The sequence below is a fragment of the Puma concolor genome, chromosome E1 (genome assembly GCF_028749965.1).
Source record: "Puma concolor isolate L17-30 chromosome E1, mPumCon1.1.hap2, whole genome shotgun sequence".
NCBI classification, from domain to species: domain Eukaryota; kingdom Metazoa; phylum Chordata; class Mammalia; order Carnivora; family Felidae; genus Puma; species Puma concolor.
Window position 1 is genome coordinate 59,829,650 of NC_141680.1, and position 140,687 is coordinate 59,970,336.

Below are 140,687 nucleotides of genomic sequence, written 5' to 3' on the forward strand. Positions count from 1 at the left end.
CCCTCTAAGGCCAGCAAAGCCCCAGATGTCAAAGTATCATGTCTGTAAAAGACCTGCGTGTTTAAGACAGAGTTGAAGGGGATGGCCTTCATTTGCATATGCAAATCAGAAGCTGTAGGGGGGCGGACACGTAAGCAGAGATTGTAAGGTTATGGGTCCTAGCGGGTGCCTTTTGGGCATGGGATGTAGGAATGAGCCGTCCAATAGGACGGCCACCAGCCACGTGTGACTCTTTTTTTTAAATTTTTTTAATGTTTATTTACTTTTGAGAGAGAGAGAGAGAGAGTGCACTCGCAGGAGTGGGGGAGGGGCAGAGAGAGAGGGAGACACAGAATGAGAAGCAGGCTCCAGGCTCTGAGCTGTCAGCACAGAGCCTGACGCGGGGCTCGAACTCGCGAACCGTGAGATCATGACCTGAGCCGCAGTCGGACGCTTCACGACTGAGCCACCCAGGCGCCCCAAGAGTGACTCTTAAGTTCTCGACATGCAAACTAAGACGTGCTCTATGTGTAAAAGTTGAAAGACTTCGTATGAATCAAAGATTGAAAATACCTCATTAATCATTTTCATATTGATTATATGTTCAAGTGATATATGCTATTTGTCTCTTTTTACTGTATCTGCTAGAAATCTGAAAATGACCTCAGTGGCTCACAAGCTTTTTCCATTGGACAGCACTGCTCTTGACCTCCCCCCAAAAAGGGACCCAGGCACACACAACTCTGTCGAAATGTAATACTGAGGGATGGGATCTTTTATTCTTTCTTTCCAGAGCTAAAAGGACCCTAGAGAAGGAGGCGATCCAGCCTCTCTGACCGCAGCCCCCAGACACCACCCCCCCGACACACAAACACACACAGAACTGTCCGGTGAGAAACCATAGCCTTGAAATCTAGATCTTTCCCAAAGCTTCATGTTTTGACCAGCTTGCTATAAAGCTTCAAAAATAAATAAATAAATAAATCAGGGGTGTGTGGCTGCCTCAGTCAGAGAGGAGCATGTGACTCGATCTCAGGGTCGTGAGCTTGAACCTCACAGTCAGTGTAGAGATTACTTTAAAAAAAATTTTTTTATGTGTATTTATTTTTGAGAGAGAGGGAGAGAGTGTGAACAGGGGAGGGGCAGAGACGGGGGGAGACACAGAATCCGAAGCAGGCTCCAGGCTCCGAGCTGGCAACACAGAACCTGGGGCGGGGCTCGAACTCACAAACCACGAGATCATGACCTGAGCTGAAGTCGGTCGCTCAGCCGACCGAGCCACCCAGGTGCCCCGAGACTACTTTTTTTAAAAATCAGTATACAATAAGGATAAAAATAAAACCCTTTAGCCATAATTGATTTGGAGACCTGGGTGATAGGCGGTTTCTTACACTGGCTGAGAATCCATTCTTTTAACTGGCATGAGTCTTCCTGAGGCTCTTGAACTTGCCCAAGCCGGTGCTGGTGTGGACGGGCAGGGCAGGGCTGGGGTTGGAGTTGGGAAAGTCTTCTCTAACTGGTGGGCTTCTGTGAGGTCATGTTCATGTGAGGGGCTCCGTGTCCTTGATCTGAAGTCAAAACCAGGCCCTCGTTTTGATTCCCTGACACCAGAAGCTCTTCTCCTGACTTAGCGGCGACCTTGTCTTTGCGTGTAACTTCACCTCCGGGCAGCTGATCCGCACTGGCTCTCGGGAAAGTTGGCTCAGTGCTCTCCTTCCCTGAGTCCTTCAGGTGGTGCCACAGCCAACTTTAGGTAATACGACGCTGACGACCCCACTGTGGCATGCTAGAGAAGATACCTGGTCTTTGTCCCCAGTTCCCCGCCACCCCCCACAGATCTTCAAAAGCACTTGGAAACTTCTAGAGTGATAGGAACTCCTCTTTGTGATGCTAATGAGCAGCTCCCGTGGCCTCTGGAGGACTGGCTTCTGCAAAGACTAACCACAGGATTAAAGGTTGGAACAGGGGGCCAGCCAGAGGCCCTGGAGGGACGGAGACAAAGTCTACTCTTTATAGTAAAACTGTACGCAAAGGTATAGCACCGTCCTGCGTTCTGGGAGTCATTTCAGTGAATCGTCAAAGTCCGAGAGGTCAGAAACCCCCATGAATTTGTGGCCAGCTGGTCAGGAGTGAGGGTGGCTTGGAGACCCCCCGCCTAGAGCGGGGGCAATCTCGTAAAGGACTCAGTCCTTCATTTGTGGGGTAGGACTTGGGACTGACTTGGGGTGGCCCGTGTCGGACCTGAATTACACTTCACAGAGTTGGGGTGGGAACAGGAACCTCGTGAAAAGATGTTGTAAAGATGAAATAAAGTAATAAAGGTAAGAAGTCAGCTGGGTGCCGTGCCCACACCGTAAACTTAGCACACGGTAGCTCTTCTGTTTGGCCGTCGTCTTCTGCTTCTGCCTAAGGCAGGCTGAGCACGAGGACCCATCCTGGCTTCTCAATGGCTACGAGGCCTGGGGGAAGCCACCTCTTAGTCTTCTGTTTCCCCATCTGTGAAAGGAAGACCAGACAAGATCACTTCTAAGGGGGTTGGGGCTCAGGCTCCAACCCCTATGATTTAGGGGCACCTGGGCAGCTCAGTCGGTGAAGCATCCGACTTCGGCTCAGGTCATGATCTCGCGGTTCGTGGGTTCCAGCCCCGCGTCGGGCTCTGGGCTGACACCTTGGAGCCTGGAGTCTGCTTCTGATTCCGTGTCTCCCTCTCTCTCTGCCCCTTCCCTTGCTCGTGCTGTCTCTCTTGCTCTCAAAAATAAAATCTGTGAGTTACTGTGCCGAGTGTTACCTAAAAGTGTGCTTTTACCTCTCAGAGATAGAATATTCTATGGCACTCCGGGCTTACTGATTAATAAAGAATTCTACCGCAAGAAAGAGATTAGTTTCCATAGAAAATCGTAATTGACTAGCCGTGTGCTGGTCTCCTCCGGGACCCGTGTTGAGGTTCAAACCTCAGGGGAGACCAAAGCCTGGCTGTTCTCCAGGTGAAAGCTTGCCCAAATTGCAGGCAAAGCACCTGGAAAATCGAGTGTTACAGAGCTAGCTCCATTCTTGAGAGCGTGTCCGTTCTCATAGACTGGAGAGATACCGAGGCCTGAGCAGCCAGGATTTGAGCAGGGATCTTCCACGGCCCACATTCCACGACCAGCCTGATTTTGAAATGCCAGACAAACCACCCAAGACTGAACGGGGCTCTGCTGAGTGTGTTAAAAGTACATTCGGATCCTTCTAAGTCCGTAGCTGTGTTCTATTCAGATCCGTGAGGACCGCAGGCACCTGTGACCCAGATTGTCCCAAGCTCCCCTTCCTCACCTTGTCGTTGCCTGTTGCCTCTTCTTTGCCACCAGCCCCCCCCCAGGTCAGACCTCCTTCCTTCTCCCCTCTGGCGCTCGCGCCTGATATTCCAAGACACCCTTTGCTTCCAGCCCAAGCTCATGCTTTGCTGAGGGCCCAGCCCCAGCCTGGAGACGCTGACCCCGGATATAACTCTGGCGCTCTCCTCACTCTGGAACCTTGTTTCATCCTGGCAGTGTAGTACAGCAGGGACAGCGGTCACTTGGCTTCCCCCAAAACAATGCAAATATTGTCAGAATCATGCCGTCTTTGTGCTACAAGGAGCCGGGGCGTCTTCCGAAAACTCCCCTTCTGTTTACCAATGGGGAAAGGGTAGTGTGTTCAGATTGGGTGGTGGCCAGCGGGGGTGCAGGCCCTGAAAGAGCTCCCCCCAAGGCAGAACAAAGAGGCAGAAGTTTATTGAATACACCGCAAAGGAGCAGGGGGCAGGACAGCAGAGGAGAGACCCTCAGCCAGGAGGCGGTGGTGAGGGGACTATAGTCACAGGACTGCGGAGTGAGGGAGTATGGGGAGATATGGAATTCTCCCTTACTTGGTAACCTTACGAACTGTGCCTGGTTGTAACTGGTCGATTATGGCCGATGGCTCTTTGGAGGTGGGTCGCCTAACAAGCCTGTTCGTGTCAGCTCAGTGGTCGGTGGTGGCCGTGGGCTCAAGGGAGAATTGCCCAAGCCTGTTGCCTAAAAGCAACCTTTACAGAAGGGACTTAAGGGGCACAGAGGGAACAACTTACCTTAGCATACATCTTCCACACGGGCAGGTGGGAGTTCAGGGGTCCCCGAGACCACCCGCAGGCTCCGTGATTCACCCTGAAGGGCTCCCAGAGCTCAGCAAAGCTGTATACTCCCATGAGGATGGCCCATTATAGCAGAAGGACACAGCTGGAGATCAGCAGAGGGAAGAGGTGCGTGGGGCCGGGGCCGGGTCCAGAGAGACCAGGCGTGAGCTTCCGGGTGTCCTCTCCCCGTGGGGCTGTGAGGACCGGGCTCGGTTCTCCCAGAACGATGTGCGACAGCACGCACAGAGTGCTGCCACCAGGGACGCGCCTGAGCCTCGGTGCCGGAGTTTTTATCACGTCTCCGTCAGGACTGACCGCCCACAAGGCTGACCTCAGTCTGCAGCCCCTGCAGGGTCCCACAGGTACCGTGCAAACCCAAGGCCCCTGCGTAAACGCGCTGTGCTCAGAGGTGACCTCCCAGAAGCCGGGGGCAAGGACCAAGCCTCTCCCTGGGCAGAGCTAACCCTTTGGATCGCAGAAGGGATCCCACGGCCCTGCTTGTGGAACCTCCCCGAACATACCAGAGCCTCTAGGCACACAGCAGGCACTTAATAATAAATGCTTAGTGAACTGAAGTCGTGTTTTCTCTGGCCCAATCAAACACGACTGTTTTCACTTCCCTCAGGGCCTATACAGATCACGGCTCCGGCAGCTCACTGGAGTCAGGAGGAAGGCAAAATGTCCCCGAGTAGCCAAAATCGGTGTCCTATGGCCCCATCCTTATCAGCCAGAACCTAGGCCTCACTCACGGTCTGCTCACTGTATCTCCTTCCTCAAAGAGCTTGAACACCGACAGTCTGGGTTTACAACCCCTAGCACATTATTAGCAGCAAGTTGGGGGGCAGGGGGGGCAGGGAGAGAGCCAGGACAGGGGCAGACAGGAGGGAGGAGGGAGTCAGAATAAAAAACAAAAACGAAACACAAAAAACACTCGGGAAACCAAACATCACGAGTCGGGAAACCAAATATTACAACTTGCTTAGGGGCAGAAAGCTCTTGTCACTGTAGCCGCCATGGGCGTGACCATAAGCTACCCGAGGGCCGTGATTCACGGCCAGGGGCAGAGTCCTGAAGTATCACGAAAAGGGTCAGTGTGATTTATCGCTGGAGAAGGCGAGAAGGCAGGCCGTGCGGTTTCGGGAGATGGTGGCCGTTGGTGGAAAATTCTCTGGCCCGGAGAACCAGCTCCCCACCAGTGCGGGTTATGTGTTCTGTGCTCTGAGACTCCTGACCCTCCTCCTTCTGCCCGCACACGGCACTGAGATTGGACACGAGGCCTCTGGACGCGCGGCTCGCAAGCCCCGAATCCGCTTCTGTCTACAAGGCTTCCCCTCCCAGGGCGGGCCAGGCCGGGCAGGAACGGTGAAGATCATTTCCGCACCTTCCGACCTCGGGGAAGCTTGCGGTGGGTGGGGGCGGGAGGGACTTAAAGAAAGCAGATTCCTCGAATCACAAAACTGGCCAGAGTATGGAAATGTCCTGGAAACCTCTGGAGGCCACAGCCCTGGAGCCGCGGAGGTTAATGGGCCTGGGTAGACACTCAGGAGTGAATTCACCTCCCAGGGGGAGGAACAGAACGTTCTCCCATCACTTTGAAGGTCTGGGGCTCTGATTCTCAAAAACAGACCCAGGGTTCTTGGGGATGAGCCAGGCCTGAGCCGAGAACAAGGACTGGCCGGAGAAACCGAGTCTGATGGGCCCCTCGCTCCGTCTGGGAGTGTGAGGCCGTCTTCCCGTCTGAGCCTCATCCCTGACCTGGTGTCCCTCTGCTTCTCACCTCCAGCCACGCTTTCTCTCTCTCTGCAAGCACCCGCCCCGCGGTTCAGGCCTGGATCCAAACGGCCTTGAGTCTAGCCTGGCCTCGTGCCCCCCAACTCTGTCCACACGGCTCCCCGACACACGGGTCGAGATCATTCCCGCCTGTGTGTTCCTAGCCGAACCCTCCCTGGCAAGTTCCCATACACCTTCCCATCCGGTCCTACCCTCCCTCCCTCGCGCAGACCAGTGAGAGAATCTACAGCACCGATCGCCAGGAAAGGGCCACACAGCAGCACCTCACGTGTGACTTCAGGGGGGTCTCGGATGTCCCCACGGATCATCCGCCAGTCCCTGGAGCTCTGCGGACCCAACTCCAGGCCGAGATCTTGAATCCAAAGGCCCTCTCTCAAATGGGTGCCCTTGCGGCCAACCGTTGGCCTGGGGTGCTATTTGCAAGGCTGGTTCTCTGGGGAGGAAAGCATCTAAGGGCCGGTGCCTGCACTTGGCCGGACCACCCCGAGCAGTGAGCAGCTCTTACTTAGGGTCGTGGGGGTCGGGCTATAATGCCACCTTTAGGGCTCACTTGCCTGCTGTGCACAAAATGCTCTTTGTTAGTTTTTCGTAAGGGTGTGTATATATTAGTTCCCTTTCTGCCTTCCAGCGTGGCCAGGGAAATCCAGTATTCTTGTCACCTTTTAGCTGTGACTGTAATGCTACGTTCAAAGGGTAACAGGCAGTTTTGCAAGGTAATTGTAGACACACGACCTCCTCCCAACCTCCCGACAGCCCCGTGAAACAAATAGGTAACAGCTCTTATCTCCAGCGGTAACACGGGTCGTATTACTCGTACGGAGACCCCTGGTCGTGACACAGCCATCCCCGCTGCCCCCCCAAGGACCCTGTCCGTCTCCTCAGCTCCCCACGGGCCCTCTGCCCCTCTTCCTCTGCCCTTGACCTGCCACCTCGGGGAACTTGCTGGCCATCCCTGCCCCCCACCCTGCAGATTAGACCTTTGACTTTTCCGTACTCTGTGTTCAGCCATTTCCTGTTGGTAATGGCCCCTGGTGGGAGTTTTGACGCCATGGAACTTGACAAAGGGCGGGCGTCCGTCACCGGCCGCCATCGTTCCCTCTGTCCCTCCCTCTTGCCCGGGCTGGTGCAGGTCAAGGCCCTGGGGCTCTCCCTGTTCTCAGAGGGAAGTACCCTCTCCCAGAGCAGCTCCCAGAGAAGGGCGGGGGGGGGGGGGCGCACAGGGAAACGGGGGTGGGGGGGTGTCCTGCGGGTCCCCAGGCAGAAAGCGCCTGTCTGGGAGGCGGTGGGAGTCAGGAGCAGGAGTCTAACCATGATGAGCCCTGGAACTCATTGTCTCCCGGTTGAGCCTCCTTCAGAGCCTCCTTATAAATGCCAGTCAAACCTTATGATTTTCCTCTTTCATTATTCAGCGAGGGGAAGGCAGATTAAAAATACATGACGGCATCTTCCAGGTCGGATGGCTCGGCGTGGCAAGGGTGTTTATCAAGGGCCCTTGTTCCTGCTGTGATGTCTGCGATATGACGCCCGGCTCCCCTCCCTCGCAGCACCCCACCCCCCCACGGTCCCCCGCCCGCCGCGAGCCGGCCGGGCCCAGGCCTCATTGGGCATCTGCCGTCTGGGAAACGCGAACGGGGCTCTTGCCAGGAGAGGCAAGGCCTTTGTGCTTTATTGAAAGAGACAGGATTTATTTTCATTTTCCTTTGCCTCCTGTGCTTTGAGGTTCCCTAAAGCCAGGGGATTCCGGAATAAGCAAAGAAACCAGATCCCCCATAAGAGTGGCTTTCTGGCTAATTGCCTGGGTGAGGATTAACTTCAAGTCCTCTCCTGCTTTGAAATCTGCCTTCTCATTAGGTTTTGCTGATCCTCAGGTAGGACAGCTCCCACCCACCCCCGTTTCACGTTAAGGACGTTTCTGGGAATCTCACCCTTTCTTCGTACGGGGGTTTGGGGCCGGATGGAGGGCCGTGGCGGCTCTGTTCCCGTCCCGGGCTCACCTGTGCCCCCAGCCCCCTGCTTAGGCCTCCCTGACCGGCAGACCAGTCTCTGCTTCCCCGGAAGGCGCCGGGGCGTGCATGAGGCAGGCGGTGGCTGGAGTGGGTGTGGGGCCCTCTGGAGCGGGGCTGTGTGCCACAGGGCGTTGGAACCGGCCGCACAGACTTACAAGAGCCAGTTCCCTGTTTGGTGGCATCGCACAGGTAATGGTGGGAGCGTTTACACCAGCAAAGCGCAAACACCACCTTGGGAGAGCTGGCTCTTCCGTGTTCGCGACTACACCCCTCCCCCTTCCCCCCCACCATAGGACCCATGCACCTGCCAGGCACTTCCGTACAGAAGCAGAGACTAAGCAGGTGAGCTGGAACCAGGAAGAACCAGAGAGTGGGTCTGCTTTCCTGGGTAACAGAGCTGGAACTTCGAGGCTCCTGTCGGGTGAGCAGGCTTCTCTGTTTACCCGAACCGATGGGACTGGGGGCTCTCGAGTAAGGCTATATTTGCAGAGGCCCCCGTGGGGGTGAGTCAGAGAGCGGTGAGGCACCCGTCTTTCCCTCAACAGCAGGCTTTGGTCTGGTGTCCGTTCCCCCACGAACAGGGGGTGTCTGGACCCAGGGTTCGGGAGCGGTGATCAGGGGGTAGGATGGGGCACCTCTGACAGATGGCGGAGGTGCCACCCGAGGGAGGATGCGGGAACTGAGCAGTTTGGTCTCGCCCACGCTGGGCAGCCTGGGAGGGCCCAGCAGAGGAGATCAGGACACGCCCAGAGACTGGAACAGAACAGCGGCCAACTAGGGAAGCAGCACCCAGGAGGGCAAAGGTGTCGGGCTCTCTCTGCCCGCTCTGGCCGTGGTGACCAGTGCACTGTCCCAGAGCAGGGACTCGCCAGCCACTTCCTGGACCCAGCTGGCTGCTGGGTGCCGGCCCAGATGAGAGACGTTCCCCGGTTCGTTCTAATTAAATGGAGGTTCTGGCCCGGCTCCCAGGAGGGCACAGCCCGGCAAAGTGATGACGTCTCTAACCTCGCCTGCCTGTCCCCCTTTCAAATTAAAGGAGCTCTAAAGTCCAATTACGGCGGGGAACCCGTTGTTTCTTTAAACCAGAGAATCTGACTCTGCTCAAGGGATATTTGCAATTGCCTCCAGCCTCCCCTGAGCTAAAAAATTATATGCTTTCTCTCTTTGCTAAATTACCATATCCTCAGATTGGTGCTGAGGGGGTCCCCGCCGGAAAACCAAAGTGTCAACCCTTTTTGCAAACTCTGAGCCTGTAATTGGTTTGGAAATACCAAGTGAATATCTAAAAAGGCTTCAAGGGGATTAATGTCAAATAACACGTCCCCTTGATGGCGTGGGGAGCTGTCGTGTGGGCATAGGTGGTGGCAGGTTGTTAATTTCAGCCCGCGGTGCAGAAACATCATTAGGATTCAGATTTGGGAACCCCGCGTCCCGAGCCCCAAACCAGCCTGCAGGGCTGAAGGGTGCTGTGGGTCTCTTCCTGCTATACCCTCCCCCTTCCTCTCCCTTGCTCCGGACAGGCTGGAACAGCGCCAGGGCCGGCCACACCTGCACCTGCCCCTGAGCGGCCTGGGCTGCAGCGTCCTCTGCCCAAAGAGTGTCTGAACGGTGTCTGTGACCAATCTGAAGACCAGTTTCTCCTCCTCTCCCACCTTGAATGGGGTCCGAGCTTCCTGGGAAAGAACGGTACTGGCACCTTGGCCAACTCATCGACTGTTCCTGCCCCCCTCCCATCATCCAAGCAAAGACCTAGAGTACCCTAGATTCTTCCTAACTGCCTCGTTCTGAGACACCCCATGATCCCGCAGGCTGGGTGCTCTGTTTCCCTGTGCGAAGTAATAAATCCAATTTGTCCAACCACGGGCGCTCTCCCGGTGGTCTTCGCGGGAAGCCCCTGACCCTGGCCACGTTCCAAGCGTTCAGTAGCCGCACGCGGCCAACGACTACCATATTGGACTGGCCGGACGTAGAACAGTTCCATCATTGTGGAAAGTTCTATTGGGCAGCACTGTTCTACGTGATCTGATTCCCCAATTTTGGCTGTGCTGTTAACCAGCTGTGTGAACGTGGGCACATCGCACAACCCCCCCTGAGCTTTGGTTTCCTCGTCTGTAAAAAGGCAGTAACATTCGTTGCCGTAGGAGTCCATGAGATATCACTCGGTAAGTACCCGACATCGGGCCCAGTGTGGTGCTTAAAAATATGCCCACAGAAGGGCGCCTGGGGGGCTCAGTCAATGAAGCAGCCAACTCTTGATTTCGGCTCAGGTCGTGATCTCACAGATCGCGAGTTCGAGCCTCTCATCGGGATCCGCGCACTGACTGTGCGGAGTCTGCTTGGGAGTCTCTCTCTGCCTCTCTCTCTCTCTGCCCCTTCCCTGCTTGATCCCCCCCTCTCTCAAAATAAATAAATAAACTTAAAAAAACATATGTCCGCAGAGGCTTTGACTTTTTTTTCCCTTCTAGAGAAGCGTGAAAAAAAGCGACTCTTTTCTCAAACGTGCCTGAACTTAGGGACTCGTTTCTAATGGCTAGAATGTGGCCGACGTAACCGTGTGTCGCTCACAGACCCAGGTCATGACGGGATGGTGGCTTCTTCCTTGCCCCCCTCTTGGATCCCTCCAAGAGCCATGTGGTGAGGGCAGCGGGCAGCCTTACGGAGTGGCCTGTGTGGCAAGACGCTGAGGCCTCGCCCAACAGCTGTGTGAGCAAGCAACCTAGGGGTTCCTTCTGCCCCAGTTAGACCTTGGGATACCGCAGCCGCGGCCAACAGCTTGACCACAACCTCCCGAGACGCCCCCGGGGCCACGACGGCCCAACTAAGCCACTTTCAGATTTCTGAACTTGAGAAACTCATACAACAAATGCTCGTTATCGTGAGCCACCAGGTTTCAAGGTCATTTGTTACGAAGCAGCCCTTGGGTCCAGCCCACCGCGGAGGCCCCTTCCAGCCCCAGAGGGCTTTTCCGGCAGGACTGCAGGGTCACCCTGTGTCCACACTTCAGCCCCGAATGCGCGGCAGGCCGCCCAGGGGGCTGAGGGTGGTTTCTGATTTTACAAGGAGGGGAGTCACCAAGTGGGAACAGGAAGCGGAGGTCTAGGAATCCCGCTCTTTGGTGCCAGCCTTTCCTCAGCTCTGCCCTCCCAGAACCTCACCTGTCCCAGCCTGGGCCTCAGGCCTCATCACCTAGGTGGCCATCACCTAGGTGGCCTCCCTGCTTCCTGGGAGGCAGGCAGATGGGTGATTGGAGACTGAAGGCCACCCCCGTCCCCCACCCACCCACCGCCACCACTCGGGGACCTCAAGGGCTCAGAACCAGCAGACGTCCCAGACCCCCGGCCTGCACCGCTCGGTGAGGACCCCAGAGAGAGCAAGAGGGCGTGTCCAAGGGCAAGAAGACGAGATGGGGTCAGCACGGCCCCCTGCCACATGTTCCTTGAGGAGTCGTGGTGCGTAAGTCCCAGACCGGAGTGTGCACGGCCCGGGTCCTCCCTCCGAGTCCCACGGCCAGGGAGGGAGGGTGATGTCACCAGCGAGCACTTAACGAACGGGCCTGAAATGCCCCCAAGCCTGTCTCCCAGACCTCCCCGCGCGCGGGAGGGAGTGAGGAGAGGAAAACCCAGGACCCGGACAAACGAATCAATTGAAGGTTGAACTCAGCACTCAGAGGAAGAGGCAGGTCCTCCCGGGTGAGCGCACAGTCTAGAAGCGGCCACCGTATTCCTCCAGGCCCCTCACGTCAGCGCCGGGTGGCTATGCAAAGCAGGGGGCCCCTCTCTTTCGAGTGCCTGAGAGTAAACCGTCTACACCCGGGTTAACAATATATATTTATGAGATGTCGCCAGCTGCTCCCACACTTCACATGTGTTTGTTAATGAGACGTGACCTGGGGGTCAGGTTATTATGTAAATAACTCTGAGGAGGGGGGTGGAGGCGGCATCCCGCCACCCCCCAAGAGTATGCAGCTTTCGGGAGGCCCTAATGAGTGCTGGGTCTTGTCACTCGTCCCGTGCTCAGGCCTCAGTTTACCGATCAGAGGGCTGGAAAGGACGGGTCTTTCCCTGTTTGGGCTCAAATGAGCCACTCCTCCCCCCACGCCCACATGACCAGAGAAAATTCGAACTCTCCTGCCTCCTCCCTGCCCACGGCACCTGCTCCTGGAGCCCCCGCAGACAGGACCTCCCGGCGGTTTGCCGTCTGTGGTGTGGAGACCACAAACCACCCCCACCGACCAGGCCCTGAACAAGCCTCGCGCCCCTGGCTCGGAAACCAGAAACCGTCAGCCTCGGCCTCCCTAGCAAAGGAGAAAAGGGTTAGCCGAGGAGCCTTCCAGAGTCCCGAGTGGGAGGCTGATCACAGACTGGCAGACAGAGGTGAGCAGGGGAACCCGGGAATGCTCCCAGCCCCCACGGGACGCTGGGCCCGGGGGTGCACTGCGGGCCCCCGACACCCACAGCCCTCCCCGCGCAGCCAGCCTCTTTGCCCGACGGCCCTGCAGCCAGCAGCCGCAAAGCGACGCCAGGCCGTCAGGGGACGCCAGCTGTGTGCGCCTGCCGGGAGACGCTGGAGCTGGGCGTCCAGGAGCGGCGGGGAGGGTGGGCCGGCGGGCACGCGGAAGGTTCCCGGCTCCTCCTGGGGGGCTGGTACTTTTCCAGTCCTCAGGCCGGAGGCAGCCGGTCCTGAGCGTGGTGAACACGGCCTGTCCAAAGCTCACGCGGGCTCCAAGGGGCACAGTGCCACCACCGGGGTGTCTCTACAAGATCCCGCGTCTCCCTGGACTTCCCCGGGTAAATAAAAGCTGAATAGAAATCATGTGTCCGCGCCACTCTCCGGCTGTGCCTTTGACTAGAGGGGGCACGCCAAAGTGGTTGATTAAAAATAAACAATCTTCGGCCGTTCTAGGTCCTCCAAACGGAAAGGCAGGGCTCCCCTCCTTCGGCACCAGCCGAGATGAAGCAGCCAGGCCCGTGGGAGCTCCTGGGGGCCGGTGTGAGCTGGTTAGGGCTGCTTTTATGGCCAATCTATGATTCACACCCGCACGCAGGCACGTAGCAGAGGGAGCTGTTTTTAACCGTTAATTGTCACGCATATACGGCCCTTGAGTGTCGGAGAAATGTCTCTTCCGAGGAAGGCGGGTGTGCCAGTCTTTTCTGTCGGGAGCAGGGAGGGTGGGAAGCAGGACACAGGGTGGACAAGGGGACAGGGACACAGACGAACCCAGCTTGGCCTCCCTCTGTCCCTTCTTGGTCGTGGTGACGAGTGCCAACGCTGGCGGCCGCCTCTGTTGCCCACCTCCCCCACTGCACCCTCCTCGAACAGGAAGACCCGTCTACTTCTCTCTCCAAAGCCGAGGGGCGACACCTTCCGTGCAAGCTGGCCTCAGAGCAGGCGCACGGCTTGCTCGCCGACGGATGGGAGGCACCCCAAGGAAGCAGCTTCCTCCGTACAAGCATGTTATGTCATCGTGACAACGCGATGATGCAACGACACTAACGGACGACGTGGGCGGCTCCCTTACTGCACCGAGCGCTTGCCATGCAATGCCCCCATTTAGCCCTGGCAGTCGTCCCTGAGGCAGGCTCTGAGGGTGCGGCCACCGGAGCCTTGAGGAAGCAAGGGGAACAGAGACGAAAGGCTCTGCCTGGAACCCTATCGCCAACGGGCGGGAGAAGGGCTTTCGGAGTCCCTCCTGTGCCTGGCACGAAGCCAGCCGGAAATTCCAAGAAAAGACGAATGGTCCCCTGGCCGAGGGTTCCCCGTGCATCCCGCAGGCACCCCAGAAACGCTCCTTGAACGAGATGTCCGGCACGCGCTCGGCACACAGACGACGTCGGCTTGAATCTGGCTTTCAAGTTCCGGCTGATGCGTTCTCTACTGCCTTGTCTCTCGTTCGTGGGCGGGTCTGTTCCTTCCCGACAACAAGCCGTGTGAGCCGGGACAGGTCCCCTCACCTTCTAGGTCGCACGCAGCCTCTCTGTCCGTAAGACAGAGGGGTCGGATGATGCGGCGGGAAGAAGGCAGACACACGAGGTCACGTACCGTCTGAGTCCGTGGATATGACGTGGCCAGAACAGGCCAGTCCACTGGGACGGAACGCTGATGAGTGTTGGCAGGGCTGGGGAGGGGGAAGGGAGAGTCACTAATGAGGATATGGCAGGTCTCCCTTTGGGATGACGGAAGTGCTTGCAAACTAGCAGAGGTGATGGTTGTACCACGTTGGGAATGCGCTAAATGTCACTGAATGGTATACTCTAAAATGGTTAGTTTGGGGGCACCTGGGTGGCTCAGTCGGCTGAGCCGCCGACCCGACTTCGGCTCAGGTCATGATCTCGCGGTCCGTGGGTTCAAGCCCCGCGTCGGGCTCTGTGCTGACGGCTCGGAGCCTGGAACCTGTTTCGGATTCCGTGTCTCCCTCTCTCTCTGCCCCTCCCCTGCTCACGCTCTGTCTCCCTCTCGCTCTCAAAACGAAATAAACATTTGAAAAACATTTTTTTAATGTTTAGTTTGGTGTTATGTGAATTTTATTTCCATTAAGAAAAAAGAAGGAGACTTGGGTGGGATGCCATCACCCCTCCTCCCCCCCCCCCCAGATATAATGTGCTATTGTTCTGTGTGGTCCCATCACCGCCTCCTCCCTCCCAGACACCTCTACAAACCACGGTGACACCCTATTGGAACAGCTCGGTTCATCATAGCACGTCGATTACTGGCAAAGTCAGAAACCCCACGACTCAAGGTAAAGGTGGTTCAGGAAGAGGGCACTCTCCAGCACATCAGAGTAGGGTGACAACAGTGATGGGACCACCTCAGTAGAAGGCGACCTGATGCGTGCTGGCTGGGCTGAGAGGTGGGTGGCCAGGACCTGCGTTCGGGGGGTGCGGGTGGGGGTAACTCATTCTGTGCAGCTGGAGAGCAGGGGAGGGAGCCCTCCAGCTGGAGGGACAGGGGCCTCAGGCAGGGGACAGGGACAAGGGACAAGGCCACAGCAGACATTCAGACTGGCCAGAGCCTCGGGAGGCAGATCGGAAACACCCCAAATATTCTGGTTCTCCTTATCGCACCCTGGGGTGCTCTGGAAAAGCATGACATTTTCCTTAAAAGGTGAGGGCTCCATCCCGAGGTTTCCCTAATTCCCCTCAATGACCCATTCGCGTATTCGGGAAACGATTGTTGGATCTACATTTATACAGTGTCATGTGTCCGGGGACCTTTTTTGGGGAACTCGTGGTAATTTTCTCCTGGGACCCAGACCTTCGGATGCAAGGAATGTTCTCCACCAAGCCCCGATTTCCCTTTAAAACCATTCAGTAAATGTGTGTGTGGGCGGGGGGGTGTGGTCTGTGCTTCTAGAGTGGGGAAGGGAACCCACTCACCCCCTGGGAAGATCAGGGGCCTGCCCAACCGGAGGCTCCTCTCCGTGGGCAAACCCAGAGGTAAGGTGGCTCTCGCTCTGCCCACCTCCCAGGGGCGATGCCCCGCTGCCGTGTCCCCCACACCTGCCCCCACCTGGCTGCAGAGGGGGCTGCACTGTGGGCTTTGAAGCGTCCGTTGGCCTTTTCTGCCATGACGCCAACGACACACGCAGTGGTAAGGAGTTTTGACCTTACAGAAGAGCACGGAGAAGAACGTTAAGACCCCCTCCCGGCTCACCCTTGAGCACTTTGGGGGGCATCTTTACACAGAGATGCCGGGCCGGCTTCATCGGTTTTGAACCCTGCGTTTCCACTTTGCACTGGGCGCCTAAATGAGGGAGCCAGTCCTGGGTACATGTCGCTAAGAGCAGACTCGAGGTCATACGGTGTTCATACTGTTTCAATGAGTCGTCTGTTAGCGTGGACTGAATGTCGCGTCCTCCGTGGGAACCGAAGCCTCAGCGCGATGGTGCCGGGAGGCAGGGCCTTTGGGAGGTGAGAGGTCACGAGGGTGGGGCCTTCGTCAGTGGGGTTTGTGCTCTTGTAAAAGTGACTCTCCCTTGTGAAGACACAGCGAGAAGACAGAGGACGGCCGTCTGTGAGCCAGGAAGGGAGACGGACACCCAGCCCGAAAGCGCCTTAATCTTGGACTTCCAGGCTCCAGAACCGTGAGAAACAAATTTCTGTAGCTCACGGCCACGCTGTCTGTGGCACCTCGTGATGGCAGCCCAAACAGACTAAGACATCTGTGCATTTATTTAAAACAGAACTTCTTGAGTGATACACATATGGTTGAAAAAAAATCAAAAGGTATTGAAAATCTACCCCAGGGCAGTGTGGGTATCTGGCACAGGGCAGGCAAGTGGGTGAATGAATGAATGAATGAATGAATCATTCACTGCAGGGGTCGGGGGGGGGGGTGGTCTGTGAAATCATCAAGGCCCAGGTTTCTCAAACTGTGTTCCTGGAGCTCAGGGTGGGTGTCGGGTGGGGTGGGAGCTGGGTGTGCTGCGGGGGTCGTGGTGGGGGGAGGCGCCAGTCTCCCCATCAGGACAGCTGCGAGTCTGTCTATCGTACGGAGTGGCGTTTCGGGCAAGATCTGATTTGATTAAAAGGCTCCACTGCAGACAAACAACCACAACAGGCTCACAGGCCATCCTAGGCTTTTGTAAATAAAGTTTTATTGGAACGCGTCACTCCCGTTCATGCCCAGACGGCCCACGGCTGCTCTCACCATGCCAGGCGAGGAGAGAGGTCGCCACAGAGAATTTCTGGCTGCCAAAGCCTGAGATATTTTTACTACCTGCCTCTTGACAGAAGAAGTTTGTACAATCCCTGAGCTAGTCTAATCCTCTCATTCTGTAGGTGAGCAGGCTGTGCCCCAGAGAAGGGTTCGAAGTCACCAATTAAGGTAACAGGGGACCTGATAGTAAAACTAGTCCGGGGAGCTCCTATGCGTAGAGATTTCCAGTCGCCACCTTCCTCCACGCCCCCTCCCCCCCCCATGGCTTTTTTTCTTTTTGTTTCTTTAGTGTTTCTTTCCGTTGAGGGAGAGTGCGTGAGCAGGGGAGGGGCAGAAAGAGAGGGACAGAGAATCTGCACTGCGCAGAGCCCAACGCGAGGCTCGAACTCACAAACTGCGAGACCACGACCGGAGCCCGAATCAAGAGTCGGACGCTTGACGCACTGAGCCACCCAGGCGCCCCCGGACCTGTTTTCTACGTGTTTGAAAAAAGTCTACAAGTTTGCAACTCCGGCTCATTGTTTCCTCCGTGGTGAGCCGAGCCAAGACCAGGGTGCTGTCTTCCACGGGTCTGAGGAAGGTGCAGGAGAGAGGAAGGGGTGAGGTTGGACGACTGGTAAACCAGCAGCCAGCCTTCCCGCCTTCCAGTTCACACGGAAACAGCCGCTGCCTCTGGGGCTCGGCCATCGGACCTGCGGGCCCCTCAGGAAACACAGGCGAACAGGGGCTCAAGCACCACAACTAACAAGCAGAGTGTGGATTTGCTGACAATGAAGAAACTTCCCGAGAAGTAAAACGACACCAAGAAGGAACCCACGTTTGCCCAACGACACAGACGATCAGCGTAGGTGGAATGCATAAGAGCATCAACACCAGCTTGGCACGACAATTACATGTGCAAAGGGAACCTGTCAGCAAAGAATGGAAAACGGATAAAAGCTCTGCCGTGGTTTTAAGGAGGGCCGTGGGTTTCCAAAGTCCACGGGTGTTTGTGTGCTGACACCTGGGCAGACCGTGAGAAGCAGCGGGGTGTCTTGATGGCTCTGTCCCAGCGGGCGAGCAAACAGCTCGGCTTCGGGAAAAGCGGTGTGAACAGAGGGACCTGTGTGGTTTGGGATCAGTTACAAAACCTCTCGCAGCATCGCTTTGCTCCTTGGTAGTGTACGTTTACCTCAAAGTGTGGGTGGTGGTGGGGGGGGGGCACGAGGAATTGTCTCGGGCATCTGGCTGGAAGGAACGGAAAACTCCAGGTTAAAGGGGGTGCTCTTACCAGCAATGATCACGATAGGAAGCTTTTTCTAACCCACCGTGAGGGAGCACATCTTCCCGCCGCCCATCCGTTGCTGACATCGACCACCTTCCATTACTGGCGGGACTCCCTGCCTGCGGGGACATATTCTGCACCAAAGGGAAACCACCCTGGTCCTCTCAGTGCTGTGCTGAGAGATGAGAAAGATGCCCCTCAGCTTTTCCGCTGAGTCTACATTGGCCTTGGGAGGGGGCCTCTGCCTCTCTCCAAGGCTATTCCCTCTTCCAGAAATGCCTTTCCCACCTCCTGTCTGGCCCAAAGCAGCACAAACTTCAAAACCCAGCACAGATGTCGTCTGCCCTGTGAGGTCTTCTTTGCTGCCCGCCATCAGGAGGATGGACTGGACTCTTTGCCCCATGGCCACCCACTTGCTGCATATAGGCCCTGTGCATCACAACTGTGGGGGTAAGAATGCAGGCTCTGTGAAGACAGGGATCCTTGTTTACCATCATTATCACCATACAACCCAGGACAGCCTTGACACATGACCAGTGCCCAGTAAATGTGGGATGGATGGATGGGTGGATGGATGGATGGATGGATGGTGGATAAAGTGGTGGATGGATGGGTAGATGGATGGGTGGATAGGTGAATGGATGGGTGGATGGATGGATGGATGGATGGATGGAATGATGGATGGGTGAATGAAGTGATGGATGGACAGATGGATGAAGTGATGGATGGATGAATGGATGGATGGATGGATGAAGTGTTGGATGGATGGAGTGATGAATGGATGGATGGATGGATGGATGGATGGATGAATGAAGTGTTGGATGGATGGAGAAAGGGATGGATGGAGTGATGGATGGATGGATGGGTGGGTGGATGGATGGATGGATGGAATGATGGATGGGTGAATGAAGTGGTGGATGGACAGATGGATGAAGTGATGGATGGATCGATGGATGGATGGATGGATGGATGGATGGATGGATGAAGTGTTGGATGGATGGAGTGATGGATGGATGGATGGACGGATGGATGGATAGATGGATGAATGAAGTGTTGGATGGATGGAGAAAGGGATAGATGGAGTGATGGATGGATGGATGGGTGGGTGGATGGATAGATGGTTGGGTAGATGGATGGATGAGTGGGTGGATGGATGGGTTGGTGGATGGGTGGGTAGATGGATGGGTGGATGGATGGGCGGGTGGATAGGTGGATAGGTGAATGGATGGGTGGGTGGGTGGATGGATGGATGGATGGATGGATGGATGGATGAAGTGATGGATGGATGGATGGATGGATGGATGGATGGAGTGCTGGATAGGTTGGTGGATAGAGTGATGGATGGGTGGAGTGATAATGGATGGGTAGGTGGATGGATGGGTGGGTGACAGCACCCAGTAGAGAGAGTTAGTTCCTAGCTTTGGCAGCCCAGGTTTAGGAAATTGGAGTAGGTCATCCCAACCCAAGGTAACCCAGAGAACGTTTGGGGGCCTCTCCCTCCACGCCTCTCTGTCCCATGCAATCATCTCCACTCCCCTGGAGACCATGAGTGATGACTTAACAACAGCCCAGAGGAAGCATGTATCTCCAGGCTACAGCTTTCAGAATTTCCTCCTGTCATCAGAGCCTACAAATAAAACGGTAGCTATGCCTGGCAACCTCAAACGATCAAAGGCAGAAAGAGAAAAGCAAAAGCAGGTCGCCCTGGAAGGCAGCAGCCCCTGGAAGAAGCGTGGCTTGTGAAATTAAAAGCAGAAAGACTGGAGCCTGCACCCCCGGCCCCCCGCCCCGCAACCACCCACCAGCCACTGGGATTTCAGAGCAGGGGTTGTAGACCGCTAGGCTGAGGAAGGAGAAGCCAGCCCACAAAAGGCTTTGTTTGGCCCACGCTGTGCTTTTTCATTTGAAAATCTGGTGCCAACATCTAAAATCAAATGTTAGCACCTAAACATCTAGTTCATGTGTCCGGCTCCTCTAGAGAAACCAGAGCCTTCAGGCTGCCCCCGTAACAGCAATTATCTGGAGCTGAGCAGTGGCCGCCTGTGGACGGTGGCACCGACTCCAGGCCCGCCGACCCACGCCTGCCTGGACCCCGGGGGTGAGCGGGACCGTGCAGCGTTTCTGTTCACGGAGGACTCTGCTTCCCCCAAAGAGCACGATTCCCAAAAGGTCCGGGTTTGGGAGGACTCGTCCTGGCCTTTCACAGGTTGGAGCCACCACGATCGCTCTTCCTTCTGGCTTTCCCATCCACACATCTGAATTTTCCGGGCCACCCCAGACCGGGCTCAGCATGCTAATTCCAGAATCGCTGTGATTTGTCCAAAAACAGGAGGCCCCTGGGAGCGACCGGGGTTCCTCCCAGAACTCTTCTCAGCTTCCAGTGTCGGCTGATGTTGAGTCAAGGGCCATATGGGGGCCGAGTTGTGCCTCTCGTCTTTTAGGAACAGAAGGGAAGCCGAGGGGGCCTCGTCTAGACGCTACCCACCCCAGCAGGCGGACTGAGGTCTCCGTTGTCCCTCCAACACTCGGCTACCTTCCCTGCAGGCCAACAGCCACCAACCTGGGACTCTGTCGGTGGAAGGCAGATTGCCAGGCAGAGGGGGATAGAGAGACCAGGAGGGCTATTTGCACACGGATAATGCGGTGGGGTTTGTGTGCCGGGAGGAGTGCCAGCGAGGGCTGTTTGTTCTGGGAATGGTTAATCCTTGTTCAAATTTATATCCTGAATCTTTAATGCAACTGTGCCAGTGAAGCATTGGCCGCATCGCTCCGTACAGCTGGGCCCGACTTGCCGAGTATTTGACACGCTCGAGGGGTTCTGAAGGGCACCGGGGTGTATTGTGATCCCCCACCCCGCGCACTCACACTTCCAGGAACCCCTGGCACCTCCAGCTTCCAGGAAGGCTGGCTCACGGAGAGGAACGGAGCACAGCTGTGCACGGCCGCATTTTGTCACGGGCGACGCTGACCAGGCTCTGTCTCCCATGCACGGGGGTAAAGAAACCGTGCTGTTATACAGCTCCAGGCGGGAACCTTGTCTGGTTCGGTTTACAAATATTTCCTTCTTTTTAAGTAAGTTCTGCTAGGGGCGCCTGGGCGGCTCAGGCGGTTGAGAGCCCGACTTCGGCTCAGGTCATGATCTCACGGTTCGTGGGTTCGAGCCCCGCGTCGGGCTCTGTGCTGACGGCTCGGAGCCTGGAGACTGCTTCGGATTCTATGTCTCCCTCTCTCTCTCTGCCCCTCCCCTGCCCGTGCTCTCTCTCTCTCTCTCTCTCTCTCTCAAAAATAAATCAATATTAGCAGCCTGGAGGAGAGGAGTGAGCTCCGTGCAGAGGCGGGAGAAACGGAGGAAAAAGGCGGGCATAGAAAGAGGCCCAGAAAGAACCTTCACGGGCCCCAATCCCACCCCAGTGTGTTCTGGTAAGTGTTTAACCAGCTCTCTGGGTGGGGGGGATCCCTCATTTGTGGCGCTTGTCAATTCTCATGGTGTAAATGCTCCCACCTTGGCCCAGGCCAAGCCGCCGACGGGAAGTCACAAACCTGTGCAAGAAAGCTCCAGCACGTCACCAAGACAGCTTGTGTGCTACTCTGCGTTTTTACTCTCTGTGCTGAGCCGTAAACACAAAACACAGGACACGTGGAAGGAAAAGGCGGGGTCTTTAACCAGAGGAGGCACAAACAAAGGGCCAACATCTACGTCTGCTCCCGAAAAGGCGAGAGAGCCGGCCAAAGGCCAGCACGAAGGCGAAAGTACCTGGGAGCCCCCAGACATCCCAGCCCAAGGCAGCAGGGCCGAGGGGACCTTGCAGAGCCCGGCCAAGGCTGCTCGCGTCCCCGGGGCGCAGGTGCAGATGAACCCAAGGCAGAGGGATCCACTCCGGGAGGAGGAATCCCAAGCTGGTTCCAGGCCAGAACGATGGCCGAGGCTCAGGTTCCTCGTGCGTAAAACGGGGTGATTGTTCCACCCCCTACGGAGGGCTGTCACGGGAACCGCATGAGTTTATGCACGGAAGGCTTGGCACGGAGCCTCACACACAGGACGTGTGCACTCAACTGTCACCTGATGATAAGGACGCGTGGGACGTGCAGGGACAGCGGCCGGGGGTGGGGGGGGGAGGGCGGTTAACTGGAAAGCGTGGCTCCGGTGGATGAGACGTGTCTGTAAGTAACCCCACCACCCAGTCCGGAGAAGCGGGAGAGAGACCTCCAGCCATGGGCATCATCAGCTCCGTGCTTGGAGAGTTCAACCTTTCCCGCCCGCCGCCCAGAAGGGCAGGGAGGGAATCAGGGATCTTTCCGGAACCTGCAAATTGGGGGTGGACAGGACATCTGAGACTCTCAGGCCCACAGCATGGGTGGGAAGGGACAAGGACAGCTAGAGTAACCAAATGAAAGAACGAAAACATGAGCAGGGAGAACAGCACCGGTTTTCGGCCGGTAGCCCAGAACGGGGGCTGCAGCCCTGGGCGAGTCCTGACCGCTCACTGGACCACACGTTCCCAGCCTGAGGGCCTCCGAAAACAGCAGTGGTCGTTAGATTAACAGGCGTCCACCCAAGGGGGTCCTGTGGTGACACCAGCCTGCCTCCTGGTACAGCTTCTCCCCTGGCTGCCCCAGCTTGCCGAGTCCCAGACGAGTGACAGGGCTACTTGGACTGCTAGTTCTTACTAGAGTCTTAAGGGCTGCTAGCGAATTCATGTATTAATTCACTTCCCAGCTCTTACTCTCACATTTTAAGCATGGTCTCTCCAAGGCCTTGCCAGGAAGAACGAGGAACAGGCAAGGTCAGTGGTCATATTGTCCACTCAGGAGGCTGATGCTCCCCCCACCTTTCCTCCCTTTTCTGGGACCGAGGAGTCCCTGGGAAATCAGGTCCATGATGAGTTTGCGGTGTGGGGAGAGTTTGTAGCAGGGGGATTGGAGCTGGAGGCAGAGGAGTGCATGGTGACCGCCAGGCTCGCGAAGCTGGACGACGCTGGGCTGGCCAGAATCGTTATGAACACAGCACGGGGGGTCCCCAGGTCGGTGGGCGGGTGTCCTCTCACTCCTCGGAGATGAGGCAGTGGTTCTGGGGGTTCTTAGGTCTTTGATGGCCTTTCCTGGCCTGACCTTCATCTGTCCGCTCACTGCGGGCCCCAAACAGAGGCCCGGGGAGATCTCTTTCTTGCCCTCGACGCAGACCCCGAAGGGCTGAGGACAGCGCTCCCGCCTCGCGTCTTCAGATGATCCAAGGAGAGAGGGCCCTCCTCCAGCCCATCCGGGGCCCCGCGGCCTCCAGACCTGCCACCAGCTCTCAGCTTCCTCATCCCGCAGAGACCGGCCTTCAGCAAGTGTAGAATTAGCCCGCCCAGGCATCTTGTTAACATGATTCAGTGCTAAATGATCTGATTAAATGGGGTTTCCTATGGCCCAGCTGGAGGTGATAAGCTCCAGCAAGGAATTTGTTTTACCTCAAACTGGGATGTTTAACCCCAGGAAGGAAAAAAAAAAAAAAAAACAGGAAACACATCCCTGTTCTTCCCTTCATCTCTCTGGCGCATGACGATGGGCTGAGCGGACGGGCCATTTGCAGGGACGGTTTGGATGGGGCCAGATTCTGTGTCGGGAAATAGCATCTCCTGTGGCCACTTAAGAGACAGTAAAATGTAAGCGAGGCAGGGGCTGAGGCTCTTTCCTTGTGCGGGGGGCTTGGGGGGGGGGTCGCTTCCGGGGTCGGGCACACAGGTAGCAGGAAGGGACCAGCCTGTCTCAGCCACGCACACGTGAACCCCCGCCGTGCTCCCTAGGGAGGCATTGACCGCAAGTCAGTCCTGGTCCACAGGCCAGCCTATGTCTACGCCGCCTCTGCTGTCCCAGAGATGTGCCAGAGTGTTCCGTGTTTGGGGGGCAACAGAGGGGCCTCGAGATCAAGGATTTTGTCCCTCGCCACGGGATCTGGGTTTGACTCTGGCCCTGCTATTTACTAGCTGTGTGGCCTTGGGCACGTGACTTGATCTCTCTGAGCCCTAGGGTCCTGGTCTGTAAAACGCAGATAATCATACAACCTTCCTCACCATGTGATTCTGAGAATTGAACGAGACGCCCAGCACAGAGGTTGGCATTCGGCAGGGCTCAGGAGACAGGAAAGATGCAGGAAGTTATTACACTGTATGTTAACTAACTAGAATTTAAATAAAAACATTTTTAAAAAAAGGGGAGGGGGGGAGTGCAAAAGAGAAGTCATTCTGGGTGGTCTCCCTGCCTGTGACCCAGCCGCCCTGTCCCAACACGTACACTGGGGACACCTTGCGCATGGAGATCCGGAGACAGACACGAAAATATTTATAGCGACTTCTAGCAAAACACTGGGAGGAGGGGCCAAATGTGCCCCGGAGAACGGATAAATAAATAGCTATATATTAGCCAGGGGAGGATCAAATAGCTTTAACAATGCGTGGGCTCCTGCCACGTGCACGATCTGAGAGATTCCCTTGCAAGAGAATATTGAACACGGAGTTTACCTAAACCAAGATCCCGACCAAAGCATGCAACATGCAGCCTATCTTTTTTAAGAAAACCAGAAAGAATAAATGAATGAGTGAATGAATGAATGAATGAATGAATGAATGAATGAATAAAGGAGGGGGACGCCTGGGAGGCTCAGTCAGGTAAGCATCCAAATCTTGGTTTCGGTTCGGGTCACGATCTTGCACTTTACGAGTCCGAGCCCCTCGTCGGGCTCTGTGCTGGCAGCGTGGAGCCTACTCGGGATTCTCTCTCTCCCCCTCTCTCCCCGTCTCTCCCTCCCTCTCTCTCTCCCTCTCTCTCAAAATAAATAAATGAAAACACTTTTAAGAAGTCTTAAAAAGATGATTTTTGTTAAGATAAGGGGCAAAGACCTTTTGGAAAGCACTCCTGGCTGGCAGATGAGGGGACGGGGAAGGAGCACGCCAAGCACGGCCACTTTGGGAAGCAGTTCGGTAACTTCTTAAAAGTGTAATATACACTTGCTGGGTGACCTGGCGACTCCAGTCCCCGGCATTTACCCAAGAGAAAGGACCACATATGTTCATACAGAGACTCATAGGCCAACAGTATGGCAGCTTTATTCATCGCAGCCCCAAATTGGAACCCGCCCAGCTGTCCGTCAACGGGTGGAGGGGAAAAATAGACTGAGGTCTCTCCGTTCAGTGGGATCCTACCCAGCAATAAAGAGGCACGAGCCGCGAACATGCAAGCAATGGCCGACGGATGGATGGCCAACCCGTTACGCTCAGTGAACATAGCCAGACTCGAGGGGCTGCATACTGTAAGTTTCCGTTTACAGAAGATTCTAGAAAAGGCGAGCTGTGAAAGGAGAGATGGCAGGGTGGTGTTGTCGGGGTGTCTGGGGGATGGGGGAGGGAGTAGAGTCCTTTTATCTGGATCCTGAGCCCAGGATGATCCTGGCTGACACTCGAGCCCATCCTAATCTGTCCCAGGTGTCCTCGGCTTTGCTCCACCAGGAGACCCCAGGGCTTTTCCTTCCATCTGGAGGTACCCGTCTACCTGATATAGCCCCCACGTCCACACTCCTCCTCCCGGGTCCTCCAGGAGACGTCACTACCCAGTCCCCAACCCCCAGCCCACCTGGCCGCAGGTGCATCTGCAGTCCCCACAGACAGCAGCCTTGAGTCCAAGCCTGCTTAGACCTCAGACCCCTTCCCTACCTCGGAATGTCCATCTGTCTCCCTGCGACTCACCCCCACCCTGTGCCCGGGGTCACAGAGTCCCGCCTAGTGCTTGTAAGACCTCTCAGGGGCCACAGACTGGTCGTTCAAGGGCAGCCCTCTGCTGGGCTCCTGCCACCTGACCGCACCTGTCTCTGGCTCCTAGTAGAACCCTCCAGAGGCTGCTTGTGCCCATCCTTACCTCCCCCACAGCTTCCTACCAGGATGTCCCGACCCCACCCCCACCCCAGCGGGGAGCCTGGCTCCAGCCTGGCGTCAACCCGTCCTCGCCCCCCTCTCCCTCTGCTGCAGCAAGGTCTGCTCCGACCGCGTCTCGTAATCCTCCTGGCCTTGCCCTCAGGCCTCCTGTGACCTGTGGGTCCCGCACCCTTCCCCAGACTGGCCCTTCTCTGGCATCCGGGCTTGTACGGAAGGGTCTGGAGTCAGATGCACAGACCTCAGAGCCTGCCCACGTCACCCGTGAGCTCCTGGAGCTCGGTTTCCAAGCTTGGAAAACAGGAGCGGGGACGGATGCCCCAAGAGCCATCACAAAGAGCACCCTGCTGAGGTTATTTTGACGCCCGGGGTGGCAGGCGCGCCCCGGGCCCCCACACCAGAACGCGCGTGTCCCCAGGGCGCTGCCGCTGGCCTCACCTCTTCCTGTACAAAGTCACGGTCTGGCTCATCCAGTGCCGCCGGGGCCGCCCGGGTATCTGCGGGGCCAGGGGTCACCTGGGTGGTGGGGGAGGAAGCAGGCCTCTGTGAGAGGTTTGGGGGCCTCACAAGGCTGGGGTGGGGGCTGCGTAAGCACACTCTGCTGTCTGTGAAGCACACACTGGCTGTAGCTCTGCCCCCCCCCTTGGCTGCCCGGAACAGCACGTCGCGATGGGTGAGGCTTTAATGAAAGCAGTCAGGCATCTGTAACAGTGGTTGTCTCCCAAATTAGGAGATATTTAGCAATTATTCCCAGGGAATGTACCCCGGGTAGGTGAATCCCTTTTTGTAACAACTGTGGGGCGGGGGAGGGGGTCTTTGCACCTGAGAGGGTGTTTCCCAGCATCCTCTAGGCTATGATGGTCAATGACAGGGCATTCGTTCCCTGGAGACCGGGAGGCGGCTTCTGCCTGGGCTTTCTTCCCAGAGGAGCAAAGGTTTGGTGACCCTTGGGCCCTGGCCAGGTTGTAGAGCGCCAGAAGATATCAGAGAGGGCACCTTTGGGCTCAGAACCCAGAGATCTGGGTGTGAGTCCTACCTTTACAACATGTGCTGGCTCTGGGACTTTTTAGCAAGTCCCTGCCTCTCTGCCCCATCGGGGTCTGTGAAATGGAATGAAGACATCACAGGTTCCTGGGAAGAAGAGAAGACAAGAGATGAGATGAAATGAGCAAATACTTTGTAATCTCTCAGGCTCCAGACCCGTGAAACACGGCCATAACGTGATCGTACCGGCACGTTCCAGAACATTCCTATTTACAGTCCAGCCCCTTCCCTGGTGCAGGGCTTTTGCACATTAGCGTCGATCGTCTGGGCTGCCAACACCGAGGATGGCCGGGTGTTCAAAAACGAACAAATAGGCCTCCCAAGAACTCCAAGCAAAGATCGGCACTGTGGTTCTGGCCGTCCGTGGCCAAGAGGGTGCAATTCTGGCCAAGTCATTAACCACATGGGCCTCCGGCTTCCTCACTGGAAACCCGGCGATCGTAATCACGGGCCAGTTTACAGTCCAGAGAAGGCGGAAGGTTGGAATGTGGTAGGACAGGGCACCATGAGCCTAAAACTTACCAGCATTTCACACGGAAAGGTCCCAGGACAGAGTCTGGCCCCCGGCAACCACCAGCCCCAGGCCCCTCCGTCCCTAAGCGGCCAGGAGATCATCTGGACAGACAGCCGCACTTTCCCAAGATCCCGCAGCCCTGTGTGTTCATGTGCTTAAAACCCAGGCCTCTTATCTTCCGGGGCTTGTATCAACGTCCACACTTTGGCTGTTATTATCGCTGGCAATTTTTTCTCTAAAATTTATTAAAGATATACCATAGGCCAGGCACTATTCTAGGCACCCCTCAGGCATCGTCATATCGATTCCTCGCAGTAGCCCTACAAAATCCATTGTTTATTGTAACCGATGTTGTTGTTTTTCCTATTTAACAGATGAGGAAATAGGCACAGAGAGGTTGAGAGATCTCTCCAAGGCCACACAGCTCTATGGCCCCAGGTCTGTGTCCCCACAGAGCATGTGGCTCTGACCATTGCCCCACACTGCCTCCTACCCCGCAAACCCTTGTGGCCACTCTGACGGCCCGGCACATCCGGCCACCCTGGCTGGAGGGGGGGACACCGGATACGTGGGGGGGGGGGGGGGGTCACTGCTGATCTAGCCTCTCCAGAGTTCAGGATCTGCTCTTCCTCCCCTGCCTCTTTGCCATCCGCCCTGCCACCCCGGCTCTGTTTTCCTGCCATCACACAGCCACGTCGCCCTGGTAGCTGCCCCTCGTCTCTCGAGGTCCTGTTTCCCCGAGAAGGGTGCAAAGGGGCCAACTCTGGCTGGTGACAGGAATGCGTTATCGCCACCTCTCAGATCACTTCTCTGTCCACCGGGGGGTCCTAAGCCCCTATGCCGCACCAGGCGCCGTTCTGGGAGCCCGGGGTGTAGCCGGAAAGAAGCTGGGGCCCACCTTCAGGGAGCTGGTGTTCCGGAAGGGTGCTGGGTCCCCCACGGCCCGAGGCAGACCCTGGCTGTCCGTGGCTGCCAGACACGCGGTCCAAGAGACGGGACGGAGGGAGAGCCGGGACCCGGCGGTGCCCACCTGCCCCTCCAGCAGGACCAGGGCACAGGAGAGGGTCAGCCCCGGGTGGAGGAGGAGGAGGTGAGCCGAGCAAGCAGCAGCGGGAGGACGAGTGAGGCCCGTAGCTCGGCGACGTGGCTGCTGGGTCATGCGGGGCTGGCCGGGATGGCCCTGGGCCCCGGGGAGCCCCCTAGGCCGGTGGCCATGGCCTCCACTGGGCAGCCTGGGTGATGGGACGGACCAGCCCCCCCGCCCCCACGTGTGGGCCGTGCTCCCCACTCTGCCGGCAGGAGGCAGAGGACCGGCGGCGGAGGCGGGGGTGGATTCCTGCCTGGCGACAGCCGCCAAGACTCGGTGCCAGAAGCGGCCCCTCCCACGCGGTCTCAGTGCCGGGCTTTGCAAACACACTGGAATGGAAACTGCCAGCTTGGGCTCCACGCTCCCGCCAAGAAGAGTTGGCTCGTCGCGTGGGACGGTGCGAGCGAGCGGCGGTGTGCGTGGCTGACCCGCCGGGGAGCGGCACCCTGAGTCCGGCCAGGAGACGCCCACTCACCAGTGCCCACGGTGGGGGGTGGGGAGGAACCAACCCCCCGAGGGCCCATGGCCTGCTGGTCCCGTGGATCCGCGGCCTGGAAGGCTGGCCGGAGCGTCACCATTTCCGTCCAGCCCCAGCCTGCCGATTCCGCCTGCAGGAGCCCATCCACGGGGCTCTGCTCAAGACCCTCCCCAGGAAAGACCCCTCCCCTCCGTGCAGGGCCCCCAGGAAGGGGCCCACCCTTGGCCGTCCAGGGCCGGAGCCTCAGTATCCAGGAGCTCCCCCTCCCCACCACCAGTAGAGGAAGCCTTCGTTCCCCCCGGGGACGGCCTGCGGACACGGATAAAACTCTCCTCTGTCCCCAGTTTTTCTCCCAAGTAGTTTTTGGTCCATGGACACTAGACAGCCTCAAAGCAAGAACCCAGCACTGGATGAGGGAGGGGTCTGGGGACAGACGAGCATCAAAAATCACATTCTGGGGGCTCCTGGGTGGCTCAGTCGGATAAGCGTCTGACTTCGGCTCAGGTCACGATCTCACGGTTCTTGGGTTCCAGCCCCGCGTCGGGCTCTGTGCTGACAGCTCAGAGCCTGGAATCTGCTTCCCGTTCTGGGTCTCCCTCTCTCTCTGCCCCTCTGCCACTCATGCTCTGTCTCTGTCTCAGAAATAAATAAACATTAAAAAAAAATGGTTAAGACCGTGGGGCGCCTGGGTGGCTCAGTCGGTTAAGCGTCCGACTTCATCTCAGGTCCTGATCTCACAGTTTGTGGGTTCGAGCCCCACGTCGGGCTCTGTGCTGACAGCTCGGAGCCTGGACCCTGCTTGGGATTCTGTGCCTCCCTCTCTCTCTGCCTCTCCTCTGCTCATGCTCTCTCTCTCTCTCTCTCTCAAAGATAAATAAACATTAAAAAAAAAAATCACATTCCCCTTCAGAAGGTGCAGGAAGGCATGGCGGGCTTGCTCTGGGCGGTGGGGTGGGTCAGATGCGTCCCTTCCAGAACCTGATTTATCACCGAAGCAGGACTGCTCGCATTCCAGCCAGCAATAGGTTTAGAAACCAAAAAAGCCCGATCGTGCCTCCACCCTCGGCCCACAGCACGTCCCCATCCTGGAGATGCATCCAGCCCAGAGGACCACAGGGAACCCCCACCCCAACCCAGGATGGGGACATCTGGCGCATGGGGGATGTTGTCACCCGGAGGGGTCTGCACCCCGCTGTCAATGTGATTTCCAAGCTAGAAATCGGGATACATCAGGCGTCGATGGGTTTGATCTGATGTGAAAAGCACCGTAAAGACGTTGCAGCCAAGCCGTGGGTTCGGGAAACCGCGCGTGGAAATGAGCACAGCTGCGTGAAATCCGCTCTGGAGCCCGCTTCTCGGGGGTCCCCGGGGGCCCACGGAGGGGCCTGGGTGGCACAGGATGCCAGGGACAGAGCCCGCACCGAGGCTCCTCACCCTGGACTCCGTGTAGCCCCCTGCCTGTGTCTGCCTTTGCGGCCAGACCGCCCCGGGAGCCTCGTCCGTGGGTCAGCACTCCCCTTGTCCCCCTGATGGGACACGGCAGGCGTCCCTGCTGTGCGGGAGGTCCCCGAGAGCAGGCCCTGCCTCAGGCTTCTCTGTGTCTTTCTCTGCACTTGGAAGGGGAGGGGGGGCACCCAGTTGGTGGTCCAGTGAGGGTTGGACACCTTGAAAATGGAAAAGGGCTCACTCTCCGTGGTTACCACAAAGACAAAGACAGGGAGAGAGTAAGAAGGCAGCGTCTCCACCCTGCCCTTTCTAACAGCCTCCCCGCCCTGCCCTCCTTCCCCTTCCTTCCCCTGCCCTCCTCTCCCCTCCTCAGAGTTACAAAGACAGAGCCCGGTGATGCATCCTGGTAGGAGGGGAGGACCCTCAGCCCCGTCCGCCTGGAGAGAGAGATATTTGGCTCAGCAGGGGTCTCAGGGAACACCCCTCCCACTCACGCCCACCCTTGGTCACAGACCAGCCCTCTCTGTGCCCAGGGCTCCTTCAGACCTCTCAGATCCAGCCAGGGGGGCTTGGGGCTGATTATCACTGAACCAGGGATGCTCCGATTGGGTGGGTGCAGCCGCGTGGGCCCCAGGCTCCAAGGTTAATGTGCTGGGGGCCAGGGGGCCTCACCCACACTGCCTGTACTCCTATGGGTCCCAGGTTAGCTCTGACCCTGACTTGGAAAGCATTTTGAAATGTGACCCTCTGCCAGCTCCCCCAAACGCAGGTGGAGAGGAGGAGGGAGCAGAGGGCCCCCCAGGGACCTCACACACCTGCAGCCAGCACCCCAGCCCCCTTGTCCCCTCCCCTGCCCCCCTCCTCTGCGCTCCAGGATCCGCGGGGGGGCACAAGCTGTGAGGACCCCTGCCCCCAAGCCCTGGCTCCCTCCCGGCCCCTCCCCCGCTCTCCCCGGAGCTCTCTGCCTCGCTGACTTCAAATGATAGCAGCACAAGCTAGCACAAGCTGGGGGTGGGGGGGGTTCTCTCTCTTGTAGTCAAAATCAATGACAATGACAGAGTTATAAGGCGAGCCGTGGGGAGGAAGAAGAAACGCCTGGTGTCAAAATTGATCCAGGAGGCACTTAGAGGAGCCTATTAGGATTTCAGTCGCCTTAGGGTGTGCTGCTCGGCACAGAGGGGCGTGATGTCAGCGAAACCTCAAGCAGGCAGGCAGCCTTCTTCCACGGCGCACCTGTCATTAATGTGGAAGGCGGAACATCGCAGCTATTAGTCTGGGGCGGGGGGGACACGGTGGCGATGTCTCAGTCACACGAGGGGGACGGGAAAGCTCCACCAGGAGACGTAAAAACGCCGTCTTGGGGAGGGAAGAAGGGGAAGCCCCGAGTGGGCAGCTGGGGCGTTGCTGGGTGTCTCGGGGCCGCCGAGAACCAAATCTGTGCCACACTCAGGGGCTGATCCTCGCTGGTACGGGGGGATCCGGACAGACCCAGGCTGAAGCCGGGATGGCCAGCTGCTGCCAGAGGGGGTCTCGCCGTCGTCCTTCTGTTGTCCTCCCTGGCAGGAGGCCAGCACGCCAGGCGAGGCAGCGCCCGGGGCTCACCGCGCTCCTCCCCCTGAGCTGCACCGGCTCCCGTGCTCCCCAAAGAGAGGAAGGCAGCGGAGGATGAGGGTGTCGCTGGGGCCCCCACTGTCTGTTGGGGAGAAGATCGGGGTAGCTCAGGTCGTAGAGCCTTGACGGTGATGACCCCGAGGGACGCAGAGGATGCCTGCCTCACGGAGCTGGCTGCCACGGTGAGTAGAATCAGGGACAGAAGCACAGGCACCGGGCACCGGTGTGGTGCAGTGGGGCAGAGGGCGGGGAGTGCAGATGAGTTTGTTGGCCTCAAGGCAAACACCCGATCACAACGCCTTCCTCCCCAGCACCCACCACACCCACCTTCATTGGGCGCCCTGTGGGCACCTTCTCCTGACGCTGGTCACCATGACCATAATGGTTCCGTGATGGTACAAGGCAGTGCCTCCGGGATCAGGGTGTTTGGGGTGGGCCCCACCCTTGAGGGGCACGTGTCTGCCGTGTGCCCAGCACCCTCCAGGCTTTGCTGGGCGGCCTCGCCGAACCCACATCGCCAGCTGGGGGGGGGGGGGGGGGAGGAGCTTTCTGGTCCCCAAGTCACCGATACCGGCGAAGCCCGGTGCAGACAAGGTCAAGAAACCTCCCAGGGATCACAGAGCTCGAAGCAAGTGGCAAGGTTGGAGTTTGAACCCGGTGCCTTACGGTTTCCCTCCCTTCCACCCCCGCCCCCCAACAAAATCTAACTCTGCGTGACTCACCCCACAAGTTTGTGTCGCGAGTCTCCCTCCGGAAGCGAAGCGCAAGGAGAACCGGGAAGGCTGGGACGGCCTCGGTGTGGGATCGCGTGTGGCTAATATTCCCGTTAAATAAATACATTTTGCTAATTGGATTACTCCGACAGTATAATATACTACTGGATTTCCAACACGATGCTAATAAATTGTGTGAAGAACTTAATCATGTTAGCATCCCGAAAGCTTGTAAGAGATGAAATTAGAGAATCAGGCAAAGTTGACATCCAGGGCTTTGGTGAGGCTTTCACGCCCGCGGAGTTTCCAGGAGCTTCCCTGCGCAGGTGCCCTGGGTGCGGAGAGGGGGGAGGGGAGAATAGGCATGCGGCCAGAACGTGAGAGCTGCTGTGCCCCCTCGTCCTGGGATGGATCCGGGGGCTGGAGGCGGTGGAGGGAGGGGAGGAAGTTTCCTTGGTGGATAAAGGCCGCCCCCACCCCCCCCCCCTTGCATCAGCCCTCACACTCCGCCTTCACCCACCAGAAGTCCACGGTGAGGGCAGGGCAGGGCCAGGGGGCTGTGGTTCCCCCTAAGGGTCCACGCAAATGGACGACAGCACCCAGAGCCCGGCAGCCACCTCCCTGCCCTCTGCGTGTCCTTTCCGCGGAGACTTGTCTCTTCCAGATGCCTTTCAAGATGTTTCCACCCACAGAGACCCCGGGCCGCGGCAGCCACAGAGAGGTTGTGACAAGGGGCCTTCGGTTTTGAGCCAGGTGGCTGAGACTAGACCCTCTCCTCTGCGTTGACCCCCCCCTCCCGGGGGCTCCAGAGAGAGATGCGCCCTCTTTCCCTCTCCTATCCGGAAACAGGGTAGTCGGTGTTGAATTAACATTGGTAACAGACTTCCCGGTGGAGACCAGAATCTGAGCGCTCTTGACCTCTGCATCGCTGACCTGACCCCGCCCCCTCCTCCGTCCACCAGGAGGGGCTGAGGCAGGGGACTTCTGCTGGAGACACAACAAAATCTGCCATCCCACCGAGCGCACAAAGGTCAAAGGACGAGGCAGACCTTCCAGGGACACGTGGGTGGCTCAGTGGGCGAAGCGTCTGACTCTTGATCTCAGGGTGGTGAGTTCAAGTCCGGGGTCCAGCTCCCCACTGGGCAAGAAGCCTCCCCGAAGAAAAAAAAAGGCAGATCCATCGCACACGCACACACACACGCACACACACACACACAGGCGTGCGTGTTCACGCGATTGTGGGCATACACGGGTCTGAAAGCAGCCCACAAAGAGGGCCATCTCTTTGATGACCAGAACCTCATTAGAATAATAACCGGTTTCCGTGGCAGCCCTCGCGGGTAGTACGGCAAATGTCTCCCTAACTCTTCGGGCCCCAGAGCAACAGTTTCCACGATTCTAATTAGCAGAGCAAAATCCAGTTAGTTAAACAGAGTGAATGAAAGGACCCTCCTCTTGCTGGATTAGCCAAAAAACAGTTTCTGCAGCAGGCAGTTCCAGAAGTCCAAAGAAGGCCACGATGAGGGATGCCCGCCCCGCGCGGCGAGGAGCGCCCGCCTGCCTCCACACCCTCCCCACGGCGCCCCTCGACCAAGCAACCCACTTCCCACTCCCACGCATGCCCGCAGCCACACACATCTCACCCACGAGCTCACAGACCCACCCACCCATCCATTCGTGCAACAAGACTCAGCCTGTGCACCGGGCCCTCTGCTCTGCGCCCCACCCCGCGTAAGTCTTGTTTGGTTTATTCAACACACGCGTGACGCTGGCCTTCCGTGTGCCTCTGCTAACCGGTGAGGGTGTAAGACCGGAACGAGGCAGCCCCGTCTTCAAGAACGTTACGTCCAGGATGCAGCGGCCACGTCCTAGGAGGCAGAGCCCGCGAATGGTTCGGAGGGTGCCCGTCTCTTCTGTGGGGCAGGTGGGCACCACGCGTACGTAGGCGCCGGGAGATAAAGTCCCCGCAAGAGAGACATGAGGGGGACACTCGGCAGGCAGGACGGGGGCATCGAGTCAGGGACGACGCGGCAGGAGGTGGGGCTGAGCCTTTGCGGCCGGCCGGAAGGAACCGGGGAGAACACCGCGGTCCTCTCCAGGTGAGGGTGGCGGGCAGAGACCGGGACCCAGGTCCAGACGGGAAGTGAGGGGCAGAGAACCTGACTACCTGGACACGAGGAGGGAAGGGTGGCTCGGGAGGGGAGGGGAGGACCACAGTGACGGGATGGCTTGAGGCCACCTGACGGGGCAGCCCTGGGAAGAAACAGCCTCTCACACAACTCGCGCATGCGGGTCACGGCCTCCTGCACCGCGTGTCTATTCAGAGCTATGCCCCCGTCTGTGCCAGCTACGGGGGGTGGGGGGTGGGTGGGAAAGAGACACACACAACCCCCACCACTGGCAGACAGAGACAAAGGCACACGCACAGGGATTCATGGGAACCAGGATGAGAAACCCAACGCCACGAGCTGAGTGACCTCCCCCATCTCCGCCTGGGGAACAGGTGTCCGGCTGAAAGGCAGCCTTAGCCACCGGTTCTGAGGGTCCACCGCCAAACCCCCTCCCCGTCTGGCCCAAGTCTGTGCGCGTCCTCGCAAGTGGATCTTACGGGGTGTCCAGGGAGAGCGGGGACAACCAGGCATCGTCTCCCCCCTCCCAAGAGCCCGTGAACCCCGCACGCGGATCCCTGTGCTCCTCTGCCCCTTTGCCGCGCAGCTCGGCGCTGTTCCTGGTCACCCGGTCCTGGCGGGGTGTGGACAGGCTTTGTCTCTGGACCTTCAGAGGGCGTGGTCTCACTCGGTGCTCCTTCCTAAAGAACAGAGCTCACCGGGAGCAAGTCACACAATTCGCTTCCTAAGCGGAGGTTGGAACTTGACGTGTTCCTGGGCCCTTCGCGTCCTACGCCTTTCTCAGCACCTAACATGAGGCTCTCGGGTGCACGCTGAATGAATCAGTGAGTGAATGAATGAATGAATGAATGAACCAAGCAGTCCCCTACCTCCCCCCTCCTCCTGGGTGTAAGGCGTACTCAGCGCTTTCTCATTAATAAGCATTTCCGGGGGCGCCTGGGTGGCTCAGTTGGTTGAGCGTCTGACTCTTGGTTTCGGCTCAGGTCGTGGTCTCACGGTTCATGGGTTCGAGCCCCACATCGGGCTCTGTGCTGACAGTGCGGAGCCTGCTTGGGATTCTCTCTCTCCCTCTCTCTCTGCCCCTCCTCTCCCACTCTCTCTCTTTCAAAAATAATAATAATAATAATAATAAGCATTTCCAGGTCCGTCATCACATTTGCACCTTACGAGCACGGTGATGTGTTTCCAGTCTAGAACAAGGACGTGTAAAATCCTAGTTTCCTTGGACTCCTTCATGCTTCCTTCTTCCTGGTCACTTCTGTGTCTCTCCTTTGAAATTTCCATTCTTGACGTGACCTTCTGATGATGTCTTTGTGGAGTGGGCAAGGCCGAGGGAACCACAAAGCCATTCAAATGCCACCTCCTTCTCCACCTGCAGTCCAGCTCTTGGATGGCAGGGTAGGACCGGGGAGGGACAGGAGGAGGGAGCCTGCCCGCTCAGCGGGGTCTCTTGGTCTCCACTCTGCCCAAGCCTGGGCGGCTCAGCCAGGGCAGAAGGAACCCAGGGGTAAGTGGAGAGGGGTCTCGGTGACAGAGATACCAGGCAGTGATGTTATTTGCTGCGACAGGAGGTAAGATAATAATGGAGAGATTTCCGCCCCAGGCTCCAGGTTGGCATCTACAATCACTAAGAAGGGAGAGGAAAGGAAGGGAGGCAGATGTGTCTGGGAGGAGAGGAGCGTTCCTGGGACCGGTAGCAGTGTGTGTAAAGCTCAGAGAGCAGACAAAGCTCGGAGAAATCCAGGGTGGCCAGAGTAGAGGACAAACAGCCCGAGGCAGTGGAGAGCCGGCAGGGGCCGAGACGACAGCCGGCTTCTACACGCACACCAGCTCTGATGCCTGAACCACCGGGAATTTTGTGCACCGGTGGTTAAACCCAGCCGTTTTTAAAAATTTTAAGTATATAGGGGCGCCTGGGTGTCCCAGTCGGTGAAGTGTCCGGCTCTTGACTTCAGCTCAGGTCATGATCTCACAGTTCATGCATTCGAGCCCCACCTCGGGCTCTGTGCCGACAGCTGTGAGCCTGCTTGAGATTCTCTCTGTCTCTCACTCTCCCTCTCTCTGTTTCTCTGTCTCTGCCCCTCCTCCGCTCATGCTCCCTCTCAAAATAAATAAACACACATTAACAAATTTAATCATATAAACTTACGATTAAATAAAATGTATTGAAAACAATGGTCATAAAAACTCCAAACTCTCCCACTTACTAATTATTTTTATTTTTATTATTTTTATTTTTATAAAATTTTTATTTTTAAAATAAATTAAAATTTGGAAATATTAAATAAAGGTGAGCACCACACCTTTCTTTCCACTCCACGCTCAGTGACGTCATGCCCTCAGTTCAAAATTGGTTGCGAGGAGAGGATGTTCACCGCGGAAATTGGCAAACTCCTCAAGTCAGGGCTTGATGTACGCGGTGTTCCTGATTGTCTAGACTCGAGAAAGCAGTCGAGAGAACGTTGATCAGACGATTCAACTTTAAACGGGTTTATTGCCATTACGTTGTGAACGTCACCAAAAAAAGATTGTCCGGGGGGGGGGGGGGGGGTGGTGCGGTTGGACCGCAAGTACAGATAAAAGGAACTCAGCAAAAATCAGCACAGAGCATTCCGAGCATCACTTGGCTGGATGGAATTTGCAACAAGGAATATCGCAGAGCTTATTATCGTCTGTAAGTTTGTGCCTCGCACAAACTTAGAATTCTTCTCAGTAAAACTCACGCGCACACACACATGCACACGCACTGGTTTTTCGGAGAACAGGTTGTCAGGCATTCGTCAGCACACCGCGGTCCGGGAACCGCGTTAGGTGTAGAGGGTTTGCGCTGGATTAAGAGGCTATCGCTGAAGGGCTGCCTGGGTGGCTCAGTCGGTGAGCCTGCTTTAAAAAAAGAAAAAATTATCCATTTTTTGAGACAGCAAGCGTGAACAGGGGAGGGGCAGAGAGACAGGGAGGCACAGAATCTGAAGCAACTCCAGGCTCCGAGCTGTCAGCACGGAGCCCGACCCGGGGCTCGAACCCATGAACCACGAGATCATGACCTGAGCCGAAGTCGGACGCTCAACCGACGGAGCCCCCCAGGAGCCCCCAGAATGTGATTTTTAATGCTCTTCTGTCCCCAGACCCCGCCGTCTTCCGCAGCGGCCGACGTTCAGAAGAAGCTTCTTTGCCCGGTGGCGACTCGCAGGCCGCGGGGCCTCGCGCCCTGTGCCCGCCGCCACAGCGAGAGGCCGGCAGCCAATTCAGCGCACTGTCCGAAGCCCCTGCGTGGTGCCACTGCCACGCTCCTTCGAGCCTTTCAGCAGAGAATCCGCGCCCTCGGCCCCTCTGAAGCGCGAGAGACGGATGGCTGATCCGCCGAGGAATTTCGCTCTACAAGGTTAAGCGTGTTTGCCCAAGAAATACGGATAATGCTCTCATCACATGTGACCTTTACTGTATGTGGAACACTGTCCGTGACAAAAATGCCGTCTTTTAAATGGTTTTCACACCAGGGCATCCGGCCATTAATCATGGTGCGTGCGAGTGCCCGTGGCTGCCTAGGAAATCCTGGAGCCCACCTCCGATGCCGGGCCTTCACTCCATTATCGCGGCCACGGCCCCGTGGCGTCCTGGGCCGCGAGGACTCCCCGAGGGCGCGTTCTCCACGTCCCCGGTGGCAGCGACTTCGGGCCCCCAGAGCTGGCGAAGACCTCGTTCTTGGTGCCTCTGCTGAGGCTGTGTGTCGAGCGTCAACGGCATCCCTGTTCCTCCCTCTCCTGCTGGAAGCCTGGGTATTGTTCAGGGCTTGGGGTGGGAGGGGGGCTGGCCGGCTCCTGCCTCCCCCCTGCACGCCTAATTGGAGGAAGGGCCAGCTACAGAATTCAGGATATTCGCTTCCACAAAGACAGTCTCTGATGTCAGCCGGGAACATCTGCGCGGTCCAATTAGGTAGCCACCAGCCACACGTGGCTCGCAGGCCCTCAGAACAAAGCTTCTCCTAATGACGGGGGCTGTGATGGGACGCACGGGCCGATTTCAAAGCCTGGTACCAATAACACATGCAAAATATGTTCTTAGGGCGTTTGCAAGCTGATTCCACGTCGACGTGCCAATGTTTCGGATACGTTGGGTGAAATAAAGCATAGTATCAGATTTAATTTCACCTCTTTCTTTTTGCGTGTTGAACGTGGCTACTCGAACGTTTAAAACCCCAGACGTGGCTCGTGTTCTACTGCCGTCAGGCGCGCAGCTATAGGCCAAACCCAGGCTCCAGGCAGAGACCTGGCCTGGGTGTGGGGAAGACAGATGGGGAACAGAAGAGAAGTCCAGCCCCCCGCCGCCCCGCTGAGTTCTCCTTTGGAAGGGACCGGAGATGACCTCGGCAGGGAGCAGACAGTGGGTGTCCACCCCAAGCAACCAGCAGCGCCCCCCACCGGGAGATGTTCAGCTCTCCCCTGCCTGGCATTTTGATGCATACACCTGTCCTGGGCCAGTTCTTAAAATGACCAGGAGACGAACACTCAGCTGCTGGACGACCGAGACGAGGAGCTTCCTGACGCGTCCTGGATGTTTCCCAGGCCACATCCAAGTATAACCCAGTTTCCATCACCGTCCAAAAAAGTACTTGGGGTCCCCGCCCTGTGACCATGACAGCGTTTCTCCACCGGGGTCACGCTGGGGCCGACTCACGCCCAAACGGAGGGGAAGCGCCTTCCAGGGCCGAGGGCTGCTGGGCTTGCCTGTGGTGGGGGGCCTGCTGTCCGCTCTCTCCGAGGGATTTGCCTGGCAGGCTTTTTGGAGCGTCCCCGATTGCCAGACTTTCTGTGCGCTGAGGGTTCAGACACGGAGATGCCCACCCCCCCGCCCCTGCCCCAGCAGGGCATGTTAACTGGTCATTGCAAACACTGGGGTGCGTGATGGGAGGCCCATGAGCTACCTGGGGGTATTTAGCCCCACCTGAGGATCTTTGAAAAGACCAATTACAAACGCACAGGAAGGTAGGGGCGGGAAGGACATTCTGGGCCAGGGCGTTCTGGGAGCCCATCTCGGAGGAATGTGGCAAAGTTAACTGTGGGGAGTACGAGTGGGGTGGCCGGGGGACCCCGGGAAGTTTGGCTTCAGTGGACTAGAACGGTCAAGGCAGGGAGTGACAGGAGACAAAGCTGGAAGAGATGGGGGTTGGGACGCAGGGGCAGGGGGACCTTGAATGCCACACCCAGGGATCCACCTTTCCCCTGGAGGCAATGAGGCAGCACTGAGGGGCTCCGAGCTGGGGCAGAGGAGGCCAGATTTAGAATTTTCCATGAACTGTTCTGGTGGCCGGCGCTTGGAGTTGAATTAACACCAAAGGGACAACGTAGGTGCTTGAGCTCGGACACTGGAGTTAGGAATTAGGAATAGAGAAGAAGCAAAGGTCCAAGAAATATTTAAAAGATGTAATTGATGTAAAAGAATAAAATAAAATAAAATAAAATAAAATAAAATAAAATAAAAAGGGTCGGTGGGGGGGGGCGCCTGGGTGGCTCAGTCGGTTAAGTGTCTGACTTCGGCTCAGGTCATGATCTCACTGTTTGTGGGTTCGAGCCCCGCGTCGGGCTCTGTGCTGACAGCTCGGAGCCAGGAGCCTGCTTCGGATTCTGTGTCTCCTTCTCTCTCTGCCCTTCCCCCACTTGTACTCTGTCTCTCTCTGTCTCTCAAAAATAAATAAATGTAAAAAAAATTTTTTTTTCCCAAGATGTAATTGGTCAGACTCGATGTCAGATTCAACGGGGGGGTCAAAGGAGACCACCTTGGGGGCGTCTCCTAGAGGTTGGCTCTGGTTTCCAAACAAGAGAAAAGCAGAGCCAAGCCTCCAGTAAAACCCGGAGGCGGAAACCACGTCCGCCAATGATGCGTCCCGGGCTGGAACCGCCTCGCAGCCACCCACCGGCGGCCTGCTGACCTCTGGCTGGCGGTCAGGCGGCCCAGGGCACAGGGGTGACTCTGGGGCTGCCCACAGCAGCAGGTCAAACCCAGCTAAGTACCTAAATAAAGATGTGATTTTAATGATGATTGAGTTGAAGCACCTCATTAATTTCATGTGCGGGGTGGGGACCGCCGGATCGCACTTCCCGAAACTCACTGTTTGCCTGGCCCCAAGACATCCCCGTGCGACGTCTGGTTGGGTCTAATTTAAGTATGTAAATTTAATGGTTCAGTAAGTAAAATGCCTTTATTGTTTGGAATGGTTTGTGCTATAATTTATGGGCTCGGCTGGTTCATTTGATGGGTCTCTCTGATGGAGAAGGTGATGGCCCAGGAGCAGCTATTATTACAAAGAACTCAGGGCAAGTGCGGAGAAAAATTCAGCCCCGCAGTCCGGAACGTCATAGTCCCAGCCTGCTGGAGCAGACCGGTGGCCAGCCAGGCACCAGCAAGGGCACTCTGGCCCGGGAGAGGCCAGCTGCGAACAGCCAGGGCGGGTGCGGCCTTGGACCCTCCGGAGGGTCAGCGGGCAGGAGCCTGGATTCCCGGGTTTTAAGAGGCATCCGAAGCGGGAGCTCTCAGAATGGGCAAGAGTCTACACATTTTAGAGTCCCTCCATGCACTTCCTGACCCGACCCTACACGCGATTTCTCTCCTCCTCCAAACACACACCGCACCCCTTGCCTGCTGGCCAGGGGGCAATGGTGAGGGGTGGGGGCCAGCAGGGCTGAGAGATGACGGGCTGGTGGGCAGAGCAGGGGGCAGCCCCAGGGCGGAGGTCAGCCGGAGCACCAGGAGCACCTGTTTCTCTGTCTCCCTGGGAAAGATGCCAACACATAGCGATGGGACGACGGGGTCTGGGAGGCAGGGGCTCCGAGGATTTAGGCGGGAAGCCAGCGCAGGTAGAAACTTGATCTTCCTTCTGCTTGCCCAAGATAATTAGTGAGTCGGCCCGAGCACTCCCCAGCCCCACGGCAAGGTTCCTCCATCCTCCCTGCCCTCGGACCTCTTTCCACCTCTCCCCCCCCCCCCCCCCCCCCCGCCCCCGTCCTCTTGGAGAGCCCCGCCCCCCAAGAAGCCAGTACTGAGAACCGGGTCCAGAGAAAACCACTGGTTTCTCTGCTTCCATTGTGTTGCTCTGGTCCTGGGTAAACTGAGTTCTCACGGGAAGAAAATCTGGTAAAAACGGGAGTCAGGGGAGCCTGCTAAGAGGGTAAGTTCTGGAAGCCCTGTTAAAGAAGATTTTTTTTTTTTTCAACGTTTATTTATTTTTTTTGGGACAGAGAGAGACAGAGCATGAACGGGCGAGGGGCAGAGAGAGAGGGAGACACAGAATCGGAAACAGGCTCCAGGCTCTGAGCCATCAGCCCAGAGCCCGACGCGGGGCTCGAACTCACGGACCGTGAGATCGTGACCTGGTTGAAGTCGGACGCTTAACCGACTGCGCCACCCAGGCGCCCCAAGAAGATTTGATCTTTAGGGTGTGAGGCTCTGAGGACACGGCTCATGACATGTGACAGTGGGTCGCACCTCCCGAAGGAAGGGTGGATTGTGAGAGGGGCCGAGAACGCGTGGCCCTCCCAGCCGTCAGCTCCAGCTGGCAGCTGCCCATTCCAGAAGAGGCTACTGAGGACCCTGCTGAACTGAGCACCCCCCGCCCCTTCTCTCTTCCAGGTCCTGGTTCTCTCCCTCATCAGGTTTCATCCCACCCTCTCCCTCGAGATGGTCCCTATCAGGGTAGGGATAAATAACCATGGCCACCTCTCAATTTTCCACGGCTGATTATCCACTTTGTGGATTATCTAAAGCCAATTTTTTGCTTCTAGACCAGCATTATCGCACCCACCGGCCCTCCCCGCCCCACCTGAAGGGGAAATACTCAAAGGGGAAGTCTGCTCATCTGCGACTCAGCCTCGGAAAAAAAAAAAAAAAAAAAAAAAAAAGCATTTCGGAGAGGGACCCAAACCACAGCGGCGGAACATGGGTGCTGTCCCCACGAGATAAACACCTGGGATTTTGCCTCACGCGCCTTGCTGATCCCCGTTAACAGGATAAGAACAGCGTGCTAAAATGAAGCTGCCTCCATATTTGCTTCCACTTCGCTTCTCCCCGTGGGGAGACAGCCCCCCAAAACAGACTGATGATTGCAAACTGCTTCTGTCCGTGTTCACAACCACGAGGACCTGCTGGTGTCCACTGCGGGACCGAGCCCGTTCAGGAGGTGGAAATCTATGGAGACAGAAAGGCAGAACCCACACATTGTGGCTGGATCCCCAGGGAGGGGACTCCGAGGCCAGGAAAGGACAGCAAGTCACTTAATCAAGAGGGGAGGGCAGAGGGTAGCAGTGGGGAGCGAGGACCGGAGGGAGCCTATGGAAATACCTCATTCATACGATTGTCACGATTGTCACCGAGGGCGAACAGAGCTCCAGCAGCAGGTTCTGGGAGACAGAGAGACCCGTCCTGGAGCCCGAGAGGTTATCCACCAACTGCCTGCACACCGTTGGTGGAGGGCTGCTTCCGGGGCATCAGTCCTCAGCACTTCTGGCCTATGCCTCTACCTAGAAGGATGCTGACTCAGGCAGCGAGTCCGGGCATAAGAGCAAACAGAGGTCAATGTCAAGGGGCTCTGAGTGGGGCACCAACAGGGTCTGCTACACCATTTTAATAGGAAATTATTCCCAAGGCCGTGCAGCTAATGGCAGACGGAGAGCCTTCTCCAAAGCCCAGCACCACCCCCGCCCCCCGCACCATGAGGATCCCCTGCCCGGCGGTGTCCCCGGTGGGCCTGCTTCTGTGGGCTCCCCACGACACGCAGCTCCCGGGTCAGAGGGCACAGCAGCATTCCTGCTGACTCTCCCGCTGCTCCGTCACCCCTCGTGGCGCCAAGGGATGACATCACAGCACCAAGGTCGAAGGCCGGGGACATGGAGAGAGGTTGACCTTGAAAATACTGGTTTTTTCCATTGACACAACGAAGGCCGGCTGGAAGAAACATCCCGGAGAACTGGAGCCCTCACACCTGCTGCCGGGGACTGAAAAGGGGGTACGGCCGCTGGCGAAACCAGTTGAAAAGAATTGAAAACGGGCGTTCACAGCAGCACCATGGACAACGGCCAAAGATGGAAACGCCCCAAAGGTCCATCCACGAAAGAATGGATAAGCAGAGTGCGGCCAGTCCACACGCTGGAGTGTTGTTTCGGCCACGGAGAAGAGCGGAGTTCTGGTCCCTGCGGCCACGTGGATGGACCTTGGCTCCTTTACGGGCAGTAACGGCCCCTGTTGTATGACCCCATTTGCGTGAAGTGTCTAGAGTGGGAGAAATCTATGGAGACAGAAGGCAGATTCCTGGTTGCCGGGGCCGGAGGGGGCCCCTTTATCGCGGGGTTTCCTCTTCGGGGGGTGAAAACGTTTGGGACCTAGGCAGGGGTGATGGTGGCGCAACATCATGAGCGTGCTAAATACCACCGCAAGGTATTTTAAATCGTCAACATGGTAATTTTGCATAATGTGTCTTTAGTGAGATTATAAACATTTACTGCACGTAATTCAGAATGAGAAACCGCGATTCTTTTTCACACCCGGAACGGAGCCCGGGGACAAACCCAAACCAATAATAATAAAATAATAAGACCTAACAGCTGTGGGAATAAAATCGTCTCTTTGGCTCACCTGTGGATAATCGAGAGTTAACTCTTAATAAAATAAAACGCAGGAGCAGTGGGAATGAAGATTATCTCCTTAGCCAACTGCCAGAGACCATATTCATAAAATAATGACTCATAAAATTATTTCCTTCATTTTATTGTACAAGACGTAATTGTAGCTGGGCTGTTCCCCAACTTCCAGGGGAAGGTTATTGTCAATCAAGATGAAAAGTGTCATAATTTAAGTCTGTCCCAGCCTGACGGGAAGGTCCATATGGGTCTCTAAGCGAGGCGCGTGGTGGCAGGCACGTGGAGCCGTGATTGACATAGTCACCGGCAGACCAGCTTCCTCCTGGACCTTCGGGGACCACGTGGACCGGATGGTCACTTGGACGAGTCCTGGAAAAAGATTAAAGAAAGGAGCGGTGTCCCCACCCAGCGAACCCTGAGGGGAGAGATTACAGTGACAGAACATGGGAAAATAATTGATTTCCCCTTTTCTCCCCTGCGGCTGCCTAAAGCTGGAACCTTTGGAGCAAATAATACAGCCTGGAAGTCTGGGGGTCAGTTGCATCCGGTTTTGCCATCGCTGCATTGCTGTGGTTGCGTTTTGTTTCTTGTTTTGGTTTTTTTGTTTGTTTGTTTCGTCTGATATCGGGAAGTTTGTTTGGTTTTGCAAGGATGCTTACAGGGGACCAGGCATTAAAGGGGGAACCTATACTCAGCCGGGGCTCGAGGATGTACTGCCAGAAGGCAATACGACTTCAGCCAGAGGCAACCCCGGGCGGGAGAGATCCTCAAAGCAGGACGTCCCCGGTACGTCCGGTGTCCCGCGTTGCAGACAGAGCCTCCCCGGAGACTCCCCCAGACATCCCCGTGCAAGACGGGGCAACCCTCCTTCGCCCCTTCCTGGATCCCTCGTGTGGAGGCTTACTCTTCTCAGAACGAACAGAACTGGTCCGGCAAGGCACGCACAAGCAAGCAGCCTGTCTCGTCCCCACTCCCTCCGGGTCCCGGGTCCCGGGAGGCCGGCCGAGTTTCTCCCGGGAAATCAGAATATTGGGGAGGCTGCGGGAATTTCCGAGGACAACAGCAGAAGGTTGCAGACAGCGCATGCCCACCACCCACACCCTCACACACACACACACACACACACACGCACACGCACACTCTCTCCAGCCCTCTCTACTCTCGGGAGCCCCCACACACCTCATTGGCATCCAGTCCCATTAACTGATTGCTTCTCCCGCTGTAATATTCTGGGCTGCTTCAGCAAGCCTCCTTCTTTTGTTTCTGCTTCCCCGCTGTCCTTTGGAGAGAGGCCGGTGTTGATTAATATGAACGCTCTGCCCGAACCTCTTTCCTCTTCTCGGCAGAGGCATGGATCGATTGGCATAAAGCAAGGATGGACATCACTATGGAGGGTGGAAGGAACAGATGCTGGGGTCTTTGGGTGGCCAAGACTTGACATCTTTTTTCTCCCCCGAACCTCCTGGTTCGCCTGCCCAGACCGGGCTTCAAGCGAGCGGCTGGAGGGGCTTTGCTGCTAGGATGCACTGCTCTGTGCCCAAAGCCGCCGAATTACCTCTGAAACAACATGATGATCAGCTGGGCAGGGCAGGGGCGCCAGCCTGGGGTGGCGGCAGGCCCCGGGGTCCCCTGCCTGCTCTCCCTCCCCTCCCCCTCCACTCCTCCCCTCTCTCTTTCCTCTCCCCCGAGCTGCTGTAACTGACATTTTCCATGTGACAGGTTCTGTTTTCCCTGCCTCCGGTTGCCAAGGAAACAAGCGCAGAGGACCGCAGCCAGGGAGCCGTTAGCGGCCTTTTTAAGGGGCCCTGGACATAAACAGCACTTCCCATCATGGGAGCCGGGCACAGAGGTTTAAAAACACAAAACAATACAGAAGAGGGGGCTAACGTAGAAAAAAAGAAGTCAGGGGGGAAGGGTTCCCCCCCCCCCCCAACCACCACCGGGTTAATGGGAGAGCGAAGGATGGAAGACAGATCCCAGAGAGACGTACACTCTTCTGGACAAAACCAGCCACCTTCCCGAAAGGTCTGCTGCTCTCCTTGATGTGCAGAAAAGCAGACACCTGGCCCCCAGCCCTGACGTCTTCACTGAGACCAGAAACCTACTCGGGACTGTGGCTCCAATGAGCTGTGGGGGCGGGGGTGGAAATCCTTGGGCTGAAAAGATGCTTTTCTGCAGGCAGGCGGGGCCATGCAGACCTAGCCTCGGAGGAAGGTTAGGGGTTCTTGCTTCTCAGGGCACCCTTGCTTCTGCATAAATGGGGGTAGAGGGGCAGGCGTTTGGGAGAAAATGGCCGAAGAGCAAGGGGGCAGAGGGCAGGGCGCCCCCTCTTTCAGGAAGCCAGCTGGGATTTGAGTAAGACAGAGACACCTTCTCAAAGCAACCACTTCCCCAGCCTCGTTGTTTGTACACACGCGTGTGCGTGCGTGTGCGTGCGTGAGCCTAACCATGGAGGTTCACGTGAGCGAGTCTCGGTGGACCCAGCCCTCTGCAGGCTTGGGGAGAAGACTGTTTATCTGCAGACCGCCCAAGGCAGCACCCTCTGGTTTCCCTCCAGTGTCTCCTTCCCCTCCGCCCTCACCCCGACCCCAGCACAGGAGTGACGGTTGGCTGCTCTCCACCAGCCTGTACCTGTGTCCACCCAGAAGCCTCTGTCCCACCCACACGCCCAGTTAACCAAGTACTGGCGCACGGATAAAGCGAATTTCCCTCCATGATGAATAACCGTTAGTTACTGTTTGTTCTCTGCTCGTCGCTCCTTGTTTCCACGGCATTAAACGTGTATCATTAAACATCTTTCTATCCTGTTTTTAATGATTTCAAATGCCCTCCCCTCTCTGGGTTTCAGGTCCGGACCTTTCCTCCTGGATGCGCCCTGGTCCTCTACACTCTGTAGACTCAGACCGGAGCTCGCTGTCTCCCACTCCCTTCCCCGGAAGTCCCTAAGTCAAAGCCTCAGGGTGGCCCATCCTCCTCCCTCGCCCCCTTAGCTCGAAGGGGCTGTCAGCACATCTGTCAACTTTGGATTCTGTCTCTTGAGTGTTTCTGACCCCCTCTCCTATCGGCACCCCTCCTGCTTCTAGCATTTTCCCTGAGTTATGACGGCTGCCCCAGTCGGTGCCTGCCTCACCAGCATCCCATCTCCTTCCTGTCCACCAAGGCCGCTGCCACCCATGGGATCTCTCCTCACACGAACCTGCCCCCACCCCTGGAAATTCGTACTTGAGAGCACCTGATGCAAAATCCTTAGCCAGGCGCTCATCACCCTTTGCCTTCTGACCTTGACTCAGCCTCCCGGATCCTTCTCCTGCCTGAGCCCTGGCCCCTCACCCTTTCACACCTCCGTTGCTCCAGCCTGGAAGTTTCCGCCTCCTTATCCTGGCTCTGCTTAGCAACGCCCACCCTCGAAATGCCACCTCCGACCAGAGTCTCACCTGCCCTCCCAGGTCAAATTGGTAGGTACCCCCTCCGTGCTGCCCTCACCTCTTCTGTAGAGCCTCCCCTGAGGTCCGGCCCAGGTTTGTTGTGTCCTCGAAGGGCTGAAGACCATTTGCGGGCTGACAATTGACCTACACCCAATAGCACAAATGCTATGTGCATAGAGGTGCATGTGCCTGTCCTTTCTTTGTCCCCATGATGGGCCCCTGGAGGGCGAAGACAGACCTCCTTGTAACAGAGAGGCCCCGTGGTAGCATCTTGAACAGCACCCGCACGTGGCACGCCTGTCCACGCGTAGGACAACGTCCCCGCATGACGGACGATCGTCGAGTTGAGAGGCGAGCCTCCTTGAAATGCCTCTGCTGAACATCTTCATGGTGAAATGTTGGAAACATTTTAAAGGGTTCAAAATGGATTCGGCTTTCTTCATTAACAGCAAGGAGGAGGAGGAGGAGAATAACACGTGGTCCACAACCCGGATGCCCCTTTGAGATGTTTCTTGAAAAGGAGCAATTCCCCTTAAAAAGCGAATTCACAGCACGTGTTGAGAGATGGTCAGTCTCCGGACGCGGGGGAAGCGGCCCGGCATTGTTTGCAACGTGGCCCAGCGGCGGGCGAACGGACTGAAGCATACGTGAGAGGGGACGCCGGACATGGGCAGCGGTGGCACTGGCCCGAGGGAGGGGTGTCCCCAGAGCCCGAGCCGGCTGGGGGGCGGAAGGAGACAGCTTCCATGTCAAGGCAGGGAGACGGGAGCGCTCAAGTTTCTGCATCTGGGAGCCAGAAAGCTGCTAAGTGCACAGCGTAGTTGGGAAAAATCTCACTTGATCAAGACAAAGGAGGCTGAAAAGAGGCAGCCAGGCGACCCTGAGAGGTTGTGAGTGGCAGGTAAGCCGGGGAGGGCAGGAAACACTTGTGTTGGGCAGAGGGCTCGTGAGTGTTTCAACTTCATGTTGTTATGCTATTTATAAATGTTTTTAATTTTTTTTTTCAACGTTTTTTTAATTTATTTTTGGGACAGAGAGAGACAGAGCATGAACGGGGGAGGGGCAGAGAGAGAGGGAGACACAGAATCGGAAACAGGCTCCAGGCTCCGAGCCATCAGCCCAGAGCCCGACGCGGGGCTCGAACTCACGGACTGCGAGATCGTGACCTGGCTGAAGTCGGACGCTTAACCGACTGCGCCACCCAGGCGCCCCTATAAATGTTTTTAAACCTCAGGACCGTCACAATAGAACCGTTGTGAGATCAGATGCAAGAGGCCGAGGGCCCGAACCAGGTCGGGGACAGGTGTGCCGATGTGAATATGCACACCCGACAGAGGCCAGGTGCAGGGTCGAGCCCCGGGACCAGGCGGCTGGGAGGATGTGGGGAGGTGGTGCTGGGACAGCCTGACCATGGTGTGGATCGCGTTGGAGGAGGCCCTCGAGGACCAGCCACCAGTTCCCGCCTCATCATCTCGCGGGGATTCAGGCCGGGCCTGGCCAAGCGGCGGGCAATCGGCAACTTCTCCTGCGATGCCCAACACTGTTGAATAACAGAGCGAGTGAGTTCTGAGTCGGTGGTTTGGGGGTAACCCGGAGAGTCTCTGGGGCCCCAGCCACCCTTTCTCGGCGGTCTGCTCCTTGGGCAGAGCGGGGTCCGGCTCGGATCTGAAGCCCCCCTCCCCGGGTGTCTGTGATGGGGCATCTCAGCACAAGGTGTGTGTGTGTGTGTGCTGGGGGGTCAGGGTTGTCCCGTGGGCCTCCCGAGAATGCGAGGCATCCAGAGAGGGGTGAAACCGTCTGAGCCGATGATGCAGGGATTATGAGGGCCCACCCACCTCTCTGCATGGTTCCGACCCCCAGAAACCTCCTGTTTTCTTTACAGGAGCAAAGGCAACTGATCTGTCACGAATGACGAGTTCATCCCAGGAGGCCTGGCCCATCCCAGGTCCAGGCGGCCGAACCCCAGGGAGAGGATTACCAGGCGTCTCGTATGCGTCACCGCCTTTAATTTGCTGGAGAGCGTTCCCCCCCCACTTTCAGTTTACTTTGTCCTCTCGGCAACCCTGTAAGACAAGCGGGGAAAACCTGGCTTCACCCTTCCCTTATGTGCGTGATGCTGTCTCCACCCATTACATGGATCGTCAAATGATAATACAGGGAAACTGAGGCCCAGAAACGTTAGAGCAGCTGTCCAAGGGGCCCCAGTCAGGCCAGACCCGGTGCCTTGTAACTTCTGAGTTGAGACTCTTCTTGGACAACAGCGCCTCCCGGAAGGGTCCTCAGGGATGGTCATGGCAAAGATCTGTGCTTCGTACGTTTACAATGCATGAGGTGGGTGGGGGGCGGGGGGGTGGGGGGTGCCAGGAACTGACTGAGGAGGACCTCAGAAGCCAAGGGCAAAAGTTTCAGCTTTTCCCAAGAGCAGGAGGGACCCACCGTCTCTCCAGCACGGGGTGGTCGTGGTGAAGAAGCCTGTCATCAGGGTGAACTGGATGCCCGGGAGACCATGCGGCTTTTTCGGGGGCCTGAGGAGTCAACGCGAAGGAAGCCACGCTCTTTGACCTCTGCGGGTGGTACAGGCTTGCCCTGAGCCAGGCCTACGTCCACAATGCCCTGGGCTCCAGGCCATGCCAGTCACCCACCAGGACAGGGAGCTCCACTCTGCTGCTCGGGGAAGTCTAAGGATGTCTCCTTCTCCAGGGTGTCTCCATGCACAGAGTGTCTCCATCCCTGGGAAGCCTCCATCCATGGGTGCCTTCATCCCCAGAGAACCAGGAGACCTTCCTTCTCTTTCCTTTCCTGGACCAAAGAACACTGGCTGGCCGGCCCCAGCCCTAGGTACTGGATCCAAATTAATTGCCTTTGTTACTTTAACGGTGCAAGCGTCCCTCCAAATCTTTTCCATGCAGCAGATTCGTGTATGCTGCTAAAAATACGAACACTGACTCACAGCTTCTGAAGATGGAAGAGAGAAAGAACTCTGCGTGGCCTCTCTGCTCTTTGGAGTCAGGCCAGGGTGCCAGCACGGGCCGAGGGCCTGAGAGCAAGCAGGAGCTCGCACACAGCTACAGAAGGGGCAGAGAGAGAGAGAGAGAGAGAGAGAGAGAGAGATGTCCAGATGGGACGGAGGGGTCTGGACAGGACCCAGGGCTCCGGGCTGTCAGCCACACCCTCAGGGCACAACTCTGCAGTTGCCAAGAAACCTTTCGCAGCATTTCTTTGAGTCCTTCCTCTGCTCCGCTTTTCGGGGTGTTACCTTGTGAGAGGGGTAGATCTCAGTGCTTGTTTATGGTCTTTTGTGCCACTTCCACCACCGTCCAGCTCAGACCAGCCTTGCAGCCGCCGTGAGAGCCTCCCTGATAATGCCCGGATACGTCTGAGGGTCCCTGATACACTGGACCCTCCGCGTGGCCCCGGTGGAGAGCGGGCTGCTGGAGAGATCCACAGGGCACCAGCCTCACCCAAGATGAGCAAGACAGGGCCGTGGCCACCCCTCCTCTCCTGACGCCCCAGCCTGCCTCGAGCCCGGCACCCTGCCCCGGGAATGCCTTGCACCCTTCTATCTCCACTCTCACCTCCACCCCGGGGGCCGAGACGCAGCATCTGGAAGAAATGAGACTCTGCCTGCAATTGGCAACCGGCTCAGGCAACCTGTGCTTCCTCCTCATCTAAATGAGGGCATTAGCAGATGCCCCCAAAGGGGATGTGAGTTAAGGGAACGCAAATACGTAAGACCGCCCGCCCGATGCCCGGCCGGAGAGGCGCGCGTGGTCACGGATTAACGCGCATTGTTAGTTACTGTGTCCGACCCCGGCTCTGCTCTCCCAACGTGGGACCTCACTTACCCCATCCCCGCCCCACATCTGGGTCTCTGGCCCCTCTCCTTCCTGGGCCCCTCAGGGCTCTGAGTCATGGACAGTTGGCTGAAAAGCCAACTCTGTAAGCCCTCACCCCTGGGAAGCAGCAGCTGAAGAAAAGAAAGCCTTCAAGAGAATTTTCTCGGCAGCCAAGGCCCTGCGATGAATCAGGATTCTTTTCAATCCCTGACTTTATTCCAGGAGACCCCCTCGGGGTGCAGAGCCGGCAGGAGCGGGCACGCGGAGGACCCAGGGGAAAGGAGCCGGGTCTGTGCTGAGGAATAAGGTGCTACTGGGTCCCCATGGGGCTCTCAAGGGGACCTGTCCTGCTGTGTCTAGAACTGAGGGGCTAGATGTCCCTTCCCATGCATGAGCACCCCCCGCGGAGTCTGCCTCCTCCTTCTCCCTGAGGCATCCCCCCCCAACGCTTAGCCTCCTTGAAAATCGTCTACCCAACTGTGGTCGGTGTGGAGCAAGGGACAGGGAAGGAGATTTGGGGTGGGGTGGGGCCCTAAAACAAGAATGTGGCCAGAGGTGGCTGGCCACTCCTCCACCTGGGGCCACTGCCTCCGTGCCCAGCGCCCCGGGACCCTCCAGCCCTGAACGGCCAGCCGTGAGAGTGTCCGCCCTCAGGTCAGAGCCGGCTGCCAGCTGCCCCCACCCCTGCCCCCTCCTCGTTCTCCCCTGCGTGCGGTATCGGCAGAGCGCGGGGCAGCCGGGACGCCCGGTTCCCCGGGACTCTCAGTCGCGGCAGGCGCTTAATGACCAACTGCCCCACCATGCCTCCAAAGCACTGGAAAGTGCTGGAAGGTAGCTGTTAGCAGCAGACCACATTAAACAGCGAGCTGATCCAACTAGAGACCTGGTTGGGTGTGCTCAGTACGCCCGCCCCCAACGCTGCCACACATGCACCCCCTTTATGGGAGCTGCGCACGGCCACCTTGATCCATAGGCAGCTAATTATCCTGCAGCCGAGCCCTGTGGGGGAGAGGGGAGCGGGAAGTGGGAAGGGAAAGCCCGTAATTAAACCTTTGAGTGCAAAGTGTTCTTTCCATGTTGGAGACTGATTGAACCGAAAAGGAGGAGGGTCCTACCAGAAGGTTAATTCCCAAATCGGCCACCTCTGGTTTAACTTGGGAGTTAAGTGGGAGTTTTTTTTTTTTTTTTTTAAGATGGTGGCCTGTTAGAATTTTATTTTTATTATGCGGCCTGCCACAACGTTCCCTCTTCGTGCCCTTCTGGGTCAGGTTGTTGTAATAACGGCTCCAACTTGCTCCTGCCTGCCTCAGTCTGTGCCCCTGGGTGGCTTGCTCTGAGCTCAGCCGCCCGGCTGGCTTTGCCAACGAGAGATGTGACGCAGCGCCGACTTGGGAAGCGCCCGTGGCCTTTGGAACCCCGGGACCACCAAGGGAGAAGCCCAGGCTCACCTCCCCGAGGCTGCGAGGCCACGTGGGCCCTCTCAGCCGGGACCTTGAGCCCAGCCAGCCTGCTGCCTGCCTGACCCGCCCGGCTAATCCACAGAAAACCGAGAAGTAATGAACACAGTTCTCAGCCACCCAATCGGGGGGTCATTTATTGTCAGTCACCTAACCTGGGGGTCATTTTATTCTTTTTTTTTAAGTTTACTTACTTATTTTGAGAGAGAGAGAGAGAGAGCACGAGCAGGGGAGGGGCAGAGAGAAGGGGAGAGACAGAATCCCAAGCAGGCTCCACACCGGCAGCGCGGAGCCCCACGCAGGGCTCGCTCCCACAAACCACAAGATCGTGACCTGAGCCGAAATCAAGACACAGATGCCCAACCGACTGAGCCACCCAGGCGCCCCCATATATAAGATTTTTAAGTGGCCATACACTCTGGCATAGCACTGTCCACAGTGTGCCCTCAAGTATACAAAGTTTAAGATTGTTTAGTTCAGTATTGTTTGTCACAGTAAAAGAAATTTTGAGCAACTGACCGTCTGTGCCCAAACCCAAGGCAAACCCAAGTATCCAGTGAACCAAAAGAAAAGACGCGAAAAAAAGGTGTCCTTTTAGCAACCAGGTGTCCACGTCCCCACCGCGTCCCCTTTGGGGTCACAGCACACTTGTCAGAAGGCATCAGGCCACCGGACATTTTATCCTGGGCCACGGGGGCCCACACCCTCCCCCTGAGGACAACGCCCCATCGGGTTACGCTCACTCATCCTGTAGGGGCGCATTCATACTTCCCACGGGTCGTCACTTGAATTGTATTTTCAGTCACTACTTAAAGCCTTGTTTACAACAGCATTGATTGAAGTCTAGTCCATGAAATGTAAAAGAATGCCTGTTTTTTTAAAACAATATTGCCTTGTATCAAATCATACACAAGTGTCTATCAAGGGATTCCCTTACTTAGTTACGATGCATCCGTACAGTGGAAAACGATATTGTTTTTAAAAAAGAACGAGATAGGGCCACCTGGGTGGCTCAGTCGGTTGGGCATCCGTCCGACTCTCGATTTCGGCTCAGGCAGTGATCCCAGGGTCATGGGATCGAGCCCCATATTGGGGTCCATACTGGGCGTGGAACCTGCTTGAGATTCTCTCTCTCTCTCTCTCTCTCTCTCTCTCTCTCTCTCTCTCACTACTTCTGACCCTCCCCGGCGCTCGCTCTTTCCCCATGTAAAATTAAAATTTAAAGAAATAAAGAAATAAAAGGATGTGGGGCTCAAATGACCTGAGCCGAAGTCCCATGCTTAACCGACTGAGCCACCCAGGCGCCTGAAAAGTATCTTTATTTTACTAGCCTCCACACCTGACGTGGGGCTTGAACTCACAACCCCGAGATCGAGAGTCAGATGGTCTACGGACTGAGCCAGCCAGGTGCCCCTGGTAACCTGTTTCTTGATTTGGGTTCAGGTTACCCCGATAAGATCACTCAGTAAAAATGTATCAAGCTGTGCATTTATGATGTGTGTTATTTTCGGTCTGCTCATTCTGTACGTACAGTACATGAGGCTTTAATAAACGATTCACGGATAGGGGCGCCTGGGTCGCTCAGGTGGTTAAGCATCCGACTCCTGGTTCCGGCTCAGGTCGTGATCTCCCGGTTCATGAGTTCAAGCCCTGCGTGGGGCTCCGAGCTGACAGTGCAGAGCCTGCTTGGGTTTCTCTCTCCCTCTCCCTCTGCCCCTTCTCCACTCGTGCTCTCTCTCCCTCTCTCAAAATAAATAAATAAACTTCCAAATAATTAAACAAATGATCAACGTATAAAAACGAAAACGAAAGTGCAAGGTTTACGAGACAAACGCTAGAGGAAAAGCAAATTTTAGTGCCAAACACACAGTAGGTTGCGAATCCTTTTTCAAAGCGTGAGGAACTCCCAGAGGCAAGGCTCCAGATTCCCGACTTTTCTGGCTTTTCTCTTAAGCAATGACTCTTGGGTCTTCGTACAATAGACCTGTTTTCCTAACAAACAAAAGGAATACGTAATTATTATAGCAAGTTTAAGTACAGAGCCTGTTGCCCCCTGGAGAGACCCCACCCGCACTTCCGGATGCCCTCGCCTGTGCGTGCACACGCACGCACGCACGCACGCACACTCACTCATGCCCTTTTAAGCGCTTGGGAGCCCTTCCCGGTTCAAAGGGCGAGCAATGAAAAGCAGAGGATTGATTCTTCTTTACCCAGCTGCCACTTTTATGGGGCCCAGGCCCCTTCGGGTGACGGAGAGAGGCGGGGAGGCACTGATGAAATCTCACAATGACACTCATTAGAAACAGCAGCCAGGAACCTCCCACTTCTGGAGGCAGCCCCCCTCCTGCCCACCCCTGCTGCAGGGGAGCGGGGGAGCGGCGCTAGAAGTCCCCGTGTGGAGGAGGGAGGGAGGGAGGGAGGTTAAGGGAAGGTCATCTCTCTCCGTCTCTCCCTGTCTCTGTCTCTCTCGCGCGCTCTCTCTCTCAGCCCCACCCCTGCTGATGGGGTAAGGGGAGTGTCTGCGCTCAGGGCAGTTTGGTGTCACAGCCGGCCCGGCGTCTCGCCATACCTCTGGCCTCTCTGCACCACCAGTCCCTTATCCGGTGCCGGCCTCAGTCCCCACATCTGTGAAATGGGATGTTTACATCATCCGCCTCCAAAGGGCGTTTTCAGAGCATCCCATGGCAGCGCTCGCGGTTTGTAAAGTGTCACCGGCTGCGTTGTAAAACATCACGGTGTCAAAAAGCACAGTTTCTGTTAATGGAGAGAGAGAGACAGAGAGACAGATGACAGATCCCGGGAACGGTGAGTGTCGCTCAGGACGCGTTCCAGCGTGAAATGATCTCTGTGGCCCGAGGAACAGGAGGGGACAGAGAGAGGGAGGACCCAGAGTCAGGGCGGTGGTGTGGGGGACGGCGGTGGGGGGGGGGGGGATCTCCAGGCGGCACCCCCTTCCCGCCTGGCCAGCCCAGCAGATCCAGGGCCGGCCCCTCTCCTCCTGCACCCCCTCCAGACGGTTTCCAGGAAGGTCTCGGTTGCCATGGGAACACCCGTCCAATTACTCTGCTTGCAGAAAATCACTTATCAGCCAACTTGGTTGGAACACATCCCTTCTACAGAGCAAAAACCACCTCTTGGGTGTTCACCTCCCTCATAACCGGAGCTTTGAGTGAAGAAATGGAAAAGCAGGCAGGGAGACTCAGGCTTCAAGAGAGGGGGTCCTCGGGTCAGAGGCGGGTTCGGGAGGGAAGCGCGCCCCCCCGCAACCCCCCCCATACACCACAGGTGGCTCCCTCTCGTCTGCAGGTCGATGGACCCATTGGAGCCCCGGAAGGGGCCGAGCGATAGCAGGGCGTGGAAGGACTAAGGCTATTCCCTTCCACCCCGTCCACCCTGAGCCAGGCTCTTCTAGACACTGGGCGTGCAAAGATGTCTCTGTTCTTCCCATGGGAGGCTCGGAGACGGGGTGGGGTGGAGACCAGCGAGCGGATCATTAACAGTAGGCAACAGAACGATAGGATACGTAAGAAGTAACCCAAGGAGGCCAGAGACTGAGGGAAGGCGCCTCGGAAGCTGGGTTTTGATGTACGAATAGGAGCCTGCCAAACACACCATGGACGGAAACGGGCGCTCTGGGCAGAGGAGAAGGTGCTTACGGAGCGGGGTCGTGGGTATGAGAACCACAGGTAGGTGAGCCGTGCCCAGTGCAAAGCCCTGATGGGGAAGGGAGGGAGGTGGGCGGGGCAAGATGGGGAGGGTGCCCTTCAAGGAGGGTGCTCTTGGCCTGTGCGCGGCGGGGAGAGCTCAGTCACGCTGGGACGTGGCAGACGCAGGCGGGATGGAAAGCCAAGCGACCAGCCCGGAGGCAGGGCCACCATCAAGGGGAGGTGGGGAGGCCTGAACTCATACCGGTGGCGAAAAGCACAGGGGGAGAATCGCGGATGTGGGTCACGGGGGTGGGGTGGCGGGACCAGACCTCCGCCCAGTTCTCAGCTCTGGGACGCCCAAGTCCCGAGACAGCCTTAACCAGAATGACGAAGGGCAGGCCTAGAGGAAGGAAACGAGGTCAGGAGGGGTCACGCTGAGGAGGGGCGGGGCTGGGCCGCACAACCCCAGGAGGCCGACCGGTGTCCCGAGCTCTGGAGCCAGACTGCCCAGGTTCCAGCCCGTGTTGCTGCTCAGTGGCGAGCCGTGTGGCCTTAGGCAAGTCAGCGACCGGCTCGGGGACTCAGTTTCCTCCTCTGTAAGATGACACCCACCCCACTGAGGTCAGTAGGAAGGGCCCCAGGGGGCAAGCTGATATGCCCTCTTTGTGCCCAGGGCTCCCGGCCGGAACCCTCCACCGCTTCTGCCCGGGCTTCGCCAGGCCAACGTGACTGCGTGGCCCCCTCCAGGGAAACCACCCTTCCCCCACCCCCTCCTCGGCACAACTGAGGCACAGTGGGGTGGTGAGCTGGTCTCACAAGAAAGCAACCAAAGTCGCAACCAGAAATGGGTGGCATACGAGGCACCTGGGGGGCTCAGCGGGTTGAGCGTCCAACTTCGGCTCAGGTCGTGATCTCGCGGTCCGTGAGTTCGAGCCCCGCGTCGGGCTCTGTGCTGACCGCTCGGAGCCCGGAGCCTGCTTTGGATTCTGTGTCTCCCTGTCTCTCTGCCCTTCCCCCACTCATGCTCTGTCTCTCTCTCTCTCTCTCTCAAAATAAATAAATAAACAGTTAAAAAAATTTTTTGGGAATTCCGAGCCCCGTCCAGCCCCACACCAGGTGCACATCCTCCGGGGACATCAGGACAGCAGTGAAGTAGGAAGACGATGTCATTGACCCGAGTTGTTGTCTCCTCCAACCCCAGGGGGATGGTGTCAGGAGGCGGGGCCTTTGGGAGGCGGTCAGGTTACGAGGGATCAGTGTCCTTATGCCGAAAGAGCCCCCATTCTGCGACCCGAGGACACAGAGAGAGGATACCGGCTATGAACCAGGCCAACCACCCTCCAGAACCGTGAGAAATTAATGTCTTTTGGCTGTAAGCACGCGGTCTGGGGTGCTCTGTTAGAGTCGCCCAGACAGGCAGGGAGGGCAGACGGGGCCGAGTCCCCTCGGCAGCTCAGTGCCTGCCATCTGAGATCTGACCTCCCCCCGGTGTCTCGTACCCAGCTTCCCTCCTACAGGACTTGCTCCTTCTTCTTTTTTTTTTTTTTTTTTTTTATAATGTTTATTTATTTTTGAGAGAGAGACAGAGATAGAGCTTGAGCGGGGGGGAGGGGCAGAGAGAGAGAGGGAGACGCAGAGTCCGAAGCAGGCTCCAGGCTCCGAGCTGTCAGCACAGAGCCCGACGCGGGGCTCGAACCCACGAACCGCGAGATCATGACCTGAGCCGAAGTCGGACGCTCAACCGGCTGAGCCCCCCAGGGACCCCAGGACTTGTTCCTTCCCTAGGAATCGGCAGACTGGTGACCGTAGCAAGGAAATCCCCCCACCACCCAAACTTATGGCAAAACGAGTCTGCTGCTCTCCCCCCGTCACTTCCTCCCTCCCGGTCCGGGAAAAGCCTGCCCTTGCTGCACTAGGACCGACCCAGCTCGGGGAAGAACAACCCGCTTTGACAGTGGTGACCCGAAGTCTGGTTAGCGCTCTCCCGCCAAACGCAAGCCCCCGTCCCCGCACACAAGACAGTACACCCCTGTGCGTGTCCCTGTGCCCATTCTGGCCTTTGGGAGCTCGCACGTGGAGTGTTTGATCCTCCCCGCCATCGCGTCTTCGTGGGCGCTCGCTGCGGGATGCCCCCCCCCCCCCGCCTGGCACCCCTCGCCTTATCCCTCTGGGCACACTGACTGTGCCCTAATCCCGGGCTGCCTCCTGGGTGACTTCCTGGGCACAGAGACCATGTGACTCCCAGATGTCCTGCTCTCTCCATGTTGCGTGCTCATGCGTGCACCTGCCACTGAGTGCCTCCTGGCTCTTGGGACGGAACAGTCAGGTCTCCGTCCCCTCCTGGATCTTGGAGGACTCCGATGGAATGACCCACCAGCAGACACACGGCCTCCCTCCCAGCGGAGCCAGAATGAAGTGACTCCGCTGTGGTGAGCTCCCCGCCAGGCTCCAAGTTCCTCAAAGCCGCCAGCCCCGCGCGTGTTCCTTCCCTGGTCCTCGCCCCGTGCCACGCACGGCGCCCTCACCTGCGAGATGCTCCGGAAATGCACGCTAGCAGCTGAAGGAATGAATAAACCCCCCAAATGCAATAGACTTAAAAATCTCACGTCTCAGGCTTTCTAACTCTCCCTGGCGGCCGGCGATCATCGGCCAGGACGCAAGGAACCTGGTACGTGTCTGGGTCAGAAGACCTCGAGGCCTCGGCCAAGACCCGGTAGGGCCGTCATGGCCACTGGGGTGCCAAGTGGAATAATCTGCCTGCAGAGCCGGGCAGGGCGAGTCCGGGCATCAGGGGGGCAGCGGGGAGTGGAGGAGGGGCTGAGACCGCAGGACAGGTTGGGGCAGAAGGCCCAGGGTCACTCCTAAGCAGTCAGTGCTCTGGGGACCGTTTGACTGCAGCTGCATTGGGGTAGTCCCCTCCCCCCCCTCGCAACCCCCCCCCCCACATCTGGGACCACCCACTGAGCTGATGGACTTCCACACACACCCCCCCCCCCAGGGAATTCGCAACTCCTAGACCAGCTGGGATCCTTTCTCTCTGTACCTCCCTCCTCCCAGGACAAGGACCTCACTGCTGACTCCTTGGGGCCTTCAGTCCTTGGCACCTGCTGGGGACGACCCCCCGGTCTTCCAGGGACTCAGATGCTCCTCGAACACCCGACCCCCATTTCCCGGGCCACGCGACGGTCTTCTTCATTCCTGGCAGGGACGGAAATCTTGAACGCTGGGGCTTTCCAGACCTGTATTTGAAAACCAGAGCTTGCGCCTAAGTGACGTTGGACACGTCTACCTCCCGGGACAGAGATTTCCTGTCTATTCTGTGGAGACAATGCGACCTCGCCGCCCCCTCCCCCAGGACTGCAGGGAAGGGGCCCCGAGAGATGGCGCACAGGGAGCCCTGACCCAGAGCCCCCCACCCTCCCGTCCCCACACCCCACCTTGCTCCGAGGGTCCGTCGAGCACACCCGTGAACCAAACACTGGAACGTGTGCTTTGACAAGGGCCTTCCGTGCCGTTGCATAGATAGACCAGCAAGTCTGGAAGCCTTGGGCTTGAACATCAAGATGTAGGAAATTGAAATTCTGGAGGCAGGGCAGACGTTGGGAGCAGGACCGCAGTGGGGACCTGGACTGATTCACTCCCCCGCCCCGGGGACAGACACATGGACAGACGCGCCCGACCCCAGGGACACACCCTCCTGCTTCACCTGTTGCCTTGGCCACGACCTTGCCCTGTCCTTGACACGGGGAACAGCTGTGGCCTGAACATCGGTGGCTCAGCACGGAGCCGGTGCCAACAGCGGCCCTCGGAGGGAATAAGTGTCCCCTCCCGCCCCCAGGAGCAAAACGACGCAAACACCACGGGCATGAGACCCTCGCCAGACCCGAGCAGCCCGCAGGTGCCAGGCTTCGGTTACAAACTACCCTGTTCTGATGAAGGCAGGGAAAACCTCCAGAAGGGAAAAGAGCGCTCATTTTCGAGGTGGTGTTTGAGGGCAAAGCTCTGTGGAGCCGTCCCGGCCTCCTCATGATTTTACCAAAAAGGAGGGCTGTTTTGGTCCGCCCTAAAGCACGCACGGGGCATCCTCTCACCGAATACCTATTCCGCTCCAGGGAGAATGAATCTCTTCCTTTCTAGAACAATACAAAGGTGGGGGCGCCTGGGTGGCGCAGTCGGTTAAGCGTCCGACTTCAGCCAGGTCACGATCTCGCGGTCCGTGAGTTCGAGCCCCGCGTCGGGCTCTGGGCTGATGGCTCAGAGCCTGGAGCCTGTTTCCGATTCTGTGTCTCCCTCTCTCTCTGCCCCTCCCCCGTTCATGCTCTGTCTCTCTCTGTCCCAAAAATAAATAAACGTTGAAAAAAAAAAATTTTTAGAACAATACAAAGGTGGGGAATTAGTGTGTAGTCATTAATGGGTAATTTTAGAGGCGTTGAGCAGAGTTCATAACATCACCCTGAATAAATCTGCATTTAACTGAACTCCTTTTTTTTCTCTCTTCTGTGATTTTTTTGTTGTTGTTGTAGCTGTAATTATTTTAAGCGAGGTTCTCCCTAATGAAAACAAAGAACACTGTATGTGGGAGAATCAGCTTCTGGGGAGGCCACGGGTGCAGTGGTGCCCCGTTTCCTGCCTCAGCGCCCAGGCCCCCGGGGCCCTCCGTCTCCGGTGGCTTCTGCCCTCCGTGTGACAGCAGGTGCAGGAGGGTGGGGGGGGTGTGCACGCGTGTGTGTGCGTGTCTATTTGTCTCTGTTCCCTTATTGCCCGGATCCAGAAGGATGGGGTGGTGCACAGGAGAGAAGTGATCCGTGAGCCAGGAGCTCTGGATGTTTAGTCTGACTCTACAGTTAACCAGGGGAGGGACCTCGGGCACCTTGCCCTCCATGTGCCTCAGTTTCCTCACCTGTAAAGTGCCAGGGTCTCTCAAGGCCTCAGCTCAGTCAGGCAATGGATGTCCTGCCCGGGTCCTCGGGGACTCCATCAGGGTTGTGACGTGCACTCAATGTGTCACAAGGGGGAGCAGGTCCCGTGTCCCCACCCTCCACAAGCCACTTTCCAGAAGCTTCCGCCAAGCATGGCACACACACAGGAGAATACTGGCAGGTCCCGCCCTCTGGGTTCTTAACATCAGGACTTGAGGGACAGAGGGGCGGCCAGGCAAAGGCTAGGGGACGACAAAGCCCACCCGGACCTGTGCGGCCGCGAGTTCTGGGTCCTCAGACTCTGCCCCGCCCCTCTCGCTTGGGCAGGAGCCTGTCCCCTGGTGAGTCCCCTCTGCGGGAGGCTCTGGATACCTTTTGGCCACTTAATTCTGACTTGGCAATTTTCGTGTCTTACGTTCCCAACCACAGTCTCCATGTTGCTAAACCCCCTTCTCTCGGGGCCCCAATCTCTGGGTTTCTTTCTGCCCCCAACCCCAAGCTACTCGTGGGCCCCTGATTCTTGGAAGCATCTTTCATTGGACGGATTTTACGCTGAGCTTTCCCTACTGCTACCTGGCCCACTCAGGCTGCCTTCCCTGGCAAACACAGGACTGGAGGTGCACAAGGAGGGGGTTCATTCAGGCCTGTCCGGTGGTTCCAGGCAGCAAAGTGGTCCCACCGCCCAGGACTTCCCAGGCCAGACTTTTTTTTTTTTTTTTTTTTGAAAGAGAGAGAGAGAGAGAGAGAGAGAAAGAGAATGCATGGGGGAAAGGGACAGAGGGAGGGAAAGAATCCCAAGCAGGCTCCACACTCAGCACGGAGCCCGATGCGGGGCTCGATCCCACGACCCTGGGATCCCGACCCGAGCCGAAATCGAAAGTCAGACGCTCAACCCACTGAGCCACCCAGGCGCCCCTTTAGGCCAGACGTTTGAATGGCTCTTTCCGAGGGGAGTCGAGAGGTCAACGCAAAGGCCTGCGCTAAGAGCTCGGGGAGCTCAGAAAGAAACCAGTGGTCTGGGGGCGAGGGAGCTCCAAGCGGGGTCCCAGGGACGTGGTCAGAGAGCAGCGAGCTCTAGGATTCTACATGATGCATCGACTACCCTCGGATTTAGGGTTCTAGCTGTGCCAGAAGCAGTGGGTAGGGCGTGCCTTCCCGGCACAAAGAGGGACGGTCCCTGGGACAAGGTCCCTCCCTTGTCAGCACGGGCCCAGCCTGCCTCTCCCCGTGTCACCCCAGGACCTTTGCTCCCAGCGGCCGGTCCCTGGGAAGGAACAGTAACTTCATGGAACGCAAACCGTGGTGTAGGCCACCCTGTGGCCGTCTGGAGGGCCAGCAGGGCTCAGGTCAGCCGAGGACTCAGGCCTGCTGGACCCTGTGTCCGGAAGGACGGGTCCAGTGCCCACCGTGGCCAGTCCCCTGCCCGCCCTCGGGGCACCGCTCGCGGGAGCCAGGCCCTCTGTCCCCGTCCCTGGCCACAAACCTTTCCTCCCTGGGGTGCTGAGTGGCTCAGGGGCGGAAAACTCCACCCTGATTTTTCATTGTTTTTACAGAAAAGTTAGTTTCTGCCAAAAGGAAAAAAAATTAAAATGGGAACAGCCTTCTTCCCCCCTGAGAATTGTTTTCTCTTCATTAAACCCTCTGGTCTGGCTTGGCCGGCCACCAACCCTGGGCCAAGGAGATTTTTCTCCTCTTTGGCTGAGGAAGCCTCCCCCCCCCCACCCCGGGGCCCCCCCCCACCCGCCCTTCTGTGAAGGCCCAGGGCCCCTCCGCTTGGATTGGAGGCAAGAAAAGAGGAGGGACGAGCCGGGAGGATCTGGTGGGAGGGGAGAGAAGAGAGAGCGACAGGCGGGGGCCACTCCAGACCCCAGACCATCTCCCCCCCCCCACCATGAGGCCAGCCGCTCTGGACACGCAGGTTAGGGTTCCGGTTTCGAAAACCCCATCCGTGAGCTTCTCCAGCCCCGAGGCCTCAATCCCTTCTTTCCTGCCACCTACACCCGACTCCCTCTCCTTGGAGAACGCGTCCCCCAGATCCCAGCTCCCAGCCCGCCACTGCGCTCACCATTAAACCCCGCTGAGCTGTGGGTGGTGTATATTCCCTTTCCGGTTTCCTCTGACTCACATGCTGGGCGAAGGGGGGTGGTGGGGAGCAGCCCTCCGGGGGTGGGCCTTCTCCTGCCCCTCCTCGGAAGATCCTGGGGTAACTAGGTCTGCGTCCCCCCCACCCCAGCTCGTGGCACCCCCGCCAGGGCCCAGCCCCGCCCCGGCCCTCGAAGCCGGGCCCTCTGCCCATCTGTCCCGGGCGGGCTGTGTCCGTGAGCTCGGCTCGCTGCCCCCCGCGAGGTCGGAAGAAGGGGTAGGGCAGGCACCCGGACCAACGGCGATTGAAATGACGGTTCCTCCACGCACGAGGGGAAAATCCACCTCCTCCCGTCACCTCCGGAGAACCCCAGGGCAGAGGGACAAAGGCTGGCACGGCTTTACATAAGGGCACAGGGTCGGAGATGCCCAAGGTGGCCCATCCACGTCCCGGCAGCCTTTCACCGTGGCCTCACCGACCGGCTTCCCCGCACCAGCACCTGACCTCTCCCTTGGCCGTGAGCGCAGCAGAGCAGGAGGGCCGGGGGGCTAGCGCCTTCCTCCCAAGAAGGCAGCCCATGGTCAAAACCCCACAAGATGTGGCGGCGACGCACTCCGGCTCCCCTGGGTCATCCGCCCCGGGGTCACACACCCAGTTCCACATTGTGTCCCAACAGCCCGTCATTCCCCACTGCCCTGTCGATGGGGAAAGGCGATGCCAGAGCACCCCCCTTTCCCCGGCCCCCATTCACACAAACCACACAAATAAGGGAACTGGTCAGCGGTCAGTGCCCTCTCAGTCAGCAGTGCCATGGGGCTGCCTCAGAAACCTAATAATACCGTCTCCGGCTCCATTATTAAAGGTATTGTCCCCTGAAGAAGGGAGGTGATTATAACTCACTGTCCTCCACACTGGCCTGACATCCTGGCCTCTTATTTAGTTTTGGGTCGGGGGCAGGTGTCTGTGCAGAGACCAAGCTAGTTTTCTGTGAACTAACCAGGAAGGGAAGGGATCTTGAATCCAAGCGCCTTGAAAAATGGTTAGGACCGCAGAAGACAAACGCAGGCACAAAACCCGCTGAGCAAGAATTCTGAAGGACTGTGCTGCTCCAAAGAAAAGAGACACGGGGCGCCTGGGGGGCTCAGTCGGTCAAGCGTCCAACTTCAGCTCGGGTCACGATCTCACAGTTTGTGAGTTCGAGCCCCACATCAGGGTCCGCTCTGACGGTGCGGAGCCTGCTTGGGATTTCCTCTCTCTCCCTCTCTCTCTGCCCCTTCCACGTTCTCTCTCTCTCTCTCAAAAATAAACAAATAAACTTTTTAAAGAGTTTTACAATTTAAAAAAACCTTTTTTGAAAGAAAAATAGACTCATTCTTGTGTGGCCCCGAGTGGCAAAATTAAGACGAGAAGCTGCAAGCCCCGGAAAACAGATTTTTCAGTCTTGTGTACGAGGAAACATCGTAGCAGTCCTGGCCGCCTCAAGATGGCAATGGCTGCCACCGTGAAGTACTGAACTCCCCGTCCCTGGAAGCATTCAAATGCTGGAAAACCAGTGTTGGGGGTACGACCAGCAAATTTATCATTTGGCCCCAAGGACCAGCTAACGGACTACTGCCCCTTTGATCTGACATTCGGTAACATTCTTGAACATCAAAGGGGGGGGGGGGGGGCGTTGCACAACATGCAGGAAGGTGGGCGGGTGTAGCAACCTGTCTCTTATCAGCAGGTGACTGGACCGTCCCCCACAGAAGGCAGCTCACCCCACATGTCCTGCTCCTCACCCTTGCTCCCTGGGGCCCCCGACTCCACCCCACCCCGAGCAGCTTGTCAAAAAAACAGCAATCTGAAAAGTCCCGTCGGGAAAGTCTGGGAAACAGCATTTTCCGTTTGTGGCACCGCTGAGTCGGGTCGGACGCCCCCTCGACGTGGTGCCCCCGCCCAGCTGGCCTGTTCCCGCCTCTGAGATCAGATGACATTTTGCTGCTCATCACTCCCCCCAGGCTGCCCCGACAGAACTGCAGGCCACGCCCCTTGTCCCTCCGACGGCGACCTCCCGGCTGCCCTCCTGTCCTGGGGAGGCATCTTCCTGGTCGGGCTCTAAACCCCAGGCCCATTTGGAGGATCGTGTAGGTGGTCGAGCCTCCTCGAGGACCCGGGGACTCTCCCTCCTCCCCCTGAGACCCCCCCCAACCCCCACCAAGGCATTCCTGCCCAGGTGTCTAGGACCCCAGGAAAGGAAAGCCCGGTGCTCAGCGCTCCTCGAGAATGGATGCTGCTGAGGCCCGGGCGCTGTGGCAGCTCTACTGTGCGCTGAGGAGGGGCCCCGGGCTCCACTGTGACCGGCCTCTTCTAGGGCAGAAGGATGGCTGACCAGGGGTAAACTGAGGGAGTAGTGGAAGGGTGGTCCTGGTACCCCATCCTCTCCTGCCGGCCCCTACCACCCTCTTGCCGTCCAGAACAACTCTGTCCCCGAGTGTCCCCCTGAGCCCAACACCCCCATCGGCTCTCGCTCCCCCGGGGGCCACACACGCCTCCCAGTAACCCCCTTCTGTCCTCCCCCCCCCTCCCCATTTCTTCACACAGGTCCTGTAATTGGAGGCCCAGAGGAAGGCCAGCGGTCCCATCCCCTGCCCACGGGCCCGTCGGGGACACTGGGGGATTTGAAACGGCCAAACGAGATCCAGGGGTGTCCTAGAATGCCTAGCACACCTTCCGGGCTATCTTCCCCTTTTTGATGTCCGCGAGAATTTTGCCATTCTGCAAGTTGGAGAAAACGCACAGTAATGCACGCGGCCTCGTCCACGCAAGGCACGTGAACTGTGTTCCCTGGAACGTGGCTGACCGCCGCCCCACGGAGAGTGTGAATTCGCAGCAGTGGTCCCGGCCTTCGGCCGTCCGGCTCCTGGCACCAGCTGTAACACCACACCGACGTCTTCACCAACCCGTGCGTTGAATGAGCTCTTTGCACGTACTTCTTCGGTATTCAGAGCAGAGTCGTGAGCTTGCCTTTCAGCAAAACGACCCCTTAACAGGCATGGGTCTCTCGGGGGCCCGGAGGTCAAGCTCTGTGGGCAAGATTCGGGGGGAGGGGGCCACGCAAGGGTTTCTTCTCTGGTCCTAGAAAGGAGAAGGGTACGTCGCTCCCTGTAACCCTCATCCTGTCCCCTCCGGCTCTGCTCCAAGCGACCCGCCATTTCTGCAGTTACTGAGTGACATTTAGATCCCCATGTCGCCACTGCTAAGGCCACCTCTCCCCTGAAATGACTTACAGCGCTTCCGGCACAGGTGGCCTACGGGACCGAGGCTCATCGGGGGCCAGGCCTGCGGCACGCGGTGCCACAAGGAACTGGATGCTCCCAGCAGGACCACGGACAAGACAGGAAGGTCCCAGTTGTTGCCCCAGAGCGGGTGTCGCAGGGAGATCTCGGGCCTCAGCGTAGGGACAGGGGCGGAGACTCGGCCTTTTCTCGCCCCTTGTGGCCTACAGAAATGTGCCCACGGCAGCAGGAGCAAAGCCAAAGGGCGGGCGTTGGCGAGGACCAGGACCGGGACCCTCGCCACGCTGCGGGGGGTGCATCCCACGGTGTAGCCACGCCTCAAAGAGTCGCTCAAATGGTTACGCACAGAGTTAGCGCGTGGCTCCCCGGGTCCAGCCCTCGGCCTCCGTCCAAGAGAAACGAAAATACTGCGTTCGAACGCAACCTCGTCCACCGATGGTCACAGCAGCGCCACGCACGACAAGGAGGCGAACTGTATCAGTGTCCCTCGGTGCCGAGCGGATGCCCAAGGCGCTCTCTCCCTACAGCAGACCTCTACTCGGCCATGAACAAGAAGGAAGTGCTGACAGACAGGCCTCCCCTCGGACACAAAGCGCGATGCCGAATGACCAAGGTCGGTAGCAAACGGCTGCCCGCCGCGTGATTCTGATGATGTGAACCATCCAGGACAGGCAAATCCACAGACACAGGAGGCTGATTCCCGGTTGCCGGGGGCGGGGGGGACAGAGATGGGGGGATGACAGCTGACGGGTACAAGCCTTCTTTCCAGGGTGATGAAAATGCTCTGGGGCGCCTGGGTGGCGCAGTCGGTTAAGCGTCCGACTTCAGCCAGGTCACGATCTCGCGGTCCGTGAGTTCGAGCCCCGCGTCAGGCTCTGGGCTGATGGCTCAGAGCCTGGAGCCTGTTTCCGATTCTGTGTCTCCCTCTCTCTCTGCCCCTCCCCCGTTCATGCTCTGTCTCTCTCTGTCCCAAAAAAAATAAATAAACATTGAAAAAAAATTTTTTTTTAATAAAAAAAAAAAAAGAAAGAAAATGCTCTGAAGTCCTCCGTGGCGATGACCGCAGGGATCTGTGAATATCTCACAATCCACGGATCTGCGCAATTTCGGTGGGTGGATTATACGCTGTGTTAGTTTGCTGGGGCGGCCACGCAAAGTAGGACAGACCGCGGGTGGCGGGTTGGGGGGGCCCTAACCAGACAGTTACACTCACATCCTCGAGGCGGCGCGTCCGAGATCCAGGCGGGGGCAGGGTGGGTCTCTCCCGAGGCCTCTCTCCCCGGTTTGCAGGGGCCACCTTCTCACCACGTCCTCACGGGGCCTCTCCTGGGACCACACGCACCCCTAATGCCTCCCAGACTCACCTCCTTGAAGGACACGAGACAGGCGCCTGGGGGGCTCAGTCGGTTGAGCCCCCTCCGACTTCGGCTCAGGTCATGATCTCACAGCTCGTGGGTTCAAGCTCTGCATTGGGCTCCGTGCTGACAGTTCAAAGCCTGGAGCCTGCTTCGGATTCTGTGTCTCCCTCTCCGCGCCTCCCCCTGCTCCCTCACACACACACACACACACACACACACACGCACGCACCTGTGCAGTATAGCACAGACCCTCTCCTCGACTTCCATCCTGTCCAAGAGCCAGCACGCTGACAAGCCCAGCCTCCTTGAGGTCCTCAGCCACCCCTGGCACATTTCACTGTCTCAAGGCCGTGCCACCTGCCATCCCCTGGGCCCGGAACCCTCTTTTCACGGACACTGAGAGCTCAGCGCACTTCTCGCCTTGTCCGAGAGATCTTCCCCAACCGCACCATCCACACGAGTCAGACAACTTGCTATAAGGGGCCAGAAAGTAGGTAGTCCCAGCTTTACAAGACAGACGGTGTCTGTGGCAACTATTCAACTCGAAAGCAGTCGTAGACAGCACGTGAGGGAGAGTCATGGCTGTGTCCCAATAAAACTTTATTTATAAATCCAGGTGACAGCGAGCCAGATCTGGCCCCTGGCTGATCTAAAAGAACAACTCCCATCATTCTCTAGTCTTTCCCCTCTGCTTGGCTTTGCCCAGTGGCCCTTGTCACCCTGCGACGACACATTTTCTGTCTACTTTGGGTAAGCGTCTGACTCCGGCTCAGGTCACGATCTCGCGGTTCATGAGTTCGAGCCCCGCGTCGGGCTCTGTGCGGACCGCTCGGAGCCTGGAGCCTGCTTCGGATTCTGTGTCTCCCTGTCTCTCTGCCCCTCCCCGGCTCACGCTCTGTCTCTCTGTCTCTCTCTCTCTCTCTCAAAAGTAAATAAACATTAAAAAATTTTTTAAAAATTCACTGAAATCAACACAAAATCGTAGCTAACATATATAAATACATGCTTATATTACATACTTATGCACGTTTGTATTACGTGTGTTACGTACATCGTATATGTAATATATAATATGTGTGTCAGGTGGATATGTGTATATGCGTATGTACACATATCTTTAGTGCTCATTTGTCAAGCTAATAGGGAAACAGAGCCGAGGAGGCATAAAGTAACGTGCTCAAGGTCACGGGGCTGGGAGGGGCAGAGCTGGACAAACCCGGTTCCAGACCCCTTCCCGGGAAATGGAGGGTGGGACTGGCCCACGGTCTGCACTCCTGACACCACACGTCACTCCCCACCTCCAGCGGCAGACGCCCTGCTCAACGACAGCCCCGTCTCCTGTGGAGTCTGCACCCACCTGGGCCTCCGGCCCGGCCCTCTAGGCGGCATTGGCAACGGGTCAGCAGGTACTTGGTGCTTCTTTCCCCGGCTGACCCGGAAAAGGCCAGCAGAGCAATCTGTCTCGCTCACCGCCCCCTGGGCCACCGGGCCAGGCATCCGCCTGCTCCCTGGGCTCTCCTGGCTCCACCTGGAGCCGCTGAAAAGTCGTGAGGACTTCAGCTCGGGACCAGAATAGAACGCTGGCGGCTTTTAAAACAAATTTGCCGCAGAAAATGAGATCGAAGTTTCGGTTTTAGCACCGACTTGCTACAAAGGGTGATGAACGAAGGTGAGACGGTCTGTCGAGAAGATGGTTCGTGCCCCCTGGTTACTGTCCTCTCCGTCTTCCTCTCTGTCTCTTTACCCGCCGACCAGCCTGCGGTCCCCACCCGCACCCATGAAGGCGAGCTCGAGATGCCCCCGCACCTGCTCAGTGCGGAGGGGCGGCCTCGTAGGCTGCAGGGATGCCATCCGTCGGTTTCCACACACACACGCAGGGTCCGTGATCACGGCTCTTTGGGCGGGTTCTCTCACAACAGAGGAGGCGGTGCAGGTAGGGTGGGCCAGGCCCTCAGACCGGCTCCGGGAGGCTCCGGGCTCAAACGAGAGGCTCTCCAAGCCTTATTTGGAAGGGAACTCTCCAAGTGTGTGAGCCTCATGAGTCACCCAGCAGGAATGCTTGTGACATCTCATAACAAATCATGACTCCTTACCTCCGCGAGCTTCTTCACAGGCCGTCACGTTAGCTCACTTCACCTGCTCAAACCTGCTAGTGGGTAGGTCCGATGCTTCATCAAGGAGGCGCACGAAGCCCAGCCGGCCTGGCCCAAGGTCACGCTGGGAGGGAGCGGCTGGAGCGAGAGCAGAATCCGGGCCTCGGCTTCCACCCCAGCGCCGGTCAGGCACCTGCCCCTCAGAGGCCAAGCCTCCTGCTTCTTCAACGCAGAAAGCAGTGCTATCACTTAAGAAATGCGCATTGGCCAGAAACCGAACTAAGCTTAAGGCTGGAGACGAAGGCGAAGAAAACACGGTTGCAGAATCTCCAGGTCAGAAGAGGCTCCACTGGAAAGCCAGGCTGGCCTCCTTTCCAAGGTTTGGGCCACTTACCCACGGCTGAGTAACAATATCGCCACCACCTAGCAGCGGAAGACAGCCCTCGGGTACTATGTCACGTCTCTGTGGGTCAAGATTCCGGCACACTGGGGCGCCTGGGAGGCTCGGTTGGTTGAGCGTCCGACTTGGGCTCAGGTCATGATCTCAGGGTCCGTGGGTTCGAGCCCTGTGTCGGGCTTTGCGCTGACAGCTCAGAGCCTGGAGCCTGCTTCGGATTCTGTGTCTCCCTCTCTCTCTGCCCCTTCCTCTCTCTCTCTCTCTCTTACTCTCTCTCACTCTCTCTCTCTCGAAAATAAATAAAAATGTTTTAAAAAAATTTTTTTAAAGAGTCTGGCCGAGCTTGGCTGGGTCCTCTGCTTTAATCTCACCTGCAAGCTGCCATTGAGGTCTGGGCTGTGGGCTCATCTGAGGTTCAGCTGGGAAAGGATCTGTTTCAAAAATCCTGGAGTTGCCGGCAGAATTGAATTGTCCGTGGCCTGTCGGACGGAGGGACTCAGCTTCCTGCCGGCTGTCGGCCAGAGATCATCTTCAATTCCTAGCTGGTAGCTGGCCGCGGCTTGCCTTCAGCTCCTTGCTGTGTGGGCCACCCCCCCCCCAACAGCCATGTGCCCAACACCAGCCAGAGAGAAAGTCTCTCGGTGAGACGTAACACAGAGGTCACAACTCAGGTACCCAAACCCACCTCCCTGTGACGTTTGCTCATCGGCCATGGCCCCCGCGATCCGGAATGACACAGAACACATCTGCTGTGGTAGAGGTTGAGCTCCAGGTGGGCAGGTACCGTCTGGACTCTCAAAGGGCAGGGTTACCAGAGGGTTCCAGGCACATCAGAGGTGTTTAGCAAATATGCACCAGGAGAGTCGAGAACACAGATTGACTCAACAGGGGTAGTGCCTGAGACACAGGTAAGGAGCTTGCTCACCCGTAGGCCTTGGAGGACAGACCATCACCATCTTCCTGAGGACCCTTGGGAGCATGTCACTTTTACAGGATCCCGTCCAATCCTGTCACTAGAAAAATCATTACTGGCCCAAGGCCGCACAGCCGGTGAGCGGAAGAGTCGGTCCCCGGAGCCGGGCCCCTTGTCTCCTGGCGTCCCTCTGCCTCTGCCTTCAGACATGGAGGACACAAAGCTGGCCTGGACCCTGCGTCCTGGGAGACTGCTTCCCCGGGAAGCGTCCAGACTGCTTCCCCACTTTCTGTGAGCTGTCTCGGTCCCCGGCCAGGCAGAGCAGATGCGGCCCATCACATCCTCCTAACTGGAAGCAGGCTGGCAGCGGGTCGCAGCTGTAACGGGGCTTCAGGAACCAGTGCTGCTTACCGAGCACCTGCCGTGCCTTCCAGAACCCGGTGGCCTCTTGCACCAGGAACCACATCCCAGTGTGTTCCCCGGGGCATCGGGGCCTTCCCAGAACCGGACCCCGCCTCCAGGCTCTGTTTGCTCCGGAGCTGCTCGGGAGGGCCCCCATTTCCCCTTCCAGCACAGGCTCTGACCCGTGGGGACACCCGGCAAGCGTTGAATGGACGATTGAGTAGAAGGGGCTCAGGGGCCTGGATGGGAATCTCCGATGGGAGGCCCCCCACCCCGGCCCCTGCAAGAAGAGGCAGCAAGACTCAGGGGATCCCAGGAGGCTCCCGCTGGGGCCTGGGCCTCTGAGCCACCGGCTGAGGCCGTGCCTGAAGTTCTCCGGAAGCAGAGACCCCACGAGGAGAAGCAGGACCCACAAGCCCGTCTCCTTCCTTGGACACTTCTTCACCACCCACACTGTCATTCTTCCAGCCCCTTCGGCTCTGCGGCCTCCAAAGGGGCCCCTCCCAGCAGCCTTCTCTTCCCCTTCTGCGGCTGGTACTCGATGATGGCTCGATAAATATTACTAATGAGAGGACTAGGACGGGGGCTCAGTCAGAGAAGGGTCCGGCTCTTGATCTCAGCTCAGGTCATGAGCTCACGGTTCGTGAGTTCAATCCCTGAATCGGGTTCTGCGCTGACCGTGTGGAGCCCGCTTGGGATCCTCCTCTCTCTCTCTCTCTCTCTCTCTCTCTGCCCCTCCCCCACTTATGCACTCGCTCGCACTCTCTCTCTCAAAATAAATAAAAACTTTTTAAAACATTGTAAACAATAAAGTATTAGGATGATCACTGTTCCTTTCTCCTCCGCATATCAACATCCCCAAGGTCCTGCCACCTAAACCAATCTGTAAACCTTCAGAAACTTTCCACGTGGTAGGCTTGAGGTCACTTTTACTCCTGACTCGGGCTCTCTGCATTCAGACTTCGCGACCATAAGCGCGTACTGAAATGATTAAGTCATAACAGCTGACATTTACTCCCGCCACGAGCTTCCCACACCCCTCCTCGGGGGGTCCCCAGGCTGCCCCTGCCAGAGGGGTTTCGTGGGACTGCTGACACCAGACGGTCCCGGGAAACCGGGACGCTTGGTTGCCCTCCACAGAGGAGGCACTCCGGTGTTCCCCCATTCTACAGATAGTAAAACTGAGGCTTAAAGAGGCATACAGCTCTGCTTCAGAACCTTTCCAGAAAACGAGCAAAGAACTTGAATAGACACCTCTGCAGAGAAAACAGGCAAATGATCAGGAGGTATGTGGAGAGATGCTCACCATCATTAGTCATTAGTGAGTGCAAATCCAGACCCCAAGAGGGTACCGCTTTGCACCCCCTGGGATGGCTATAGCTTTTTTTATTATTATTTTTAACATTTATTCACTTAAAAAAATTTTTTTTAACATTTTTATTTAATTTTAAGAGACAGAGAGAGACAGAGCGTGAGCAGGGGAGGGGCAGAGAGAGAGAGGGAGACACAGAATCGGAAGCAGGCTCCAGGCTCCGAGGCGTCGGCCCGGAGCCCGACGCGGGGCTCGAACCCACAAACGGTGAGATCAGACCCGAGCTGCAGTCGGACGCTTAACCGACTGAGCCACCCAGGCGTCCCAGCATTTATTCATTTTTTGAGAGACAGAGTGCAAGCAGGGGTGGGGCAGAGAGAGAGGGAGCTTTTTTTTTTTTTTTTAAGGACATAGCAAGCAGGGGGATGTGGAGAAATCGGAACCCTCATACCCTGCCGGTGGAAATGTAAAACGTTGAAGCCACCATGAAATAAAAGTTTGATGGTTCCCCAGTTAATCATAAAATCTCCATATGACTCAGGATTCCACTCGTAGGTATAGCCCCAAACTGAAAACAGATACTCAAACAAGTACTCGGGCACCCACCTTCCCAGCAGCACAATCGCCCAGAGCTGGAAACAACCCAAGGGCCCATCCGCCAAGGAATGGATAAGCCAAGTGTGGTTCATCCATCTGGTGGAATATCGCTGAGCCCTTAAAAAGGAGGGAAGCATGGACACCCGCTACGATGTGGGCGACCCCTGAGAACGTGAAGAAAGCCAGCCACGGAGACCACACACCGGATGACGCCATCCATACAAAATGCCCCAATTAGGGGGCGCCTGGGTGGCTCAGTCGGTTAAGCGGCTGACTTCGGCTCAGGTCATGATCTCGCGGTCTGTGGGTTCGAGCCCCGTGTCGGGCTCTATGCTGATGGCTCAGACCCTGGAGCCTGCTTGGGATTCTGTGTCTCCCTCTCTCTCTGCCCCTCCCCTGCTTGCTCTCTCTCTCTCTCTCTCTCTCTCTGCCCCTCCCCCGCTCATTCTCTCTCTCTCTCAAACTAATTTAAAAAAAAAAAAACAACTTTACAGTGGTTAATTGTATATTATGGAGATCTCACTTAAAAATCAAACCCATGCCTCGGGTCACACAGTCGATGAGCATCACAGCTGGCATTTAAGGGCGCTCCAGCCGCCCCGTGAGCCTGTCCCCACCTTCCCTGACCACGGGAGCCCCTGCCGTGCTGACCAGCAGCACCCCCCAGCCATGTTCCCTGTGGCCACATTTCCGCAGAGCCCCTCCACACGTGCACTCTTGCTCATCACTGAGGCCACCTCCTACCCCGCGTGGCTGTCCCACCAGCCGCCATCAGGCCACGGAACGCCATTAGGGGATGTTTGCCAATCTTTTCCCCCAAACCGCTGCAAAGTGCCTTTCGTGAAATTACCGAGTGAGGCCCAGCTGGCCGCCCCCGGCGGGGGGGGGGGGGGGGGGGGGGGGACAGGACCCCCGCCAGGTCATCTCCTAAGGTCCTTCGCTGGCACCGGGTGGTCCTCCCCCGCTCCTCTCTCCTGCCCCCGAGTCATCCCCAGACCCTGCCTGGTGCTCCCCCTTCCCTTTGCTACTCCTACCTTTGCTCAGACACAGCCAGAGGCTCTCCGGGGCTGGGGAAGCATGGCTCCCTGCCTGTGTGCGTGTGTGCGTGTGTGTGTGTGTGTGTGTGTGTGTGCGTGTGTCAACGGAGCTGCAGTCAGATAATGATGCCGCCGTCCCCGGAAGCCGGCAGTAAGAGACTCTAACTGCGGTTCACTCAAAGCCCTCAGCAGCCGGAGAGCTGGGGACAGCGGGGATGCTGGTCCTGCCACAGGAACCTCCTGTCTTTTCTGTTTGTAAAAACGTTAAGGAGAAACAGAGGAGGGGAGAGGATCCACAAGCCTGCCCCAAGCGGCCCCCTGGGTGAGGACGTCACGTTGAGGACGGGGTCCCTCCGGTAGCCTTCTTCCTGGGGGCTGCAGGACGCATGTGCGGTGACAGCGAGGGCTAACGGGGGACGGGGGACAGGGCCCCTGGTTCGCTCTCCTCTCCAGCCCGAGTAACCGGGGAGCAATGAGCAATAAGGGCAGGGGAGGCAGGGCCTGTCCATGCCCCACGGGAATTCAGGGACGAGGAGGACACAGATCTGTGGGCGAGGACGAGGAAGCAGGTGCTTGCAACTGAGAATGACGCCCACCTGCCCGAGAATCTGCTGGGGCACCGGGAGGATGCAGAGTCCTAGGCCGGCCCCCCACCTGACAGCAAGGAAGGGTGGAGACCGCAGAGTCGGCCAGAAGAGGGAGGAAAACCATCGCCGCCCCCGGGCAGAGCCACCAGACACGTGGTAACGGGCACCCGAATGAGCAGCAGGCAGGGGTATCAGGCCACCTCGGACAAGCGGCCTCCCCATCGGGCTCCGTTTCCTCCTCTGAAGACTGAAGTTCAGAAACATAGCACCCTCTGAGGTCCTCCGTGGCTGGGATGGTCCCTGATCGTGGCCACCTTGTGGAAGCAAGGAGGCCTCCGCCCACTTTTAGGGTGGGCTTCCCAGTGCACGCATGCAAACCCAGAGCGGGCACCCTCAGCTGGGCTACAGACCCCCTTCTCCAAGGTTCCTAGGGAGGTCGGGCATATCAGCTTTTTAAAGGAAACATTAAAATATAACATGCACAAAGAAAAGCGTGATGCTGTATGTCCAACTCCAGGAACTGTCACAAATGCGATCAACACCCAGATCAAGAAGAGAACCTTGCGGGGCGCCTGGGTGGCTCCGTCGGTTGAGCGTCCGACTTCGGCTCAGGTCACGATCTCGCGGTCTGTGGGTTCGAGCCCGTGTCGGGCTCTGTGCTGACAGCTCGGAGCCTGGAAACTGCTTCAGATTCTGTCTCCCTCTCTCTCTGCCCCTCCTCCGCTCATGCTCTGTCTCTCTCTCTCTGTCAAAAATAAACATTTAAAAAAAAAAAAAAAGAAGAGAACATTGCGGGGGCCTCCCGGGTGGCTCAGTCGGTTAAGCATCTGACCTGGGCTCAGGTCATGATCTCGCGGTTCGTGAGCTCGAGCCCCGCTTCTCTCTCTCCCTCGCTCACTTGTGCCCTTTCTCTCTCTCTCTAAAAAAAAGAAGAGAACATTGCCAACTCCACTCCACAGAGGCCCCCCCCCCGCCCCTTCCTTCACCACCCCCCCAGCCAGACAACCACTGTCTTGACTTATATACCGGAGATGCTCTCCATATAAATGGAGTTACACAGGACGCGTTGCTTCTCGCACCAACATGGCGTGTGCAGATTCCGGGTTCCCTGTCCGTGTGGACCCGCTGTCCTTCCTCGTTCCTGGTACTGCCTCCCATCGTGGGAACAAGCCACGATCAGCCTGTCGTAGACCGTGAGATCATGACCTGAGCTAAAGTCTGACGCTCAACCAACTGAGCCACCCAGGCGCCCCAGGGGGGTCCGTCCTTTTCAGGGTAGCCACTCTGTGTCATGTGTAATGGTGTCCCCGTGTGATTTTAATTTGTGTTTCCACGACGATTAGTGAAATTGAGCACTTTTGTATACGCTTATCATGTGTCTTTTTCACATCGATTCGTAGAAGTTCTTTATATATTCTGGCCACTAAATATAGCTGTAGATATGCTCATAGAGATAGACGCAGAGATATATACACGTAGAGATTACCAATGACCTCTCAGATTCTATCGAGGTGATTTTTCTCCTTTTTTCTGCTAATGTAATGAGTTATACCGATCGAATCTCAGTTGTTAAATGGACTCTCCCTTCCAGGGATGAAGCCCGCGTCATGGCGATATGTTTACCCCGCCAGTGGTGGGTCTGACCTACTAGTGTTTGGTTTAAGACTCTCGGACTCATGTAGGGACGCCTGGGTGGCTCAGTCGGTTAAGCGTCCGACTTCAGCTCAGGTCACGATCATGCGGTTCGTGGGTTCGAGCCCCGAGCCCCGCGTCGGGCTCTGTGCTGACGGCTCAGAGGCTGCTTCGGATTCTGCGTCTCCCTCTCTCTCTGACCCTCCCCCACTTGCTCTCTCTCTCTCTCTCTCTCTCTCAAAAATAAATGAACTTTAAAAAAAATAAAGGAAGGACTCTTGGGCTCATGTTCACAAGAGAGGTCAGCTCATAATTTCCTCTTCTGGACATGTCCCTGTAAGGTGTGGGCACCAAGGCTGGACAGCTGCATCAGTGAGGACGTGTCCCTCCCTCTCCGTTCTCTGCCAGAGTTAGTGGGAAGCTGGTTTGCTGGGCACGTTAGTGGCTGATTTGGGGACAGACCCGCACAGCCAGGCCTGGGGACTATGTCTGAGATCCTGTGGCTGAGGCCTCATCTGCCTCCAGAGCGTGGTCTCCCCTGACCAACGCCGAAATAGGCTCAAGCGGGAGGCAGGGGCTGCAACCAGGGTCCCTCTGGGGGCTCTGCTCTGCCTTTCTCTCGGTCCCTTTTCAGCTTTTCTCCCTCTCTGCTCCTGGTGGCTCCTCTTTGCCTGTCTCTCCTGCTCTCTTCCTGCTTCCCTTCCTCTGTTCCCCCTCCTTCCCTCCCCCTTCCTCTCCCTCTCTCTGCCAAGACTCCCGTAGACCCCTCCCCAGCGCACTGGGGGTGAGGGTAGTGGGGATGTGGGGGGGGGGTGGACAGGTGCGTATGGATGTAGGAGGGGGAGGGGGAGGATAGAGGGGTGGGAGGGTGGGTGTATGTGGGCTGGGGTACATGGGTGTGTGGTTGTGGATATGGGGGTGCTATGAAGGGGTGGGGGTGGGGAGTAAGGGTAGGGCGTGGGTCACGTGTGAGTGGGCTGGGTGTAGGGGAGGGTGGGTGCGGGGGTGTGGGGTATGTGTGTAGATGCAGAGGGTGGGGAGTACAGGTGTATATGGGTGGGTAGGGGTGTGTAGGGGCATATGGGGGGGCCGGAGGCAGTGCCCGCTGCTGGGAGCTGCTCCCCCTGCCCGGGTCACTCACCTGCTGTGGCCGCTGTGGCCGGGACTCAGGCCCGAGCCTCTCTGGGGCATGCCCCACCCCCCACACCCCTGCCTCACGGCTGCTGGGCCCCTGCCCTCTCCACGTCCTGGCTGTGCCGCTGGAACGGGCCGCCTGCAGCGGCCCTGTGGCGTAGGCTTGGACACTTCTGGGGAGCCATGAAAGATTCATGAGGACCGAGTGAGGATTCGTGCCGCTGGGGAAGGCAGGCGCTGGGCTCCAGGGTGGCAGGGGGGGAGGGAGGGGGCACAGCCAGGAGGGCGCGCCCTGGCCTATGGGCAGGGAGCTGGGGAGGGCAGTCTGGCACCGACCCCGGCCACGGAAGGGGGGCGCCTCACCGCCGTGGCCCCAGAGTCAGCACATCGCCACCAAGGGAGGAGGGGGAGGGGCGCCCTGCCACAGGAGAGTGTCCCATTTGCTCAGACACAAGATCTAAATCACGCATGGCCCTGGCCAGGCGTTGACTGGCTGGCCTGGAAGGGCTGCCCAGACAGCCTACTGCCTTCGGGGCGGGGTGGGGGGGGGGGGGGCGGGAGGGGGTCGCTTACGGCCACTTGAAGGTCAGCAAGCCAGCGCGCGCAGGCATCCAAACACCTGAGTGTTGGGGAAAATGCAGCTCTCCCGTCTCAAGGATGTGCCGAGGGGGGCAGCGAAGCAAGTGGGTGGATGGCTGCTCTGGGAACGGGCGGCCTACAAAAGGGCACATGTTCCAGAACCTTCCGTGCTGACCCGGTGAGCTGTGATGACAAGTGACAATCCCGACGGAATGGTCCCCCCGTCCCCTCCTCCCCCGGCTTGCTCACCCAGCCCAACATTTCAGCCAAGCTCTGACCCCAGAACCTCACCCCGGCTCCCAGCTCGCCCTGCCAGGGAGCCTCAGCAAGACCCCAAGCCAAGAGGCCGGCGAGAGCAAGCCATCTGGCAAGAGGATCCTGCTCCTGCTGCTCAAGCTTTTACCTTCCCCTCTTGCTGGCCCTTGTGGCCACTCTGAGCCAGCAGCCCTGGGTGTACCAGGAACAGGAGAGAGCTCAGCCAGTCCGGGGCTGGAGCCGGCCTGAGGTCTGGCCCAGGGCCGCTGCTAACTCCTGTGCTACGTTCGAGCACATGCCTTCCTCTCTGGGGCCCGTGGTCCTCTCTGCGAAGGGACAGAATCACTCCGGGTGACACGGACCGTCCCTCTCTGCCCCCAGCAGCACGTAACTCCATGGGACCCGGGATAAGTGAAGCAGGCACGTGGCGCCGGTGACCCCCGAGGCCACAGGGCAGGGTGGGATGTCGCCTGTGGGCACCGGGGTCCCTGCAGTCCCAGAGAAGGGTCTCCATGGGCTTCCCCCAAGCCAGGGGCACCACGGGCTCTTAGAAGTCATGTTCATCATTCTTGTTAATTACAATAACGAGAATGGTGATCGTCCTGTTCACAGCCTGGCTGAGTGGGATGGCGGCTGCCTTAAGGGAATCATTAACACGAAGGAGACGGATATTCCTAGAAACTAGAGGGACTCCCCAGGCTCCAGACGGCTGGGGAAGGGACGGGCCGGAAACGAACCCTGGGCTGTAATCGGTGGCCCTGGGTTGGCACCTGTGCAGGGAGACCCTCGTCGGGGCCCCGGAAGCGGGAGGGTTTCCCTTCTGAGCTCAGGAGCCGCGCACCTGCCCTGGCCGGGGGCTCTCGTTCCTGGAAGTCCCATGTGCTGCGGGATGCCCAAGACTGGCTGTCCCCCTGCGCCCTCAGGGGCCACCTCCTCCTGGCCTCTGCCCTGGGCGCCTCATGTCGTAAGTGTTACTAACAAACCAGAGTGTGCCCCAGCTGGCGGCTGTGAGAGAGAGGGAGGGAAGGACAGGGAAGGAGAAAGGGTCGGAGAAGCCGTTCTGTGCTGACCAAGCTTTGGTCGCTGGGAAGGGAGCCTTGACTCCCGCAAGGGCGAGGACTGGTTTGCGTAAAGCCCACCGGCAGAGCCTACGGGGCCCTCGGGGAGCATGAAAATTGGGCTTAGCCAGTGTCCGGCATCCAGGCGATGCTCTCTCTCCTCCGCCTGCTGGCCGCACCTGCTCCCCGCTACCCAGCCGCCTGGCAGGAAGTGCCTGCCTTCATCAGCTCCGCCCCAAAGCCAAGGCTGACCCGATGGCGATTTCACAACATCAGCCCAAGTGCCGGAGAGAGAAAAGCCGGGGGGGGGGGGGGGGGGGAGGCGGCATCTGGGTCCAGTTCATCCATCACCCAGGCACCAGGGGAGGAATCACACCGACGCGACCCGGGGTAGCAAGTGGCCAGTTCGAGAGTGGTCTTTCCCCCCCAGAAGTGTCTGTTGTTTCACATCCTGTGAGGCATGGAAGGGGAAGCTCGGCCCAAGAAGCAGAGGAAAGGCTTACAGGGGCCGTGGACAGCACTCAGAAACTTGAAGGACTGCCCGGGGAGAAGGAGACGAGTTCTTTGGCCCTGGGGCCCTCGGGAGACGCGGGGCCGGGGCGGGGGGGGGGGGGGGCGGCGGGCAGGGTGGTACCACGGCAAAGGGAGTTATCGTGATGTCAGGAGCCTTCTAGCAACGAGGTGAGCTGACGTCACGGAAGGGCTGCCTGAGCAAGGAGTGAGTTCTGCACCGCTGTGAACAGTCAGGTCCACTCGGGGGGCCAGCGGACAGCAGGGTGGGGCCCAGAGTCTGTGTGAGGCAGGACCCACAGGAGAGACTGGGGATGGGAGAGGGGTGGGGGTGGGGGTGGGGGTGGGGGTGGGGGCGGAGAGAGAGAGATGTTAAGATGTTTCCTATCCAGGTCTTGGCACACGCCGGTGGAGAGACTAAGCGGTCCCCGCCGAGCGCCAGCTGGAGCCCAGGAAAGCAGGTGGTGTGAATTCCATTCCAAGGGCAGGAGAAGATATCGTAGCTCAACCGTCAGGTGGAGAGAATTCTCCCTTCCTCCGCCTCTTTGTTCTGGTGGGTCAGACCACGCCCGCTCGCACTGGGAAGGACTTTCTGCTTGACTCAGTCCACGGACCCATACGCCAGCCCCTTCTAGAAGCACCCGCACGGACACACTGAGGAACAGCACTCGACCAGCTCTCTGGGCACCCGGTCCAGTGGACACACACAATCCACCGTCACGACCCCTAAGGGACCCCCGTGGCATCCCCAGGACGCTTCCCTGTCCCCACAGAGGGTGCCACAGAGGCCGCGTGCCCAGGCCCCTGCTCGCCTTTCCAGCGTCGCGGCTGGCACCCACCCCTGTGTGTCCCCAGACCCCTGGGATCCTGGGAGCCTGCCCTCGCCTGGCCTGGGCACGCACTGGACCCTCTGCCCCTCTCCTGAACATTCTTCACTTTCCACGGTAAGCCTCGCCTCTTCCGGGGAGCTGCCCCCATTGGGTCAGAGACCGCCCTGTCCCTTACCAGACCCAAGTCCCTCGGGGACAAATAGCCACAAACTTTGAGATGTACACGAGGGGGAAGCCCCAGGGACTGTGAGGGGAGCACCGTGGGGAGCACTCGGACCGGGTGGGTGGGCTGGCTGGCTACTTCAGAGCATCGGGGTGCTGACGTGGGATCCAGTAGAAGCAAACCTGCATTTCCAACCCTCCTTTATCCAAATGCTTACGTGACCCTGAAATCACCCAATGAACAGTTTGCAAGACCCAGAGTCAAACCCCAGCTCGCCAGCAGCTCTCAGAGGCAAGGCTGGCCTCCCTTCCCAACAAGGGCCAGCTGCTGGCCGGAGGCAGCCTCTCCAGACTCGGGGAGGCCCCGCCACGGCCTCCTCTGCAGGCAGTTGCATGAAGGGCCGAGCCCTCTGTGCCAGCAGGGAGGGGGAGCCCGGAGGAGGAGGAGGAGGAGGAGGAGGAGGAGGAGGGAGCGAGCGAGGGAGGCGGGGTGGGAGGCGAGCACTCGTCCTCCTTCCCCAGGGAAGCCAGAATGCTGATGTATGCAGTTAACCCAAATCGAATCTCCGGAAGGAACAATGAAAAAAAGGAAAAGTCCGACCTGTTTGCCAGCCTTCTGCATGTTCTGTGTGGGGATCTAGAAGGCATTTTGAGAAGTGGCTCCCTGGCGTGAGCCCCTGTAACCTCCCTCGAGCGCAAGAGTGATGGCCACGCGGGCACCGGCCACACTGCGGGGGTGCATCCGGGGCGGTCTGACCCTCTCGCCCTTGGGCTTCTGTCTTGTTTGCAACCAACAGTTTCCATTAGGGTCTGTGTCTCCGCTCACCGTCCTGTCCAATTTTGCGTTTTCTTCCTGTTATCCGAGAAGGGCAGGGGAGCAAGAGTTGAGGTTTTGCTCAACTTAGAAGGCGGATGTGGCCCGACCGCTGGTTGCTGCCGAGTCTTAACACAGAGACCAAGATCCCCACACCCAACCTGCACGCGTAGACTCAATAAATAATGCCCACACTGGGGTTATTTTTCAGATGCACGTACATGCAGTCGTGGATAATCAAATACAAATTGATTTGAAACCCCTGCGGAATTCAGAGGAGCGTTTTCGTCATTGTGAGTTTTAGCGAGCGTGAAGAGATCCTCAAAGTGGTCGACGTGAAAACACCGCTCCCAGACCTGGAAAGATGGGGAGCCTCGAATGCGCGGCAAATTGTTTCCTTTTGCACAAGAAAATACGGTCCGGGGAGGTCAAGAGGCTTGGCCAGAGTCACGCAGCTGACCCAGGATCTGACCCAAGACCAGCACGAGTGCTTCACTCTGAATTCCCAGTCCCCTACAGAGCGGCACCGGGGAGTGGATTCGGCGAAAAGATCCGGGCGCAGTGGTTGGCACAGTGCCCCACACGCAGTAGGACCCAAAACCTGATGAAAAGCGCCACCAGTCGTGGCTACTGCTCCGACAGCCTGCTGTCTGGCCTGCTTCCGATAGCATTTGAGCCACTCGGACCCCGTGAGTCGCGGGCTCACACACTGGGGTGCCGGGCCCACGTGGTACAGCCCCCTCGCGTGTTCCACCATCTTGCCTGCGAGTGGGAGCTGAGAAAACGACATCCGTCAGCAGGGAGCCCTTGCCAGGAGCTCCCAAGCAACGGGGACTGTCCCCGCCATGGCTCCACCCCCCCGCAATGGCCTCTCCCTGGGGACAGGTCTGTGTCCCGCGGCAAAGAGCAAGAAAGTCAGACTGAAAACCCGGATGAACGGTTCACTGTTTAGCAGCGAGGCTTCAGAGAGGAATCAACCAGTGGGTCAGGGGGCCGGGCATGGAAGGATGGACGGATGGAAGGATGGGTAGGTAGATGAGTGGCCCATCTTCTCCGGATACTCTCTGAAACCGCCGCCAGCAAAGCACCGAGTGAGACGGCGAAGGCGCCAGGCACGGTCCTTCATGCAGTCGCCAGAAGACGTTTCCAGGGAGTGTAACACCACCAAGCAGCGGCCCAGAGTTGGGTCAGCGCTGCCTTGGGAGGAGGATCGGGGTCCGAATGCGGAACGGAAAGAACGTACAAGCCCTCCGCTCAAAGGAGCAAACCACCTTCTGCCCTGAGCGGTAGGAACACGCGGCGAGGAGGCCAGGCCCGCTGGGCCCGGGAGGGAGAGACGTTGGGGCTGTCTGGACAACGCAGCCGGCGCCGCTGGAGGAAGCGTTTTGTCTGAGAAGGACGTCCAGGCGCTGGCCCTGGCCCTGGCCCTGGACAAAGGTCGGAGGTGGGCCTCTCCCCCCAGCAGCCCAGGGCCGAGGGCGGCCACCTGGGGCTGCACGGCCAGCCCCACGCTGCTGCTACCACTTGGGGACGGAGCGGGTGGCCGCCGAGAGCTCCCCGAGCCTGCATCTATTTATAACCTGCGCCCCTTGCCTTATTTATTGGGGGACCTTGCCTCCCAAGGTCCCATGTGCTTTGTTCTGCCGGAAGGAACACGGCTGCCTGGCCTTGGATACTGCCACTGCCGAGGACCCCACCTTGGTGGTGACAACAGAAGGCCACCCGTATACACACACTCACACACACACACTGAGGCGCGCCCACATGTGTGCACACACTCACACACACTGAAGCATGCCCACATGTGTGCACACGCTCGCACATGCACACACACTGAAGCATGCACACACTCACACATGCACACAGACACACATACTGAAGCACAGACACATATGCACACACTTGCACTTGTACACACACAGAGGCACGCACACGTGTGTGCACACTCGCACGTGCACACTCACACACACTGAAGCGTGCACACAGTGCACATGTGCACACACGTATGCACACACTTGCACACACAGGCACACACTAAAGTGTGCACACATGTGTGCACACGCTCGCACATGCACATAGACACGCACACTGAAACACGGACACATATGCACACACTTGTACATGCACATTCACACACACTGAGGGATGCACACATGTGTGCACACGCTCGCACATGCACACAGACACACTGAAGCGTGCACACATGCATGTGTGCACACACACTGGCACATGCACACACAGACGCACATGTATGCACACACTTGCACACGCACACACAGGCACACACTGAAGTGTGCACACATGTGCATGTGTGCACACACACTGGCACATGCACACACAGACGCACACGTGTACACACACTTGCACACGCACACACAGGCACACACTGAAGTGTGTACACACACATGCACACTCTCACGCATGCACTTTTGTGTGCACATGCCCACCAGGTGACCACTCCCTGGCCAAGGCCCTGCTCCTCCTCCCCCGGCTCCAAGCCCCGCCCCTTGCACATCACCTACCTCCACTGACCCGTGTCCCCTGTTTTACTCAGAAACTTGTCTCTGACTTGCCTGCACTGACATCCGAGTTTGAAAATCAAACCCCTTTTTCTGCGAAGAAAACCCTGAGCGGATCCTAGAGTAAAGCCAAAAAACTCTTCCTGTGCACACTTGTCACCCACCTGTCATTCAGCTGGGCACGGGTGGAGTCCACTGACCAGGCCGGGGTGGAAGTCGCAGGGCGACGGACAGGAGTGTTGACGGTCGGAGCTGCGGGACGCACGGAGGCCAAGCTGTCCCCAGGGGACGCCTTCGAGCGGGTCAGTGAAGGCGGGGGCTCCGTGGCCTGCACAGCCCCAGGCCCAGAGGAGAAGCCCACCCACGTCAGCAAGACCCTCTTTAAGGGTTTGGATCTTCCCATCGATGATGGGCACGCTGGGCCACACCCGCGGGTAGGGACGGCTGCCCCAGGAGCCCCCGCAGCTACTCCTCTAGGGAGGCACTCGAGCCCTGCCGATGGGCTCCCCAGACTCCCCGACCCCGGCGGAGGCGCCTTAGACGGGAGGGGACCGACGGCCGGTCTGGCCGGGCAGGGGCCGGCTGGTGTGAGCAGCAGCGGACAGAGTGGAGGCAAGACGCAGTATTTACAGCATTTAGGGAATCACCAGGCCCTCTCTCCTCTCTCTTGCCACAGACCCAACATCTAGCGTGCATGTGCTACACCACTGTTGATCATTTCTTCCCCCGGAGAAAAGAAAAATACCAAAACGAGTGCCCGCCCAAGCTTGACGCTCCTGGCCAGAGCTCCCACTGAAGAATGAAAGACGAGAAAGCTGCCACCCCCCCCCCGCACCCCCCCCAAGTCTCCCCGGGGGCCCCTCTCGTCGCCTGGCCGTGGGCAGTGCCAGCCTGCACGCTGGGCTCAGGCCAGACGCTGGAGCAGGGGCGGCCGGCACCGGAGGGGCGGATTTCTCCTCTTCCCAGCTGGGAGGCTCGAGGAGGCCCCTTTAGGGACCAACCAACCGTCTCCAGCTGGACTTGGCCGGTCGGCCTCCGACGAAGGGCCTGAGAGAAATCTGGGGGGTGAACATCCCTCCAGGCTTTTCACCATTATTATTAAAAGGGAGCGTGGCCTGCATGATGAAAGCCGGGACTTTGGCTCCCACAGGCCTGGCTTCCAATTCTGCCGCTTTCTAGCTGTGTGACTTGGGGCAAGTTACTTAACCTCTCTGGGCCCCATTGTCCCCGGCGTATACGGAATGCGGATAACGTCGATGCTGCCTCCTCGAGTTGCTGTGCAGGGTGAATGGCAGGGCCCACGTACGGCGATCGGCTCGCGGCCCCACGCAGAGTAAGGGGTCAATAAGGAAGATGTCATTGCCACGTTTATTTACAGCGTATTAAATAGGGAACCGAAGGAGTCTATTCAGGTCAATGGTAGAACTGTAACCGGGCGATGACTTGGGTTGAGGCCAATTCCAGCCCTGCCCACTCAGCAGCCGTCCTGCCGCCCAGAGCGAGGCCTCCGCTCTGGCCTGGTCCACCCCCCGACTGCCTCCTCTGCACCCTCAGGTGCCGTTGCACACCCACGTCCTACCTGCCTCCACCCATAGGTGCCCAGCCTCAGACATGCATTTCTCCGGACACACACTGAGGTTGTGTTGAAGGGACCAGTTTCTTTCTGGGGCTGCCCACGTGCACCCCGGAAGGGACTGCCCTTCCCTGGGAAGAAGAAAGGGTCACACTCGCCCGCCCTCTAGTCCCCCCCATCCCGGCCAGCTCCATTTACTGATGAGCCCAGAGAGGGTAAGCAACCTGCCCCAAGACTCACAGCAAGGCAGCGGCAGAAGGCTCTCGGGGTTCTGAGTTCCAGCCTTGGGTCTGCTCCACGAGCTCGTCGAGACCTGAGCTTCACGTCCTAACGACGGAGGGTGAAATGGGCCCTCGGTAAATATGAAAAACCCCTCCTGCCTTCCACCCCCCACCCCCCACCCCGAGCCTCCTGAGAACGGCTCGCACACCTCCAGTTGTCTGCACACAACGGTCTCAGGCCCACGTCCCTCCTCCTCCTCAAGACTCTGCTGGAGAAGACATTAACCGGAGTCAGGGACAGGACGGGCGTGGGACAGGGCACAGGGACAGACACTGACCTCACGGAGTGGCTGTGAGCACGAGTGGCCACATCCACCCGGTGTGGAGGTCAGTCTGCCCCAGCCCGGAGCCTGGGTCCCTGGGTCCCTGGGTCCCTGGGGCCGGCCCGCCTCTCCCCGTCAGAGTTGCGCGGCCCTGAGCTGCCTTCACTCGCGCAGAGGCCCTTGGGAGCCTGCCCCACCGCAGACAGCTGTCGCCAAAGAGAAGTCACAGAGAGACTCTGTCCCAACGCCCCTCCCTGGAACCTTCTGTGGTTCCCAGGGCCTGAGGCCACAGGGACAGGCACAGCAGAAGCGCCTGGGGAACCGCGTTTCTTCTGTGTGGACCAATGAGGGGACGGAAGGTGCACTTTCAGGGACTTGATCTCGCTTGAGATGAAGGTGGGAAGCGGGGCGGGTGCTCCCCCCCCCCCAGCACCCTGCCCTCAGGAAACAGGGCCTGGAGGCAGGAGTTGGCTGCATTCATGGCCTCCCTGCCCTCCTGCCTTAAGGACAAGGTCGGCCAACCGCACCTGGGCAGGGACATAACGAAAGAACATTCCAGAGCATCACGCACAGGTGAGGGCCCTCTTGCCCGGAGTCAGGGCTGCCTGGAAGAGGCCGACTGTGAGTCAGCTTTGGAAGAAGATGTGCAGGAACAGCCTAACTCCTGGTCTTAAAGCTGCTTTTCTCGGCCGGCTTACCTGGAGGAATCCACCTGCTGGATGTTGTTCCGTGGCCACGGCCCCCGGGCGACGAGGTGACCTCTGAGGTGTCCCATGCAAACCAAGCTGGGGCAGGGCCTGCGTTCGGGAGGTTTCTAGAGCGTCTCTGAGTGTCCCGGGTGACACGAAATGGGCGCTCTTTTCCTCTGAGCCCCTGTCGCTTTTCCACGGTGACCTTCTCGTGGCCTCGGGCAGTTTGAGACTCCAGGAGGCGGGGCCACACCAAAAACCGCGAGTGGGTGGGGCAGAAATCAGGGGCCCCAGGGCTGGGCGCCCCCTTCCTGTCAGCCCCTGTCAATACTGCGGATTCCCCCCCAAATCTCTGGGCCCCGGACCCGCCCATCTGGGGAGCAGGGACCGCCCACGACATCGGCAGCATCTTCACACACATGCGCGCGCGCGCGCGCGCGCACACACACACACACACACACAGCACACACCCCACAGAAACAGCACATGCGCACACAGGCACATTCCGGGCTCACCCGGCTGCCAACAGCGCCTTGGCCAAGGAGAAAAGGGAGGGCGGACGCCCTGTCTGGAAATCGCCTCGGCCAGGAGCCTGCGTAAGAGCAGCAAACCACGTCCCGGGCACTGGCTGGACCTCACTTCAGTCTGGAGAGAAAAGGGGTTCCGAGGAGGGCCAGAGCTCTTGGAGCCCACCCGGCTCGCCTCCCCGCGGCCCTCAGCCTGCCGTCCGGGCCGGGAAGCTTGGCAGGCCCCGACCAGCCGCAGGGGGAGGCAGGCTCTGGGAGCAGGGCCCCGGGGAGACCCGCATCCCCTGCGGCCTCAGCAGCACCTTCTCCTGGGTGGCTGACCTCTCGAAGCCGTGGACGGCTCGTCAGGTAAGCGCTTGGACTGTGTTGAGACTCGAGGCCACCCGGCCAACCGGGGGATCCCCTCCCCACCTTGGATTTGTCTGCCTGCAAGTCTAGGAATGAGGAGCCAAGGGCACAGCCTGAAAGGCTTCCCTGAGAAAGAGCCAGGACGGCCAGCCGTCTGTGCCAGCCCATGAGGAGGAGACGGCACGCACGGGCCCGGACCCTGCAAGCCCAGGAGCCCCACCCCCCACCCCACCCCTGCCGCCTCCTTGTCCAGGCGCATCTGTGAGCCCAGCCTGGCGACGAAACCCACTGCCTTTCTTTAAAAAAAATAATAATAATGGATGGGGCGCCTGGGGGGGCTCAGTCAGTTGAGCGTCCAACTTCGGCTCAGGTCATGATCTCACAGTTCGTGGGTTCGAGCCCCGCGTCGGGCTCCGTGCCGACAGCTCAGAGCCTGGAGCCTGCTTCTGATTCTGTGTCTCCCTCTCTCTCTGCCCCTCCCCCACACACGCTCTGTCTCTCTCTGCCTCTCAAAAATAAAGAAAACGAATTAAAAAAAAATTTTTTTTTAAGTAAATAAATAATGGATCAACATCATACGTCAGTTGCGGTCCATCCAGACGACAGAATATTATTCAGCGTTGTAAAGAAAGGAGCTATCGAGCCATGAAAAGGCACGCGGGAACCTTAAACACACATCACTAAGTGAAAGAAGTCGGTCTGAAAAGGCCACAGGCTGTGTGATTCCAACTGTATGGCATCCTGGAAAAGGCAGAGCTATGCGGAGAGTAAGAGGACCAGTGGCCGCCCGTGGGGACGGGGGAGGGAGGGATGAACCGGAAACACGGGATTTTTAGGGCAGGGAAACTACTCTGTAGGACACTATAGTGGCGGACGTGTGTCATTCATTGTACGTTTGTCTAAACCCACGAAAGCGCACGAACCTAACCATGATGGAAACGGTGGACTTTAGCTACTAATAACGTGTCGACATTGGTTCAGTGATAACAAATGTGTCTCCCTAATGTAAGATGTTGATAATAGAGAAAACTGTGTGTGTGTGTGTGTGTGTGTGTGTGTGTGTGTGTGTGTGTTAGAAATGGAGGGTATATGGGAACTCTGTACTGTCTGTTCAATTTTTTCTAGAACTGCTCCAAAAAATAAGGTCTATTAATTAAAAAAATAATGGGGCGCCTGGGTGGCTCGGTCGGTTAAGCGTCCGACTTCAGCTCAGGTCACGGTCTCGCGGTCCGTGAGTTCGAGCCCCACGTCAGGCTCTGGGCTGACGGCTCAGAGCCTGAAGCCTGCTTCCGATTCTGTGTCTCCCTCTCTCTCTGCCCCTCCCCTGTTCATGCTCTGTCTCTCTCTGTCTCAAAAATAAATAAAACGTTTAAAAAATTTAAAAAAAAAGAAATCATTAAAAAAAATAATAACGACAAACTGCACGCAGCACACATTTTATTATGTGCCCTTATTTACTCTGTCATGTTCTATATTCTCTGTGGTCTGGTGCCCAGGCCCTTGCTGACCCTGGAGGGACTGACCCTCACCCCTCAACCAGGGCTGGTGAATTCCCAGAGGGATCAGACCCCTCTGCTCACAGGGAGCCCGTCTTTCGTGTACAAACCAACCCAGAGCCCACACCCCAGCCACTCTCTCAGGGTCTCACAAGGTCTCACAGGGTCTCACAGGCCAATGTTCCCCTGTTCTAATCACCCCGGGGCCGAGGACCAGACAACAACCTGCTCCAGGGTACTCCCCAGAGTCCCCTGATGTGATCCCGGCTAGCTGATCCTAAGTCCGCTTGCCCCGCCTCGCCCATTCCTTCCCGTGAAAACCACAACACAGGTTGTTGATCACGCCCTCCCTCTGTCCCTCTGCCTCCTGACCAATTCTGGTGCTTCCCCCATGGCCCTGAGAGGCAGGGCGTGCCCCCTCCTCTTGGGATCTATGAGTCACAAACTATCTTTTCAATGGCCATTGTCCCCGGATCTGTTGGCTCCCCATACTTAAACAATAATAAGACCCACATTTGGAAACAGGGGTGGCCTGGGGGCCGGTACAGCTGAGGCAGTGTCCCCACCCAGGACCCCAGCTGGGAAGGTGACCCTGGCTTAGTTTCAAGACAGCACCAAAAAACTCTAAACAGAAGGGGACTTCAGGGGCGCCTGGGTGGCCCCGTCAGTTGAACGTCCGACTCTTGATTTCAGCTCCGATCGGGATCCCAGGGTTCTGGGATCAAGCACTGAGCATAAAGCTTGCTTAGGATTCTCTCTCTCTCCCTCGGCCCCTCTCCCTTGTTCTCTCTCTCTTTCTCTCTCTACAATAAAAAAAAACCTAATAAAAATTTTAAAAAGAAGGGAACTTCAACCTTACGGTACGAGATCCACGATCTCTGGGGCTCCTGACATGGGGAGCAAGGATGGTGTCCAGCCCCGTATTTCCCAGGTGAGTAAACGGAGGCCCAGAGAAGGAAGGTTCGCTCAGGGTCTCTGGACTAGCCAGTGGCCCACCCTGCACCCAGGTGGCGTGGAAAGCCACAGAAGCAGAGTGTGGTTGCACGCTCCCGTGTGCCAACATCTAGCTGGACGCTAACACACCTACCTGTTCCAATCAAGCTCCCGGAGGCCCAGCGGCCAGAGAGACTGCTCCAGGTGTCTCACTCTCCTTCCTGCTGCCCGGTGTCCTGTCCTCACACCAGGGGACATGCAGGTGACATTCGAGGGCTGACACACAGGAGAAGCCCTCTACCCGCCCACACAGCCTATTCGTCCTACCCCCCGCTGACGCAGCAAAAGCCAAGAGATGATGCTCTTAGCAGAGAGGCCTTGGTAAGTGGCTGTGTGTGATGGGGCAAGGTGACCGTCGTGTGCAGCCCAAAAACGGTCACAAGGACACCTCCGAAACCTAAGTGGGGCCGGCCAGAGGGGACAGGCAAGGGAGCCAGGCTGTCGTATCAGGTAATGTGGTGTCTCGGGTGGTGGTCTGAACCCCAACGGGCCCGTGGAGAGGGGGTCCTGGGGCCCAGACGGGGTTGCGTGCGTGTGTGCGTGCGGAGAGGTGGGTGGGCTCTCCTTAAGGGGTCATTCGTTAAGTAGCCGCCGGTGAAGTTATCAAGGCGCGCCCAGACCAGCAGTAGGAAAAATAAATCACCACTTCAATCAGCAGCGAGACTGGTGGGAACCGTTTTTGGGGACAAGAGAGCTGGGGGACGTGCCAGAGTGACATGGAAATTCCATGTCACTCCAAAGACTGCTGCTCTCTGAGGCGCTCTGGGCCGACACAGGACGCTCGCCCGTCTGGGCACGTCAGTACGTCGCGTCCCAGTCGGTGGCGCTGGATTTGGGAGGTGACTGGCTTCCCTCCGCCCTGTGGACGCGAGCCCAGCTAAGCCCTGTTATCTGTGCCCCTTTAACTCAGCCCACACCGTGGCAGGTGGAGAGGCCGGTGTCTGTTGGACCTGGAGGGCGCGGGGACCCCGGAGGAACGAGCTTTGTCTGGAATCCAGCATCCTGCGCGGAAGGGAGGGAGGCGGCTCAGGGCGATGTCGTAGGAAGAGGGACCTTCGCCGTGCGAGGGTCATACAGCTGTCTGCACTTGACTCGAACCCGCCACCAGGCACCTGGCGGGGGGACCGTGGGTCTCCACCCTTCTCCTGAGTTGTCCTCGACGCGGGGCGAACGGTTCTGTCTTCGCAAGAGCCAGACGAATAGGTCGACTTTGCTGATGCTTCAGAATCCGGGCGAGACATGTCCCTAGTGACCCCTAAAATACAGATTCCCAGGCCGGGGCTGGGCCAGACGGCTGGGCGAGCAGGTTTGGAAACCACAAGGGAGGCAAAGGGAATGTTCGACGTGGACCCGAGAGGCCAAGACGGTTCCCACCTCGCTAATCCCCGCTCTCAAGCTGATCGGCTCTGTGAACCTGGGGGGGAGCCCCTTAGCCGCGCTCCAGCCCAGGCTTTCTCCTCCGAGCGCGGCAGAGTTTTGTCTCTGCCAGCCCGGCAGGCTGTGGGCAGATCGAGTGGGAAACAGGGATGTGTTTGTGAACCATCCAGCCCTGAACGCACACAGGATGCTGCTGTCGTTAAGCCACTTCCCATGCGCTGTGTGAGCAGCCACACCCACGCGGGCCTTGGGCCAGCCGGGCCCCTCCGCGGGCGCCCGGGTTCCAGCCTCCCCTGTCAAGGCCGCGTGGCGAGGCCTTCCCGGCCCTTCTTGCCGGAGTCTAGGCCCTTGCCGGTTCATGGGTTCCAGCCCCGCGTCGGGCTCTGTGCTGACAGCTCGGAGCCTGGAGCCTGCTTCCGATTCTGTGTCTCCCTCTCTCTCTGACCCTCCCCTGCTCACACCCTGTCTGTCTTTCTCTCTCAAAAATAAACATTTAAAGAAATTTAAGGGGCGTCTGGGTGGCTCAGCCAGTGGAGCGTCCGACTTGGGCTCAGGTCATGATCTCGCAGTTCGTGGGTTCGAGCCCCGCGTCGGGCTCTGTGCTGACAGCTCGGAGCCTGGAGCCTGCTTCGGATTCTGTGTCGCCCTCTCGCTCTCTGCCCATCCCCCACTTGCACTCTGTCTCTCTCTCTCTCTCTCTCTCTCTCAATAATAAACATTTAACAAACCAATAAACAAAATAAAATAAAATAAAATAAAATAAAAGCTTATGTCGCTACTACAAGTGAAAATTCAGCACCGGATTTTCTGATCCTGTAAACGTCAGTACCGGGAAGAATCAGGGTCATCAAAATCTAGCTGAGCGCTCTGACCTGCTGAAAATGTGAATCCTGAAGCCTGTTCTTGTTTGATTAAAATGAGAGGTTTTCATCCTCCAAAAAGGTAATCATAGAATTACCATAATAACCCAGGATTCCACGCTTAGGGCTGTGCCCAAGAGAATGAAAAATTGATTCCCAGACAAATACCGAACCCGTGTTCACGGCAACACCGTTCACGAGAGCCAGAGGTGGAAACAGCCCAAACGTCCATCCACAGAAGGACACCAAAATGTGATCCGTCTGCACAACGGAATGTTTTCAGCTGTGAAAAGGAACGTAGCGCGGACACACATCACGTGGGTGAACCTTGAAAACATGATCCCAGGCAGAAGAAGTCGCACAGAAAAGCTCAAAGAGACTATAATTGCATTTCTATGAGATAACCAGAGTAAGTAACTCCACAGAGACAGAAAGCAAACCAGGGATATGGGACGGTGTTGGGGGGGGGGGCAGTGGGGAGTCGTGGGGGAATGCTGGGGGGGGCAGTAGGGCAGTAGAGTGAGGGGGGATGGGGCCAGGTGGGAACAGCGATGCCTAACGAGCACGGGCTGATGACAATGTCCGGACCTCACCCGAGATGGCGATGGGACAACCTTGCAGGCATGCTGAACGCCGTGAAAGCATCTGCTTTCAAACGCTTCATGGTTAATTTTACGTTATGAGAATTTCACCTCAATTTTCTAAGAAGCGAGATTTCCGGGGCGCCTGGGTGGCTCGGTTGGTTAAGCGTCCAACGTCAGCTGGGGTCACGATCCCGTGGTTCGCGAGTTCGAGCCCCGCGTCGGGCTCTGTGCTGACAGCTCGGAGCCTGGAGCCCGCTTCAGATTAAGTTTTTTAAGTTAAAAAACAAAATTTTTTTAAGGGAGGTTCCCAGGGTTAGTGAGGCAGCAAGGACATATCTTTTCCAACGGAGATTTTTCTCCTGAATGGAATAAAAGGGAAAGAAAGAGAATTGCACACTGCCTTCCGATCTCCGTGGCACTTTCGCCCACAGTGCCTGGTTGGGCTCCCCCCCCTCCCCGGCGACCCTGACTGCCCCCGGGAAAGGTCTGTGTGGATCAGCTCGGGCTGCCATGGTAAGGCACCATAGACGCAGGGGCTTGGCTTCAACATGTGGGTTTGGAGGCACACGGTCCGGCCCATAACGGTGTCCCGGGTGACTGATGAGAAGAAGGAGGTGTGGAGAAGTCAACTCGAGTCATAGAGCTGGTGGGAGCAGACCAGGCCGGGAACGCAGGTTTCCAGATCCCCAGGCAAGCGTTTTCCTCCTTGCCCACTGCATCTAGCGGTGACCACGGGGGCCCTCGCTGCCGTCCTCCAAGTGGCGGATGGGAGCAAAGCCTTCCGCACCCACGAGATCTCCTTTCAGCAAGCGGGTCTACGTGGTCCCAGCCCCCTGCTGCTGCAGAGACCTCACCGTATTTCCCGCTTTGTCCCACAACCGGACTTCACGAAGGATCGAGCATCTGGGAGGGGACTGGGCAATCAGCTAGTTACATCTAATGAATTACCCGTCCACAAACCCGGCGGGGAGGTCCCACGCGGAAGACGCGTGCCGGAGCCCGGAGTTCGTCCCCGGAGAGATTGCTAACTGTGGGTGTGCGCTTGGAATTCAGAGCGGGGTCTTCGTTTCGTGTCTTCTCCGGGCGTCCGAGAGATTAATTTGTGAGAGTAAACAGACTTCGAACCGGGCTTTAGTCTCGGAGCGGCGGCACCTGATTTGGCCATCCTGGCTCAGACTGCCCCAAGCCTTCGTCGTTTTGCAAGTGGATGAAGGAGGTGGCAGATGGCGGCAGGTGGAGAGGGGAGAAAGGGCGCCCGCGGAAGTGCCTGCTCCCCGGGTTCGGCTCCTGCAGCCGAAGCCAGGCCAGAAACAAAGGGAAGGGAACAGTGCAAAGGAGCCGCACTCCCTGGCCTGCGCCTCCCCACACCCGCCGCCCCGAGGAGCCCTGTCCCCCCACCAAACACAAGGAAGCCGTGCCCGTGTCACCCGAGGCTGTTTTAGAGGACATCCCTGGAAAAGATGCTCATCTGGAGAAGCACGTCTTCTCGGGACCGACCGGTTGGCTCCCGTTCCTCTAGAATGGACCCTACGCTCTGCTTAAACTGGAACCGGGGGTCCCCGTCAAGGTCTCTGCTCCCCTCGCCCCTGCAGCCGGCCACCAAGCCCACAGAGCCCATCCTCAGAAACCCCCGGTCCGTGTCATAACGTGGGGCCCCTGCTCACACCCATCACCGTCCGACCACGTGGCTCTGGCAAAGCTTACGCCTGCCCGGTCCCCTCCCAGCCTCCATGAGGGCAGCTCTTGAGCCTGGGGTCTTGAACACCCTTCCCCACCTCCACCACTAGGCTTCCTCTCCCAGGCAACTCCTCGGCTCCTGCAGAACCCAGGGGGACCATCTCTGCCTCCAGGGAGCCTCCCCATCTTCCTATGGGCTCCAGATACTCCCTCCACCCAGTGCACTTGAGTAAACGTTTGATGAGTGAGTGAATGAATGGATGAATGAATGAGGAGACTTGGCTGCTGAACAATGAGCCAGTCCAAGGGTGGTGGGAGTTCACAACACATCGTCAGAGACCCAGAAGGCCCCTTGGCTCCCGGGCTCAGTAACCATCCCCCACCACCCTGCAGGGCATCATTTTGGATAGAGGGCTGTCGCCTCGTCATGGGATCTGGTGGGTCTGGAAACGGGCTACAAACCGTGGTGACAGAAGAGACCCAGTGCCGACCCCGGCAGCCACTCGCTCTGTCCCTTGATGTAAAAATACTGCTCAGAGACGCTTCCTAGCGTCCTGTTTGCTAGCAGTCCGAAAAGGATCAAATAAAGGGCCTTTCGGGGAAAGGGTCAAGGCCTTCTCTGCTCCAACGTATCTATGTGCCCAGCGGAGGAAACCATCGACAAGACCACAAACGCAACCCACTGACTGGGAGAAGATATTTGCAAATGACATATCCGATACAGGGTTAGTATCCAAAATCTGTAATGAACTTATACAACTCAACACCAAAAAAAAAAAAAAAAAAAACCAAGTAATCCAACTGAAAAATGGGCAAACAGGGGTTGGCCAGAGCTAGCCAGGAGAGGGACAGCACCAAGGCCAGTGGACAGAGGCTCTCACCTCTCAGCACGGGTGCCAATACCTGAAAAGGGCAAATAAACTTCTCTTTGGAGAGTGATGGTGACAGCAGCTGCAGAAACAGACTCTGGGCCCCTCTGCGATCACCGGGAACGAAAAGAAACACCACGTCCATATCCAACGGCCGACGGTGCATCGGCCACTGAATCTGCCCCAGCTCCAAATCCAACATTGGTGCCTGCATCACAGGTTTATGGGGACACTTGAAAGAGTGAACCCGAGAAAAGGGTTTGTTTAGCCCGGGTCCGGGCGCTTGGCGAGGACACTTGCCATAAGTTGGTGTTTTTTCGAGGCACCTCCACACCTCCCGCGTCACACCGAAAGTCACAGCCACCCGTAACTTAACAGCCGGATGGCGGCACAGAAGCCCTGTCTGGTGTGGTCACAGGTGATGATTTTTAAGAGCCTTTCTCTTTTAGAGACACACAAAGAAGTTTTTTCTTAATTACCTACCTTGTATTTCTTACAAACCTTGCTCTCGCTTGTGCGTGATCATTGCTTACACCTTGTAAGTCAGTAGTCGTTGCTTAAGTAAAACAATTACACAAATAAGTAAAAAGTGTCAGTGACTCGGTCACATCCGATCTCTGATATTCCAGGAAACACCTGACCGGGGGCTCGCGCACCCTCCCTCTGACGGCTGCTTCTCTGTGAAATATCCAGAACAGGGTCCCCAAGGCGCCCGCGGAGCGCTGGTGGGGTGCCCAGAAAGACCCAATCGGACTCACGTCTCCCAGGCCCCCACCGTGGTGCCCGCCACCTGCCAGCGTCACGGCCATCGCCGTGAATGGGTCCAGAGCCCGCCCCCTCCTTTCCTGCCCCGGTCCTGGTCTTGGCAGCAAAGCCCTGATCTGTACGGATCTGCTATCTTGAAACCAGGTAGGGAAGAGGGGACCACAGTGTTTAGGGAAAGACCCAGAGGAGTCACGCTGGCTGAGGCGTCTCTATCCTCCTCCTGGCTCCCAGCCCCGTCCTGGACCCCGAGCACCGAGGCCCTCCCCCCCGCGGCCTGGCTTCCCCCCATCAGAGGACCGAGCCAGGAGAGCCTGGGTGGCTCAGTCGGTTCAGTGTCCGACTTCGGCTCAGGTCACAATCTCACGGTTCGTGGGTTCGAGCCCCGCGTCGGGCTCTGGGCTGATGGCTCAGAGCCTGGAGCCTGCTTCCGATTCTGTGTCTCCCTCTCTCTCCGCCCCTCCCCTGCTCACACCCTGTCTGTCTTTCTCTCTCAAAAATAAACATTTAAAGAAATTTAACAGGCGCCTGGGTGGCTCAGCCGGTTGAGCGTCCGACTTCGGCTCAGGTCATGATCTCGCGGTTCGTGGGTTCGAGGCCCGCGTCGGGCTCTGTGCTGACGGCTCGGGGCCTGGAGCCTGTTTCAAATTCTGGGTCTCCCTCTCTCTCCGCCCCTCCCCCACTCGCACTCTGTCTCTCTCTCTCAAAAATAAAGATTAAGAAAAAATGTTTTTTTTTTAAAAGAGGGCCGTGCCAGACAGGCAGCGCCTAGGGCCGGGTGTGGACTCAGCCCTGGGTGGGACCGAGCACTCTTCTGTGACGTCTTGGGCACATTCCTCATGCCCCAGCCTGTTTCTTTTTATGAAAAATGGAAATGATAACCGAAAGTCCCTGGGGACTAAACGGAACACAGTGAGAAGCACCCAGCCTGGGTCCTCACTCAGCACTCGCTGGCCCCTTTGTCTCTTGGCCTGTATGCCCCTCCAGCCCCAGGCTCCTGGGACAGGACAGCCGTGGCGCTGCGGAGGGGGTCCCGCCAAGCTGCAGCCCGCGGGGCCCCTGACCGCGCAGCAGTTTCCTACGTGACCCTCAGCCCCTGGGCGCGACACGCTCCCCCGAACCCCAGCCTCCCCCCGTCAGTGCTGGGGAAGTTCAGACTGCAAAGCATCCAAGCTGGGTCCGGTCTGGCCACCCTGACCACATACTCACACTCATCCTGCCAGAAAGGCCAGCCTGTGGTTGGGCAGAGCGGCCATTATGGTTTCCAGAAAATTCCTCTGAGCAGGGAGAAGCTGTTTGCCATTCCCGAGGCCTCTCCAGTCAGTATGAATGCGGTTTTCCAATTAGGCTGGGATTGCTCCCAGATCACTGCTTGAAACAACCACCTCTCCGCTTTCCCTGCAAGGAAACAAAATCCTGGAGACGGGGACACGCCTCTCTGTTGTTGTTGTTTTTTTATTAACTTGTTTTATTTATTTATTTATTTATTTACATCCCAATTAGTTAGCATACAGTGCAACAATGATTTCCGGAGTAGATTCCTCAGTGCCCCTTACCCGTTGAGCCCCTTCCCCCTCCCACAACCCCTCCCGTAACCCTCAGTTTGTTCTCCATATTTACGAGTCTCTTCTGTTTGGTCCGCCTCCCTGTTTTTATATCATTTTTGCTTCCCTTCCCTTATGTGTATCTGTTTTGTCTCTTAAAGTCCTCGTAGGAGTGAAGTCATATGATTTTTGTCTTTCTCTGACTAATTTCACTTAGCATAATCCCCTCCAGTTCCATCCACGTAGCTGCGAATGGCAAGATTTCATTCTTTTTGATCGCCGAGTAATACTCCATTGTATATATATACACCACATCTTTATCCAGTCATCCATCGATGGACATTCGGGCTCTTTCCATACTTTGGCTATTATTGATGGTGCTGCTATAAACATGGGGGCTCCCTTTTGTTTTTTGTTTTTTTTTTTTTTAATTTTTTTTCAACGTTTTTTATTTATTTTTGGGACAGAGAGAAACAGAGCATAAAAGGGGGAGGGGCAGAGAGAGAGGGAGACACAGAATCGGAAACAGGCTCCAGGCTCTGAGCCATCAGCCCAGAGCCTGACGCGGGGCTCGAACTCACGGACCGCGAGATCGTGACCTGGCTGAAGTCGGAGACTTAACCGACTGCGCCACCCAGGCGCCCCTCCCTTTTGTTTTTTTAAACGACCTCTGAGTGTTTTCCCTGATTATCCAGGTAGTATGGGTTGTATGGCCCAGGAACACTGGTGGGAGGGTATGTTGTTGGGGGGGGGGGGGTGGTCAGAAGTCCAGGGCCAGGCGGTGGGTCTGCTCACCATGTTGGGGACTGCACAAGGAGAACTGAGCCTAGAGAAGGAAGACGCGTCCCCTCCAGTTGGGACCAGCAAGAACGCACTTTGGAATTCTTCATTCTGCCTCCGGTCAGGAACGTTGGGAAAGGGTTGAAGTCCCCAGGCTGGCTCGCAGGTCCTCGGCCCAAACGAGGCATCGGCCTCGGGGTAGATGTGACCTCCGGCCCGGCACGGAGCATGGCGAGAGGGAAGAGTCCTGGAAGGGAATGAACAGGAGGAGAGAGGCACGCCGTGGAGGCAGAGGAGGACCGTGGGCCAGCCACGTCCCGTGGCCACACAGGTCCTTAGAGGAGGCCTCCGCAGCTCACCGGACTTGCTACTCACAGAGTCACTGATCACCAAGACCCGCCGTGCAGTCCCGGGCCTAGTCTTTACGTGCACAGGCCCCCTCTACTTCCTCCTTCTCGAGATGACGTCTCCGGGGACGCTTGCAGAGGCAAGCCCCCACGCTTCCAGAAGCCCAGCCTGCGACACGTGCGGCCAGCCCGGAGCCCGCATCGAATGCCGGTTTTGTGAGCGAGGCGTCCTGGGGGCTCTGGCGAGGTCAGGCTCACACGGGACGGCCGCCCAGCCAGAAGGTCCACCCTGAGCCCAGTCAACTCCCAGAATCAGCAGATGAGCACACGTCTCCAGAGGCGTCATCCCAACAAGGCTGGTAACGGTGTGGTGGGGACAGACCCCTTCCGAGGGGGATAAAGCGCGACAGGTGTGTGTGCGTGTGCAGGGAGTGGACGCCGTGTTTGAAAGCTCCCCACCGAGGAAGCTGACCGTGAAGGGAAGAGAGGGAGGGGACCTGCGCGCTGCCCCTCCCCCAACTCCCAGGTTCTTCCCTCCGGGTCCCAGGCCACAAGCCCACCCAGGAGGCCCGCTCACAGCCTCAACAGGGGATCCACCGTGGGGACTGGAGCCGCCCTCGGAGACGGAGCCTGGGGACGGCGTCCCAGCCCCAGCCAGCCCTGCCACGTAAACACCTGGGCCTCAGTCTCCACCTCCCTAAAATGGGGCTAGTGATTGATACTCGACCTGCCGTTGTTTCGGGGCTATCACTGGAAAGAAAATGAAGGATCTAGAAACTCTCAGGGCAAAGGCCACCGTGAGGGATTGTCATTATGACTGTCTAAAGGGAGGTGGGGCGGGGGGTCCAGGAGCTCACATCTCCCCACAGCGAACACGACACATTTACATAAAAGCAGCTCGGGAAGATCGAGGTTGCCCGCAGGGCTCGGAGTCTCGGCACCACCGGGAAGAAACCCTTCCGGGGTGGCCCAGACCGTCTGCAGAGAGCCCGTCCGGCCTTTGGCCCCAGTGAGGGCGTCTCAGATTTGCAGGGAAACTGAGGGCTGCTTCTGCGACCCAAAATGACGGCCTCTTCTAGAACATCTGCCAGAGGCACGGGCTCCTTCTCTGTTTATCACAATCCCATTTTCTGCCTCTTACCTCTGTAGCTGAAAATCAGTGCTGCCTCCTGGGGTGGAGGAGTGAACGCCAGAAATCGAGGCTGAAAACATCATAAAGTAGGAAAAAAATCATTAGCACCTTCTTCCCGCTGACCTGCAGGCAGCCTGAGAGACGAGGGGAGAGGGGGGACGAGACCCATAAAGGGGGGAAAATAAATAAAAGTCACACATGGCGCTGGGAGAGAGTCCACACGGCCGACCAATGGCGGCGGAGCGGCCTCTCTTGATGGAGGCAGCTTTCGGGCTTTCCAGTGGTTTCCATGGTACCCGTGCCTTCATAATCCTCACCCAAACAGCTCTCCTTCAGCTCACCTTGTGTCACCGAGCCAGAGGAGAATATGGAGTCAGTGTGACAAATATGCTGATATAGAGAAAGTCACGGGTGTGTGTGTGTGTGTGTGTGTGTGTGCCTGTGTCTGTGTGGGAAGGGATACAGGCAGAGCCAGGGTTTTCCTCCAGAATAAGCGACCTCAGTCCTTGCCTGGGGCTCCGAGGGCATTTCTGGAGCCCAGCCCAAGCAGACTTTGATTTCAAGAAATCCCTGGACTTAAATACAGATGGGGTTTGGAGGGGAAGGTGGCCGGCGCCCTTCGCGGTGGATGGTTAGGTCCTACCCAGCGGGTGGCTTACGGGTGCGGAACGCTGAGCCTTTCTCAGCCTCAGAACCCCCCAGAGAAGGAGGTGTGGAAGCCCCTCCCCCCCACCAGAAGAGCCTAACCACCCTCCGTCCGGTGATGTTTTTTCTGTCATTCGTTCAACCAGTACGCTGTGCCTTCGTGGACCGGGCTCAGCACACTGGCCGGTTTGCAACGAAATCTCGCCCCTTGTGACATCCGCTACCTTCCCACCATCAGATCGGACCCCGGGCAGCAGCAAGCTGCTGGAAAGGATTCCGGGTTCTCGTACCCCCTTTCATCCCGTGGCTCTCTCTCCCTTTTCTGGCTTCTTTTTAAAGATGCTCTTTAGGGGCGCCTGGGTGGCGCAGTCGGTTAAGCGTCCGACTTCAGCCAGGTCACGATCTCGCGGTCCGTGAGTTCGAGCCCCGCGTCGGGCTCTGGGCTGATGGCTCAGAGCCTGGAGCCTGCTTCCGATTCTGTGTCTCCCTCTCTCTCTCTGCCCCTCCCCCGTTCATGCTCTGTCTCTCTCTGTCCCAAAAATAAATAAAAAACGTTGAAAAAAAAAAAATTAAAAAAAAAAAAAAAAAAGATGCTCTTTAATGGTGGGAAAGAGGCCCTTCCTCTCTGAGCCCAACAGCTGGGACACGGGTGTCCCCTCGCCCCTCCTGACGGCAGAGGCAGGCGATGGGTCAGGGTGGGCATCTGGCCTCGTGGCACCAGGTGAGCACAGGACCGTGGGAGACGGACATCTGCCACTGGGTCCCTGTGGACGTCTGATGCGGCCACGCTAGGGCCCCTGAGAGTCAAAGTCTCCGTAAGGCATGCTCCTTCTCTACCCAGAGGTTCCGGCTGCCGCTGCCCCCTCCTTTCCACGTGGCGCCTGGCCACGTGTCCCACTGCCCTCTGGGAGAGCCAGTTGGGCACCTGCCATGGAATCCCCCGGGACCCCAACAGGGTAACCCCCTGGGAGACCCTCCTCCCACCATCCTGTACCCACACCAGGACTCTTGTCGACAAAGGAACCAGCTAGAGAAGGCCCACCGTGCGTCTCCCGCGTCCTGGAGAGGGGGCTGGCCGCCTGCCGTGCAAAGCAGGGGTCTGGGCCAGGGTGCCCACAAGGGAGGGGGCTGCTGGAGCTTGTTTCTCTAGAGACACTGGAGGGTGTGATGCAGGCAAGCCTTGAGTCTCAGGAGAAAGGCTGGATTGCCCCATGGTTAGGGCATGGGCTCCGGAGCCTTCTTGCCTGGGTTCAGATCGAATTGAGTCAGCTTCCCACTGACTAACCTGTGTGACCAGGAACACCCCCGTTTTCCCGCCCATACACTCACTGGGGGCAGAAATAGCGTCGTCTCTGTGAATCCGCGCAGGAGGGACACGGGAGGTGAGCAGCAGAGACCTGGGGACAGACGCACGAAGCAGAGCTCTGAGTCCAGCCAGGCCCCGAATGAGCCCTCCCCTCCGCGCCGGGCACGGTAATCCCCGTCCCCGCTGGCAGAGTCCAAGGTTGGAAGATGGGTGTTCTCCCCACCGTCAGACCCAGGAAGGCACAAGCTCCCAAGGGTGGCCCCGTCCCCTGGCCTCAGGTCCCTCCACTGTGCCGGGCAGAGCTTGACTGAAGAACCAAAGCGGGCCGTGGGAACGGGGCTGAGCGGCCGCCTCGGGGCCACCCCACTCGGCACACCTCCGGGGCGTGCCACGTACATCAAGGGGACACGGTGCCCCCTGCCAGGCTGAGGGCAAACCCTACGGGAGCCAAGCGAAGGCTCGCTGGAGGCCATCGCAAGGCCGTGAGGACGAGCGCAAGAAGGGAGAGGCAGATGCGGGCCAAGGAGTGCAGGGGGGCCCCCGGCCTGGTGGGGGGGACACGGGTTTTCCCTTCTCCTGGGGCCTGGCTTTGTCCTTGGGACTGAAAAGGGACTGGAAGAAATGGCCTGCCATGTTCCTCGTCCACACCGTCTCACACCCGGCCCCTAAGACTGGTGACTCTCACGGCCACAGCCCAGGGCAGGAGTCGAGGGCCCGCTGAGCGACGCTGCGGTTTCCTCTCAACCTCTGCCCCTTGGAGACCTCCGCTGGGCAAAAGCGCCGGGGAGGTGTCAGCCCATCCTCACGAAGCCTCCCTGAACCGAGAGAAGACAGACGGACAGGTGGGGGACAAGGCCATGCCCCTTCCGATGGGCGTGGGGGAGGCAGGGGACGGCAGGTGGGGAAATCACAGGGACAGAGCGGTCACTGGGGATACTCATATAGGGTGTGTGCAAACGTGCCTGCGTTTGTGTCCGTGCCCCCGCGCGTGGGGGAGGGTCCCAGGGAGAGAGGGAGGGAGCAGAGCACAGCGTAAAGAGCCCCAGAGCTGGCACACAGGAAGCCCCAGGAAGCAGGACTCACTGGGCACACAGCCAGCTCCGTCCCAGAGCCCGGCACACAGCAGGTGCACGGTGGCTGGCTCTTGACGGCCCAACAGATCGCACAGGTCATAGATGCCTCCCGGTCCAGGATGTGCTCTCACGCTTCCTCCTAAGTCCGCTCCCCCTTTGCCCTCGTGTCACCAGGCAGTCACCCCAGGCCAGCAGCCCCTCCCCTCCCCCCCCCCCCCCCCCCACCGCCGAGGGAGCCTTCTCCCAACGAGGGCTGGCTTCTCCTCACCCAGGAACAGGGGGGATTTCCTGCCTGTTTCTTCAGGCTGGGTGACGTAAGCTGTTTTTCTCGTGTTCAGCCAAAGAACCTTCCAGGCCTTCATTTGTCTAAATGCAGAGGCCTTTGGGGACTAGCTGAGCTGGCTTATTTCCATCCAGCGTCTTGGAGCCGTCCAGGCTCGTGCTGCATTTAGATCGCTGGGATGTAAGAAAACAGGGCCCTGCCAAAGGGCTGGAGGGACCAGATTCTTCCGCAGGCCAGATGCGCCTATAGAGGTGGACAGCTGGGGTGGGAACTGAGCCCAGTCGCACCTGAGGATGGGAGAGACCCCCGCCCCCCCCACACACACACACAGCACCAGCCCCAGCCCTGGTCCGGGATCAGCGTCCCGAGCTGTGCAATGGTCCAGACGCACAGAGAGAGGAGCAGAGAACTGACCTCACCGCAGAAAACCCCCCGCGGGGCCTTCTCCTCCGGGATCTCCAAGGATGCCGCCAGCCCACTCCACGCATCATCGCCCTCAAGGTCAGGAAACCATCTGGGGCCCCCAGTTGTGGTGGGGATCACGGTACGGGGAAGTCCCCCGTGGAGCCAGCCGCCAGGATCAGGGCTGGGGTCCCCTTCCTCTCTCTCCAGCCGCACCTTTTTGAGCCTCGATTTCCTCACCTATAAGATGAGAAGCAGAGGTGAGGATGCCCGGCTCAGGGCCTCGTGAAGGTCAGGTTCACCCTTCAGCCAGGGCCTGGCCTGAAGTAAACCCCTTTCCGTCCTAATCTGGACCCCAGGACAGGCCTGCCTTCCCTCTCCACACCCCTCGCCTAACCTGGCTCCAGGCTCCAGGCACTGGGGGCCCTGCAGACCCCAATCTGTCTATCTCTGTCTCTCCCTCCCTCCTTTCCCTCTGCAGGGATCTCTCGCCCTCTCCCTCAGGAAGCCACAAAGCCATTCCTTCCTCCTGGATGCCTTTCCGGTTCCCAAGTCCTGGCTTGGCTGCCTCTCCTGGGGGCTTACATCGTGCCCCAAACATCCGCTACCATAGCACCGATCCCACTGGACAGGAATTACCTGATCACCTGCCTCACAGGATGCATAATCTCTCAGACAGCGAGATGGGCCCATAGCCAGTTGTGCACCTGTTACCCGGCACAGAGTAAAGGTCCATGAACTGCCCGTGGGATGGACAGATCTTCCCAGCACAGAGCAAAACCCCACCCTGGAGCCCGTGACCCAACAGATGGGACCAAGGTGGCACTAGGAACATCTTCCAAAGGGCTGCTGGGAGAGCGGCCCATCTCCCACCCCCACCCCCACCCTCCGGCTCCTGTCCCCCGCAGTCCCTGCCATCTCCCGATGCAGACTCATCAGCTGTTGCCATGGAGACCAGCCAGCAATCAGCTCGGTGCCCTCCTGCTGCACGGGGCGGGCAGAGCAAAGGTGGCAGCCAGCTGTGCTGTGAGCAGAGGAAACCTGCCCGGCAAGGACAGGCGCCCGGGTCCGGACTCAGACGAGCCTGGGTTCGGGGCCGGCCCCCGCCCACCCCCACTGTCCTTCCCACGGCAGCGCGAGCTCGGGCAAGTCGCTTCACCTCCCTGAGACACGCAGGTTTTGAGGGATGGGGTGGACCACGCAGGGCAAGTGTCGCCAAGGGTCATTTTGGGGTGACGGCCTCTACGTTAGCTTTCTGGGCAATGCTTCCAGAGTTTTCTGTCCCTTTGGCCTTTGTGTCCAATTCTCCCCAACTCAGGTGGGGCTGGAGGAGGAAGAAGAAGGAGAGACTCCAGCCCTTGCCAGCAGTAAAAGATCAGGTGTGACATTCAAAGACTAAGAGGAAGTCTACAGGGCCACTAACGTGGTCTGGCCCCGGGGCCACCAATGTGGGTGCCACACCAGCCACGTGCTGGATAATGAGCAAACCCAGCCAGGGCAGTGGCCTTTGCTCTCAAACGACTTCCGGTGGACTCACACTTGCCTGACAGCCTCCGTGTCTCGCTAGAGCAGGGTTAGGGACCGTCACCCGGTGTCCTCATTGCTTCCGATGGTGCCTATTGCTGGGGACAGCTGAACGTCCCCACGCCCGCCGGGAACTTGGGGACAGGACATGGGGAAGAGCTGCAAGTGACCCGTGGCCCCGAGGAAGAGGGCTCCCCGCCCCCACCCGGACAGCCTGGGCCGGCTCAGACCCTGCTCGGAGCTGAACGCCTGCATCCTGGGCCAGATGCACCTGACACAGAACGGGGCCACCCACCGCCCTGCCCCGGGGGGTCAACCAGCCCAGCTGCTGGGGACCAGCTTGGCCTTGTTCCCCAAAGTGGGAGACAGGAAGTGGTCCTTTTGCTTAAATGATGGACGGATGGGTGGACGAATGGCTGCCTACAAGGACTGGAGGAAAGTAGTGAATAAAGGGGGCCTTCTTGGAGCAAAGGCCCACAGAAACCGTGAGAGCGGGCGGGAGCTGGTGGGGGGCTCTGAGAGCCAGGATCACAGAGCCACCGGATTCCAGAGTCCCGTTCTTTGAATGTTTCCAGAAAAGAAGGGCGCTCACAGCTCTGCTCCTTAGTCTCGTTCCCCTGGAGCTCTCTAAACCCTGAAAGGCAGGGCTATCCCCTCACCCCCAGACAGGGATCCCCACCCCAAACCAGCCTATCACAGTGCCCCCTCCCCCGTGCCCACCGGCTACACTCGGACACTCACACCAGCCAGAACGGACGCAGAATGGTGTCCTGACCTCACTGCCAGGCCCACCGGGATGAAGTGAAGGAAGGAAGGCGCCACACAGACTGCCCCAGATGTATCTCCCCGCGAACACGCTTCAGCAAGGCCTTAAAACAGAGATAGAGGGTCAGAGGGCCTTTGTACGCTTCATCAGTCTGGAAAACACGTAACAGTGTTGAAGACAAAAATGAGCCACTGGGACCTCATCAAGACAAAAAGCTTCTGCACAGCGGAGGAAACCATCAACAAAACTAAAAGGCAGCCGACGGAATGGGAGAAGGTATTTGCAAAGGACATATCTGATAAAGGGTTAGTGTCCAAAACCTATAAAGAACTTATGAAACTCAACACCCAAAAAAAGAAATAATCCAGTGAAGAGATGGGCAGAAGACATTAACAGGCACTTCTCCAAAGAAGACATCCGGATGGCCAACCGACACGTGAAAAGATGCTCAACACCGTTCATCATCAGGGAAATGCAAATCAAAACCACAATGAGATACCACCTCCCACCAGTCAGAACGGCTCACATGAACACTTCAGGCAACAACAGATGTTGATGAAGACGCAGAGAAAGAGGCTCTCTTTTGCACCGCTGGTGGGAATGCAAACTGGTGCGGCCACTCTGGAAAACAGTGTGGACGTTCCTCAAAAAATTAAATACAGAACTACCCTACGACCCAGCGATTACACTACTAGGTATTTATCCAAGGGATACAGGTGTGCTGTTTTGAAGGGACACATGCACCCCCATGTTTATAGCAGCGCTATCGACAATAGGCAAAGTATGGAAAGAGCCCAAATGTCCATCGATGGATGAATGGATAAAGAAGATGTGGTATATCTATACAATGGAGTATTACTCGGCAATCAAAAAGAATGAAATCTTGCCATTTACAACTACATGGATGGAACTGGAGTGTATGTATTATGCTAAGCAAAATAAGTCAATCAAAGAAAGATAAATATCATACGACGGCATTTGTATGTGGAATTTAATAAACTGAACAGATGAACACAGAGGAAGGGAATGGAAAATAATATGAAAACAAGGAGGGGGACAAACCATAAGAGACTCTTAAAAACAGAGAACAAACTGAGGGTTGCTGGCAGGGTGTTGGATGGGGTGATGGGCTAAATGAGCGAGGGGCATTAAGGAGGGCACCTGTTGGGATGAGCACTGGGTGTTATGCATAAGTGATGAATCACTAAATTCTACTCCGGAAATCATTATCAAACTATATGTTAACTAACTTGGATTTAAATAAAATTCAAGGGGCGCCTGGGTGGCGCAGTCGGTTAAGCATCCGACTTCAGCCAGGTCACGATCTCGCGGTCCGTGAGTTCGAGCCCCGCGTCAGGCTCTGGGCTGATGGCTCAGAGCCTGGAGCCTGTTTCCGATTCTGTGTCTCCCTCTCTCTCTGCCCCTCCCCTGTTCATGCTCTGTCTCTCTCTGTCCCAAAAATAAATAAAAACGTTGAAAAAAAAATTTAAATAAAATTCAAACATTCAAAAAAAAAACGAAAAGGAGGGGCACCTGGGTGGCTCAGTCGGTTGAGCGTCCGACTTCGGCTCAGGTCATGATCTCACGGTTCGTGGGTTCGAGCCCCACATCGGGCTCTGTGCTGACAGCTCGGAGCCTGGAGCCCGTTTCGGATTCTGTGTCTCCCTCTCTCTCTCTGCCCCTCCCCTGCTGGCACTCTGTCTCTCTCTCTCTCTCTCTCTCAAAATAAATGAATAAATGTTTCAAAATTTAAAGAAAAAAGGAAAGTTAGAGAAAATTCCGAGAAAAAGCAGCTATTAACAGTTTTGGGTGAGAATAATAAAAAAAAAAAAATCATACAAAAAAAGGAATACCCTAAACTCCCAGAAGACCGGACCGTTCTCTAAGAGCTGTATTTAACCCTGCTGTGAGCCGTGAGCCACATCTAATCGCCCCATTTCACAGAGCGGGACACCGAGGCTCGAGCAAGTGCGACTTGCCTGCACGTAGGGCGCGTGAAAAGCAGCGGCGTCCGTCGGAGAATTGTGAGCCTGATTAAGTTATTCCCACAGAGCTCGGGGTCTCCACCGTTTTACGGGACGCTGTCGGGTCTGTTATACCATGAAAAACAACACCGAGGGCATCAGCGGGACCGACAGCCTGCGTTTGCTGTCCGCCTCCAGCTCCCGAAAAGCAGACGTTTGTGTCGTGATTCCCGAGGCGCTTGAAGACACGCTCACAGGAAAGGAGAGGTCGATGGAGTGAGAGGGGCCGTTCCTCTTGACGTCAGCGTGTGTGGCTCTGGAAGAAGCCACGGGCCAGGTGCGACTCAGCTGATACGCCGAAGGGCTTCACACCAACAAAGGGTGTGTGCGGCTTCATCTCCCAGGACAAGGAGGAGGGCCGTGCATCCGAGGCGGGGACCGGGTCAACCGAGGCCGGGGAACCCTGGGCTGGTCTCCTGACCTCTCTCTCTTCAGAGGTGAACACGCGAAGAGCAAGGTGGGGCCTAAGATGTCGTCTGGATCTGGTATTTGAAGAAAGGGAGAAAGGAGAAAGACCGCTGCTCACCCTGGGACCTCGGGTGGGGCCCGAATTCAGGGGCCAGGCGGTTGGGGAAATGGTTACTCTGGACCCGGATACGTGACACAGATGAGGAGAAGCAGTGCAGCTCTGGGTGAGCAGGGGGGCATTCTGCCCGCTCAAGGTCCCTTTCCCATCCTTTCCGGGCTTTAAACTCTAAAGACTCCCTCCTGACCCAGACTTTCTCTGGTCTCCCCACAGCTTGAAAGCCTTGCCTCTACTATATTGCAGGCTCCTCGAGGCCAGGGACCATCTAGGGACACTGTCTTTCCATCCCCAGCACCGAGCAGCCTTCCTAACCAACGGCAGCCACTTGATGTTTGTTGAGTGAATGAATGACCTATGAACGAGTCAGCCATTGCCACAATAATACTGCGTAACAGACGGTCCCCAAAGTCTCCGTAACTTACAAGAGCAAGCACGGACTTTTTTTTTTCTTATCCACGGTACAGACCGGCAGGACAGTTCTGGGATCAAATGTCTCCTTTCTGGGACCAGCAGCTACAGGCAGCTCACGGTGAACAACGAAACACAAGAGCCCAGTCGTGCCTGCGCATTTGAAGCCACTGCCCGCGTCACATCCACAAACATTCCACGTGTGGCCACATCCAGCATCAACAGGGTGGGGCAAACTCCGCTCCCCTAGGGTGGGGGCTCTGCACAGTCACCCGGCAAAAGATCCGAGAGTCTATTTATTTTGAGAAAGAGAGAAAGCGTGAGTGTGTGCGCAAGCAGGGGAGGGGCAGAGAGGGGGGGAGAGAATCCCAAGCAGGCTCCGCGCTGTCATCTCGGCGCCCGACACAGGGCTCAAACCCACGCACCGCGAGATCATGACCTGAGCTGAAATCAAGAGCCGGATGCTTAACCGACTGAGTCACCCAGGTGCCCCACAAATGGGAAAGTCTATGCAGAGAGGGAAGGAAGGAAGAATTTTGGAACCAAGAATCCAATCCGCCACAGATGGGGGAATGAAAACAATAAAAAGGCATGTGTCCTGGGGTGCCTGGGTGGCTCATTCGGCTAAGCGTCCGACTTCGGCTCAGGTCATGATCTCACGGTTCATGGGTTCGAGCCCTGCATCAGGCTCTGTGCTGATGGCTCAGAGCCTGAAGCCTGCTTTGGATTCCGTGTCTCCCCCTCTCTCTGCCCCTCCCCCACTTGTGCTCTGTCTCTGTCTCTCAAAAATAAATAAATGTAAAAGAAAAAAATTTTTCTTAAAAAAAGGCATGCGTCCTTTGCAGAGTCATTGAGCCGGGACATGTATAAGTGCTCTGTGGGCTACAAAGCACCAGTTAACGTTATCACCCTGCGATGTCACGACAAAACGTCCCCTCCACTGGACAACACGGGGACCATAAAGAGGCCTCATTCCTGAAGAGGGGCATGGGGTGCTGGGCAAAGGGATTCACCTCGCGGTGGGACTGAAGTGCCGTGTGGGGCTTGGTGACACGACTTTAACGAGCCCCCCGGGGCCATCGCTCCTCAGAGAGTGACCGCAGGCAGGGCGGGGGAGCCCGCCGGGCTGGCATTTCAAAACCTGTTCAACTAGAGAAAATAGGGGGGTACCTGCAACCCTTCAGGGTCTGGGATACGTGTGGCTGGCACCAGATTCAGAAGGTTCCTGCCTCCCCCTCCCACGTGCACACAGGTCCACGCAGACACCCGCTCCCTGCGGGCTCCCCACACGGACTCATTTCACAGGGGTAAATACACCGAGTCGCGGACCTCGGAGCCACCGCGAGCATCCCCTGAACAACTACCAGAATACTCTGGGAGAGGCCGGCTGCCTCGGATCCCGGGAGAGAAGGGAGCGCCTGTCAGCCCTGCTGATTTTCAGAAGTTGGTCCGTTTTCTAGTTTCCCGTTTGCTCCTCCCTCCCTTTCCAAGGCTCCGCTCACCCAAGAGAAAAACGCAAACATTCAGGATGGCGTTTTAATAGTCCCAGGGGCATTGATCATTATTATGAATTTGACAATAGCTGTGTTACCAGCGCCCGACAGCGCAATCACGCAGCTCAATACGCGTCGTAAAATCGCAAACGCCCCGTGCTGCCTTGATTTTCCAAGCACTTTCTCATCTGTTGCCTCAAAGGGGAGGAGTTAACCTCCCAGTTAGGGGGATGGGGAAGACAGGGGGTCAGGAAAGGTGGGACCACTGGCCAACTGGGCGATGCTGCCAGAAGGGATCAGAACCCGGTGGCCGCCTCTTCTCCCGGTAGAATCTTCCAGGCTTCATCCTCAGCCCCTCCCACCACCTTCCCCTCTCCCTGCCTTCCAGGGTCCCGCCCCGGCCCCACCTGTGCCGCCTCCCGGTCTCCCGGTCTCCCGCAGCCTTTCCCTGGCCAAAGCACCAGCCTACCTCTGTGCACAGATGTGTCCACGCCGAACCCCCACCCGCACCACGGACAGCCGGCTCCCCATCCGGGTCACCCTCCTGCAAACACACAGATGCCCCCTGTCCCCTCCCGAAAGCGGAGGCAGCCAGGCTCTCTAGCAGGTGACCCCAGGCAGGGCAAGGGGGGCCGAAGGGGGAGATAGGGAAGGAGAGAGGGCAAAGAGAGGGTGCTCGAGCCCGTGCAACCCGGATGCCTGGGGGACCATCCCGCCGGGGACCTCCTAAGGAACAAGTACAGTGAGCCTCAGAACCGGCCCTTGGAAAGAGCCGAGCACTGGGCAAAGCTACTCCACAAATGGCTTTTAGCTTTGCTGTTCCACGGGACAGTCAAGACGGGTGCTCCACACGTGGCTGGAGCCCTCAGCACCGGTCGTCTCCCTTAGACCCTGGCCGAGCCCTCAGCTCCAGGGCCTTCGCTGGGCAGCCTGGTCCACACCCGCCACGTGGGTGACCCAAGGACGTGCTATGGGTCACCCTGGGGACCCAGCACCGATGCTGGATGTCTCAGGTACCCAGTCTGGCCTGGGGGTCAGGCGGTCAGGTGCATGTGCCTCCATCCACGCTTCCTGGGTGGGTGCCCTGCCCGAGCTGGGGCCTGGGCCTGGGCCTCGTGATGGGACCGCCTCCCCCCCTCCCAGCTCCACAGTGCCCCCCATCTCTCCGCCTGCCCCTGACCACTTCTTACTTCCCGACCTTCTCCGGCCACTGGCTCTTCCCCTCCACTTCCCCGGCACTGGGAACCAGCCTCCAGTGCCAAGGAGAGCGTTTAAGGTCAGACGAACCTCCTTCCGCTCCCAGCCCAGGAGAAGGGGGTGCTGGGGGGGTAAGCGTCCATAGTCCTCCAGCCCCTATCCCGAGTGGGGGTGGGGAGGCCGAGACGGGCGCTTTGCACACACGCACCTGTCCACTCACTGTCCTTGGATCCTAGGGAGCGGGGCTTATCATTCCCATTTTGCAGATGAGAAAACTGAGCCCCAGAGAGAACAAGGAGTTTGCTCAAGGTTCCTCAGTGTCTCCGTGAGCTCGGGCTGCGTTAACAAAATACTATAAAGGGGGGCCTTAAACAGCAGGCGTGTATTTCTTGCAGCTCTTAGAGGCTGGACAGCCAAGATCAGGGTCCAAGGAGATCCAGCTCCTGGTCAGGGTTTTCTCCCCGGCTTGCAGACGGTCGCCTTCTCACCGTGTCCTCACGTGGCGGGAGAGCATCCGATGTCTCTCGTCTTGTTGTAAGGGCACAAATCCCACCATGAGGGATCCAGCCTTATGACGTCATCCAAACCCAATGGCCTCCCAAAGGCCCCGTCTCCTAATGTCACCTTGGAGGTGAGGGCTTCAACAAATTTGGGGTGGCACGCAATTCGGTTCACAGCACTCGGCTAATAATGGGTTTAGACCGAGGTCTAAACTCAGATCTGCCAGAGGACGCCCAGCTGGCCCGGTGGGTAGAACGTCTGACTCCTGATCTCGACGTCATGAGTTCAAGCCCCATGTTGAGTGTAGAGATTACTTCAAAATCAGTAGGGGTGCTGGGGTGGCTCAGTCGTTGAGCATTCGACTCCCACTCAGGTCATGATCTCACGGTTCATAGGTTCAAGCCCCACATCGGGCTCACTGCTGTCAGCACGGAGCCTGCTTTGGATCCTCTGTCCACCCCCCCCCCCCGCCCCTTCCCTGCTTGCACTCTCTCTCTCAAAAATACATAAAACATTAAAAACACTTTTTTAAAGAAGTCAGTAAACTTCAAACTCAGGTCTGTCAACACAGAAGCTTTTCCCCCTCTTCACTCTGCTTCTCAAAAGACAACCAACACCCCCTCTGTTATAGACAGGCTCACCGCCCAGGACCCTGGGGATAGGGGCTCCGGAGGACTGGCCCGGAGACCGTGGCTGAGGACTTCCTTCTTGCTCTTCATGCGCAGGCTGGCCAGGGCCGTCCCTTCCGGATGAGCCGTTTTCTCCAGCAACCCCTAATGCCTTGCTCGCTCTCAGGAACGCCCACCGGGGCATCATCTTCCAAGGTCGTTTGTCCAACCTGTACTAGAAGCCTTGCCCTTCCCACAAGGGGGGGTTTCTGAGCACTCAGCCCTGGGCCCCTTTCCCCCAAGTGCCTGGTTGCTGTAGAAACCTGAGAGCCCAGGGGACGGCTCCATGGTCTCCAGGACAGTTGAAAATTCCAGAGCAGTCATCGGACCAAGGCTAGCATGGGCCGGCCATCCTTGGAGGTGCCACATTGCTTGTCACCACGCCCTGCTCCACTTGGCCGTGTCCCGGAGCGTGGGACTTGGGGGTCGAAGGTGGGCAAGAGAGCGACAACAAGAAGTCTAGTGGGTTGAATCGTTGTGGGCCAAACCCCCCGAAAGGTCATGGTCAAGCTCTAACCCCAAGCACCTGTGAATGTGAACGTCCCTGGGAATAGGGTCTTTGGAGATGGAATTCGTTAAGCAGAGGTCATACGGATTGGGCCCTAAATCCAATGACCGGTGTCCTTCCAAGAGGGAAGTTCAGGCACAGACACACACAGGGGAGAAGTTCAAGCGACGACAGAGGCCGAGACTGGGTTGATGTGTCTCTGCAAGCCAAGGACCACCAAGCACTGCCTCCAGAAGCCTCCAGAAGCCAGGAGACAGGGAGGGACCGTCTCTCCCCTAGAGCCTCAGAGGGAACCGACTTTGCCAACACCTCGACTTTGGACTTCTGGCCTCCACAACTCTGAAGGAGTAAACACCTGTTGTCTTAAGTCCCCCAGTCTCTGGGGATTTATTCCAGCAGTCCCCGGCAGCTAAGAGAGTGTCCATTTCCCTGAGGCCCCAGAAGCCCTCAAAAAGAAACAGAGTTGGGGTTGCCGTCAACATACCCTTTCAGGGACACCACGCGATATTGTGATTTAGCATAAAAAATAGATACGTTTGGTTTTCATCCCTCTTTCTGGCCCAGAGCTCCTAAAGCCCTTGGAATTTCCTAAGTGGGGAGCACAGTAAGGGTGATGGGATGTTGGCTGAGGTCGGGGGCTGGTTGCCTTGTGCCCAGAGGATAGAAGCTGTCAGTCCCACCCCCGACCTCCGGGAGGGGACAGCGGCTGGAGGGTCAAGCAATCACCAATGGCCGATGATGTAACCCATCCTGCCTTTGTGGGGAAGCGTCCATAGAAACCCAAAGGAGCCGGTTCGGGGAGCCTCCAGGCTGGTGGACAGGACGGGTTGGTGGAGATTTGGGGACGGTGGCGTGCCTGGAAAGGGTGTGGAAGCCGCACCCCTCCCCTTCCCCACACCTCGCTTTATGCACCTCTTCCCTCCGGCTGTTCTGAGATACATCCTGTTGTAAATAATCCAGTGACATCGAGTGGAAAGAGTTCCCTGAGTTCTGTGAGCCACTCTAGCAAATGAATCGAACCCAAGGGGGGAGTCGTCGGAACCTCCAAACTACAACCCGTCATTCTAAGGGGGGGGACAGTCTCGTGGGACTGAGCCCTCAACCTGGGGGATCTGACACTGTCTCCCGGCAGATGGTGTCAGGATTGAATTTCACCGTAGGACCCTGAGCCGGTGTCAGAGAATTGCCTGGTGGTGTGGGAGGGGGGAAGCCACACGCACATTGGAATTGGGTCCCAGAGACTCGCGTACCACTACGGGGGCAGTCACCACCCAGCAGAGAAGGCAGGACTCGAGGTCCGAGACGGCTGGCGCTGCCCTTGGTGGGGCAGACCCTTCATGTCCTGTGTCCGGGGTTCTCCACACCCACCTCCCAGCGTCGATTATAACACCACTAAGGGTGCCAACTCGTTCTGGGCACCTGCTAGGCCCTCATGGACCTAATTTCTCACACCCTCCAAGACCAGTGTGGTCATTGCGGATGAGATGACAGGCCATGGGGAAGCTTCTAGAACAGGCACGGCACACGAGGGTGCTCTGTGTGGCTCCCGTCTTTCCTCATGGGGAGGCAGGGAGCCACAAGGCACTCTTTCGGGCAGGCTCCTAACAGAAAATCAACAAGGGGGCAGACACCGAAGACCGGGGCGTCAGGCCTTGCGGCTACGTGGCCCTTGCCCTCCCGGCTCCTCTCCCCGCAGGCCCACCCCTTCCCAGAGGTGAGGCAAGACCTCCTCACTCCCGGCCAAGGGTTCTGTTGTTGCCCCCGACACCCGGTTTCCCCTTAACTATGCCCTGGGAGCTACCTGCCCATCACCATTGACTAAGCCCCCACCACACACTCAAGCTGTGCCACACTGCACCACGGAGTCCCAAAGTGGCAGACGCTGTCCCTGACCTCGGGAAGCATGCCTGGCACGCTTCCGAAAGACACCCCAGGCCTTGAGCGATGGGAGCAGCCGCGGGCCATCCTGACTCCCCATGCCCGCAGCCACCACCGAGGGATCGCCCGGAAGCCCGGACTTCTCCAAGCGGGGCCCCCCCACCCCAGGCCAGGGGCGAGGGGCGGGACCAGAAGTCCCAGGACACATTCCAGTAATCAGCTTACTCAAAAACACTGGGTGGGGAGGGAGGGAGGGGGAGTCAGATCATTCAAGCGGCCAAGGATCTCAAACATAATGGTTCTACAAAGGCACAGTGGGGCGGGGTGCGTTTCTGAGAGGAGCCTCAGGGGTTCACAAACCCCTGTTCGCGGGGCCTGCAATCCAGACCCTCGGGGTCGGCTCTCACCCGCCCGCTGCTATGCCACCTGCCCTCGCCAGCGGTGACCAGCATCCCGGCCCCGCACGAGGCACTCCCTTCCTCCCACGCGGTGTCCTCGGCTTCCCTCCGGGCCCACCCCGAACGCCCACCCGCCTCTTGGTCCCAGAGAGCTTGGCCCCTGGAGCGGGCGCTGCACGGTGGCACCAGGGAGGCACCGAAGCTCCCCCCGTCCGGCAAGGGACGCAGGGAGGACACTGGCATTCATTCTTCTCCTCCCACCCTGTCAGGCCCCGTCCCCTCCCGTAGCCGCCACATAAATCCATTTAACCTTTAAAGGGCCGGGTGGCAGCCCCAGGGAGGGAGAGCTAAAACTCCTGGCCCGACGCCCCCTCCTCCGCTCCCTGACTCCCCCGTCACGGAGGGAAGGGGGTTTAGAAGACGGAGGAAGAGCTCCCTGCCGGCCCTACCCATCCATCAAAGTGATGGGGCTCAGGCCGCCAAGCATCCAGGGAGGTTTTCCAAGCAGGGACAAAGGCCAAGGAATGATGTCGCTGTGAGCGAATGAGCCTATCTGTCTAACTTCCCTGGAGGGCAGCCGTGTCCCTGATGACAGGGCCTTTCCCACCAAGGGGGCAGGCAGCCCGAGGCTCCCCCAGGGTCCTGAGGGCCTGGCGGCAGGGGATCCGCCTGGGGCCTGACACCCTGGGGCTGTCTCCCCCCACCCCTCACCTGGCACCGGCCCCACCATTCGCTCAGTGGAGCGTCTTCCGCATTCCGGGCAGGGCCCTGGGTGCCAGGGAGGCGCGGAGGGGGCAAGCAAAGGTGTTTCTGACCCCGTGGTCTGTGGGGGCGGGGAGGCAAGCTTGCAGGAAATCATTTTTATAGGCATGAGGGTAAATCCTAGGATGGGGTAGGGAGGAGGTGCCGGGGAGCCCCGGACGGCCAGAGAGAAGACAGAGGCAGCACCTCTGCAGAGGGGACATTTGGTCTGGGTCTCACTGCGTGAGTAGGAGTTCTCTGGGCAGACAAAGGGAACTTGGATGGAGTGGCTAGGACGTGGGTGGTGATGAGATGGACGCCCAGGCTGGGGTCCTAGGCCACCCCCGAGGGTCAGCGAGACTAGCCCAGAGCAATGCCACAAGCTGGCAGACGGTGGGCTAAGCCCCCCAGATCCCCTGTCAATGCTGGACGCACGTGCTCAGGGATGGCCTCGGCTGCAGAAAGGCCTCGCCCTTCCCTGGGGTGGGGGGCTGCATCCGAAGTCCCATCGATGGAGGGCACGAAGGACCGGCGGGCTCTGAGGGTCAGACTCTCCCTCCAACGGGCTCCTGCTTCCCTCCCTGCCTTCGCTAATCAACATCCTGCATGCTCCATATGCCTCCGGGGAAACCGTACCTGGAAGGCAACGTTGGGTGAAGGTAAGGGCCGTAATTTGGAAATCAGTGGTCGGGGCACCTGGGTGGCTCAGTCGGTTAAGCGGCCGACTTCGGCTCAGGTCATGATCTCGCAGTCCGTGAGTTCGAGCCCCACATCGGGCTCTGTGCTGACCGCTCAGAGCCTGGAGCCTGTTTCGGATTCTGTGTCTCCCTCTCTCTCTGACCCTCCCCCGTTCGTGCTCTGTCTCTCTCTGTCTCAAAAATAAATAAACGTTAAAAAAAAAAAAATTGAAATCAGTGGTCAATAAACCAGATCAGAAATAAAAGCTCCCCACCAAGAGACTGCACAAAGTGATTTTAATCTCACAATCAAGACTCACTCTGCTCCTGAAACACCCTCCGAGAACCACGGAGTCGGCCCGGAGCCGCACAGATGCCGGGTCCTCCGCGTCCCCGGCTCCCCGAACCAAGACTCGGCCCACGAAGGATGTTCATGTGTGGCGGAGAGAGTGCGTACTAAAGAAGCACCGTGGCGTCAGAAGCAGCGCTGGAAATAGCGCGTAGCCAGAGCAGAGGACGTGTTCCGGGACGGTCAGCAAGGGCGCCAGGATATCGGTGTTCCGAGCAGCTTGAAGCTGCTCCCGCAAGAACAGCAGAGCTGCTGGAAACCTCCGACGTGCACACCACGGAGACGAGACGGGTCCGCACCCTGGCCGCCAGGCACTCCCCGCGCCGGGAGAAGGGGACCCCGAGGCGCCTGGCCGACAGATGAAGGCACCTGGGCTCTTGGGGATGGCAAATCGGGAGGTAAGAAGCACAACCCACCTCCTGCCCTCCTCCTCCCCGGATCCCCTGGCTGAGAAGCTCAAGGTTGGAGACAAATTAATTTGCCTTAAGGTGCTTGAGTTTATCCATTAATTACACTCGTCCTCCCAAGCAATTTTCCACCTGCTTCCCACAAACATCCTCACGCCTCTGGTGCGAGTGCCAACCTCACACCCGGCCTCGAGTGGCTGCTGAATTGCCCTCGTTCATTTGTTTCTTAGGAGGACGCTCCGTTGCCAGGGATTCGTTGAGGAAGACACCGAGGTGTGGCATTCATTTATTCTGACCTGCCTCGCTGTCTCTATCCGCAGCTTAGGGAGGGAGGCGTTCTGTCCTCTGCTTTTCTAATGTGCCTGGCCCATGCGACCTGGTCCCTGCGGGACAGTTGTGCGGGTGAGCGTGCATTTTCCCCTCTCACCTCCTCCCTGCCAGATCTCTGGGGACCTGCGGGCTGGGGGCTTGGGGCCGCTTGGGGTGGGGGAGGGGAGGACCCCCGAGCTGGAACCAGGGTGCAGACCCACCCCCTAAAGCATGAGGGTGGGGGGAGTGACCTGGGTGCCGGGCGAGGTTTGTGACTACGGCACAGCAGATGCCTTGGGCCTGGGGTGAGGCAGGGGTGAGGCAGGGGTGAGGCAGGTGCCCCCTTCCAGGGGCAGCCCTGAGTCAGAGGGCGCCTCGGAGCTGAGTGGACCCTGATTTCCTTAGAGCCGGAGAGTAAGGCCAAGTGGGAGCCTAGGAAATGCCGGGGACAACACAGAGGGGCCACAGAGGACCACGAGGGCCCGGGGGGGACAGAGCAGGATAGGACAAGGTCCCTTGTGCGACAGGTGGCATGAGCTGCAGGTGCAGCAGCCCAGGGGACCGCTGCAGGAAGGACACAGGTGGGACTGGGCAGGTGGGGCAGAGTGAGGGCAGGGCCTGGCCAGCCGGGCCCACGCGTCAGACCTGAGTCTGGGCCGGGTCCCCATACCCGAGGGGACGGGGCCAGGCACGGCCACCAGGAGGCCCTGCGGCAGCAACACGGGTCTCCAGGGAGGCCACCTGCCAGTTCTTCTCACATAGCGGAGCCACCGGAGTTGCCGACCGCCCAGCCCTCTGCACACTGGGGCCCTGTCCAGGTGGCCTTGGTACGCTAACCTCTGGGAACCAGCCGAGACCAGCCTGGGTTTCAGGGTTACATCCAGGTCAAGTTCTCCGCCAGGCACTCAGAACTTATACATCTACTAAGCTGACCTGCGCCTCAGTTTCCTTGCATGTAAATGAGGAAGAATAATGATCGAAACTACCTCATAGGAGCGCTGCCGGAATTCTGACAATGTCACTAAAACCTTGGATTGTGAGTCACTTGTGCTGCGAGTATTTTGCAAGACAAGCAAACATTTCTAATAAATTTAAAAAAAAAATTTTTTTTTAACATTTATGTATTTTTGAGACAGAGAGAGGCAGAGTGTGAGCAGGGGAGGGGCAGAGAGAGAGGGAGACACAGAATCCGAAACAGGCCCGACGCGGGGCTCGAACCCACGGACCGCGAGATCATGACCTGAGCCAAAGTCACGTGCTTAACTGACTGAGCCACCCAGGCGCCCCTCTAATAAATTTTAACTTGATAAACGAGCGAGGCCTTGCAGTACGAGTAGTACGTGGCATTGAATGTCACATGATCACAACTGAGTCAAATGATTCTTCTCTCTCTCTCTCTGTCTCTCTCTCTCTTGCTAGCTTGCTCACTGCGGGATTGTGGGTAATCATCTCTCATGCTTGGATGCTTGGCCTCAGGCCGCGGTGTTTGGCAGAAATCAGTGATTTTTCAGAACATTGGAAGGTGCCCACAACTGGTACCAGTGTATTTTTGTCACTTCAAAGGACCTCTGGACAGTCCTTTGCTTTGCCAGACAAGAGTGAGCTTAGGAAGGCTTTGCTTCATTCTAGGGCATTGGATAGGCTCCTTGTTAAAGCTGCATGAAAAGAAAGAGATTCCATTGAGCCAACAGACAGCAGTGATTCCGTGAGTGACGGTGAGCTCCACCAAGCCCGGAATCTTCCAGACTCTGAGCACTCCTGCGGGAGGGGCCTTGATGACAGCTTCTGCCCCTCCCGCCACACTCAAGCACGGGACTGGACTTTAGGCCAGCCCTGCACCGTGAGCTCCTCGGGGCTGACAGTGCCCCCCCCCCCCTGACCCCGCTGCCCTGCCCTGAGCCAGCAGGCAGCATCCCCACCTGCTCTTCGGAGCCCCCTCCCCACCCCGCCTCCCCTGGGCGGCCCGTGCCGGGGACAGGGCTAGAACTTACGGCCTTCGTCATAGACCGCAGCACAAAAACACAATAAAATAAAATGAATGTTTTGTCGGTGAAAATCCATTAGATGAGTTACTGTTGTAATTTAATAATAGGATGGGAAGCTGTTGCAAATTATCGAAGTATATAATTAAAGTAAATCTGTTTTAAAGTCCTTTATTGCTGGGTGTTTCCCAGGTCTCAGCTCCCCTCCCCAACCCCCCTTCCCTCTCCGAGTGTGGGGAGGGGGACAGGTGCCATGGGCTTCTTTGGAGCCGTTGGCACCTGGTAGGAGGGAGGCCTGAGGCCCCAGCCTGGCCTCCCCTTTGGCAGAGCAAGGGGAGAATAAGAGACAGGCACCAGCTGAGGTCAGATCCCAGGACCCACCCCCTCTACAGCCTCTGGGTGAGGGTTGATTTTTTGCCCTAAACGCTGAACCAGTTAAACCAAGGAGGGGGTGGGGTAGGAAAGGGGGAGCCTTATGCCCTGAGAACACCCCGTCCGGAGGGGCAGTTGCCACTGACCCCTGGACCTCAGCTTTGCTAATAATTATCGATCTCAAGATGATGTCGTGCTTATGGGGCAGCAGGAAGCTAAGACTCAGACGTTCAGGGGCCCCCGGGTGGCTCAGTCGGTTACGCGTCCAGCTTCAGCTCAGGTCGTGATCCTGTGGTCCGGGAGTTCAAGCCCCATGTCAGGCTCTGTGTTGACAGCTCAGAACCTGGAGCCCGCTTCGGAATCTGTGTGTCCCTCTCTCTGCCTCTCTCTCTCTCTCTCTCTCTCTCTCTCTCTCTCTCTCTCAAAAGTAAATAAATATTTTTTTTAATTTTTTAAGAAGACTCAGAGAGGTTCAGGACTGGCCCTGGGGTCACAGAAGGGCAAGGGGCAGAGCTGGGATCTGCCCTTGTCAAGCCCTGGACGCAGGACCAGCCGCCTCCCCCAAAGCCCCAGGCAGGGGTGGCTGTTTGCTGGCTGTCGAAGCCCTCTCTAGTCACCTTGCTCAGCTACTGTCCATTTTCCAAAGAGGAAAGACAGGTGACACACACAGCTGCCTCCATGGTTGTTTCCCACCTTCCAGGACTGACGTGTCACACACAAAGTTCAGTCCCAGTCTCTCTCCGCGTTCGAAACCTGGAAAGGGTAAAAGCTTCAGACCCTCTGGGATGAATCTCCCCCATCAGGAAGCCCGGGGTAGGTCCTGGGGGGCTCCCAACGCCCCCAGACCCTGCGTTCTGCCTGGCCCGCCACAGGGAGGGGGCGTGCAAGCCGGCCAGCCTGGCACCGGAAGGGGCCGGCTGAGCCTTCTGTCACCTGTCGTGATGGTAATGAAAGAATTTCTCTAGAAAGAATTTCATTCAAACCCAGGACAATGCGTCTCCCCCTTTTCTAGAGCGCTCAGGACCGCTGTGCCCCTGGCAGTCGCAGAAACCGAGTGACCCAGAGAGACATTAAGCCACAAGGGCCACTTCGTTAGCACAGTGAGCTCTTGGCTTAAGAGAGAAAATGATCCCCCGGAAAAAAGAGGAACTTCCTGCCCACTGGCAGTTTTCCAGGGAACTTCAGGGGAACCGATCCTTGCCCCTGCAGCCCTGGGCAGGGGCCCCGTCCTCCTCCTGCTGGCCTCCCTCCTCCTCCCCAGAGGACAGAGCACTGAGGAGCCCCCCACCGTCACCCCCAAAGAGGATGAGCACGAGGCATGGGCTAGGCAGGCTGCGGTCCTATGCAAATGAGATGCAAAGTGGATGCAAATCCGAGCTCTCCGAATCTCCTGTTGTCATCTGGTAGCTGAGCCCTCCCTGCGCTCTGAAGGCCACCGTCTCCTTCAAGTGCAACAAGGACAGGGTGCTCTGGCGATGGGACAGGGAACAGGGCTTCGTGGAAGGCAGGGGGCTGCCCACCCCCCACGGGCCTGACCGGCCCTCGGATGCCACGTTTCCCGGGGTTCTTCTAAGCACCTACATTCTCCTGCTCATGGAGCTGTAGACCGGGGTCGACTGCAGAGATTTGCAAGTTACCTTGATCATTTCTGGTCGTGATCTGCCTGTGCTGGGGCTCCACAGCAGACATCACCTTTATCTACCGCATAAGCACTCGGGATGCACGGTGACCACCGTTTGTTGAGGGCCCTCTATGTACCCCATGCTGTTCCAGGTGTTAAACAGCAGGCATGCCCCACGTCCATTGAAAATGCACAAGAGGGGCACCTGGGTGGCTCAGTCGGTTGAGCGTCTGACTTTGGCTCAGGTCATGATCTCGCGGTTCGTGGGTTCGAGCCCCGCATCGGGCTCAAAGCTGTCAGACTGTCCGCACAGAGCCTGCTTCAGATCTTCTGTCCCCCTCTCTCTGCCCCTCCCTCACTTGCACTCTCCAAAAATCTGTAAATATTTAAAAAAAGGAAAGAAAATATACAGGAAAGCATAGCTCTAGCTACATCAGTAAAAATGTAATCTGCATTACAGAGCTGCAAAGTATGATTTTTTTTTTCCCTATCTTACACAGGAGGATACGGAAGTCCAGAGAGGTTGAGGGACAAGTTCAAGGTCACACGGCTAAGCAAAGGACCACATCCCACCCCCCACCCACCCCCCACCGCCCTACAGGTACACACCCCAACTGGTTTATAATGGTGGCGACCGTGGCATTCTCTGAGCCATCAAGTCGAGCAGGAAGGATTTCCAGGTGCTCCTCAGGGCGGAGCATCCCCTCAGGGCATCGGGGAGCGTGGTTCGGACTTCCTTTGTTGGTTTTTTTTTTTTTTTGTCTGCCTCCTACAGCCCAGAGCTGGCCAGGGCTGGAAAGCCCCGCGGGGCCGACCAAGGGCGCACCTGCTGGGCGGGCGGGCACCTGTGGGTTGAGCTGGGGGCCCCCTGGAGGCAGGCAGGCTAGGCAGGGTCGCCCAGGACTCACTGCGGCACCCCAACCCCTAGGAGTGCATAACACCAGTGGGTACACCACGACCTTTACCAAAAGGAGGGACGGATGGGTTGATAGTACCAAGGGGGCTGTTCAGACTGGCTTCCACTCAATGGCTGTTTGTAGGGAGCGGGGCGAATGGGGTGCAGAACTCACTCTCCTCCCCAAGCCGGTCTCGTCGTCGCAAAGGGCTGTGTCAAGGAACACACGGTCCGGCGGGCTGGGGGGCCGGGTGCGCTTGCCCCCCCCCCCCCCCCCGTTGGCCTTGCTTGGGAAGAGGCCGCGTCTACGGAAAAGGCCGGCGTGCTGGGGCTGTGAGCAAGGAGGGCGTTCAATTTCCCCTGGAGCCTAAACCAGCCTTCCAAGCCACAGCCCTTAGCTGTTAGGAAGAAAGAAAAGGCTTTTGTTATGAGAGCCCTCTTTAATGGGAAGGAAATGCAGTCTTGTCAAAAGCCCGGGATGGTAACACTTGCCTAACACAATACGAGCTGGTGACAACGTCTAATGAAGACTTTTATGATAGGAATGTAATTGTAAAAAAAAAAAAAAAAAAAAAAAATGATTAAAAAATTGGTCTCGGTGCTTTGTGATCCAAGAGTTCATATGCGTCCTCATTCATGCACTAAATAAGCCCCTAATTAATCTTGAACCTTGAAGAAAGGAGACTAGATTGGCGTTTTCTCCATAAGGACGCACTTCACGTTTTGGGAAGTTTGAAGAGGCTCTTCAGCATTTTCCTTTAGTGGTATTTTATCAGCATTTTAGAGAGGTCTCATTAGGCTGCCGAGGTTGCTAATTGCATTACCATATTTTTAAGCCTCGTAGCTGAGGGTCAGGCTCTCGGGGCCCCGAGTTCTCCGGCTCCTTCGCTGGTTTGACACGTCAGAGATCGGGCATTCATTTTGCCTCCTGGAAGAAGGGAAGACAGGCCCCGGGCTGTGGGCTGAGCAGGCCCCTCTCGGCCGCTGGCTTGTGGCAGCAGAGGAGAGAGGCCACCTCTCCCACCGGCAGGGGCCAGGCTGCTTTCTCTTGGTGGAAAATTTAGCTTCAGGAATCATTCTGATGCCATCATTTCTAGGGAGGAGGAAGGAACATCCAACTTGCCAGCCAAGAAAAGCAAAGCGAGGGCGCCTGGGTGGCTCAGTCGGTTAAGCGGCCGACTTCGGCTCAGGTCATGATCTCACGGTCCGTGAGTTCGAGCCCCGCGTCGGGCTCTGTGCTGACAGCTCAGAGCCTGGAGCCTGTTTCGGATCCTGTGTCTCCCTCTCTCTGACCCTCCCCCGTTCATGCTCTGTCTCTCTCTGTCTCAAAAATAAATAAACGTTAAAAAAAATTAAAAAAAAAAAAGAAAGAAAAAGAAAAGCAAAGCGAAAGGAATGTGTGTATGTGTGTGTATACATAGATAGATATGAATATATGCGGGGACAGATAGATATAAATATACATGCATATATAAATATATGTATATGTGTGCACGGATAGATATGAATATATGCACATATGAATATATATGTGTACATAAATAGACGTGAGTATGCTTGTGTGTATGTAAATGTATACATATGGAGGTAATATAAATATGTGTGTATGTAAATATATGTATATGTGCGTGAAGAGATAAGAATGTGTGTGAACGCATGCTGAGTGATGCTGCTTATGTTTGCCTGGATAGCTCCCCTCTATTTAGAGGCAATTTTGATGGAAAAGTCATTCCCACACCTAAACTCCTGGACAGATAAAAGCGTGCCCTCCACTGAGGGTTTCACGTATATTTGCTTAATCCTCACTACAACCCCAAGAAGACTTGACCGGTATTTCCCTCGTTTTACATAGCGGGTAATGGATTCTCAGAGATCCCAAGTCACAGGTCTCGTAAGTGGAGGAATGACCATTTGAAGCAAGGCCAGCAGATTCGGAGGCGTGAATATCCCCCCACCCCCAGAGTCAGGAGCCCAGGAGGCAAACGGAACTGGGTCCAAACCCCAGCTCTGCACCCCCAGGCAAGCGTCTTAACCCCTCTGAGCCTCTGGTAGCCATGTGTCCAAGAAGTGCAGAGATTAAAAAAAAAAAAAATGCAATGAGATCAGACACGTAGAGCAATAAATCCTGGCCTGGCCACTAGCCTCCCAGGCCACTGCAGGCCTGCGTGGGCAGCCGGACACGCCGAGCGGAGGCAGGGACCACGCGAGCAACTCGCAAACCCACGTCTCACCCACCAGAGCCACTCAGAGGCTTGGGATGGGGAAAAGAGCTCCCTCATTTCTCCTCCCCTCGAACCTCATCAGCAAAGTTGAAATAGACCATGTGCTGGGTCAGTTTCTCCTGGACAGGGGGAGGCTTTCTCCTCTGGGCTCTGTGTTGCTGGCTTCCCACAGACTTTTCTTCTAAGCATGGCAAAGGGTCATTTATTTCCCGTGGCTGGCTATTTTTTTATTAAGTTTATTTATTTTGAGAGAGAGAGAGAGAGCACGCGCATCTCAAGCAGGTTCTTTGCTGTCAGTGTAGAGCCCGACTCTGGGCTTGATCCCACAGAACTTGAGATCATGACCTGAGCTAAAATCAAGAATCACACACTTAACTGACAGAGCCACACAGGCACCCCATAGGCTTTTTTTTTTTTTTTTAACATGAGTGCCTGGGACCCAGCAGCCTCTTTTCATTAAGAGCCCCTCATAATGAGGGGCTCTTCCCTCCCTCTCCCAGCCAGTCCTAACCCCACAACCCTGGGTCTCCCTGCAAGCTCATTCAGGCTTGGGGGGTCCTGCTCCCTGGTTGCCCCCTGGGAGGCCCCGGCAGTGACCAGGAGAGGGTTTTAATCCCCCCCAACAGGCCCTGGAGGGAGTGATGTGCCCTGCTCTGTGTTAGTACGAGGACAACCTCTGGAGATGAGCAGTCCCCTCCCGGCTGGGGATCCTGGCCTCCAGACCAGTGCTGTTGAAGGGCCACCCGAGTCCTTGTTCAGCACAAAATAAGGAGACCCTTCACCTGGACCCCAGGCTGCCAGGCAAGGACCACCGGTGTGGAAGGAGGAAGTGGGGGAGAGTCTCCGGGACCAGACCCAGCTGGCTCCCTCCCGCTTGTGGCCAGGACACGCAGTGCCAGCCGTGGCCCCTCGCCAGCTGGCCATGGCCCCTGCTCAGGCTAGGGGGGCTGTCTGCAATGGGCCCAACGCTCTGGCCGTGTCTACCTGAGCATCGTCTCAGACAGACTGGCAGTATCTGGCAGTAAAGTCGAGGGCTGTCCGGGCTGCTCTGTAGGGTCCCTCTGCGTCCCCAGGTTTTGGAGAAGGAGGGAGGCACATGGTGGTGGGGGGTGGGGGGGTGGGTTCAGTGCCCTGCTTGCACAGCCAGGAGCCAGCCAGACATGGGCACGAGTGCGCCAGCCCGGCCGCATCCCACGTGCGTGGCCGTCAGCAGGTGACTCTCCGTCCAGACCTCTGTCTCCTCCTCTGCAAATGCAGCTTAAATCGTCACCACTTCTGGGGGCCTGGGAGGCCAGACGAAGACCAGTCCCTCAGCAAACATTTACGGAGCATCTGTCACATACCAGCCTCCTCACGTCCAGCCGAGGAGACGTGGTGGGTGAACAGGAAAGAATGGATGGGGACCAGTGGCGTGGAGGGGAGGGAGGGCCCCGTGAGCGACAGGAAGGAGGCCTGGGGGTCTCTTTTCCACCAGGAAACCCTTTTTCATTCTAGAAACTCGGGCCAAAAGAGAATGGCTCACACGACCCGGCTAGGAAGTGTTTCCTGTCCCAGGTGGGCCGTCCGTTCTCTCTCTCTCCATCTCTCCCTCCCTCTCCCTCTCCTACCCTGTCTGTCTCTCTCCCTCTCTCTCTCTCCCTCCCCCTTCTCTCCCTCTCACCCTCTCTCTCTTTCTCTATTTCCTTGTCTCTCTTCCTCCCCCTCCCCTCCCTCTCTTCCCCTCCTCCTCCGTCCTCCCTCACACACACACATACACACACACACACACACACACACACACACACACACACACACACGGGCCAGCCATAAGAAAAAAAAAAACAGGGTTGCATCCAACCCCAAAGATTCAGAACGACACATCCATTCCCACACTTGTTACCATTTTGTTCTTCACCAGCGTGAAGGCAACAGACACACAAACAAAACCGTTAAAATGCTCACCATATAGATTTACCTGGAAAGCGCACACACATCCATACATCTAGGTATACGTGCCCTGGCCAGTGGAACCAGCCAGCTGTTGTCCCGATCAGCAGGAGGGGGCTCAAGGCCCAGTTACTAAGCCAGCAGCACTGTGGCCGGGGAGGGGGGGCCCGGGGAAACATGTGAGGCAGGCAGTGGTCCACCCTCTGAAGGCACTTGGTGACTTCTAGTCTTAGCCAACCCCCACCTGAGGGCAGGGACCACGCAGTCTCCCCAGGACCCCCCTGGTGTCTCTCCTACGCAGGTGCTCAGGCAACGTTTGTCGAAAGAATGCCCGCTCAACGCCCAGGTCGGAGGAGAGGGTTACTGGGGCACTGAGGCCCTCCCACCTAATTCCGTCACTCTGCCTAGAAGCCCTGCTCACTTGGCCGCGACCCCCTCGAGTCCTCCACGTGGCAAAACGTCCAAACGGGAAAGTCCGGAATGAATCTGGGTGGCCAACTAACTGATTCTCTGAGTCGGCGCGGTTTCTAAAGCGTGTGCCAGCCGAGGGCACTGTTATTTTATAAAATAAGGGATTTCTTAACACCACAAGGTGCAAAGGACATAATCGGAGCATAGAAGGTAGCTCTTTAACGGGACCACATGCAGCATTTGGAAGGACTCAAAACTCTGAGTTTTGCCGCCTTGGAGAACCAGCATCAGACATCAGACCAGGAGGGCTTTGAGGGGGGTGGGAAGGGGCTGAGCCGGGACGACAGGAGGGAAGTGGGGACCCGTGGGGGGGGGGAGGGGCGTTCACGGTCAGCATGAGACACACACAACGGGTTCCAGGCGGAGCCCGAGACCTTGGGAAGGAGATGAGGGGGGTCCCGACCAGGAAGCCCACCGGGCACAGAGCGGAACTCCGGAGCTGGGAACCCGCCACGCTTGGATAGAGTTTCACCTGGAAAGCCGATCGGGGAAAGTCAAAGTCGTAACGATTCCCTCCGGACACTGAGATTCCTTCAGCTTCTCAGCTAAAGAGCCAGGGACAAATTGGGTTCAAGGCTGGCTCTCCGTCAAAGCTTTAATGGTCCAGAGACACGTCTTCGTTTCTCATGAACCTTCCCTGTGAAACCAGGGGCCAAAGCGAACAGAAGCCCCGCTGCCTGAGCCCCACCTCCACCGCGCAGGCACACCACCCCCTACCCACCCCCTACCTCCACCCACCCTCTACCCCACCCCCACCCACCCCATATCCCCACCTACCCTATACCCCCACTTCCAACCCACCCCCACCCACCCCCTACCCCCACCTCTAGTCACCATCCACCCATTTCACTCCACACCGTCACTGAGCACCTTCTCTGTGCCCAGGCACAGGTAAGGTCCTCATCCACCGAAGGTCCCCCAGCCTGTGGCCCTTTCGTCATCAAAGAGGAAGGAAAGAGAATTGTCTCTGAGGTGCCCCCCTAACCCTCCTGCCTCTCTCTCCCCCACCCTCCCGCCTGCCTCTTCTGTTTTGGTTCTCGCTGCCCGAGCAAACCTGAGGTCCACGGTGTGGATGCACAGGGAAGGGTTAGCCCCAGGATCTCAGCTCTGGCTGCACAGTCGAGTCCCCAGGGGATTGTCAAACTGCTGGGGCCCAGGCCTCACCTAGAGACGGTGACCTCACGTGTCTGGGATGGCCCAGCTTCCCTTCTGTGCTTCCAAAGCGTCCCGGGGGGGATGCTAACGCGTGGTCCAGTGATAACCTCCGGAGCGAACGGCCACGTAGGGCTGCCGGGTTAGCGAGCTCCCCCCCCCCCACCCCCAGGTCCTGTCACCTGGACGGAAGGAGGAATGAACAGCGAGGCTTTCCATGGCTTGGAACGGAGCGGGGAGAAGCCAGGTCAACACACGAGGCAGGTGCGGAAGGGAGAAGACGCGGGCCCCTTCCTTCACCTACGCGTCCATCCCGGGCTGTTCCCTCCCTCCCTCCCTCGGTGGCTCAAAGCTGGGGCAGCGCTCCAAGCCATTTCTCCCAACCTGGGAGCCGTCTGAATGGCAGCTGGGCGCTGGCCAGCCTCCAGGGCCACCTCCCCTGGTGCGGGTTGGGTTGTAAGGGCGGAGCCACGGTCACCCTCTTCCTTCCCCGGCAGGCCGGCCCTGCCCGGCGTGAGTGGGTGCACAGGGCATGTGTGACAACAGCGGGATTTCTCTTTGACTTCATCCCTCCCGCTCTACCCATCTCAGCTCCTCTTTCTCTGTCCCCCGCTGCAGTCGCCAGTGCTCCCCGCTGGCATGTCGTGGCTCTGGAAGCCACGTCCCCAGCGTGTCGCTGCAGTGTCCCGGCGCCTCGCACAGAGGAGTGCTGGGCGGAAGACGGGGTACCCGGCCAACGTGCAGGATGATGGTGTAGACACCTGCACGCAGGTGTTCATCCGCCTCTGCGAGGCACCCCCCTCCCCGGGTCGGTCTGGCTGGACCCCTGGGCACAGCCCCTCACCCTTCCATTGCCCTCGCCAGGTCAAGGCAGGCGCTGTCCCTCCCATGACGGCTACCCCGGCCTCTTCCACTGGGCCATGCTCCCAGCTGGCCTTAGAAGCCAGAACACCCTGGTTCGTCTTAACCGGCCGGACGATGGGCTCGTGCCATCGTTTACTAATAATTGCATTTCCCCCGCATGATTTGCTTTTTAGAATACAAATTCAAACGGCGTCAGGGTTATTTATCCCTCTCCATGCGAGACATCCTCCCTCCGGGACCTCCTATCCAGCATGCATTCCTGGGGCGCCGAGAGAGGAAGGACACAACTCCACACCTGACCGGGAGAGTGTGGTCCGCGGGATAGATGCTCCCCTGTCGTGCAGGACCCTCTGCGCGTGCCTCGGTTTCCTCATCTGTGAAATGGGAGAATAACAGTATCTCCCTGATAGGGCTGCTGTGTGAAATGAGTGGCGACATATAAAACTTGGAGCCCACCTCCATCCGTTCTCCTCACTCCAATGAGCACGCACAGAAGGGGGCTGAGAACCGCCCTCCTGCACCGTAGGCGGTAATGGCTGTAAAGCTACACATCTGGTCACTTCTCTGCCCTCATAAAAACCTCTCCATGGCTCCCCAGTGCCCTTGAGCAGAGCTCTTTGAAATGCGGTCCCCGCTGACCTCGACAGCATCACTTTGCAACCCCTTCACGCCCCCCCCCTCCAGCTGTACCTACCAACTCATTGGAGGGGGTGGCGGTCAGGAAGCACAGCTCTAGCCCTGAAGAGGGCTTGTTCCCAAATCCATTCAAAGCCGCGGAGTGAGCTCGCGCTGCATCTGATCAGAATCCGCCTCCGGCGGCGTCCTCTGGTTTAAGGGCAAAATGCAAACGATAAATTCTGAAATTAACAGCCGCCAAGATTCCTTATCGGGTTCAGGGCTTCCCCCTTTCTGCAGCCAAATGCTGCTGGATGGTGTCTGCGGTGTTTCCCGACTGCCGTTTGTGTGTTCCTGCGGGGCCCTTATCTCTTCCCACGTTCTTAGTTCTTAGAGGATACGAGAGCCAAGTCAGCTGTTCCCAGAATTATCAGCCTGCAGTGGCACCCACCTGTACTCGGTACTCACCACGGAGGCAGAAGAACCTTCTAAGACCTGTAAAACCAATCTGGAGGGGTGGGGGGTGGGGGGGGGCAGAGAATACAAAGGCAAGAAAACCAGCTGAAGAGCTGAGGAGTCAAATATTATCCTAATGAATTGGGAGGAGGGGGGGAGTTAAGGCACTAAGGTTAACAAATGTTCCGGTGTTCTTCCCTTTCTTCCTTGCAAGTTGCGGTCTTGTGTGTTTCGTGACGCCTGGTGTCCGGGCGTCTCGGCTTTCAGAGCAAGGAAAGTCAGCAGGTTTCATCTGTTCCTTGGATGCCAACAGAAATAAATCTCAGCAGTCACGGAGAAGGCTGGTCACACTCCCAATGCCGTCTGGGGAACCCGGCCGGTCACATCCCCAGCGGGCAGGCAAAGCAGATTCAGGGTAAGATACACTTTGGCCTTATTGATCGCGAAGCTTCTTCATTACTTCTGTAGGGCTGCAGATCAATAGACGGGCCCACAGAAACAGAATAGATTTTTTTTTTTTTTTTAGAAAATCAATTAAACAGAATATTTCTTACAGAACTGAGTTTACGTGGCCGCTGTGTTTGGGGCACGACGTAACATTGTGTGGTGGCTTCTTCAGAAGGGCTTCCTTCTAATGACCAAGTGTCAAAGCTTTGTTTGAAAGGTCAAATTTTGGGGTGCCTGGGTGGCTCAGTCGGTTGAGCCTCCGACTTCGGCTCGGGTCATGATCTCGCAGTCTGTGAGTTCGAGCCCCACGTCCGGCTCTGTGCTGACAGCTCAGAGCCTGGAGCCTGCTTTGGATTCTGTGTCTCCCTCTCTCTCTGCCCCTCCCTGCTCGTTCTCTCTCTGTCTCTCTTTCTCTCTCAAAAATAAACAAACATTAAAAAAATAAAAGGTTAAATTCTCTTAATGATTTTTAATTCAAAAGATTTAAAACAACAAAAAAATAAAAGGTCGAATTCGAAAGAAGAAAGGATTCTCTGGGAAAAAGCAGAAGCGCCCCGTTGAGCCCTGAACCCCTGGCCTGACACGACCAGTGTCGTTGCTAGAAAGCAGTGACGTTGGCCACCTCGGCCACTTCCCGCACATCGTCATATGGGCGAAATCTGCCAGCATGCCTCCTCTCGGGCTGAAAACGTGGATCTGAAACTCCTTGGAAAGCTCGGGTTGATGTCTGAATTTCCCCATTCTGAAAGCGGAGGGAAGCTTGGCAGGCATACAGGTAAAAAATACGGCTGGGCTGCGGCTGCCCAGATCGGCCGGCGCTGTGCACCCCCCTCTGTCCCCCAAGGACACAGAGGAGCCGCCTGAGGCTCAGGGACGCTGGGTTCAGGCTCCGGAACAACATCGAGAGGCAGCTACAGCCTGGAGCCTCTGCCAGCTGGCCACACACATTTGGGCTCCTATTTGGGGAGTGTGTGTGTGTGTGTGTGCGCGCGCGCGCGTTTTATTTTTTTAGTTCACAGATACACAAGCAAATTCCCACCCTGCCAGAGGGAGCCACTTGTAAATGGGCAGTGGCCCCCCCCAAATCCTGATCTTAGCAGGTGGAGGCAGTCCCCACCATCCCAGTCTCCCTGCATCTTTCGTTCTGGCCAGGCAACATCCCAGAGGACATCTATTTTTTTTTTTTTTTTTTAATTCTCGGGGCACCTGGGTGGCTCAGTCGGTTAAGCATCCGACTTGGGCTCAGGTCACGATCTCACGGTTCAGGGGTTCGAGCCCCGCGTCGGGCTCTGTGCTGACAGCTCAGAGCCTGGAGCCTGCTTCCCATTCTGTGTCTCCCTCTCTGTCTGCCCCTCCCCGGCTCACTCTCTGTCTCTCAAAAAATAACTAAACGTTAAAAAATCTTTTTCTAAAAATTATCCTTGCGCTGCTGGCACCTCTAGGAACCGACACGGTGGCGCGGTGTGGAGCCCAGCGGGACGACCGAGCTGAAAGTCTGCCCGCACCACCGAGCATAAGGAATTCTACGTTCCTGACACTACATAATAAATAATAAAGCTGTAATTCCATAGAGGAGCCTGGTGATGACATTTAAAAATCTCCCTTAGCTTTGTTCTTGTGGTTGGCGTCATCAGAACACCAGGATGGAATCTCAGCCTGAATTTATGTCCATTTCAGCAGGTGGGTGGCAGGGGGGTGGGCGGGGGGAGTGTTATTTAACAACATTTCCTTTCCTCTGTGTCTTGTCTTGGGCTTGTCGATCAGTAACTCAGGGATTCCATCCGGGCCTCTGTTCCTCCCTGCTCCTCCCAAGGGCAGCCGGAACCATACTCCAAGACCCTAGGTTACTCCCCTCGCTAAAGGGGCATAAGGTGTTGGCTTTGAGATTCTGAACTGGATTAGGAAAGCGGAAGTATGATGCTCTGATCCTTTGTGGCAGGGTCACAAGAGAATCAGGAAGATCCCCAAATTCATCTAAAGTGGCAGGCTGCATCTCCCTGGGACCAACGCCTGCCTGAAAACGGAGCCGCTGTTCCCTGCGACGCAGAGTTTCTGCCTCTCTGGTTCCTTACCTTCCTGTCCCTACGGAGAGCAGGGCTGGGGGTTGGAGCATCGGAAGGCAGAGTTGGGGCACCTGGGTGGCTCAGTGGGTTGAGTGTCCGACTCTTAATTTCGGCTCAGGTCATGATCTCACAGTCGTGGGATCGAGCCCCGCATCAGACTCCACACTGAGCGTGGAGTCTGCTTGGGATTCTCTCTCCCTGTCTCTCTCTCTGCCCCTCCTCACATGTGCTCTCTCTCTTTCTCAAATAAGTAAATAAACATAAAGAAGAAGGAGGAGGAAGAGGAGGACGAGAAGGCAGTGTAAAGTTAGCCAGAGGGAGGTTTTTTGCACCCAGTGAGTTGGGTCCTGCTAGATTTCATGGTGCTTAATACGTGTCTCGGCAAAATGGTGAGTGACCGTGGAAGGATCACCTTTATACCTTCCAGATTTAGTTGTTCAGAAATTCACCTCAGATCCACAATAGACACTGAATTCTAAGACTTCTTTTTTTCATGTTTATTTATTTTTGAGAGAGACAAAGACAGAGTGCAAGCGGCAGAGGGGCAGAGAGAGAGAGAGAGAGAGGGAGACACAGAATCCCAAGCAGGCTCCAGGCTCCGAGCTGTCAGCACAGAGCCCGACGCGGGGCTCGAACTCACTGAGATCATGACCGGAACCGAAGTCAGACGCCTAACCGACTAAGCCACCCAGGTGCCCCCAAATCCTAAGACTTGAAGCAAACAGTGAAGGAGAAACAACAGCGTTGGCCCAAGATACAATGTGGAGATGAGAAAATCCGTATACGTCACCTATTGGGACATTTGTACTTGAAAAGCCATAACTCCAAACTCGTGCCTCTCAGAGATGGACCCAACAGGACTTCAACTCATTTAATAAACGAGAAGAGTGCCAGCCCTCTTTCCAGGTAGTGCCTGATTACCAACTAAAGGGTCTGCCCTCAGGGAGATGTGAGGCAGATGAACAAATACGGATGGATGGGATAGAAACTCCAGAAGCACAGGGATGGTCTGTGTGTTCACTGCCGGATCTCTAGAAGAGTGCCTGCGAATAGTAGGTCTTCAGTAAATCACGGACCAGAGTCAGTCCATATTCCTAAGAATAAATCGTAAATGTCCTACAGGGGCTGAGCTCAAATATCCTTGACCCTGGGGCGGGACAGATGCACGGCCCTATAAGCAGCCCCACGTTCGCCCTTCACATACCATCCAATCAATCAAGCCCACGGGCCACACACACACACACACACACACACACACACACACACGGCTTCAATGCCCACGCGGAGTGGGTGATTTTTTAACCCTCCACGCCAGACAACAAAATGATTTTGGGTAACTGCGGTAGGCTGACAAACAGCCCCCCAAAACATCCTACTCCCTAGAATCTGTAAAGGTTACCACGTATGGCGAGAAGGGCTCTGCAAACGTGACTAAGTTAAGGATCTGGAGACGGGGAGATGATCCTGGGTTAGCCGGGTGAGCCCTAAAAGTGATTGCATGGGTCCTTGTAAGAGGGAAGCGGAGGCAGATTTGAGAGAGGAGAAAAAGCTATAGAACAGAAGAGGAGACTGGAGTGCTTTGAAGATGCTGGAAGGGGCCACGAGCCAAGGAATGCAGCAGGTCCTAGAAACGGGGAAAGGTAAGGCGAGGGGCCCTCTTCTGGAGCCTCCGCAGGGAGGGCAGGCCTGTCAACACCTTGATTTCGGCCAGTGACGCCCACTTCAGACTTCCGGCCTCCAGAGCTCTAAGGTGACAGACATGTATTGTAGTAAGCCACTATATTTTTTAAAATAAAATGTTAATGTTTATTTATTTTGAGAGAGAGAGAGAGAGAGAGAGAGAGAGCGAGCACGAGCCAGGCTGCTTGTGCGAGTAGAAGAGGGGCAGAGAGAGACAGAGAATCCCAAGCAGGATCCACACGGTCAACGCAGAGCCTGATGTGGGGCTCAAACTCACGAACGGTGACATCATGACCGGAGCCGAGATCAAGAGTCGGACGCTTCACCGACGGAGCCCCAAGGCCACTGAATTTTTGGCAGTTTGTTACAATAGCTGCGGGCAACTCCGACAGAAATGGGATGTGTCCTCGTCGTTCTTTTCCTGATTTGTGCTTCAACGCGATCATTTTAAAAGAAGAAGTTTTCACCTTGAAAAGTCATTCGAATTCGGCGCGACGTTTCATACGTGCGCTGGAATGGGTACTTGCCAAACGTAAACAACATCTTGTCCCAGTTCCTACTGTGTCACTGCTTTAAATTTTAAACACAAACAAAAACTATACGGAGTCACCCAGGAGGACTGAGTCAAGTCAAGTTTTTTTCTTCATCCCTGCGATCACCGCATTGCCAAGGTTTACTCCAAACCTGCTGTTTATAAACTTTTTTTTTTTCAACTTTTTATTTATTTTTGGGACAGAGAGAGACAGAGCATGAACGGGGGAGGGGCAGAGAGAGAGGGAGACACAGAATCGGAAACAGGCTCCAGGCTCTGAGCCATCAGCCCAGAGCCCGACGCGGGGCTCGAACTCACGGACCGCGAGATCGTGACCTGGCTGAAGTCGGACGCTTAACCGACTGCGCCACCCAGGCGCCCCCAAACCTGCTGTTTAAATGCAGGACAAAGCGGGGCGCGTGGGTGGCTCGGTCGGTGAAGTGTCCGACTTTTGATTTCCGCTCAGGTCATGATCTCACGGGTTTGTGAGCCCGAGCCCCTCAGAGCCTGCTTCACAGAGACTGCTTGCGATTCTCTCCCTTTCTCTCTCTCTCTCTTTCCCTCTGTCCCTCTGCTGTTCACGCTCACATGCTCTCTGTCAAAATAAATACATAAACATTAAAACATAAATACATTGGGGCGCCTAGGTGGCTCAGTCGGTTGAGCGTCCGACTTTGGCTCAGGTCACGATCTCGCGGTCCGTGAGTTCGAGCCCCGCGTCGGGCTCTGGGCTGATGGCTCAGAGCCTGGAGCCTGCTTCCAATTCTGTGTCTCCCTCTCTCTCTGCCCCTCCCCCGTTCATGCTCTGTCTCTCTCTGTCTTAAAAATAAATAAATGTTAAAAAAAAAAAAACATAAATACATGAACTCTGTGGGGGTTGGATTCACAAACCGCCCCCAGCACGATCTTGAACCATCCCAGAGTCTTACAAACTACAACTATGTCCCCAAATTGAACACGAGTGGCCGTCCCTGGGCTGGGAACCAGCAGCACGCCTGGGGTTTTCCAAACTGACTCCCGCGGAGAATACGGGGTTTATCAAAAGTTAAGTCACAGAAAACGTGCCGGTATGAAGCTTACAGATGCATTTTTAAAACCCCAAAGCGAAGACAATTGTTCAGAACTTAAACCAGCGAAAAAATTTTTCAGGGACGTGGTTGTGAATTGCGGGTTGCCTGGTGTTAACAAAAAGCAGACCAACTTTTGCTGGTTTTATTGTTGTTTTTAAATTCCTAGCGATGCTGCGCAACCTCGTCGCCCGCACATGGGACAGACTACTCCCACCACCTGTCTCGGGTCCCTCACTATTCCTCATGGTCCAGGAAGAGGGAAAGCCAAGTCTTCCTCGGACACCCCGGCTCCCTGACCCGGCACCCCACCCCATTCCAGGGGGCTGAGCCATATATCCAGGGCAGTGCATGGTGTGAAAAAAAGAGCTTGAGGGCAGAGGACCGGGAGAGGAGGGAAATCCACAAGAGACCCCAAAACCCTTGCAATCATGCAGAAGGAGGCTTCCCTCCGTGCTAAGGCTTGCGAGAGAGTTCCAGAAAAGACTGACCTGAGCAAAATTGGCACATCGTGGGTGCCCTGGGCAGCCTCGTCTCTGATTTGGGAAACCTCTCCCGGGACACCCCAGCCCCACTGAACCTGGCCTCCCAGAGAGCCCTGCCCGGCCCTCCCCAGCCCTCAGGACCTCCCTACACTGGCCTCACACCCTCCATCAGGAACTCACCCACCAGGCCGGCCAGTGACTGTTGACATGGCCAGGTGCCACGCCCGGCTTGACCGGCCCTGCAAATTGGGAGGACCTGGGAGTCTCCTATGTCAGCCCCGTGGAGGGGTGAAGTCATCAGGAGGCAGAGGAGCAGCGGGAAGGAGGAAGCGGCCTGGATCTCAGCCACCCTGCCCAGTGCGTCCAGCCGGCCCTCGACCCGGTCACAGCCTCCGGAGGTGAGGCGGTGGCCGGTCTGGTCACCACGGCTCACCCCCATCTCCCCTGATGCCCCTGGGGTGCAGGCACCTCCTTGGGACCTATGCGTTTGGGAGTCAGCAGATCTGGATTCAAATGCTGCCAGTCACGGGCTGTTTGCCCAGACAAGGCCTCACCTGTATCTGGGACCAGAATTGGGGCGTCAGAGCAGCTGTAAGCACCAGACCCGAACATATAGAGGGGGCACCCGGCACAGGGGCAGGCGGGCGGCCTCGGCTTCCCCGTTCCTCCTCCCGGCCCAGTTTTTATCGGAACACCCACACGGGAGGGCTCAGTGTGGTCTGTCCCAGGCCCCCTTCCCTGCCCCGATGACCAGGAAAGGTCTCCCGTGCCCCTTAGAGCAGCAGCTTTGACTGATTTCAACGGGAGCCTTTTGGAAACTAAGCGATCATTTCCTGCGGGGCCAGTGGGGGCGGCGATCGAGGGCTTTAGGGCGCCACTCAAGGTGGCCGCGGGGCAGGCCGCCCCGCTCTGAGACGTGCTAGAGTGGGCTCAGGGGAGGAGAGGGGAGGGCTGAGCAGGGGAGGTGAGCTGAGAGGCACACTAGCCACCGTCAGTATGCAAATCACTCGCCTCCAAGATAAACGATCCGGCTGGAAGGCAGGCAGGGTTCCCAGCGGGAGCCATTTGTCATTTCTACTCCCTACCCCGGAACAAGCCCCAGAGAGCTTCCCCAACCCTCCCTCCCACCCGGGTAGCTCAGCCCCGGGCACAGGTGCCCAGAACAAATAGAACAAATAGCGGCCCTCCACCTCCCCACGGCCTTGGCCTTGGGTTGCCCCAGTAGGACGCTAGGGAAAGCGCTCCTCAGAGGCCGGAGGAGAGGACCCTTGGTCTCTTGGAAGGACGATGTGGCACCACAAAGCTTTCTCCCTGGGCAGTCAGCTCTCCGGCCAATTGACAAGTGGACGTCCTGCGCGTGAGCTGCTGAGATTTTCCATGACGTCAGCAGAGCCCAACGATATGTGGGGTTCACCCAGCAGGCCTGGCACCGAGGAGAGAAAGTGTGGGGCCGGGCTGTGTTCCAGCAAGAATTTGAGTCATGCTTGGAGCCATAGCCCCGTTCCTAAACGGTTGATGAGAGAAGAGATAGACCAGACAGTCCTGGAGACTTTGAAGTTGCCAGAAACCCAATCCAAGTCAACCCACCCTTTCCTTTTGGGGCTCCTCATCTCGAGCGCAAAGGCTTGAGAACATCGCGCGGGGCAAGACTCAAAATGCCACCTGGGAGCAAACAGCCCCCAGGGTAGGGGCTGGCAAAGGAGACTGACTACAGGTCACGTGCACTGAGCGCGTGCTCCGTGCTGCGCGGGTCTTCTTCATCTTCACGGCCCCGCAAGGCAGTACTCTCCTTGGGCCCATTTCACAGATGACAAAGTTAAGACTCAGAGGCCGAGCCAGTTGCCCAGGGTCATGCAGGTAGGGAGTCCCGTTGACTTTAGCTGAACTCAGCTGCCTGAGAGTCCAGGTGGTTCTACTGACCCAGGTTGGGACACGGCAGGGCAAGGGAGCCAAGAAAGGGCGCCTGAGGATAAAGAGGGTGACCGAAGCCTCGCGAGAGAGGCCCAGGCTCTCCAGGGCGGCTGGGGGGCCCTGGAAGCGGCACCCCCCCCCCACCCCGATCCTGGAGACAGTTGAGGAATCGGGGAGGAAGCGGAAAGGAGGAGGGGAGCCGTGGGGACGGTGAGTCCCAGCTGTGCTGCAGCCAGAGTGGAGAAGGAGAAGGGGGAAGGGGGAAGTCAGGGAGTCGTCGGCAGGATCGCCGAACAAGGGCAGCGAGGTGGCAGACCACAACGATTATCAGTCTGGAAGCATCCATGGGAGGGTCTGTCTGGGTGTCTCTTCCCAGCGGTGGGTCCGCGAGGAACAGAGGGGCAGGTGAAATCATGGGAGGCTGCCTGGAGGAGGCGTGGTGCACGTTGCTATCAGGGAGATCCAGGTTTCTGTGAGTTCAAGGGAGAGGATGGATGGGCCTTCCCAGGAAACACCGAAGGATGTGGC

The 140,687-nt window shown here is 57.4% G+C and overlaps 4 long non-coding RNA genes across 7 annotated transcripts; 1 reads left to right on the plus strand and 3 right to left on the minus strand.

Moving 5' to 3' along the window:
- Window positions 1–24,874: 24,874 nt before the first annotated feature.
- On the minus strand, window positions 24,875–27,136 carry LOC112864657 (uncharacterized). Its single transcript, XR_003223984.2, has 4 exons — window positions 26,962–27,136; window positions 26,768–26,862; window positions 26,170–26,247; window positions 24,875–25,153 (listed from the first exon to the last, which is right to left on the minus strand). It is a non-coding gene; the product is annotated as an uncharacterized LOC112864657 (long non-coding RNA).
- Window positions 27,137–44,489: 17,353 nt separating this feature from the next.
- On the minus strand, window positions 44,490–46,027 carry LOC147574558 (uncharacterized). 4 transcript variants are annotated; one of them, XR_015244330.1, is made up of 4 exons: window positions 45,935–46,027; window positions 45,559–45,658; window positions 45,284–45,417; window positions 44,490–44,748 (listed from the first exon to the last, which is right to left on the minus strand). It is a non-coding gene; the product is annotated as an uncharacterized LOC147574558 (long non-coding RNA). The 4 variants fall into 4 exon arrangements; XR_015244328.1 differs by having other exon boundaries at window positions 45,559–45,764; XR_015244329.1 differs by lacking the exon at window positions 45,935–46,027 and adding an exon at window positions 45,861–45,933 and having other exon boundaries at window positions 45,559–45,764.
- Window positions 46,028–46,057: 30 nt separating this feature from the next.
- LOC147574559 (uncharacterized) lies at window positions 46,058–47,175 on the plus strand. Its single transcript, XR_015244331.1, has 2 exons — window positions 46,058–46,593; window positions 46,937–47,175. It is a non-coding gene; the product is annotated as an uncharacterized LOC147574559 (long non-coding RNA).
- Window positions 47,176–58,333: 11,158 nt separating this feature from the next.
- On the minus strand, window positions 58,334–60,368 carry LOC147574560 (uncharacterized). Its single transcript, XR_015243755.1, has 3 exons — window positions 60,182–60,368; window positions 59,788–59,983; window positions 58,334–59,301 (listed from the first exon to the last, which is right to left on the minus strand). It is a non-coding gene; the product is annotated as an uncharacterized LOC147574560 (long non-coding RNA).
- Window positions 60,369–140,687: the final 80,319 nt, after the last annotated feature.